The sequence below is a fragment of the Lycium barbarum genome, chromosome 8 (assembly GCF_019175385.1).
Source record: "Lycium barbarum isolate Lr01 chromosome 8, ASM1917538v2, whole genome shotgun sequence".
Taxonomy (NCBI): Eukaryota; Viridiplantae; Streptophyta; class Magnoliopsida; order Solanales; family Solanaceae; genus Lycium; species Lycium barbarum.
In genome coordinates this window covers 79701983-79846161 of record NC_083344.1, presented here as the reverse complement: position 1 = coordinate 79846161, position 144179 = coordinate 79701983, and the positions used below count along the sequence as shown (strand labels likewise).

The window sequence follows — 144179 nt, the reverse complement described above, 5'->3', positions numbered from 1 at the left end:
ATATATATATATATATATATATATATATATATATGTTTTTGATGTCTCTTTCGAATTGAGTCCGTATTAATGCCTTAAAAGATAGAAAAGTAGAATAAACTTGGGACTTGTTAGAGATTGGAAAAGTCCAAAGAAAATTACTATAATCATCAAGAAAGAAAACATAATAGCAGTGCCCATTAGAACTCAAAACAGGAGATGTCCATAAATCACTATGAATGATATCAAATGGCATAGTAGTAAATGACAATGAATCATAAAATGGCAATTTAACGTGTTTCCCCAAAGGACAAGAGGTACAAAAAGAAGTTTGGGCCCTATTACATTCAATTAAGGCATTACTACGAAGAGAACTAAGGATAGTATTTCCCGGATGGCCGAGATGGGAATGCCACAAGCTAGGTGATGCGGCAATGAAGGTTGATGGTGGAGTGGTCCGTTTTGTGGAAATGATAGGATACAATTGCCTGGTGCTCTCACATCTCATTAGGCGGCTCCCCGTCGGTAAATCCTTCACAGAAAACCCAAGAGGATCAAACTCAACATAAACATTAGTGTCCTTAGTGAATTTACGTACGTAAATAAGGTTTTTGATGAGTTTTGGAGCATGCAAGACATTTTGGAGACGTAATTAGGGATTAGGTGGGGGTAGGGATGTATGACCACAGCCTCTAATTGGAATAGTGCTACCATTACCAACAATGATTCCAGAATTATTGCTCAAATTAAAATAAGTCGTGAGAGTACCTGAGTTGGCAGTCATGTGAGAAGTCGCTCCGGTGTCCATGTACCAATTATCATCCGGTTGATGCATGGACAGAGTGTGAATGGCTGCCTCCACGTCTGTTGGAGTGTACCCAGAATAGGATGGACCATGCATGGAATAGGCCTGCTGAGGTCATGGACCCGCACCTAGAATGTCGCTGCCGGGCCGTGGCGTCGTGGGACGCTGCTGCCACGGCCTTGTTGGATACGGGCAGGGGGCAGCGGCCACTGCTGTGGTGGCCAGGCAGGCCAGTAGTAGCCCCCTGCTGGTGGCTGTCCCGTCGGCCACTGGCCGTGGCTGGTCTGCCCGCCGCCGCCGCGGCCGGATTTCCCACGGTTGTTGTTGTTGTTGTTGTTGTTCCCCTTTCCCTTATTCCTGTTGGAATTCCTATCACGATTATTATCACGACGGTTAGTTGAATTATTGGTGCCGCTAGGTGGGGGGGAGGGAGTATCATTGTCAACAAGTAGAGCCGCGGGACTAGAATCGCGGGCACGTTCCTTGGCTGCGGCGTCTTCGAGCTTGAGTCTGGAGCACACCTCAGAGAAAGAGGGAAACACATTCTTCTGCTGGATGGTGGTGACAAAGTGTGCATATGTCTCCGGTAAGCCTGCAAGGAGGCGCAAGACCAGACGTTGGTCGGACACCGGCGACCCCACGTTGGCAAGCTGATCCGCGAGTGACTTTAGCCTATTATAATAGGCCATAACCGAGCCGAAGTTTGCCATTTTTGTGGTGGTGAATTCAGTTTCAAGGTACGCTGCCCTTGAGTGCTTGTTATCTTGGAAAAGTTGAGCAACTCGATTCCAAGCCTTCTCCGCAACATCATCCGCCACGAGAATGGAGGTAAGAATATCATGGGATACGGTGGCGTATATCCATTGAAGGACCACCGCATCTAGCCGTTTCCAGAGCGGAAGATTAGCCGCCTTCGTCGCGTTGTACGCGGTGAGTTCAATGGTGTCAGTTGGTGGTATGATGTGCTCAAGTACGGAGTGGACGCGGGCTAGAACTTTGAATAGTGTCGCCCATTCACGATAATGGCCGGTTTCCATGCTAGAGTGATTGGTATTAAAGATTTCACATTCGTGACGGTTAAAGCAGAATGGAAATTTTTGTTGTCAGCCATTGAAGAGAGAAGAGGGAGGAGGAAGGGGGGGGGGGGGGGGCTACGGCTAGGGTTAGGAGAGAAGGAAGTGGACGGCTAGGTTTAGGAGGTGAGGAAGGAAACCTAGTCTGATACCATGTAGGAAATCAATCCGTAATCTGTATTGATGTATGAAAGTCATTATATACAAAGTAGGTATCTAACTATCAGCATAATACTAGGCTAAATTATAGGACCTAATCACTATACATAAGGAAGAGATCATGCCTAATATACAGTTGCTAATTATGAAAAGATTATCCTAATATTTACAATATTTACGTAGACTATTACATAGTCTATCAGACATATTTGTACAGTATAATATTTTACGCGAAAAACATTCAACTAATCACCCTTTGCCGGCGCTCCACCGGGGGCAGATCTACTTGGGGGCCAACACTGAACACCCTCGGCAAAAAATTACAGTGTATATATATAGGGTAAATTTTATGTGTTTATGTGCATATATTAACTTTTGAACACTCTCGGCAAAAAATGACCGTGTATATTTAGTTTTTTTTTTTCCGAACACCTTGAATGAAAATCTTAAATCCGTCACTCTGCTTCACCCTAGCCGGCGGAGAGCTATCATAAGTTCCTAAAACAAAAAAGAATTCAAAGAAGCAGAGTTGCCCAAACAGTAAAACGCGGTAATATAGAAGAATGTGAAGTCCAAATTAAACAATAGTAGTGTGATGAAAGTGGAGGGAGACACAAAGTTCTTGTTTTAGTACAATCACTACTTACAAATTCAATGTTTGGATATGGGGACTTAGCAGGATCCAGCTGTTTTGCTTACTCTTGCAGCCTTTAGTAAACTGCACTTTTATTTTATTCTTGAATTGAGTATTTGATACCCTAAATCCTAATGGGCATGATCATATTATATATAATTGGGCTTACTCAAAATCCAAATGATTATTTTGGGAAAGTGGTCATGCCAAAGTTACTTTGTTAATGGATGCAAATTAATGTAATACTTCAAAAGACATTGCCATTATGTGTGTTTTTTTTTTGGGGTCTTGGTGTATCCCATATCATATGCCTACTAAATTATTTTATTCATTCAGTTGGACAAGATTTTTATGAGAGTTGCTAAATTGTCACACAAATTTGACCCAAATTTGGTCATGTTTATGTAAAAATCACCATAATCTCTATTGTACAATTTTAAATTAAACTAAACTTTAAGAAAAAAAAAATAGAAATAACATTAAGTAAGCATAAATTATTAAATTTGACCTAAATAGCCATATGAATTTACTTCATTTGGGCCATTGTGGCCAAAATAGTGTGACAAAAAGACCTTATTGCATTTTTATACGAGTTAGAAATTAACAGTCGGGAGATATTTGAATGATTATCTTACATTTTTTTACATAAGTTCCACCCTAATTTCTTTTAGGGAAAAGGGTCAAAATACCCCTTTACTTTGGGAAAATGGTTAAAAATATCCTCCGTTATGAATTTGGGTCAAAAATACCCCTCCCGCAATTAAAGATTTCAAATATATCCCTCTCTTAACGGAAATTCTCAAATCCCCCAAAATAATCCGATTTCAGTTTTTAAACCTGTTCCATTATTTAACCCGACCCAACTAAATAATAACCTGATTTTATTTCTTTGAGAGAATTGAAGGGGAATAAGGGGATAGTATGGGTTATTATTTAGTTGGGTGGGGTTAAATAATGGAGCGAGTTTAAAAACGAAATCGGGTTATTTTGAAGGATTTGAAAATTTCCATTAAGAGAGGGGTATATTTGAAAACTTTAATGGCGGGAGGGGTATTTTTGACCAAAATTCGTAACAGAAGATATTTTTAGCCCTTTTTGCAAAATAGAGGGGTATTTTTGACCCTTTTCCCTTTCTTTTATTTATAACAGTTGCACCTCGACTAAAAATTTGTTTACATTTGCATTAATTTAGCTAAGATATGGCCACTTGATCATATTTGGCGTCTCAAGCCTGTTCAATAGAATCTCGTTTGTATACTGTAAATGGAACTAGATTTTATATCTTGATTGCATTTTGATTGCCCAAGAGACTCCAAGCAAATCTGTAGGATTTATGTTGCCGAAACATTTATAGAGAATTTTACACCATATGACCATTTAAGTTGAAGGACGATAATTTGCTTGCACTTTCCCTTTGTGAAGTTTTTTTCTATCCTTTAGAGACTCGAAGAGTAAGCTTATAGCGGTTAGCTTCTTGCACTAAATAACAGGCACTAGACTTTCTGAACCAAAATGCGGCAAACAAATGAAGGTAAAAAGCTGCTGGAAAGCCAAAAAAACTAAGCATAGGAACTTTCCTTTCCAAGTCAATCTAGAAATAAGATTGGACGTTATTCCGATTCGTTTCTATTTTTGTGAAATCAACTGCACTCCCTCCTACCGGCCTGAAATATATATATATATATATATATGAATCATGAATTATTTAGAGCGGCCCGGCAAGCTAGAAGCACTAATTATATTATTATACACATTTTAAAATAATTACTCAGTTTAAAAATACTTTTCATTTTACCAGAATTAAGCTAAACACTGTGTTATGATATTATAAATTTATATTTTTTTTGTAAATATCTAAAGGGGCATATGAATTACTTTAATAAAAACAAAATTAGCACTTGGGTTTTAGCAAAAAAAGAATTGTTTATTATCAACTCAACAATTCTATCTAAAATGTATGAGTTATTGATTATTCATAAATCAACTTTACTACTTAAAAGTGTCGAAAATGTTAATCAGGTACTTTTTTAAGCAGCTAAGTGTAACGGGCTCATAATAACTCAATATTCGTCACGGATTTCCAATTTAATTCTATCAGGGCCTTTCTTTTATACAAGAAAGGAAAATATAAAAATAATAGATATCCAAAAATACGAAAAGAACTCTAGAAAAAGTTGAGGTGACCAAAGATGTTTCCATTATTCAATACTTGAAAAGAGAAGTCTTAAAGTTCTCTTATTGACCAAAAAAAAAAAAAAAAAAAAAAAGGGAAATTAACAAAAAGGTTTTATAACATTCAGGTGACATCTTTGTTGGGCTCTTTACATTGTTTCTAAAGTATGAGAGCACTCCCACAAAAAAGGCAAAAGAAAGAAGAAATGTTGAAAGTTTGATCATTTTATATATAAAGTTCTTGGTTAAGGGGGATGTGCCTTATTTTTATGTTTTAATTATTAATCCATGGCTCAGTTTTATTCATAATTGAAATTAAAATCTTATATTATGGATTTTGTCGGTAAGGCATCTTTTTTCTTACCCTATGGATAGAGATTCAATATACTGCAAGAATATTCAGAGTTCTAAATGTGTAATTAAATTGATTCGATAACTAATATTTTCCTTTTCTCATTTTAATTGTTACATCCCTAACTATTTTGTGCAATGTGCATTCTCTACTATTAGCCTTTTCAGGATTTGACCGACTTTGTATCAATTATTTTTAAGTGTCAAGAGCGAATAGAAGTTTGGATGGTCATTCAATTTTTGGTAATTGGTCGTCATAGTCACTATTTTTTTTTTACCTTCGGAAAGTCACTCAACTTTGTTTAGTTAGCTTCCATGGTCATTTTAGCCATTAATATAATTTTCGGTACCTATTTAATGACAACGGCTATTAATTTTTAAAAAATATAAAAATTAAAATCAATATTTAATTTTACTTTAGAGCGGATCCATCCTAAATGCAATCCAATTCTAGACTCAAATTTAAAATTTACGTAAACTATTATAAATTAAATTCAGGGCAAGAATTGGGTCAGATTTAAGTTCTTATTTTAGATTTACGTAAAATTGTAATGATTTTAATTGTCTAAAGCATTCTTTTATTATTTAGCAAGCAAACTATGTACCTAAAAGATATTTTGCTAAAGCAGAATACAATGCTATGCCCTGTGAAAACTTTACATTTACTAAAGTTTTAAAATAATAGATCTACAAAGATTTTACATTTACTAAAATGTTACGATCCAAAATCCCTAAAATTTGGCTAGTCGCAAAATAGAAATAAAATGCGGAATTAATAAAGACAACCATGAAAAGTCTCATAATAAGTCTACTAGAAATAAGGACAATCAGTAGTCTAAGTCAATACATCTCCCCAAAACCTGAAAGTCACAGTACATGAGCAACTAATCCGAATACAAGTCTGGAAATACTACATAAGATTGTCTAAAGAGAAGAAAAACAGAAAATAAATAAGAGAGTGAAGTCCGGTGTTGTGGGACCCTCATCAGCTCACCATGGACTCCAAATCCTCAACAATCAGCAAAATCACGACCTCTACTCGCGCTCGGATCCAAACGTGCACACAAGAGGTGCAACAAGCGTAGGTGAGTACGGGAAGCACGTGTACCCAGCAGCATCGTTGACCGACCCTAAACTATAGTGATGACGAGGGTTGGTACTTCCGATACTCCTCTTCTTGCTTTGTTAGTTCAAAGATCACAGTTTATAAGCATTCAACAAGACAAGAAGGTATGTACTCTCAATCCATCTATATAGCCCGTTTCTTTTCAAGTATAACCGTAAAAGATTTAGTCTTTTCTTTAGTTAAGACAAGTTCAAGTGTAAAGATCCCATCTTTATACCCCTTAAGTAACCATGGCATGAAAACAAGTCAACAAGCACAATGATATGAATGTAAGGGAATACATGCAATGCAAGTGAATGGTATGCCATGCAATGGCCATATGCACGGGTATACACACGCTCCTGCAATAGGTTTCACGTGACCCATGGGGAACCCATGAGGTCCATATACCCACCCGGAATACCAGATCTCCTAGATCACATCGGGTCCTAGCCGTTGGCTGTAATATCATCATCACTCCATCCATGTACCAAATCCACTATCCGGCCTCTTGGGCCTTTTCCTCGTATTTCATCAATCCAATGCCAACAATATCATGTCATGAAAATATGAATGGATATGCGTACACCATGCAAATGCATAATATCAAGTCAATATCAAGTATACATGTCCTTTTTATAACTTAGACGAGATGTGAAGTGATGAATGCAAATCAAGTCATCATTAACAATTATACATCCAAAAATGTCCTTCATAGCCCAAATAAACAACAATCATACCAACTTAATTTGATTTATCCACCATTCCTCATGGCCCGAAGGCTAAAAACGTAATCTTCATCACAAGTCATATCTAGATCATGTTTTAGTTACCCATACAGATACACCGGTACCCGCACAAGTGCTCATCACCTCACGAGTACGGGACCCCCACTTCCCCATTACGCCACTTATTTAGATTAACCAACACATAACACTACATAAAGGGTCTAGTAAGTCTCAAGTTGCCTGAATCCGAAGCCGAAGAGTCACTCCGTGGTCTTTCTTTTCCTTTAAGCTTCCGAACAGGCCTAATCTGTTCAATTATGATATCTACATAAATTTATGAGTCTAACGATACCCATAAAGTCATATAAGGAATTCGAGTCCGAAAAGTCAACCCAAAAAGGTAACCCCAGCCCCACAAGGATAAAACTAGAATTTAAGCATAAAATCATCTTATCCATAGTCTAGACAATTCATATCCTAAAAATCATCAAGTCCTAACCACAAGTGATCCTTCGATTACACAAATCTCATCAAAACCTATTTCCATGGAAACCATCAATTTACTACTTAGGAACCAAGAATAGAATCATAAATAAATGGAATAAATCATTAATCTTGGATAAAGGTTTAGAACTTACCCCAATGAAGAAACTTGCAAATGGCACTTGATTTCACCTTAATTCGCTCTATAGCTTCTAAAATGGATTTAAGAAAGTGAAACACGAAATGGGGGTTTTATTCAGTCCAGGCATAAATTGCTCTTCGCGAACGCAGCCTCTAGAACGCTACCCTTGACCCGGCCCAACTCATCGCGATCGCGACAGGTCCATTGTGAACGCGATGGGTCAAGCAACCCGATCCAACCCCATTTTCCCTTACGCGAACGCGACCCTTCTGGGCCCCACCTCTCACGAACTAGTAGAAGGAAACCAGCAACAGCGAGAAATCAAAAAGTTTGGTTTTCTCAGATTTCGATCAAACATCTGAAACTCATTCGGAATCCTCGGACATAAACCAAATATGCATTTCTATCATAAAGCACGCTACGAACTCGAATTTCCCAAAAGAGGTCATCTTAACCCAGGTTGACCAATGTCAACTCCAAAACATCAAAAACTCAACTTTCCAACCAATGACCCAAATCACACCCGAACGCCTCGGAACCCGAACCAAAGGCTCGACTAAGTAAAAAACCACATTCTGGACCTAATGGAATCGATGAAATTTACAAAATGACGCATTTACCCTCGATGTTGGCTTTGGTTAAACACTTTCATTTCCTTAACTTAGAAAGCTCAAATTCCACTCAAAATCAAACCAAAGCCCATTTGATTTCCTCAGGAACCGCGCCACCCATCACCGCAAGTCATAAATACCCGAATGAAGCTACGGGAAGGGTATGTTGAAAAAAATATGGTAAAAATCTCAAAATGACTAAGCGAGTTGTTACAAAAAAAATTCCTAACAAGCATCAGAAAGATTTGGAAAAAAAATAAACAAGATGAGAACTTTTATTAGTGAATTTTAAATTTATGTAAATATTTTTGTAGTACACTTTTGCTTGTTAAAGAAAAATATAATACTTTAGAAGTCATTATAATTTTGAATAAGTGGGTCAGGTCAAGAATTATGTCAGGTTAGGATGGGTTGAGTCCTAAATATTAATATTAATTAAAATTTTCAAATATCTTTTTTTCTAAATATTTGCAACTGTCATGTCTTTAAATAGGTACCAGAAATTATATTTTTGGCTAAAATGACCATGGAAGCTAACTAGGCAAAATTGAATGACTTTGAAAGACAAAAAAATTGAGTGATTATGTTGGCCAATTATCATAAGTTGAGTAACTACCTAAGCTTCTAACTCTCGAATGATATATATATATATATATATATATATATATATATATGAATTAATAATTATTACTAATAATTTATTCTTAATTCACATTTAGAAATAAGTTTCAATTTGCAAAACATGAAACAAATGTCTAAATATGAAAGGATGACCCAAAAAATGACACAACCATAAAATTTCTATTACTGTACACTATAGGGTGCAAGCCAGTTGTCCAATTGGAGCTTCAGAGTTAAGTTTGAATCTACATCATCTATCACTCGTAAAGCAAGTTGTGCATAAGTCGTTCATACATATGCATAAAATCAAGTGATTACTATTGATAGGATAAGCGTCACATTGTCACGATCATTTTACCTAAAACATGATGACACCTAATTCCAATCTTAGACAAACCAATTAATCATACAAGTCCATTTTAAATTATGCAAACACAATAATATACTTTGAAAACAGGTACTAAGCCAAAAATAATGCCATAAAATCGAAAGTGCGAAAAATACATCAACAACCTCAAGAACTGGCGATACGAGTCATGCGCTACTACAATTGAAAACAATACAAGAATATCGACATGATACACTTTCTGAAAGATAGAACAATAATATAAATAACGAAGGAGTCCACAGTTCTGCGAACTAGCCAAGCAGGTTACCCTAATATCTCCAGCCTGCTCCTACTGGTGACGATGTCCTCCACTAGTACAAGGGTCAACACCTACACAAAACGTGCAACCTGTATAGCATGAGCAAAAAACCCATATGTACCCAGTAAGTATCATTAGCTGCCATCAATAAGGTAGTGGCAAGGATTGCTTCAACAAATTCATTTTGACTTTTGCAATTAATGTATATATAATCTGAATAAAAAAAAAACACAACAGGGTATGCACAAGTATGAATGGATGAGGCAAAATTAAATATTCATCAACAACAACATATTACGATATGCAACATATACAACACTAAACATATGCTACAAGAAGAGTAATTGATCATAGGGGTATGATAAAGACTCAATATTTACTATCACCTAGCGTGCACTCTGCCCGGATGCTCGGGTAATACAGTGATTCACGAGGGATGATTTCATATCCACACGTTGTACGGACAGCTCACGTGTCATAGCATAACAAACACGGACAACTCACGTACTAAGACATATCAAACACTAACAAATCATGTGTCATAACATCAATGTCCCAAATCAGGTATGTATTCACAAAGCATACAGACGAGGCATCACTATTAGCTAAATATGTAATCTAATATGTACATAGCTCACAAATATTAAACTAGCATGAAAGAGATGCCTATAACATTATCTCCAACATATATGGTGTTCATCCCCCTACCTCTAACACTCATAGGAGTGACTCTTAGCTTTACACAACTAATTAACTCCAATTCAAATATCAAATATTCTTATGCAAAGAAAATTAATCTGTAAGTCAGGTAAACTATTAACTAAGTGATATCTCCGTTAAACTGAAATCATCCTAATCTAGTTATCAATGAAGAAATCACATGAGGCAGTTAAGGGTTAAACATATCTTAAGAATCACTTTACAATTATATATTATCTAAACCAAACAAGGACATATGTAATCATGGGAATAACTGGGTGCTTCTGGATGATTTTCCATAGTTCAGTGTCTTCACCAGTTATGTATTCCTCTATTCTTGCTTTCCACCGGTCATAATATTTTCTGTTGAAGCATAGTGATCTTGTTGTTGATTGTCCTTCTTGAACGGTTGGTGGTGCAACCATCTTTCAAGGTAATAGCATTTGTAGAAAGATCTAGCTCTGATACCACTTGTTAGCATCAGGTTACTACCTAATTACTCAAAGAATCAGATTCTTTGAGCAACTATGCAAGAAGGTAAATTGCGAAATACATTGTGGAATAATAAATCAACACAAAAAATTTACGTGAAAAACTCCTTGCTCAAAAGAGGCAAAAATCACGACCTGTTTCTTATAGGAATTTTATCAACTTCAATAAACGCGAGTAGTTTAAAGGTTTACAAACTTTCTTGTGACACCTAAAGGAACTGTTCCTCTAGCAGTCCCGCCTCTACACTCTTATCCAATATATATATATATATATATATATATTTAAGTCTCAACCCAATCAAGATTCCCTTACAACTCGATTACCAACGAAATACATTTTACACAATACTTGCAAAGGTAAATAGATGGAACCACAATAAAAACCTAACTATTACAACTAACGAACTTAATGATAAATATTGATAAGCTCTAGTTCTTCGTTGATATGGTTAGATCTTCTTGAGACTCGGTGTTGACTCCGCCCACCCTCGCCTCACATTGGAATGTTGTGATTGTGGTTGTGGTTAAGATTAAAAACTTGTTCGTGCAGTGTTTATATAGAAATAGTTTCCACCTTGTCTTGTCGAATCCAACCAAATATTGGTTTCATAATTGTACACGAAAATCAATCCTTGTTTGACTTGAATCTTTCTTGTATGTGTAATGGTTCTCTTTTTACGCGGTGTTAGGGCATAAAAGGCTACTATGAACTCGTTGGTGCTCTTTCGGACTTTGTTTTAAAAGAGTCGTCACCTAATTTTTAGGAAATTAGGAAAACCGGGGTGAAGGGTTTATTAAAATACCGTGAAAAAACCTTCGTAATCCAGAGTTCTAGGTAAGGGTTCTGATGATCCCTTGGGGAAGGTGTTAGGCACCCCAGTTTTAAGGATTCATACTATACGGTTGACCTTCGAATTCCAAAGTATGAGTATTTGCCTGAACTGTCTATTTTGCGTTTATTCTCGCATTTAAATAAAATTGTCATTTTGTAAACTACATATCATTTTTTTGGAAAGAATTTGAATATGTTCCCCTTATATACAGGGTATCGTAGTTTTCGGATTTACAATATCCGTGTATAAATAGTCTCCTTTTATATACGAGGAATATATTATATTTTATAAATGAAGGGAAAAGAGAGATTTTGTTTTTATATAGAATTACGTTTATGTCTACTCATACTTCGGCTCGTGTCGATCCATTTTGGTACGTTTAGTCTTATTCGGAACTTTATATTACGATTTGGCTTTTGATATTATAAAAGGGCGTTTTTTATATGTATAAGAGAGTATATCTCGACTGTATATACTCATCTTTTTGGCCTTTTCTTGGCCCAAAATTTGCAAGCATAGGTAAAAGGTTTGCTTTTGTTTTAATTTTAGGAAAGTGAGTTTGTATACACATTTTATCAAAATCTAGTCCCTTCCAGTTTTTAAAACTTAAGTGTGGAATTGGTCCATCTTTTTCTGATTTATAAATGATACAAAGTTTTCATTTTGACCGGACCGTGGGCTGAGGCCCAAAAATTGTTTCAAGTATGTAAAAAATCTCTTTCTGCACAAGCTTAAGAAAAAAAGAGTGAGTTTGTTTAAAGAGTTTGTAATAGGATTTATTAATCTACTGAAAATGCTTTTATCACCAATAGTTGCTTTTAACCGTTTGGAGGTTGAAATATTGATTACACATAAAAAGCAGTTTGGAAAATCCTATTTTTTCATACTTCACCTTAAAAACCGTTGAATTTGATAGGGGTTTTGAAAATTCGTTGGGGACATAATGTAATGACCCGTTTGGCAGTTATAGTCTTTTCGGCATTTTTGCCATTTCTGAGCATGGATTAACTCAATTGTTACCCGAGGGGACGATTGTCGCGCTCCCGAGGCGTCTAGACCGGATTCGGGAAACTTTTTGTGAAATATAGGCTTAGAGTAAAAATGAATGACCGAAAGTTGACTTTTGGGTAAACGAACCTTTGTCGCAAATTTCATCGATTCCTAGAGGTTCGGATGGTCATTTAGAACTTGTGGGGGTATTTGGTTCGGTTCCCAATGCACTCGGATGCATTTCGGGACTTGGGTTGGGAAATTGGAATTAAGGCATCGGGGGTTGACTCGGTCAACGAGACCTCCGTTGAGAATTCTGAGGCCACGAGCGTGTTCGTAGCGTATTTTTGTGTGGGTCTGTGTGCATGGTTTATGAGCAGATAGACTCGGGAATGACCTGGGATTTCGATTGAAGACTTAGAAAAATGGGGGATTCTAGTACCTGGTGCTCGCAATGGCGGCACCGCTGTTGCGGTGCATTGGCCGCTGGGGCAGCCAAGTGTATTGTTGGCCAAACCGCTATGGCGGCCTCCCAGCCGCCGTAGCGGCGCTGCTGTAGCGGTACTGTTACCGTCGTGGCGGTGACGGGCCAGGTGTCTCATTAAATGTGATTTAAATAAGCCTTAAACCCTCGTTATTTTCCATCTCGATGTTTGAGCTTGAGGGAACTGTTCTTAAGGATATTTGGAGGTAAATCTTTCTTATTACCTCACTCTTCCTTAAATCATAATCATCTTAGATTTCCCTCTTCCCTTTAATAACCCCTTAGTAATGGAAGTTGGAAGAGGATTTTTGATGAACACTTTCTCTAGGCTTGAAAATGATAAATTGATGATGTTTATGTCAAAATTTGATGAATCTAAGCTTATTAATCATATACCTTCCATTCCTAGTGTTGAATTTCAGAATCAAGGAATTAGGGTTTATACCCAACTTGGGGGTTTTGCTTGAAATCAGAAATTAGGCTAATCTTTGAGTTATATCAGCAATTAGTGGTTGGGTTATGATCACCTAGTACTTAATTTGGTATTTTGCTTCAGAATTTCCCGTTTTGCTCTTATGGGCCCATTTCTCCAATTTATAGGGCTAGAATTGACCTAATTTGAATAGTAGCAATATTAGTATCATTCTTTATGATTTCTAATATAAAATTTGATTATGCTTAGACTACTTTGGTTCTGAGGTTCAGCGGAAGGGCAACGCAAAGGAGTGAGTTGTTGGTGTTGCTGTTCGGCCATCTAGGTAGGTTATGGTTTACCTTTGGTGAGACTTTAGATAGGGAAACGCATATTTAGATTATATTGTCGAAGACAGCATGTGACCCTACGGGTATAAAGTTGGGTTGGATTTTACCGTAGGTTGGGCCTTGTTGTGTATTGGGACTGGCCATCCCGTTGTATTGTGTTTGATTGTTCTATTGTGTTGGCTTACAGCCGTGAGTTGTTCATAGATATTGGATTCTGTTTATCGTCTTGATTATGATATTGGTGGCATACCCACAGTTGGTATTTGTGATTCGGATATATTATTGACATACCCACTGTTGGAATTTGTGGTTCGGATACATTATTGGCATACCCCCTGTTGGTATTTGTGATTCGGACATAATGTTGGTGTACCCACTGTTGGTACTTGTGATTTAGTTATATTATTGGCATACCCACTGTTGGTATTTTGATTCAGATATATTGTGGCTTACCTATTGTTGGTACTTGTGATATTGAGCATGATTATTGATGTTGATCCGTGCATTGCATGCACTCTCATTTTCATGATACACTGCTACATGGCTGATATCCGAGGTTCATCCCGAAATCGTTGCTTCAGTGAAACGGATACTTGATAAAACTCTTTCACTTGAGTGACGTGAGGTGGACGATATCCGATGTTCATTCTGGAATCATTGATTGTGTGAAATGGATACTTGATGAAACTCTTTTACTTGAGTGATGTGAGAGGCCGATGTCCGATGACCAATTCCGGAATCGTTGTTGTATGGCTGATATCCGATGTTAGTTCTGGAATCGTTGTTAGTGCATGGACTCCGAGAGTCCCCTAGGGTGGTGCCGGTGAGAACCCCCCGTGGGCAAAGATCTGTGGTCCTGTCTGTCTGTTGGGAAAAGATCCAGGACGGGTGGCACTTAAACTTCGCAAGTCATGCTGGGTTGTGCTACCGAGACGTCGATATTTCTTTTTGGAGTACATGTGTACAACGCATTTACATGGCATTGTATTGCATTCATACCATTATTGCATTGCATTGCATTATGACTTAATTTGAGATGTTTGGTGTTACATTGTGATGTTGGATTGGATTGGATATATTCAGACTTGGCACATTTGGGGATTATATGCTTTACATAGGTAATGACGGATGTTTAGACTTGATCGCATTGTCTTATACTTGCTGGTTTATTTGCTTATTCATTTTATTATCTGAATTGTGTTAGCTATGCTTAGTCAGATGATGATGCCTACCAGTACTGTTGTTTGTACTGACCTACACTTGCTGCATTCTTTTATGAATGCAGAGTATCAGGTCGGATCCACTTCCGTGACCCGTGACTAATCGACGCTTCAGCTTTCTCTCGAGTTTCCAGGGTGAGCATGGCAGTCCGCTGACCTTGAAGACTTTCCTATCTTATGTCCTATTTTATTCAGAGACATAGACATTTTATGTATTAGTATTCCAGATAGTATTATTCCTCTTAGATGCTCTTGTATTATTCAGACTAGACCCTGGGGGTGTTTATTGTCATTTCACACTTCTGTTACTTATATATCTATATGCCGTGAGAATTACGTATTTGTTCTATTCCGTTGCTTAATTTTCATCCTTTTACGTATTTATTCATTGTTGGGTTGAGGATTCGCTTACCGAGGTAGGAAGGTAAGTGCCCGCACGGCCTAGGCAAAATGGGTCGTGACAAGTTGGTATCAGAGCCCTAGGTTACTCGATCTTTAATACAAGAACGCGTCTAGTAGAGTCTCGTGGATCGGTACGATGAGCTCCGTACTTATCTACGGGAGGCTATAGGACATTTAGCAAAATCCCACTTTCTTTCTTTCCATCATGCTACTTTATTCAAATTGGTATCTGACTCTTATCTCTTCCCTCGTAGATGGTGAGGATTCGCGACACGCCCGCATGGAGGGTGTGCATGAGGTTGACCCCACCGATTTTTACTGGCGCACCAGACGATGATATCTATGAGTTTATCGTGATCACGCACGAGCTGCTTCACACGACAGAGATTGTAGATACTCTCGGGGTCGTCTATGTTACCCATCAGTTTCGCGGTGGCACGAGGGCATGGTGGAGAGGCTACCTTGCTAGCAGACCAGCGTGCGCGCGTCCACTGATTTAAGAGCAGTTCTATGGGGTATTTCTGGATAGGTACGTGCCACGTTGGCGAAGAGACGAGCGTCGAGGTCAGTTCCTCGACCTCCATTAGGAGGGCATCCCGGTTACTACCTAGGTGCTATCCTTCTCCTATCTGGCCCGTTACTCCTACCCCTTGATTCCGACAGAGGCCGGCAGGATCCGGTGGTTCATTAGTGGGCTGGATGGTCCTCTTCAGCTGCCTTGTATCCAGCTTGAGGTCGAGGGCGCTTCGTTCCAGGCCATCATTGACTGTGCAGCGTGACTTGAGGCTGCGAGGGCTAGAGTAGCTAGGCCTCCGGTTGGAGATCCTTGATATAGCGACTACTGTATTATTTGATCCTGGATCCACTTATTCGTATGCATCTGCATTTCATACCGTTGGTTGGGATTTGCCTTGTGATAACATAGATATACCTGTTCATTTGTCTACTCTAGTCGGAGATTCTGTGATTGTTGATCGAGTTTTCCGGTCTTGTTTGGTTACTTTTATGGGGTATGACACTTGGGTAGATTTGATGATTCTCGATATGGTGGACTTTGATATTATATTGGGTATGTACTGGCTTTCTCCCTATCATGCGATCCTGGACTGTCACGCCAAGACAGTCACCTTAGCCATGCCGGGCATCCCTAGGCTTGAGTGGAGAGGTACTCCAAGTCCCGCCCCGAAGAAGATCATTTCCTTCCTTCGGGCGAAGAAGTTAGTAAGTTAGGGGTGTTTAGCGTATTTGGCGCATGTTCGTAATACGACTGTTGCATCTCCACCTCTTGAGTCTATCCCTATTGTGAGCGAGTTCGCGAAGGTATTTCCGTCGGATCTGCCGGGTATGCCACCCGATCGCGATATTGATTTCTGTATCGATGTGGACCCGGGCACTCGTCCCATTTCCATTCCACCATATCGGATGGCACCTGCCGAGTTGAGGAGCTTAAGGAACAATTGCAGGATTTATTGAGCAAGGGGTTCATTAGACCTAGCGTCTCCCCTTGGGGTGCTCCTGTGTTATTCGTGAAGAAGAAAGTTGGGACCATGAGGATGTGTATTGATTACCGCCAGTTGAACAAGGTCACTATTCGGAACAATTGCCATATGCCTCGTATTGATGATTTGTTTGACCAGCTTCAGGGTGCTTCGGTGTTTTCGAAGATTGATTTGCGTTTCGACTATCACCAGTTGAAGATCAGGGTGGAGGATATTCCGAAGATTGCATTTCAGACGAGATATGACCACTATGAGTTCTTAGTGATGTCTTTTGGGCTTATCAATGCCCCGACTGCATTTATGACCTTGATAAACGGCATCTTTAGACCATTTCTTGACTCTTTTGTGATTGTGTCTATTGATGACATCTTGGTGTATTCCAAGAGTAGAGAGGACACGAGAGCCATCTTCGTTTCTGTTCTTGGATTGTTAAAGAAACATAGCATGTTTGCTAAGTTTTCTAAGTGTGCGTTCTAGTTGGAGTCTGTAGCATTCTTAGGCCATGTTGTGTGTAAGGATGGGATTATGGTTGATCCACAGAAGATTGAGGCTGTGAGGGGTTGGACGAGGCCCACTATTGTTACAGAGATCCGTAGTTTTATGGGTTTGGCCAGCTATTATTGTCGCTTTGTGAAAGGTTTCGCTGCTATCGCTTCATCCTTGAACAGATTGACTCAGAAGGATATTACCTTCCAGTGGACAGATGATTGTGAGGAGAGCTTTCAAAAGGTCAAGCTTCTTTTTACTACAGCCCCGACCCTAGCATTACCTATGGAAGGTAAGGATTTCGCTGTCTATTGTGATGCCTCCCATATGGGTTTGGGTGCGGTGCTGATGCAGGAGGGTAGAGTGATAGCTTATGCTTCCCGTCAGTTGAAGGTTCATGAGAAGAATTACCCTACCCATGATTTGGAGTTTTTGCCGTAGTCTTCGCGTCGAAGCTTTGGGGGCATTATTTGTACGGTGTCCATTGTGAGGTTTTCACCGATCACCGTAGCCTTTCGCATGTGTTTACCCAGAAAGATCTTAATTCCAGCCAGCGCCGATGGATGGGGCTCCTGAAGGACTATGACATCTCTATTCTGTATCATCCCAGGAAAGCCAATGTGGGCCTTGAGCCGCAAGGCAGTGAATATGGGGAGTTTAGCTCGATTGATTGTTTTCGAGCGTACGTTGGCTATGTAGGTTCAGACTCTGGCCAACAGTTTCGTCCGTCTTGATATTTCAGCCCTGGGCTGGATTTTGGCTTGTATAGAGGCGAGATCGTCTTTATTGGATCGGATTAGTACTCATCAGTTTGAGGATGCTCAATTGAGTAAGATTTGAGATAGAGTTTTGAGATGTGAGGCCAAAGAGGTCGTGATTGATTCTGAGGGCATTCTGAGGATTAGAGGACGTGTGTGCGTTCCTCGCGTTGGTGATTTGGTTTAGTTGATCTTGTATGAGGCTCATGCTCTCGATATTTCATTCATCCAGGGGTCACTAAGATGTATCGTGATTTGAGACAGAACTATTGGTGGCGTCGGATGAAGAGAGATATAGTTGACTTTGTGGCCAAGTATGGGAATTGTCAACAAGTTAAGTATGAGCTCTAGCGACCCGGTAGGGTGCTTCAGAGGATGCCTCTCACGCCCCGAACCATGGCCTGGGCGAAACACGGCACTCGGTGCCTTACTGCATGTGACTGAGCGAACCACATGGCTTGCTGAATCATCATGAGGCATAACATGAGCGGAATATAACGTGAATTCATGATGAGCCTTTATAAAACGTAGTAAGTCATAATACTTAATAAAAATACTTGTTTAAACATGAGTGCGGAAATAACATGAATGAACCAAAATGGCTATACGACTCCGAATGTCTGACATAACATAACTGACTTGTCTAGTCTATGAGACCTCTATCATTAGTCTGACTGGAAAACATATTTACTGGGACAAGGCCCCAAGCATACCTTAGATGCATAACTAATCATAAAATAAAAGTTGATTAAACCCCGAATGAGATGGGGCTCACCAATAAGCTGATACGAATGCTGTCCTAGTGAGCAGATGTGTCGTCCTGTATATCAGTACATGCATCGTGAAATGCAGGCCCCAGGCAATAAAAGGGGAGGTCAGCACATTGAATGTACTGGTATGTAAAGCAACTGAAAGAAATAACATGGGACATGGAATAACATGATAAGAACTGAAACTGAAAACCTGGACATGAACATGAGCATGAGCATGAGTACATATATATATAACATAAGTAAAACATGATAAGTAGGGAGAGCATTTCATAAACCGACATATGATATCACCACGTGGGTACGTGGAGTCTGGTACCTCGCCGGATCAGCAGAGCCCTCATACCTTGCCAGGGTATAAAGTGGTAACGTGCCTGATGGATCCATTCAGTGTAAAATTAAGGTATCATCCTATCTGGGCGGAGCGATCCTTGTCCTACGGTGGCTACGTAGTTTCAGGCTATCTGAGCCTTCTCGGTAATTCGTGCAACTCCCAAAAACATGAACATAATATAGTTGGCTAAGAAGCCCATGATTTTCGTGAATTAACTTGTACTTGTCTTGTAATCATGATTTCACGAAATAACTTGTAAACATGGTTTCATGAAATAACTTGTAAATATGGTTTCATGAAATAACTTGTATTTAGTATGTATGTATCTTGTATCATAGCATGAAAGTAATTATATGATTTAATTGCATGAAAACTTGTAGACATATAGGATATTCATGAAATAATCATTCTTAGTCAAAAACATGCATGCAAGAACCCATGGAATACGAGATATGGGTTTTCATGGATTACAGACTGATTCTCAATAATCATATGGAGTTATTAAGAACACAATGATAGAATAATAGCAATTCATACATAATATAATCATGGACATGGACCTAGGGTTATCATGAGCATGGTATAGAAACCCTAGTTTTCATAAGGATTCATACTTTATGGATTAAGAGGCGTGGGGAAGAATAATGATGTTCCTACACGTAGATAGCAACTCTACATACCTTAGTCGCTCCAAAACTTGAATTAAAGACTTGAGCTTTGAAGAAGATTTCCAAAATCTTGAATTCTTGAACCTTGAGATGGGTTTTCTTGAAAACCCTAGTTTTGGAATGATGATTTCTTGTTTAGATTACAAGGATATGTATTAGAATTGGCTTGGAATAATTAGAGTAGGCTTATCTTGGTGTTCTTGATGATGGAAGAGGGTAGGAGGTCGTTCTAGGGTTTGAAGGAATGAAAAATAATGATTTGAACTGATATGGATGAATATATACTGTTTTGGAAAATTGGATTTTACGTCCAGCAAAATACTGGCCGTATTTTGAAAGACGGGCCGTATTTTGAAATACGGTCCGTATTCCGTGTGGACTGCACTGCGTCTCTTCAGTAAAATGGCCATAACTCTTTGCACAGATGTCCGTTTTACCCTCATAATATACCGTTGGAAAGGTATTTCAAAGATCTACAACTTTCATCAAGGAAGTTTACCCAAAATCCAAATACGTTTTGAAATACAGGCCGTATTTTGAAATACGGTCCGTATTTAACCATTTGACATCCAAATGCCAAATTCCAGAATGTTCAGAAATCCTTGGTACCAGTTTACGACTTGAATTACGGGTCGTATACTAAAATACGGTCACTGTTCATGGGCGTAAACCACCATCTTACAACTGAAGAGAAAATTTCCAATTCCCACATTCTTTATCGAGTTTTTTTCTAAGTCTGGGATCATGGTCAAAGCTTAGGTTAAAGGTACGGGGTGTTACAATGCCCATTCCCAAGTGGAAGTAGGAGAGGATTACCATGGATTTTATCACGGGTCTTCTGAAGACCCTTGGCAAGTTTGATTCTATTTGGGTAATAGTGGATCGGTTGACTAAGTCTGTGGAGAAATTAGCTAAGATGTACATTCGGGATATTGTGAGATTGCATAGGGTCCCTATTTCTGTTGTGTCTGATCGGGGTACTATCTTCACTTCCCGATTCTGGAGGGCATTTCATAAGGAGTTGGATACCCGATTGGATCTCAGTACGACTTTTCAGCCCCAGACTGATGGACAGTCCAAGTGGACCATTCAGGTGCTCGAGGACATGTTGAGAGTGTATGTTATTGATTTTGGCTGTCAATGGGATCAACACTTGCCCTTGGTGGAGCTTGCGTACAATAACAATTATCATTCGAGTATGGTATGGCGCCTTTTGAGGCCTTGTATGGTAGGAGATGTAGATCGCCGATTGGTTGGTTTGATGGGTTCAAAGCTCGACCTTGGAGCATGGATCTACTGATAAAGGGAGAGTTATTCAGGCCAAGCTTTTGGCAGCTCAGAGTAGGCAAAAGATGTATGCGGACTGGAAGGTCCGGGATTTGAAGTTTGCTATTGGTGACCAGGTTCTATTGAAGGTATCACCCATGAAGGGTGTTATGAGGTTTGGTAAGTGGGGAAAGTTGAGCCCCAAATATATTGGTCCGTTTGAGATTGTGGACAATATCGGTGATGTAGCTCATGAGCAGATGGCCTGGGGAATGACCCGGGATTTCGATTGAAGACTTAGAAAAATGGGGGATTCTGGTACCTGGTGCCTGTAATGCCGACACCAGTGCCGCCCTGGCGGCACCGCTGTTGCGGTGCGTTGGCCACTGGGGCATCCAAGTGTATTGTTGTCCATACCATTGTGGAAGCCTCCCAGCTTCCGTAGAGGCGCCGCTGTAGCGGCACCGTTATTATCGTGGTGGTGACGGGCCCGGTATCTCATTAAATGTGATTTAAATAAGCCTTAGACCCTCGTTATTTTCCATCTCGATGTTTGAGCTTGAGGGAACTGTTCTTAAGGATATTTGGAGGAGAATCTTAGAGGTAAATCTTGCTTATTACTTCACTCTTCCTTAAATCATAATCATCTTAGATTTCCCCCTTCCTTTTAATAACCCCTTAGTATTTGAACTTTGTACGGGATTTTTGATGAACACTTTCTCTAGGCTTGAAAATGATAAATTGATGATGTTTATGTCAAAATTTGATGAATCTAAGCTTATTAATAATATACCTTCCATTCCTAGTGTTGAATTTCAGAATCAAGGAATTAGGGTTTATACCCAATTTGAGGGTTTTGCTTGAAATCAGAAATTAGGCTAATCTTTTAGTTAAATCAGCAATTAGTGGTTGGGTTATGATCACCTAGTACTTAATTTGGTATTTTGCTTCCGAATTTCCCATTTTGCCCTTATGGGCCCGTTTTGCCAATTTCTTGGGCTAGAATTGACCTAATTTGAATAGTAGCAACATTAGTATTATTCTTCATGATTTCTAATATAGAATTCGATTATACTTTGACTACTTTGGTTCTGAGCTTTAGCGGAAGGGCAAGGCAAAGGAGTGAGTTGTTGGTGTTACTGTTCGGCCATCCAGGTAGGTTATGGCTTATCTTTGGTGAGACTTCGTATAGGGAAGCGCATATTTAGATTATATTGTCAGAGACAGCATGTGAACCTTTGGGAATGAAGTTGGGTTGGATTTTACCTTAGGTTGGGCCTTGTTGTGTGTTGGGACTGGCCACCCCATTGTATTGTGTTTGATTGTTCTATTGTGTTGGCTTGCAGCCGTGAGTTTATATTGTTGGCATACCCACTGTTGGTATTTGTGATTCGAATATATTATTAATATACCCACTGTTGGTAATTGTGGTTCGAATACATTGTTGGCATACCCTCTGTTGGTATTTGTGATTCGGACATACTATTGGCGTACCCACTGTTGGTATTTGTGATTCGGACATACTATTGGCGTACCCACTGTTGGTACTTGTGATTTAGTTATATTATTGGCATACCCACTGTTGGTATTTTGATTCGGATATATTGTGGCTTACCCATTGTTGGTACTTGTGATATTGAGCATGATTATTGACGTTGATCCGTGCATTGCATGCACTCTCATTTTCATGATACACTGCTACATGGCTGATATCCGAGGTTCATCCCGAAATCGTTGCTTCAGTGAAACGGATACTTGATAAAACTCTTTCACTTGAGTGACGTGAGGTGGACGATATCCGATGTTCATTCTGGAATCATTGATTGTGTGAAATGGATACTTGATGAAACATTTTTACTTGAGTGATGTGAGAGGCCGATGTCCGATGACCAATTCCGGAATCGTTGTTGCATGGCTGATATCCGATGTTAGTTCTGGAATCGTTGTTAGTGCATGGACTCCGAGAGTCCCCCAGGGTGGTGCCGGTGAAAACCCCCCGTGGGCAAAGATCCGGGGTCCTGTCTGTTTGTTGGGCAAAGATCCAGGAGGGGTGACACTTGGACTTCGCGAGTCACGCTGGGTTATGCTACCGAGACGTCGATATTTCCGTTCGGAGTACATGTGTACACCGCATTTGCATGGTATTTCATTCATTCATACCATTATTGCATTGCATTGCATTGCATTATGACTTGATTTGAGATGTTTGGTGTTACATTGTGATGTTGGATTGGATTGGATATATTTAGACTTGGCACATTTGGGGATTATACGCTTTACATAGGTAATGACGGATGTTTGGACTTGATTGCATTGTCTTATACTTGCTGGTTTATTTGCTTATCCGCTTTATTATCTGAATTGTGTTAGCTATACTTAGTCGGCCGATGATGCCTACCAGTACTGTTGTTTGTACTAACCTGCACTTTCTGCATTCTTTTATGAATGTAGAGTATCAGGTCGGATCCACTTCCGTGACCCGTGACTGATTGACGCTTCAGCTTTCTCTCGAGTTTCCAGGGTGAGAATGGTCGTCCGCTGACTTTGAAGACTTTCCTATCTTATGTCCTATTTTATTCAGAGACATAGACATTTTATGTATTAGTATTCCAGATTGTATTATTCCCCTTAGATGCTCTTGTATTATTCAGACCAGACCCTGGGGGCGTTTATTGTCATTCCGCACTTCTGTTACTTATATAGCTATATACCGTGAGACTTACGTATTTGTTTTATTCCGTTGCTTAATTTTCATACTTTTACGTATTTATTCATTATTGGGTTGAGGGTTCGCTTAGCGAGGTGGGAAGGTAAGTTCCTGCACGGCCTAGGAAAAATGGGTCGTGACACCTAAAGTCATCTCGGTGTAAGCACCGTTGTCCTAAGACGGCTAATTCCAACCATAGCATTTTCCACTATAATATGAGTTTTATACATATTACAAATACATCACAGCTTTAAACAAATAAAACGATAATAGAGTAGAGTTAGACTAGGGGCGTACCAAGCCCCTAGTTAGCTATTTTCACCCATGTCTAGGCCTTCTGCACACCTCGCTATTTGTTTCTCCTTCGCAGACTCGATTTTGAATTAATTTCCTATTGTGCCTTCGGCCCAATAGGAAGGCTTTGACTGGACCCAAATAGCCATGAGAGTGAGGAGAGGGGGAAAAAGAAAAGGGACCCGGTTAGTTTATAAACACTGATCTTATCACTAGAATAATCAAACTATACATATACAAAAACATAAAAAGTACTCATTTGTTTCTATACTTGCCCCATTTTTATCCTTGAGTGGATTTGTTTTGGTTGGAGATTTCCCAATGGCATGGGGACTAAGTCCTTGCCTTGTATTCCCGATGTCGCAAAAGTTCCAAGGGGCTTCTAAGAACCCCAGGCATGGCTAACACCGAGAAGGCCTGGACGACCCTGAACTACCATAGTTTATCTCAACCAATACATCCAAGCAAGAAGAAAAAGATAGCACAGAACTTAGGAGTGGCAAACACATTTTGAACAAGCTCACAAACAATTAGCTCAAGTGTCACATTCTAAGGACAAACATTCATGTCAAAAACACAACCAATAGCAGCATCTAAGTGAGACTAGAAAATCAGCAAGTATAGAGGTAATGATGAGCAGACTCAGTCCCATGACTGGATGATAATAAGGATACTACACACACAAATTGCTTCAGAGGGGAACACAGATAATGATCAGTCAAGACATGGGCTTGTTCTTGTTAAGATAATCATTGTAATAGAAGGATAAGCTGAAAAAAATCAGGCATATCAAAGCAAATACAGGAGAGTCCATGGTCAAATGTAGATTTTCTTCTTTCCAGAAAACACTTAGCCCAGGACTTGTCATAAAAAAATATTCCAAATGCACTTGTTCAGACAGCCAGACCTATCCATTTATTAAGGTTCAAGCCACTTCCTAGAGGAAACAAGACATGGTTACACTAATTCAAGTGATAGAATACATCCTGTCCCAACTAACACTAAGATACACATGTCCAAGGCAATCTCAAAACAAGCATAGCATTCCCATAGAAAGGGGCCTAGGGAAGGCCTTACAAACAATCAAGGCTCATGGAAGTGTCACTTATCCCAGGTAAAAAGAAGTTTGACAGTACTTGGGACTTTTAAGCACATATTTAAAACTGGCAGTTTCTAAGACTTACCCCTCTTTATTAACTCAAACACACAACAAGCTGGTGCACAAATTAGGGCTACTTGTTAATAAATAAATAAGTTTGAAGACCTTTATTAAAGAGAAAGAGATTCCCAATGGGTAAGTCATATGGACACTCAGTCATAATAGCCTTAAGACAGCTTTGATTCCTAGAGATTATTTTTAGACCTATTTAGACTAACCATGAGCTTTCTTCAAAGAAACAAAAAAGAGGAGAAGAAAACAAGAAATGGATTTGTGACATGATCGCAGTTTTGCAAACAAGGGATTCAATCCTCGAACAAGGAGCAGGCCTCAATCAATAAACTAAAGTGGCAAAGTTTCAGACATCAGTCATGGATGAACAAGTTAAGCAAATGTGGACAAAGACACAGGGCCAACAACAAAATAAATGGCAAATAACACACTTGACACTTAGTCTTCTCATAGGTGGACTCATTCCCATATAATACACTCACCAGCCCCATTTTTTCTTATACGTAACTAACTTTAAACAATGAGGCTCAAAACAAACAGACTCCCCAGATAAAAGAAACTCCCAGAAGGCAAGGTGGGAATCATAAAACACTTAGACTTGACAAGTATTAATAGTAGCTCATTTAGTTCTAGGTGTATCTTCCCCTCCCTTTTAGACATGGTTAGACTGTTCCAAACCACCTATGGCCTTTGTGTGTCCCAAGGTCATGAAGAGAAGTTCTAAAAGAAAGGGATGGGGTCTCAGGGTAAGAAAAAGGAAACAGGATAGGGTGGGGTCATCACCTCCCCATCTACTCCTCATGAATCTCCTTTCAGCAAAAGGGATCCTGGGTTCCACTAGTCATTACCTCCAGTTCATGCCCAGCTCACCTTTCACTCTCCCAAGACCTCTTTCATCTCCTTTATGAGCTCCTCCTTATACCCCAGTGACACCACTAAGGGCCATGGGAATATCTAAAACAACTTATCTCTATCATACAGTTTCCACAATGAACCCATGGGACTAATGTCTAGATTTTAGAGCTCTTTATTACCAAATTCAATTATGACCATTAGGAACATACCCCTTATAAACACATAGCAAACAGTAACAAGCTAATTGACTCATGAAGACTATGTCCAGATTCTAAAGATCCTTATTGCCAAGTAAAAATATGATGTACTAAGAACAGACACACTATAGACACAGAACAAACAACAACAAACTAGTTTTCCCTTAGCAACTTCAAACTAAAACTATGATCATGAAAAGGTCTTTGTTCTTAACCACATTATATTTCAAAAGAGAGAGAGAGAGAGAGAGAGAGAGAGAGAGAGAGCATATTCCCTTTTCCATCAGGATCAAATCACACAAAGAAACATCAACAGACTTCAAACACCATCATTCTTCCTTGATCACCACTCCTTTTAAAGGAACTTAGTTCCCACCATCAAAGGGAAACACAACAGTATCCAAGAAAGCCACACAAGGACAAGCTAAGCAAGATTTACAACAAGGATCCCATTATACTTCCTTCTTTTATCCTTTATCCTTACCTATTAGCATAACTAGGTGACCAGTCCTAAAAAATGAAGTTTTTCTTCACACAAACATGACTCATGGATAGTTTCTGCACATGATTGACCAAACAGACTCACACATGTACACACACACTTCTTATCAAAACTACCAATCTTTAAAACCTTCTTTTTATGCCATTTTTGTCAGAGTAGGTACATCTTATTGTTAGGTTAAGACAAAACATGACAATCACTGCTTGACAAGCCTGTTAAACTAAGTGATTTGCCCATTTTTAGCAAATATAGACCATCTTAGAACTGCTCTGAACCCAGTTCATTTTCGCAATATTGAAGACCTTTTAGATCCAATCACCATACAACCACACACTCCACAGGTCATACTCAGAGATAGGCTCAACAAACTTCCACACCTACCATAAGCAGGACAATCAGACAGAGGCAAGGAAAATGGAATACTTTTGATCAAACTTAAATCCCTTCCGTTCCCCAGAATCATTTTTAAGTCCCTTTTCTCAATATACATTAATTTGACCCAAAGTGCCCAGTGTTCAATCAAGTAAGTAAGACTTAGAGGGAGTAAACAGAGATCAGACCAAACAAAGGCATTTGATTCCCTTATAACCACCAACACCCTTAAGGCCAAGTAGGTTACCAAATAAAACAAGTAGAATTCCACAAAAAACACACAGTAAACTTTCACTTTTTTTTTAGAATCAAAACATCACTAGATAGGACAAACATAATCAGGCTGGGTCTAATGAATATCAATACTTCAACTTCCAAACAAATAACATGAGTAGGTAGGACAAACCATGGTCAAATTAGGTCCAATTCATATCAGGACTTCAACTTCCCAACTTACACATGATCACCTAGGACAAACAATAAGCAGACTAAATCCCTTCATAACTATACTTCCACTTCCCAACTGACACATGATCATATAAGACAAGCAACAATCAAACTAGGTCCAACTTAACAAGACTTCAACTTCCCAATTTGAGCAGGCCTCTTGACCTTCATCTTTAGTTGACTTTCAAACAAAACACATCTCTAAATGAACAACAAACCGGAACATAAGGCAAATAAACCACTCAAAGGGCCTGTGACTTCAAACTAACACCCCTGAAGCAAGCCTATTACATAGGGCACATAGGACTAGACCCATCATGACATTTAACAGACCTCCTTTGAATTCAATTCAAAACACAGGACTTACATCAAGCAAGCACATTAACTTAAACTACATCCCAGACCCCCTCCCCCCATATAAAGCACTTAGTGGTGTTTGAACAAGCATGATAGAATAGAAGATCCAGAGGGAAATCCAAATCAAACAAACTCCTCAACTCAAAACCATAGTCTAAACCACACTTAAATACCATTAGTCACAACTAAACAAGCAAGATCTAAACAGAAGATCTAAATGGAAATGCCAAATCAAAACAAGTATCTCAGCTTAGGCTGTATTCCAAACCACACACAAAAAGAGCACCTAATCATACTAAGGAAACATGATATGAATAAAAGTTCTAAAGGGGAAATCTGAGTTACAACAAGCCTGTCAGCTTAAACTAGATTCTAACCCCCCACATAATCTCATTAAGTAAGCATAATACGGACAAATTCTAAAGAAGAGACAATCATACCAGCACATCAGGTTGAACTTTTGTCCTAAACCACAACAACCACATTAACTAAGCATAGTAATAGACCAGCACATTAACTCAAACCTCTATCCTAAACCACACATAATCACATTGACTAAGTATAATGTAGACAAAATCTAGGTATAAAGGAAATAAGCTAAGACACTAACTTAAACTCTATCATAAACCACACATAATCATATTACCTAAGCATAACATAAACATAATCTAAGTATAAAAGCAATAAACTAAAACACTAACTTAAACTTTATCATAAACCACATATAATCATATTAACTAAACTTAACAGAAATCTAAATATAAAGCAATAAACTAAAAGGTATTTACCTTTTGTGGGTGCAACGAGGTTATACGATGGACTTGGACGCTTTTGTGCTCCAATTCCAAACTCAGGCCACCAAACGCCACACAAACAAATGAAAGACAAAATTTTAGAACTAGAAAACTAAAACCCTTAGGTTGAAACTAAAATTTTTGACTGATGGAACTCTTAAGACTTAAAAATCGAAAGACTTAAAAATCGTAATTTTCAACCTCTTTCTTTCGTTTCCAACCCCTTTTCTCGAACAAATGGGGGGTTTCTGTAAACAAAAACCCCAGAATGCTTCTCAAATCACACACTACCGATGTGGGACTTGTGGATTTACACAAGTCCCAGCTCACAAATCCAACACACGGTCAGATTCAAGGTACAGAAATGAAATCAACGGTCTAGAAGCTTCAATACTAATAACAATGATGATAAAATATATAAAAAGGAAGGGTTGTACCTTCAAGGGTTTGTTTGGCCGATTTTTGGGTAGAGAAAGACGAAGCTATTAATGCTTCATCCTCTCCTCCACACTACACACCCCAAATACGATGGGACAGGACTGAAAAAAGCGGTGGGTGGTTGGAGGAATAGTGGGGCGGCGCTAGGGTTTTACCCATAACCGCCTCCCCTTCTTCTCTTTTGCTATTTGACCCCTAGGGTCTTTGAAATGAATGGAGGAGAGAAGTGTTACTCCCTCTCTTTTAACTAATAATGGACCGGGTCTTAGTCCATATTGGACTGGGCCTGGTCCTTTTATTTTAAAGAGCTGGGCCTGGTGTACATATATATGTACCATGTATATTGGTATATACATGGTGTGTATATATATGTATGGAGGGTCAGGGAAAAATAAAATAATAAAAAAAATAAAACTAATTATTAATCTATTAGGACTTAATTAATTTAACACATGACGCATAAAAAAATCATTTTGCAGCTACTGGTTTTGAATTAATTAACTAGATAAAAGAAAATTAATCAACTACGCAAACTCACACAGAATCAAGATTTAAAGGGTAAAATGGTCCATTCTTTTAATTACTCAAAGTGCCTTGGACAATAAAATGGGGTAAAATTACTCATTAATCTAAATTTTCCTTGATTTAATTAATTAAGCAAATAATTATCCAGAAAGGGTTTTTTTTGCCCATTAATTAATTTCAATAAAAGTATTCCTTGAATATCATTAATTTCCACAAAATTTAAAATACCCTGGAGATTCTTTATCAATTTAAAAAGGGTGAACTATTATCCCAAATAATTTCATAAAAATTACCTAGACCCTTTAGGGTGCGCAGCTGATTTTATTTATTGTCGAAGGACTCCGAGTACTTAAAATAAATTACGGGAAGTAAACAATTAGGTGTCAACAGTATGCGCGTCGACTTTCCTTTCCCACTTCAATGCTAATTCCATGTTGACCAACTTATGGTAATATTTTCATAATATGAAATCCAACCTTTCATCGAATAGGAATGCGTCAATATTCCGTCTTCTCCTATTTGGCATGAAATAAATTTTGGCAGTCTCCAATGTTACACGACAAGGATCAGTTTCTTTGAGTAGTTCCTCTGATACTGTGACTGCTTCACTGGATCCTTCAGAGATCTGTATGGACTTCTGGTTCTTTAAATGGCTTCCTTATATCTCCCTTGATTGTCTTGAGTACATTATTTGTCAAATCATCAAAACATTATTATAAGCTCAATACCTATTATTGAGCTAGCAGGTACTCAACAGACACCAAGATTTTTTGCAAAGCTCTGACATTGATTATACGAAGACATATTCTTCTATGGTGGATGTAATTACCTTCTGGTATCTAATAAATCTAGTAGTTCATGAAAAGAATGATATGCGGTTGATGGATGTTCTCACAACTTATTTATATAGTTCATTGGACCACGATATTCGTATAAAAATTCCTGAAAGAGTCAAAGTGCCTGAAGCAGTCCTGATCGATGAGACTCGTAGCGGATTTAACACTAAGCTGGAGGGTTGGAGACATACTCTGGAGTCTAAAGGGTTTAAGCTGAGTAGGACTAAGACAGAGTACTTGGAGTGCAAGTTCAGTGAAGCACCTCAGGAAGCTGGCGTGGAAGTGAGGCTTGGTACCCAGGCCATCCAGAAGAAAAGTAGTTTCAAGTATCTTGGGTCTATTATGCAAGGCAGCGGGGAGATTGACGATGATGTCACACATCATATTGGGGCAGGGTGGATGAAATGGAGGCTCGCTTCTGGAGTGTTGTATGACAAGAAGGTGCCACCACAACTTAAGGGCAAGTTCTACAAAGTGGTGGTTAGAACAACTATGTTGTATAGGGCGGAGTGTTGGCCAGTTAAGATCTCTCACGTTCAAAAGATGAAAGTTGTCGAGATGAGAATGTTGAGATGGATGTGTGGGCACACTAGGAGTGACAAGATTAAGAATGAGGCTATTCAGGACAAGATGGGAGTGGCCTCAGTGGAAGACAAGATGCAAGAAGCGAGACTGAGATGGTTTGGGCACGTGAAGAGGAGAGACACAGATGCCCCAGTGTGGAGGTGTGAGAGGTTGGCCATGGATGGTTTCAGAAGAGGTAGGGGTAGGATGAAGAAGTATTGAGGAGAGGTGATTAGACAGGACATGGCGCAGTTACAGCTTACCGAGGACATGACCTTAGATAGGAGGGTTTAGAGGACCCAGATTAGGGTAGAAGGCTAGTAGATAGTCTCGTTATCCTTCTTTATTAGTAGTCGCATTATCGCAGTATAATTTCTTGTGCTTTGATTTGTGCTATTATCTGTTATTTCATGTACTTTGATTATCCTATTTTATTTGTGTCGCTTTCGTTATTTGCATTTCCATATCGCTTTGAATTTCTTAGCCTTATCTGACCTTTTTTATGCTTTTTATTGAGCCGAGGTTCTTTCGGAAACAGCCGTCCTACCTTGGTTGGAGTAAGGTCTGCGTACACTCTACCCTCCCCAGACCCCACGTTGTGGGATTTCACTGGGTTGTTGTTGTTGTATTCAAAGTGCCTGAAGCATATAAAATTTCTCAAAAAATGTGTTCAATAAAGCTTCAAAATTCTTATACGGATTTAAACAATTAGGATGGATATGGTACAATCGGCTTAGTGAGTAATTTCTAAAGAAAAAGTACAAAAATGATTCTATTTGTCCTTGTGTTTTATGAGAAGGTTTGGATCAAAATTTGTCATATTAGTTGTGTATGTTGATGATTGTAATATCATTGGCACTCCTAAAGAGCTTAAAAATGAAGAGTGATTGAATAAAGAATTTGAAATAAAAGATCTTGGTAAGATAAAATTTTGTCGACAAATGATATGTTTGTCCATTGATCAACATAAAATGAAAAAGTCTTAAAATAGTTTTACATGGATTAACTACATCATTTTTGTACCCTGATGGTTATGAGATCGTTTGACATAAATGGAGATCCATTCTGACCTCAAAAAAAAAAATGACGAAGAGATCATTGGTAATGAAACTCCATATCTAAATGCAACTCGAGCACTAATACATCTTGTCAATGATATCCGACTAGATATCTCTTTTGCAGTAAGCTTATTAGCAAGATTCAACACATCCTTAAAAAAACCTTGTAACCACTCTCTATGTAATAGAATAAATTTCTAAAAAAAATGCAATTGTATAAATCGGGGCATGAGATGTGATGTATGACGCTTGAAAGAAAGAAGAAAGTTATCCTATCTTATCTCTCTTGCGTTCATCTTTTATTGCTACATTGAGCTTGATATCTTTAACATTGAATTGAACACTCTTGATTTTGTTAAGAGAGAGGAACAAACTTAAATTTAAACAAGGTCATTTAATAAGTAACTAGATGTAACAATATATTTACGATAATTGTGGATTAATAATTTGAAAAGTGTCATGACCCAAAATCTCAAAATCCATTGAGGGCACCTACCCAAACCTGAAGTGAACCCAAGTAAAAGGCTAAAGTCTTCTAACATAAGTTAGAAGCGGAATTGAAAGGAAACAACCCATAAGTCAATAATAAGTCGCATAACTCATATAAAGAGGTCTAAGTCATACATCTTCCCAAAACCATGAAGTCATAAGTACAAGAGCTACTAAATCTGGAATACAAGTTTGAAATACTACAAATACTGTCCAAAAGATAAAGAAAGAAAAGTAAGATAGAAATGGAGTCCAGTGCTACGGAACAGCCAGCAGCTCACACTAAACTCCAAGTAATGCCTCAACGGTCGGCGGGAACTGGTCCACTACTCGTACTAGGTACATAACCTGCACACAAAAAGGTGAAATAAGTGTAGGGTGAGTATGGGGAAACACGTGTACACAACAGATCATGAGGGTTGGTCCTTCTGATACTTACCTCCACACTTCATTAGTATCCAATTATATAGTTTATAACTGTCACAACCCAACTAGGGGCCGCGACGGGTACCCGGGCTAACCACCGAGCACCACTAGTTCTATTTCTCATCATGCTCATTTAATGCTCTCCTATCACATTTATACTCAAATCGTAGGAAAATCATAGTTTATATGAAAACATAAGTACGTTTATATACATATGCCTCACGACCATCAAAATAATATATACATACATAATAGCATCTCGTGAGACCATCCAACCCACACTGCGTATCTACGAGCCTCTACTGGAGTACTAAACATACGGACGGGACAAGACCCCGTCATGCCCAAAAATACATATACATGAATATACGCAAAAGAATGATCAAGCACCTCCGGAACAAAAGGAGTGCTTGCAATGAGCTGACAACCACTACGGATCTGGGTCGAGCTCGCCTCCCTGTCTACCTGTGGGCATGAACACAGCGTCCAAAGAAAACGGACGTCAGTACGAGCATTGTACTGAGTATGAAAGGCATAAACAATGAAATAAGGCAATAATATAAAAGAAGTAACAACATGGAATATATGTATCTGACTGTCAAGTATAAGGGGATAATGCATGCTTGCTTACTCATAATCATCATCATGTCATGTATGCACAAATGTATAAGCTGCCCGTCCATATAGGTACGGTGTGATAATGTATAAGCTGCCCGTCCATATCGATCGGTGTGATAATCATAACATTAGCCTGCATCCAGGCCTCTCGCGTCCGGCGTATCATCTCATGCCGCCCACTAGTGGTGTCTGCCCATGCCATCTGGCCATGGTGTATACGCTGCCCGCCTTGGCGGTGACTGCCCGACCATATAGGCGCGGTGTAAATCATCATCACACATGCTCATCATAATATACTTATCGTAATGCATGCATAAGGCTCAAGGACAACTATACTTTATCGGGGTGACGTAAGGTCGTGATCCCCCGATTTCATTATGGAGCATTCATTGACATTCTGCCTCACCTTGAAGGAATCAAAATATAAGGTGAGTGTACACAATAAATAACACCGCTTACGTTATAGGATCCATCATATCATACATTATAAGGCTCGTGATATATCTCTTATCTCATGTAGCTATTCATGGATAGACTTTTAGCTTTTCGGAATATAAGAATTCATGAAAAGGAAAGAAGAGTCACGATATAGGATTCATGCCATTAGAAGGAAAGGACTAGCCTCACATACCTTTCTTGTTTAATTAGTCTATCGTTCGCTTGTTCTCCTTCAATGTCACGTTTCTACCTTCAAGAGAGAATTTGCATCAACGTTAGTTTAGTTGACTATAAGAATGCGCTACTATTTCTAGGGAAAATTGGGTAGCATTTCCTTTGTTTATACTACTTTCCCCACATTCTATACCAACTCCCAAACGCTCACAACAACATTCACAATATGACAAACAAAAATCGTCATTTGTATACATTTATCACAATTCACCACTTTTCTTCAATTTCTCCACAATTGTGGTTATGGCTCATCATCGCGTTTTCTCACATATAATACTTATTTCATGGTCTGAACGTCATTTATAACATATTCATAATCACAACACGCCAACATTCATGATTCCATCCAACTACCATTCAACCATGACACTATTCACTCATTTATGACCCATTTTCTATATCTTTCTACAATTCAAGTGTCTTAGCCTTCCAATACCTTAAACAACATGGTATGGTCATGAAAATTACCTTAGATGATGGTTGAACAAGCCTTGAAGGGAAATACTCTTCTAGCACCAAAACCCTACTTCACTTCCCTTGAGTTTTCTTGAGATAGATGAACATTAGCTAGGTTTCTGTAACACCCCGTACCTTTAACCTAAGCTTTGACCATGATCCTAGACTTAGAAAACCAGATAAAGAATGTGGGAATTAGAAATTTCCTCTTCAGCTGTAAGATGGTGGTTTACGCCCATGAACAGTGACCGTATTTCAAGTTTACGGGCCGTAAATCAAATCGTAAACTGGTAGTTGAATGTCATATGTTTAAATACGGACCGTATTTCACAATACGACCCGTATTTCAAATCGTAAACTGAAACCAAGGATTTCTGAGCATTCTGGAATTTGGCAATTTGATGTCAAATGGTTAAATACAGACCGTATTTCAAAATACGGCCCATATTTCAAAATGTATTTGGAATTTGGGAAAACTTCCTTCATGAAAGTTGTAGATCTTTGAAATACCTTTCCAACGGTATATTATGGGGGTCAAACGGACATCTGTGCAAAGAGTTATGGCCATTTTACTGAAGAGACGCAGTGTTGTCCGTATTTCAAAATACGGCCAGTATTTCAAAATACGGCCCGTATTTTGAAATACGGCCAGTATTTAACTGGGCCGAAAAATGAATTTTTCCAGAACAGTATATATTCGTCCATATCAGTTCAAATCATTATTTTTCATTCCTTCAAGCCCTAGAACGACTTCCTACCCTCTTCCATCATCAAGAACATCAAGGTAAGCCTACTCTAATTATTCCAACTCAATTCTAATACCTATCCTTGTAATCTAAACAAGAAATCATCATTCCAAAACTATGGTTTTCAAGAAAACCTATCTCAAGGTTCAAGAATTCAAGATTTTGGAAACCTTATTCAAAGCTCAAGTCTTTAATTCAAGTTTTGGAGCGACTAAGGTATGTAGAACTTCCATCCACATGTGGGAATCTCTACGTTCTTCCCCATGCTCCGTTTCTTGATATCCATGAAGTTCAAACCCTAGGGCATTAAACCCAACATATTGGTAGCCCGTATTTATGTATTTATGTACATGAATTTTGTATCTATATTCGTTATTGTATTCCTAATTTTCCATTACGGTTATTAGGAACCCTAGCTTAATCCATGAATCATGAATTCTTCCTCATGTGTTCTCATTATGTTTATATGAAACTTTATGATTTTATGTAGCAAGTTACAAACATGTTTTCAAGTCAATTATATATATATATATATATAATTATGAACTATTGTTATTACTCATGAATCAAGAACATGTTTGCAAGACTATGACAAGTTATCTCATGAAACCATATTACAAGATATTTCATGAAACCATGTTTACAAGTTATTTCGTGAAATCATGATTATAAGTTATTTCACGAAAATCATGGGCTTCTTAGCCAACTATATTATGTTCATGTTTTTGGGAATTGCTTAGTTAACCGAGAAGGCTCAGATAGCCTGAAACTACGTAGCCACCGTAGGATAAGGGTTGTCAGCAAGGAGGCAACACCTTCATTATGCAGTTTGGATCCTTACATGCTTATTATTACTTAAATCTCATATCCCTGGCAAGGTTGTGAGTGTTCTGCTGGTAGGACGCAAGTACCAGACCATGTTGTCGGTTATACTATAGCATTCCCCACGTTACAAGTAGTTTTACATACAAGTATTTCTATTGATTTACTATTTTAAGATTTTACTCACGTTTCATGCTCATGTTCAAATTACATTCAGTTTCAGTTCATGTCCTATATCTATGTTATGTCATGTTCTTCGTTTCAGTAGGTTTTACATACTAGTACTATTCACCATGTACTAACGTCCCGTTTGCCCGGGGCCTGCACTTCACGGTGCAGATACCGGTTTTTCAGGAGCATACATTTGCGCAGTAGGATCACCTCAGTTATCAGCTTATTAATGAGCCCCACTCCTCTCGGGGTTCAACATGGAGTCTACATTAGTATTCAGCTTATGGTAGTCCAGGGCCATGTCCTGGTAGTTAGTATTCAGACATGTTTTAGAGGTTTCATAGACAGATGTTAGTTCACAGAGTCAGTTATGCTTTCATGTTTGCAGACTATTATGTTTTCATGATACTTCATGCTATGAGATAATTTCAAGACTTATTCCGCAAATTACATTTTTCATGATTCATTTAAATTGCATCATGTAGATTATATTGTTTTGATGCCCATGTTGACAAGCAAGCCATGAGGTTCGCTCGGACACATGCAAGCAAGGCCCGAGTGCCGTGTTACGCCTAGGCCATGGTTCGGGGCGTGACAGTTTCATATGCTTGGTTTCATGGATTTGGTGTTGTTGATCTTGGTTTTCCCTTGATTTTCTTGTGGATGAATGTTAGAGAATGTTCTAGAGGTCTCTTGACTTGTGGAGAGTGGGAATGAAATGAAAAAGGGTCCCTTATATTAATCACAAAAGCTGGCCGGATCAACTTATACGGACCAACATACGGTCCGTATATTTTTCACTGACCGTATGTTGGACCGTATATTTGGTCCAGTGAGGTATGCTGTTCTGGACTGAATCTACGGCCTGGACATACGGTCAGTGAATTTTATACGGCCAGTATGTCTGGCCGTATAATGTTCAGTTGTCCGGGACTTGTTTTCGTCGACTCATTTGATCTCCGATCCTTATGGAACCTTCTTAACCCTTGTTTAACTTTTCAATACCAATCTAAGGGACGTTATTACTTGTCTCCAAGGTATCATTACGCCCTCATTAACTCGTCGTCCAAAATTCCTACCTGATACATAACATATCCTTTACTTTCTTCGTCAAACTTCTTTCTTTACGTCTAATGTCTTCGAGTCTCAATTAGATCATCAAATGCTATCTCCTACTTATCAAATCATCGTGTACGTCGTGCCCTTCGCTAACTTATTCATTGTACGCTAACGGGGAAATTTCCAAGGTGTAACATTCTTCCCCCCTTTTTGAACATTCATTCTCGAATGTTAAACACTCGGGATCCTACGAAAATTTCGCCAGAGTTTCCCCTGTAATATGACACTACCAACCTGTCACAACAACCCATAATATCATCGCCTCACAGGGCTACATCACAATATCAACATATCTATGGCCACACATGACCGAAAGCATAAAAAAAAAAAAAGCATACATACCTTACATCGTTGGCGTTTCATCTTGGATCTCGCCTGGGGGTTGGAATAGGTGCGGGTACTTGGATTTCATACTCTCTTCCGCCTCCCAAGTCATTTCTTCCCAGTTGCTGTTTCGCCACAAGACTTTAACTGAAGCTACCTCTTTATTTCGAAGTCTTCGCACTTGCCCGTGTAGAATAGCAATAGGCACTTCTTCATAGGTTAGCTTTTCTGTCACTTGCACATCATCTATCGGGACAATCTTTGTGGGATCTCCAACACACTTGCGGAGCATCGAAACGTGGAAGACTGGATGGACTGATTCAAGCTCCGAAGGCAAGTCTAATTCATAAGCTACATGACCCACCTTGCGGGTAATTCTATAGGGTCCAATGTACCAGGGACTCAACTTCCCTTTCTTGCCAAATCTCATTACCCCTTTCATTGGCGACACTGTCAAAAATACCCAATCATCAACCTGAAATTCCAAGTCTCGTCGGCGATTGCCCGCATAAGACTTTTGGCGACTTTGGGCTGCCAACAATCGATCTCGGATCACCTTGACTTTCCCTACCGCTTGCTGGATCAATTCAGGGCCTATTAACTGCACTTCTCCTACTTCAAACCATCCGATCGAGGATCTACACTTCCTTTCATATAATGCTTCATACGGAGCCATCTGAATACTGGAATGGTAGCTATTATTGTATGCAAATTCGATTAGAGACAAATGATCATCCCAGCTACCACCAAAATCTAGTATACATGCTCGTAACATATCTTCCAAGGTATGAATAGTACGCTCGGCTTGCCCATCAGTTTGCGGATGGAATGCCGTGCTAAGCTTCACTTGGGTACCTAGAACTTCTTGGAAGGACTTCCAGAATTTGGCTGTAAACTGTGCTCCCCTATCTGTGATAATGGATAGTGGAATACCATGGAGTCGCACAATTTTCTTGAGATACAACCTCGCATAATCTTCTGCTGAGTATGTAGTCCTAACTAGGAGAAAATGAGCTGCTTTTGTCAATCTATCCACGATCACCCATATAGAATCATACTTGCTACGGGAACGAGGTAATCCCACGATAAAAACCATATTGATCACATCCCATTTCCAAGTAGGAATTTCCATTGCTTGCAATAAGCCTCCTGGTTTTTGATGTTCGATCTTTACTTGTTGGCAATTTGGACATTGGGCCACAAATTCTGCTATGTCTGTTTTCATGCCATCCCACCAATACATTATCTTGAGATCATGATACATTTTGGTCGCACCTGGGTGAATAGAATAGCGAGAACAATGGGCTTCCTCTAGAATTCGTCGGCGCAATTATGCCGCATTCGGCACACATAACTTGCCTCGGTATCTAAGAATTCCATCCGTGGAAACTTCAAATGGGGACTTCTCTTTTCCATGAGAGGTGTCTCTGTAATGGCACAGTTTAGGATCCTCATATTGCCGCTCCTTCACTTCTATATTCAAAGATGAAACAGTGGGGTCACTAATACTAATCCTTGCATTACCCGTATCAATCACACGTACTCCAAGATTAGCTAGTTGGTGGAGCTCATGAACCATCTCTTTCTTTTCCGGAGGGGCTTCACATAAGCTACCCATGGATCGGCGGCTAAGCGCATCGGCTACTACATTTGCCTTTCCGGGGTGGTACAAAATGCTAACATCATAATCTTTCAATAATTCTAACCACCGCTTCTGCCGCAGATTTAACTCCTTCTGTTTGAAAATATACTGAAGACTCTTGTGATCGATATAGATATCAACATGCACACCATAAAAGTAATGTCTCCACATTTTCACTGCATGAATAACCACAGCCAATTCGAGATCGTGAGTTGGATAATTCCTTTCATGTTTTCGCAGCTGTCTCGAAGCATACGCAATAACTCTACCGTGCTGCATTAAGACACATCCTAATCCAACACCGGAAGCGTCACAATACACAACATAACCATCTGGCCCTTCTGGGAGTGTCAAGACGGGAGCTGAGGTTAATCTGTCCTTCAACTCTTGGAAGCTGCGTTCACAAGCATCATTCCATTGGAATTTAGCTGACTTATGGGTTAGCTTTGTCAATGGGGCTGAAATAGAGGAAAATCCCTCTACGAATCTTCTATAGTAACCTGCCAAACCCAGAAAACTACAAACTTCCGTAGGCGTTGTAGGCCTTGGCCAAGTCTTTACAGCTTCAATTTTCTGAGTGTCAACTCGAATGCCATCATATGAAATAACATGGCCCAGAAATGTTACAGAATTTACCCAAAACTCGCACTTTGAAAATTTTGCATATAATTCTCGGGCTCGAAGAATGCCAAGAACAATACGTAAATGATCTGCATGTTCTGATTCTGTGCGAGAGTACACCAAGATGTTATCAATAAATACTATCACAAATAGGTCCAAGAGTGGCCTGAATACATTATTCATCAAATTCATAAACACGGCCGGAGCATTAGTTAATCCAAACGACATCACCGGGAACTCATAGTGGCCATATCTCGTCCTGAAAGCTGTTTTAGGAATATCTGCTTCTCTAACTCTCACTTGATGATAACCCGACCTCAAGTCTATTTTAGAAAACCACTTGGCGCCCTGTAGTTGATCGAATAACTCATCAATCCTTGGGAGAGGATATTTGTTCTTTATCGTCACTTTGTTCAACTGCCTGTAATCGATGCACGTTCGTAGAGAACCGTCTTTCTTTCTCACAAATAAGACTGGTGCTCCCCACGGTGATGAACTGGGTCTAATAAACCTCTTTTCAAGCAAATCTTTCAACTGTGCTTTTAGCTCTTTCAATAACCACTTATGCAATTAAGAGTAGAAAGTCCACAATTCAATTAAGTTATAGGAGCTTGGTTCTTTTCAATAATTCAGATAAGAGTCACATAATGATAATGCAATCAAATAAGTATGGTATGCAATGCATTGACCAATATACACCAGTATATACACGATCCTACAGTAGGTTTCACGTAACTCTTGTGGGACTCAGGAGGTCCATATACTCCCCCAAAATCACAAATCTCCCAAATCACATCGGCTATTCAACTGATAGGCTATCATGTCATCATCACTTCAACCAGTACGATATCCAATCGGGTCACCACGGACCATCCCTTATGATTAATCAATAACATGCCAATGATATCATATAATGTATGAAATGGATATGCATACAACATGCAATTGCATATATCAAGTAGATGCCAATGGTAGTTCCTTTTTCATGATTTAGGTAAGATGTGGAGTGATGAATGCACAATGAATCAATATCACAAGTATAACAAACATGACTATCATAAGACCATTTCATCAGCAACTATACTAATCAAGTAGATTTAACACTACCAACCAATGTTCATAAGCTTGGCATTCTTTACTTCACAAGATTACTCCATTTTCATTAATTTACCCATAACATAGCACTGGTACACGCACAAGTGCTCGTCACCTCACGAGTACGGGACCCCCCATTCTCCATTACGCCTCTTAATTATATTAGCCAACACAAACACTTCGTAAAGAGTCTAGTAAGTGTCAACTTGCCTTAATTTCGAAGTCTGAAGAGTCAATCCACGGCCTTGCCCTTCCTTTGAGCTTTCGAGCGAGCCCAATCTGGTCAAATATGGTATCCATGTAAGATATGAATCCGTAGACACCCATATTGCTATACTAATGTGTCAGGCCCCAAAAATCAATCCAAAACCCAATCCTGATCCCCGAAGGTCAAACCTGTAATTTCGACAAAAATTCAGCTTACCCATACTCTAAAAAGTAAGAATTCCGAAAGTCATTGAAATCCCATCACAATTCGACCTCTAATTTGAATATTTACATGAAACCCGTTTTCATGAAAAACCCCAATTTCTAAGTTCAGGGCATGGAAGTAATAACTAAATAACGGTGGAAACATGGGGAAATACTTAGCCTTACCCCCAAGTCGAATCTTGAAGAATGTCGTTGAAATCACCCATACGAGCTCCTGAGCTCCAAAAATGAATTTATGAACAATGTCGTTCGAAATGGGATTTTTGTTCTGTCCATGTCCAATTTACTATTCGCGAACGCTAGATCCCGCTTGCGAACGCGACCCGACCTAGCCCAACCCATCGCGAACGCGACGTGGCCATAGGGATCTCGATATGCTAGCGTTACCCAGCCCAGACCCCATCCCTTCTACGCGAATGCGAGCCAAGTGGCCTCAATCACGACCCAAGCCTATGCGATCACGGTCCTTCCATCGCGATGAAGGAAACCAGATACAGCTGAAACTGGATTTTTTGGTTTCTCCAATTTTTCGATCCAACACCCAAAACTCATCCAGACCCCCACCCCACAAGCACAAACCAAATATGCATTTCAATCATAAAATAAGCTACAAACCTGTTCGCACACTCGAAACACCCAAAAGAGGTCGTCTTGACCCGATGTTGACCCAGGTCAACTCCAAATCCTCAAATTAGCTAGTTTTTGAATCAATGATCCAAAAGACAACTGAACACCTCAGGACCCGAACCAATGGCCCGACTAAATCATAAATCACATTCCGGACCTAATGGAATCAACGAAACTTCGACACGGACCATTTACCCCTGATGTTGACTTTGGTCAAACTTCTTCATTTCTCTAACTTAAAACCTTTCAATTTCACTAAATTCGATCTGAAACCCACCCGATTTCCTCGGGAACCGCTCCACCCATCCCCACAAGTCATAAATACCAATGTGAAACCACGGGAAGGGTATTTTGGAGAAAACAAATCCAAAAGCTCAAAACGACCGAATGGATCATTACAAGAAATGTTTAACTTTTGTATACTCACTATATAAATAAATTTTATAGTTTTATATTACATATCACCTAAAAGTAACTAGAAATAGTTGTTTCGAAAAAGTGGATTAATAAGGTAAATTGCTGCTAAAACCTGAAAATAGGTAATTTCATGAACGCTCACTGAACTTTTATTTCATCGTATTAGAGGCACTAACGTATGTATTGTAACGCATGAATCACTTAACATTAACAAAATTTCAGAGAAAGACACTAAAAATCAACTTAATATTATAGTAAGTCACTAAACAATTCTTTATAACCAAAAAGTCATTCAATTTTGTGTAAGTATCATATAAAATGACTCTTTTATTTTCTCCTAATGACCTTTTGTGATAAAAAGAGTTAGAGAAAGTTAAGTGATCTTTTTGTCATAAAAAGACTTTAATGATACTACATAAAGTTAAGTAGCTTTTCCGCTATAAAAACTTAATTTTGTGACTTTAGTGCAATTTAACGTAAGTTGAGTAACCATATGTGAAATCGGCCCCCTCAAAATATTAAAATTATAATTATTTACACTAGATAAATGGTTTGATAAAGAGTTAAACTGTGCCACTCACATAAAAAAAATCTTTATAAAATCATTATACGAGTGTATATAATATGGAATTATGGATGACAAGTTGGACCCCAAGACCAAGAGTGATGTGGAGGGTACGAGGTGGAGTGGGAACAGTTAATTAACATTGGTAAACATTCTTTTTCAAAAGGCTTTTTAATTACATTAACATTCTTAAATTTGAGCTGAAAACTTGACACCTAAGTAAATACCGCGTCTTAGAACAGTAAACATCACCTAACAAGAACCTCATCCATTGTCCTCTTCTGTTGCTAAGTTTACTACAATAATATCTCTTCAATTTATTTTCCAGATACTTTAGAAACCGACAGTTAAAAACATTACTTAATCTATAACACACACATGAAATATACAAACGTGCTGAGTCTCCAATGGTTGCTGCTCACCCGTAGCGCATTACTCTTCGATATAAAATCTTCAAAGAAAATATAAAAATCATCCTATCCGAACACACTATAGTCCCACACAAAATTCTTTTAATTTCAAATCCTCTGAAAGAACATGGAAGCTCCCTCTAATTAACACATCAGAAATGATGCTTGTTCTGACTTTTAATTAGTCCAAATGCATACATCTATCTATATATACTTAACTTGATCACACTTACGCTTAATTAACACAAATGGAAGAGTACAACAAGCCTAACAGAGGGGGTGGTATAACATCACCTTATAGAGGTGTTAGGAAGAGGAAATGGGGAAAATGGGTGTCCGAAATCCGTGAGCCAGGGAAGAAAACTAGAATATGGCTAGGGAGTTTTGACACACCAGAAATGGCAGCCGCGGCATATGATTCAGCTGCATTGCACCTCAGGGGACATGCAGCTAAGCTAAATTTCCCAGAGTTGGTTGATCATCTGCCTAAACCTGCAAGTTGTAGCCCTGATGACATACGTTTGGCTGCCCAACAGGCTGCACTAAGAGTCAAGACCACAAATTCTGAGGAGATGGCAAGTTCATCTACTAGTCATGTAGCACCAGTGACCATAGGACTATCTCCAAGTCAAATTCAAGCTATCAATGACTTCCCAATGGATTCACCAAAAATGTGGAGTGAAGAGACAATGTTTACTTATGCCAACGATTATGAAATGAGCGATTACGAAGAAATAGACGATTGCCTTTGGGATTCCTGAACTAACTGATTATAGATTCTGAATTCACTTATGAAACATTTTAGTCTAATATATCGTGTGCTATTAAGGTTCAGTATTATATTTTTACGGAGATTTAGAGTGTGATATTTGTACTAATTAATTTCCTTGGTGTGCCATTTAACTTTGTTATTGATTTGTGTCAACAGACATGAAGAACAAATAACGCCCCTAATTGTCTTTGTTCTCTGAGGTTGTCCTGGAGCATCAAAGTGGGTTGGTTTTTTGACACCTCATTTTGTGCGTTGCTCTACTAATATTGTAATGAGTGAAAAAAGCTTATTCTAAATTGCTGTACTGCATAGTGGATTTGCCCTAATAAAATAATAAGTGGATATTTCTGCTGATGTACATTTCTTGTTTGATTATCTTTATTCATTGATTTAATTCACTATCCACTGCGGGACCATTAAATTTATTTCTATGATGATTTTCTGACTAGAAAAAGATTCGGGGTAAGGGACACAAGATTACATTCACAAGTATCTAAGAACCCTGTGAAGGAGAATATTCTAGCCTTTGGTTACATTCTGTTTTCTCCTTTGAAATTTTTCTTTTACTTTTTCCCAGTTACTAAAGACCTTATTATTAGGGCTCTTCGGGTTATACTAATACCCTACAAAATTAGTACTCTCAAGCTTTATTAAAATTTCACTTGCTATCATTTTTATCAGCAACTTTGCAAATTTGTGGGACTCAATTATTAAGGGAGAGAAAAATATTGTACATATACAACTCGTTAAAATTAAATATTTTAGTCAGATGCAAGGGAATCAAATTAAAAAATTATCAAAAAAAAAAAAAAGACAATTCAATTTCCTCTTTTTTATTATATGCTTCCTTATATTGGACCAGAATACCATCATATATAAAAGAAGGCATCGAGTATTGATGAGAAAGAGCTCCCCGAAAATGAAGGTTAGCTAAGAGCGCGCATGATCAAAGATAGAACGAGAAGCACTAGATTAGTGCTCGTAGTTATGCCTTGGGCTAGACCCTTAAGAGGATAAAAATGTACTAAGAAAAGGAAATTCAATAAATATGATTATCCCGTCTAAGTTATAGCGATTGTTGTTGGACCTTGCATGTTTTGATGATTGACAAGATATCTGAACTGGTGAATGAACCAGATCAACTGACATGTTTCATCCTAGAGTCCAAAGGTGGCAGGACTCTTGGAATAAAAAGATTTCGAGATACAGACTTAGCGGACAAGATCTTAGGGTTCCTTGGAAGAATTATTTTAGATAAACTTCGGATTCCAATCAAGCATGTCTCAAGCCGTATGATAAGTAAGAGGTTGTCTCCATCTCAAACATTATCTCTCCTCAAGGTCCTTATGCAAGAAGGTGTTTGTCTTCAGCCGTATTGCTACTCACATGTTGCTATATATATTCAAGTCTTCTACTGAAGATGGCTATGCACTTACATAGAGAGAAAAGCAGAAATCATGAAAATAAGTGAGAGTATATCTGAGATATTTCTGATTGGCCACTGGAGTGCTTCCCGATACGAATGACCAGATTGAAGAAATTGTTTCATAGCTTATGCTTTATAGTCTTCAAATCTAGTTATTTGTATTAGGATTGTTATCGAGTTGTACCTATTTCCAGCTTTATTAGAAGCAATGTTTAGGTAAAAATAATTGACAAATTTAACTCCAAGTTGAGGGCAACACGAAGAGGGAATCAATAGTTTAGGTAGATTGTTGAGTTAGGAATTAGAGTTAGTTCCTAAGTTACAGAGTTTGTAATCTGAATTTGTTGAGGCTCATAGTGTTCGTGAAGTTTGGGACAAATCCTACAGAGATGTAGGTCGTGATTTTTTCACCCTTGTGAGCCGGATGGTTTCCACCTAAAAATACGATGTCATTACTTTTTCGATTTATTATTATTATGCAAACTGAACTTAGGGACAAATAAAGTAACCTGGTCCATCATCTAGGAGAAAATCAAGCATAACATAAGATTGTTATTTGGTCGTGTAAAATATCAAGTATATAGGCTAATACTCTAATGACTTCCTATCACTACAAAAAAAGCATGTTTTAGGCACTCGAGAAACTGTGGCTAGATGGTCCTAAAACCGTGGCTAATAGTACTTCGCCACGGTTAGTTAGCCATGGTTGCCAGTGTGCCCATAACGGCCATCGCTCTCATATTAGCCACAGTTTTTGCATCTATGGCAACATTTAGTTAGCCACGGTTAGGTGGTATATTAGCTACAGTCCTCCCGTGGACAAATTTGGCTACAGAAAATAAAGAAATATATATCATATAAAGTAGTCACGGTTCAAATTACACTTTTTTTTTAAAAAAAAAAAATCCAGTTACTAAATTACCCACGGTCTAACCGTGGCAAAAGTACACGTTTTTTTAAAAAAAAATACAATTTCTCCTTGCATTTTCCTGGTATGAATACATAACTAATAGGCATTCACTACTACACAAATCCTTGCTAATATATATAAGTTTCAAGCCATGAATATTCATTAAAGATGCCACAGTTGCTAGTGAACAGGAAATGCAAAAAGTTAAGGAACACCCCATATACAGTAGTTCAAAAATATACTATGCACCAAAGGCTAAGAATCAAAGTTGAAAGTAGGTAACTCACTACCAAATTTAGCTTGTAAAAACCTATGAAGAGTTACCAAGTGATTCTCATTTTGCGCAAGCCGGTTCTTGGTCTCCACAAGTTGTTCTTTGGTCTCCTCAAGCTTTTCCTTGGCCTCTTCATATCTAGTCAGTTTCTCTTCCAAGGTTTCTACATGTTTCTCTAGGTTTTCAACACGTTGATGAGACATACTACTAGAACCACCAAAATTCGCATGACTAATTGAATGTCTAGGCATTCCAAAAGCAGCTGAGGCGCAAACGTTACCACCTAAACCACGCACACAACCAGAATGTTCAGCTCCATATACTTTTCCAATGGCATCATTAGGATAAGCTAACATCTTCAAAGGAACACCTAAAGTGGCAGCATGTTCTTGATCTTGAAGTAGATGTTCAGATATTTTATCTTACAAGTAAAATAAAAGCAATGAGATACCAATCAAACATTGTCACATAAATAAAGTAAACGTCAAATAACAAGTAGTGTTTCAGTCATAATCCGCTCTTTGTGCTACTTTCTCGACGGTGCTACTGTTTCTATAACTAGTGAATCTCAAATGTGACCTCTTCTAAATCTCAGGCATTCTGCATAGACTTCCCACGCTCGAAAACTTCAAGTACATGATGTATTCCTCTTCAATAGCATACTCTTAATAATGCATCTAAAATTAGAATGGACTATAGATATTGGCAAGCAAATGAAATTGGGAAGGATAAAATCATAATGTCTTTTCGTTTCTCGTCTTTCGGGGGAATGATGTGATTTGACCATAAGCAAATCTGGGAATATATGTAAAGTGTGGGTGGAATCACATTGAATACTTTCAACTTAAATCATATGTTAAAATTTAGACTATATAAATTGACCCATACTATTGAGCAATACAATCATCAACAGCACAGTTGAGCTGCACAATACAACAACAACACACAGCAACAGAATTAGAAGAAGATGATGTTAGTTAGTCGGTTAGAAATGAAATGGACCAGTATAGCAGAATGGATGTAAATGATTATTGTCAACCCCAACTGATTTAGGATTAATAGGAAGTTGATTGATTGATAGTAAAAGATGAGAAGTATTTCCCTAAAAAGAATGTAAAAAACTTGGGGCTACAGTATGGTTATCTTTTCGTGCATCAAACACATCAAAGCTTGACAGCAGGACAAATCCAAGCAATCAAATATGAAATATGGCCTCATTGGATTAGCTTATATTGTGGTTTGGCATACAATTCCTTTTCTTCATCTTTATAGCTTTTGAGATCATAGCTTTTCACTCGAATCCCTGAGTGACCAACTATATGGGTATCCACCTGTGACTTATGAGTCATTGATGAATATTAACTCATCTTTTGAGCACTTATTTACCTCTTACTAATTAAATTATAGCTGAATTTTCAACAAAATGTAGTCGTATGCATGGCTCTGCTTTGAGATACTTGAGCATAAATAGAAATTCGAAGCGGTGGAAAGTGTGCAAAGAGTAATTCTGCTCCTGTTGTTCCTCTATTATAATGAATACATTCTAATAAAAAGGAAGAGGAAAAAAAAAGTGGAAAAAGTGCATGGTAGTATATAGTCACTCAGCTGAACTAGTGTGACTGTGTGAGGCATTTAACAATGCCAAATTTGTGCCTTCACAAAGGTCTAGGAATTGAAACTAGCTAGTACTACTAATCAATAAGCCTCATCCTAAGGGAGGGAGCAAAAAGAGTGCATTGGTACTAAATTAGTAAGCCATGGCTACAGCAGCAACTGCAAGAAATGTCGCTATTTGGTAATTGGTATTTGGGTTGATGGAGTACTGTTTCGACCCTCGTTTTGGCATGCGACTGAGTGGCATTTGAATCTCAGAAGGTAAGCTATTTGTACCTATTTGTAATTTCTTTAATGGACCATGGTGACGATTTTCTTCACCTACTCGATCTACTTTATACAGAATTTAAGTTCTAAACACCTATAAGGTAAAAATATTTACACTGATCAACCATCGTGATTTCCAATGGTTATTTTTTTTCTTAAAATTGATACTCTGAATTAACTTCTGCCTATAATATCTTCCCTTTCAAAACTCCTGGTTTCCATGCTTACTAAACTTGAAGCAACATATATTTCACTGATCCATGCTTTATACAAATCAATTGAAACGAAATTTTCCCAGAAAAGACTTGACACAAACTTGTTTATATATTCATCAATATCATTTAACTGAACCAAAAATCAGCTATTACATGGGTCAAAGCCAAGCAGGTTTGTCCCAAGAAACAAGCCCTTTTGAAAATGGATAAGTGTTTGGAACTTACTCAAAAATAGCTAAAAGAACATCTAAAAGACTTATAGAGCCTGTTTGGATTGGCTTAAAAAAAGCAGCTTATCTACCCCAATTTTTTTTTTTTTTTGGCTTATAAGCTCTTTTTCAACTTATAAGCTGCTTTAGATAAGCTAAGTCAAATGGGCCCAATTATTTTTTTGGGCTTAGTTTAAGCACAAAATGACTTTAAGCTGGCCAGCCAAACACTCAAAAAAACTGAAAACAGCTTATAAGCTGTTTTCAGCAACTTATAAGCCAATCCAAACAGGCTCATAATCACATTACTGAGAACATTATCACTATAGGAAATCAACATTGTAACTGAAATTTGAAAATGGACAAGTTTTTGAAACTTACAGCTATAGTCTTCCCTTTTGCATTCACATAATTGCCATCCTTTTTCAGTAAAGTCGACAAAACCACCTCACTTCGGCACACATGCCTTCCATATTTTTCTCCTATCATTAATCAAGTATAGATTAAAAAAAGGTAGCATGCAACACATTTTATTTGGTACAATAAAGTGATTTCCAAAATAAAATTCAAGGTAAAGAAACTTGCCATTTGACGACCTCTCCTTGCATTGCTTTTGCTACCACCAGAATGCGGGTCTTTAAGTTTACTTCGATTTCTTGCATTTTGTTCACTTTGTTTCTGCAATTCTCAAACATCAATTTATATTAAATTTTAGTGGACATGAATTAAGTGAGATAATTTTTCTTTTATGAAAGATCGATTACCTTCATCTTTTCCTCTTTATAGTGATGCACAAAAGCAGCCCACTCAATAGAATCCACGTTGTCGGGAGGCTTAGCAAGTATCTCTTCCTTACTTTTGTTAGGGTAGAAGTGATCCCCACTAATTGGTTGCTGCAAATCTTGGAAAGTTATGCTATTGTTGTCAGCTTGCTCTCCTCGTAGGCTTTCTAACATTGCATGTGCTGAATTCTTGCGTTTTTGCTTCATATCTCCTAGAATATGACAACTCTCCTGTGGGGATTACTTTAAAAGAATATAAAACTTATAAATTACTTAGAGCCACTGAAAGAGAGGGAGAATGCAGCACTATAACTACAATTACAATTAACTAAAACAAGCCAAGTAGAACAAAATCAGAGAAATAGAGACATTCCAATAGAAAGGTTGAAACAAAAATTAACAAACCAGAACTCGAGATAGCATTCTAAATAAACTCTGTATGAGCTGCGCAATCACGATTCATGTTCTGATTTTACGAAGTCGAGGCATGATAGGCAATTACTTGATAGTAATTGTTGACACATAATTTTTGACCTCCACTAATTTATCTTAATCACCCAGAGTCCTTGGATATCAAACCGAAGGAAACATGTATTTTTAGAAGTCAAACAACAACAACAACAACAACAACAACAACCCAGTGAAATCTCACATCGTGGGGTCTGGGAAGGGTAGAGTGTACGCAGACCTTACTCCTACCAAGGTAGGACGGCTGTTTCCGAAAGACTCTCGGCTCAATAAAAGCATAAAAAGAAGTCAGATAAGGTTAAGAGATTCGGATAAGAGATTCAAAGCGATATGGAAATGAAATAATGCAAACGACACAGATAACACAAGATAATCAAAGCACAGGAAATAACAGATAATAGCAGAAATCGGAGCAGATAACACAGGATAATCAAAGCACAGGAAATAACAGATAATAACAGAAATCGGAGCACAAGAAATTATATTGCAATAATGCGACTACTAATAAGAACGGATATTGAGACTATCTACTAGCCTTCTACCCTAATTTGGGTCCTCCAAACCCTCCTATCTAAGGTCATGTCCTCGGTAAGCTGTAGTTGTGCCATGTCGTGTCTAATTACCTCTCCCCAATACTTCTTCGGCCTACCCCTACCTCGTCTGAAACCATCCATGGCCAACCTCTCACACCTCCGCACTGGGGCATCTGTGTCTCTCCTCTTCACATGCCCAAACCATCTCAATCTCGCTTCTCGCATCTTGTCTTCCACCGAGGCCACCCCTACCTTATCCTGAATATCCTCATTCCTAATCCTGTCACTCCTGGTGTGGCCACACATCCATCTCAACATTCTCATCTCGGCAACTTTCATCTTTTGAACGTGAGAGATCTTAACTGGCCAACACTCCGCCCCATACAGCATAGTCGGTCTAACCACCACTTTGTAGAACTTGCCCTTAAGTTTTGGTGGCACCTTCTTGTCACATAGCACTCCGAAAGCAAGCCTCAATTTCATCCACCCTGCCCCAATACGATGTGTGACATCATCGTCAATCTCCCCGCTGCCTTGCACAATAGACCCAAGGTACTTGAAACTACTTTTCTTCTGGATGACCTGGGTACCAAGCCTTACTTCCAAGTCAGCCTCCTGAGGTGCTTCACTGAACTTACACTCCAAGTACTCTGTCTTGGTCCTACTCAGCTTAAACCCTTTAGACTCCAGAGTATGTCTCCAACACTCCAGCTTAGCGTTAACTCCGCTACGAGTCTCGTCAATCAGGACTATGTCGTCTGCGATTTTTAGAAGTCAAAATGATTTTATAAAATTATTTAGATAATATTTTACCATTCTTATTTGGTAAAATAATTCCTATGATATTATAAGTTATTTAGAAATTAATTTACATATTTATTGCGACAATTGTGACATTTGCTAAATTAACCAAGAGAAAAGCAATTTATAGCAATTATTTATTTAATTATCCAAATTGTTAAACTAGCAATTAGCAAGTATTTTACTCTATTTAATTCAAGGAATCTGATTAATTAAATGAATTAATCATTTTATCCCTCAATTCTTGATTTTTTGCATGCTCAATTTGTTAGAATTTTATCATAATTAATCGAGTCTTTAATTGTGATTAATTCTATAAATTTTTTACTAAATGGCTACAATTGAAAAAATCAATTGATCGTTCAATGATTACCCAATTGGAAATCAATTCCCATAATTGAGGTCATTATTGCAAATTTGTCTTTCTAGTTGATCAATTAAGGTCATTTATGCAAATCTGTTACTTTAAATTGGCTAATTGGACCAAAAGGCCATGATTGAAATAGCCTGGTTAAATTAAGTCAGTTAAGGGACAATATTTGCGAAAGATAACCTTTACTTGTTTAATTAGTCTTATGTAATTATGCTTAATAGTCTAAATCAATTAGCCTTGTCTTAATTTTGGTTATTTATTAAAACAAGTTTCAAAATCCTGCATTTATACATGTATATCATACGTATACACCTATATACATCAGGTCCATGGCCCCTCTTCTTTTATATTAATAGACCGAGTCCAGTCTATTAGATGGGTCGACCCGACCCAACTCAGTACATAACAGAGGGTAAAACACCTCTATCTCCCATTTCACAAACCAAACACACCCTGAACGTTACCCCTTCCCTTTCCCCTTAACCCTACGCCACCTCACCCTCATTTTCTCTCTCCTCGTCATCGTCCCCAAATGTGGTAATTTCTCAGGCGTACGTTGCTTTTTAGTACTTTGCAAGGCCGAGAAGGGCAAACAATTAATGTTTCCACCTTCTCTCACCAAACGCCACCCCAAACACGATATTAAAACTACCTTTTTCCTTATTTTCTTTTACTTTCTGAATTAAAACAGTCAAAACTCTATAGATTTTTAATGGATTTTTTTTGCACTCATTTGAATTTGAGGAATTTGATTGGTTCTTGATGAACCTTGTGGACCGATCACTTTGGGTCGGATCTAGCCTTTGATATGTTTGTTGACTCAATCTCAGCCTTTGATTGATGTGGGATATGCCAATTCTTAGAAATTGGAGGTTGTCCCACATCGAAATCAAATTAGGGTTTGGGGGTTTGGGGATTTCTATATAAAGGACCCCATATCTTGCATTTACAGAGACGGAAGACATTGCATATTCAAAACAAGAAATACTTAAGTTTTTGAGGCATTTTGCTTTCAAAGACTTTAATCGTTTGAATTTTGCTTTCAAAGACTTTAATCGTTTGAGTTTTAAGTTAAAAATTTTAAAGTTATTTTCTGTTCTTGTGTGGGTTCTGTGTGATTCTGAGCATTTGGGGGGAGCACTGAAGTCTCCAAGTTCAAATCTCTTCACAGCTGCACATAAGAAAGGTAATTCCCCCTTCTCTCTTTATTTTCTACATTTTTTCCTTTTTTCTTTAGTTTGTTATGTGTTAGTTTAGTTTATTGTTTGTGTTTCTGTGTTAGTTCAGTTAATTAAATGATGTTTTCTGTCTACCTGCTTAGTATTTTAAGTTATAGCTAGGCTTATTGGCTCCTATATATTGCCTTAGATTAGTTTTGTTGTTACTTAAATATATCTTTTGTGCTATTATGGCTTAATCTATTCTAGTTAAGCATAACTTTGTTGTTAATCTAACCTGTTTAGTCAAGCATGCCCTTAGGTTTATTTTAGTTAGTTAATCTATATCAAATACATATTGTGTGTTAGCTGATGATGCTTATATGTTGTCATGTTAAGAGCTAGTTAAATGCTTACTTTATAATGAAACTTAGATGTTGTTGGCTTTGAACCTGGTTGCAAGATAACCATAAGCAGAAAAGACTAATTAAAACTTCGGCATGATCATGTCCCAAATTGTGAAGACTATGACATGAACCCTGTTAGTTGATATTGTACTCTGAGTCCTAGGATGTATGCAGAGGGGTTAAAGGACTTCTAAAAGAAGTATTTTATGGCATAGTTAAACCTATTTGGTGATTTGTGAAGTTTGTGATGACTATCTAGGGTCTTATACTGATAATACTGTTAGCAGCATGCCCTGTGATCATTTTCATGACAAACTTGAGCCTGTTTGTGCCCTTAAGGACATTGTGTAAATTGAAGGGATATAGCATGATACACTTTGTTTGACTTATGTGAAAGAATCTGATGTATATGGTTCCTCTGCTTATGATGAGAACACTTTGTATGCTGCTTGCTTATTCTGGACTCAAATGGGCAAAAATCTAGTTTAGGATGTTTAGCCTTAAACTGATGAGCATGTTGATGAGATTTGCTTGTATATTCTGTATACTCATGTGTTGAAATGGTCATATTCTGCTTATTTAATTGGAACTATGTATATCTTGAAATTTGTTTAGTAAGTTGCCCTCTCCCCTGGACCTATTTGACTAATAACTGTGAAGAATGCACAGCCTTAGTATATTTTCCTAAAAATTTGCCTTTGCCTTTGCCTAATTGATTGTGTGTGGTGTATTGAGTGAATATGCTTATGTATACAATTTATATCCAGTCTCATATACACTCCAGTGTATAAGAGTTGATATACATGATGTATACATAATGCATCATTCCTTGTTGTGGGCTGCTGTTACATTAGTTCTTGTTACTGTCACGACCCAACTAGAGGGCCATGACGGGCACCCGGAGCTCACACGCCGAGCACCTCTAAACATACATCTTATAATCATTTCTGGGTGGACCATAAAGATAGCTCATGAATATCATAATCTGTAAAGACATATATCGCAATGTAACAGCACATCTCGATATAATCTTCGACAATTATGCCCATCATTACCAGCCGTCAAGGCTACTAAAATGTTACACGACGATATGAACCGGTAGGGTTATGAAACGTCTAAGTACATACATGTCTACGAGCCTCTACATAGATTACAAGTGACCATGAAGACCGATATCAATAGACTGCAGCTCCGAAGTAAGTGGAGCGCTCCTAAGATTCCGCTGTTGAAGCTCCTATGGATCAAAACCATCTACCTGTCTACCTGCGGGCATGAGCACAGCATCCACAAGAAAGGACGTCAGTACGAACAATGTACTGAGTATGTAAGGCACGAATAATAATATAATAAGAGATACCGAACATGAAAAATAACATAATGAGAAATATAGAGCATAACATGAGGTAAGGAAATACCCTGTACATATGATTGCCTCTTAAGGAAGATACCATGCATGCTTAGCTTTCTTTTGAAAAAAAAACATTCCTCATATATATAAATAAAAGTGTTGCGAAACGTGCAGCCTGATCCATAAATATTTTATATTGCTGCGGAACGTGCAGCCCGATCCATATATCATATCATCATTATATATAAATATATATATTACCGCGGAACGAACGGCCCGATCCATTTATCCATATATCCCGCGTCCGGACATCCCACGTCGGGGACGATATCATAATATACCAACTGATCAGGTGGCCATGCATCTATAACGCCTCGCCTTCCCCCGTATCCCCCATACACACACACACACATACACACACATATATGTATACATATATATATATATATATATATATATATATATATATATATATATATATATATATATATATATATATATATATATTATAACATAAGTAGCATGCATGAGAGCCCAAAGAAAGCTATAACTCTATCGGAGTGACGTAAGGTCGGTAACCTCCAATTATATTATGGAATAATCATCATCGCTCTATCTCACCTTGAAGGAACAATTATTATAAGGTGAGAGCAACAACAATGAATAAAATCGAGAAAATCATGAAGTAACTCAACATTCTCATAATAACATTGAAATCATAAACTTGGAACCTTTAAACATAAAATCCTCATTATCATTGTGATCATCATAGAAAAATTCTCATCTTTAACATCATGAGAAGCTTTAAGAATCATGCACTTCTAGCTTTTGAAAACAAAGAGGTTATGGAAACATTTATGGAATCATAACATAAGAATCATGCTTTTGAAAGAAAGGGACGAGCCTTAACATACCTTTCGGTCGCCTTAGTCGTTCAACGTTTATTCTTCCAAGCTCGCAACTCTACACGTAAACCATCCATATTATCATTAGGCTCAATATAATACACTTGTCTCAAGCATTCAAATGAAATCTATTTAGAATCTGCCGAAATTCGGGCAGCATCTCCCCTATATTCCTTACCTCCTCCAAATACCAAAACAACTCCCAAACAATACCAACAACATCAACAATAATATCAATACCAATATATTCCATAAAACATCCCACACGATGTTTCTCTAATTTTCAAACCAACCATAACAAGATCCATAATACCATAATCAAAGAATTATATTCAATTTAATCTCAAATTAATCCAAAATTCTCTTTCAAACTCACCTCATGGCCATCAACTTCAATTTAACTCTTTATGACTTTTCTCCTATGATTCTTTCCTTTCTAAAAATTGCTAAACCTTTACATTATCCCAATCATGTAAATAATAGTAGGAAAAGCATACCTTATAGTCGAAGAACTTCATTTTAGGCTTTTGAAATGCCACAAAACTCCTTATATAACCGGAGATATACCCCTCCAAAGTTGACCCAGAATTCTGCCAACTTTTTTCAAATTTTCGATAAACTTATTTTCTTCACTCTGCTTGGTCCCGGAATCTTCCGAAACTCTACATACATGATATTTATCATTGATCATACTTGATAATAGTCGTTTCATTTGGTTCCAAGATTGTCCTTCCCGGTTATGACTTACGAGATCATAATTCATCCTTTACTTCATTGTTACGTACTTCCCATGGCTTGTACCTTCCAAAACTTTATGGGACGTCTCCGATACTCCATTAATACGGTGAAGTACGTGGCATGCTCATGATATGAAAGTGCGAGTTGTAACAGTTACATGTTGGTCTTTCTTCCTTCTTTTCCCTGTTGGGCCTATGTTTAAATGTGTTCCGGTCCATTCTGCCTGCTTTTTGCTCGATGATTCATTTGGGCTTTAAACTTGCTGGCCTTGTTTGTTTATTCGAGCCATCTTTAAAATTATAAAACTTCATGCTATTAATTGTCTAGGTTAGTTGCTATTTTTTTTTTTTTTTTTGTGATTATGTGATTCTTCTCGGGCCACTCTGGCCACACCTTGCATAAACCTGATGGGCCTGAGGCCCAACTACCCTCATTTGATCGAGTCCAATTGAGAAAAAAGTAAGGGAAGCTAATATATTGAAGGCCCAACTATGGGTGAAAATGGTGAAGGCCCAGCTATGGGTGAAAATAACCAACTGGTGGGCTTACGTAGGCCCACCAGCCTAAACTTTCCTTTTATATTCATTATATTTGTGCAAAAAATGTATTTATAAAACTCTTATGAATTATTGGAACCCTATGGATGTAGAACTTAGGAAATAACTTAGTAATTTAGGGAAGTCCATAAAATTGATTTTAACCTCGGGCATAACTTAGTAATTTAGGGTAGTCACTAAAACTGATTTCAAACTCGAGCATATAACCGTTTTTCTTGCATAAACTGGAAGCTTAACAAGCAATTTTGAGTGGAAAACTATTTTGAGATTTTGGTTAAGTATGAAGAAAGAATGAAGGAAAATGAGGATTTGGCGTAAGTTAAATTGGTTCAAAGTTGAAACAAGGAAACTTTTCTTCCAAACACTAAGTAATAGACTTTGGGCCTCAAGCTCGTGATTTGTGATAAATTGTAATGTATTGTTTACCCGTGAACAAAAATGGATTTTTTGAGATACGTTGGCCTTTAAAAAGTTTTGTACACTAAATGGACAAATTCTGGATTTGGGTTAATTTGAACAGCCCCTAAAAAATTTGTCTTGTATTTGCTCTATTTTTTTTTTCTTTTTGATAATGAACTCTTCTTTTTTCAAGGTGTTTGGTGCTTGTAATTTGAACAGCCCCTAAAAAAATTGGATTTGGACTTACTGAAATTCTGGGTAAGAAAATTATTTGGGCAAGGAAGCCCAAAACCAATCTGGACTAGGACAATTTTTTCTGGAAAACTGTATTGGGCTCAGAAGCCCACAATGCATTTTAGACTGAAATGGCAAGGGGAAAATGTTTGTTGGATCAAGTATGAGGACAAGATGGATTTGGACTTGGAATATTATTCACCTATGAGCTTCAAAATAATAAAATTGGAATCACACAAAATACTTGTATTTTCCTAATTTAGGTATGAAACGGAGATATACTCCATATTTTGTATATACATATAATAAAACCCGTAAGAACTAAACTCATTTTATTAGGACTAGAATAGTAGTGACTCTACTAGGGAGAAATCCTGGGTGTGTCCTAGTCCGGAAACAAAGTGAGTTGAACACTTGCGCGAATTTTTAAACCCAAAACCCCCTTTTTGTCACAACCTAAATTGCCTAAGCTACGCGAGCACTTACCTTTCCCACCTCGGTAAGTGAACCCTCTACCCAACGATAAATAAATACATGAATAATTAGATCAAGCAACAAAATTAGAATAAATACGTAAGTCTCACGATATTATATAATAGAAATAGTGCGGAAGTAACAAGAATACCCCCAGAGTCTAGTCTAAGTCATAAAAGAGCATCTAAGGATTAAATAAAAGTCTGGAGTAATAATACATAAAATGTCTATGTCACTGAACAAGAATAATAAGACATAAAATGATAGAGAAGTCTTCAAGGCAGTGAACGGCCGTGCTCACCCTGGAGACTCGGAACAATGCTGAAGAAGGCGATCAACCACGAGAGATGGAAGCAGAACCAACCTAATACATTGCATTCATAAAGGAATACAGTAAGTGCAGGTCAGTATAATACAACGGTACTGGTAAGCATCCTCGGCCGAGTAAGCATAGCTAACACAATTCAGATGATAAAGCAGATAAGCAACCAAAAATAAGTCAAACATAATAGAAGCCAAGTAAACGTCGTCACCTAAGTAGAACATCTAATCATCTCCAAATCAAGCTATGAGTGCAATGCAATGCAATAATGTATGAATGCAATACAATGCAATGCCATGCAAATGATGTGTACACATGTACTCCGGACGGAAATATCGACATCTCGCGAAGTCTAAGTGCCACCTGTCCAGGATCTTTGCCCAACAGACAGACGGGACCCCGAATCTTTGCCCATGGGGGTTCTCACCGGCACCACCCTGGGGGACCTGCAGAGTCCATGTACTCACTTAATCCACGATTCTGGAATGAACATCGGATATCGGACTCTCACGTCACTCAAGTAAAAATCGAGCCCAGCTCATCATAGCATATCACAAGTTTCAACAATGGGTACGCCAATAATATATCCGAATCACAAGTACTAACAGTGGGTACGCCAACAACATCGCCATCAAGATAGTAAAACAAAATCCAATATCTACTAACAACTCATGGCATCAAGCCAACGCAATAGAATAATCAAATCACAACAAAATGGGGTGGCCAGCCCCAAACACATAACAGGGCCCAACCTAAGGCAATATCCAACCCAACTTCATACCCGAAGGTTCACATGTTGCCTTCAACAATATAATCTAAATATATACTTTGCTATACGAAATCTCACCAAGGGTAAGCCATAACCTACCTGGATGGCCGAACCGCAAACACCAACAACTCACTCCTTTGCCTTTCCTTTCCACTGAGCCTCAGAACATTCAATTTAGATTAGAAATCATGAAGAATGATACTAATATTGCTACCATTCAATTTAGGTCAAACCCAACCCTATAATTTGGGAAAACGAGGCCCACAAGGGAAAAATGGGAAATTCTGAAGCAAAATATCAAATTAAGTACTAGGTGATCATAACCCAAACACTAATTGTTGATTTAACTCAAGGATAGGCCTAATTTCTGATTTCAAGCAAAACCCCCAAATTTGGGTATAAACCTTAACTCTTTGATTCAATAATTCAACTCTAAAAATGGAAGATAACTGATTAATAACCTCAGATTCATCAAAATCTAGCATAAACACCATCAATTTCACTATTAATAAGCCTAGAGAGAATGCTCATCAAAACCCACTTTCATCTTCCATGACTAGGATTATTAAGAGAAGGGGGAAATCTATGGTGATTAGGATTAATGTAATAGTAAAGGAATTAGCAAGATTTATCTCCAAGAGTTTTCTCTAAATATCTCCAAGAACAGTCCCCAAAGCTCTAATTTCGAAATGGAAATAAATGAGGGACTAAAGGCTTTTAACACTTCGTTAATTATACCCACTGCCCGTCATTGGCTTTGGTGACGCCGGGACCGCCCCAGCAAAGTTGCTCCAACATCAAGCCCAAATGGCTTGGACCACTCCAGCGGCAGGGTGACCGCTCCAGCGGTACCGCTGCCGCAGTGCTAGTGCCGCCAAAGAGGGCACCAGATACAAGAAAATTCACCCAAGTTCACAATTCGATCCGATTTTCTGACTAATTCCAAGGCCATCTGCTCACATACCATACACATAAACACACAAAAAAACACGTTACGAACGCGCTAGTGGCCTTGGAATTCCCAACGGAGGTCTCGTTGACCGAGACAACCCCCGATACCTTAATTCCAATTTTCCAACCCAAGTTCCAAAATGCATACGAGTGCATTGAGAACTGAACTAGATACACACACAAGTTCTAAACGACCATTCGGACCTCTCAGAATCGACGGATTCCCAAAAAGGTCTGTTTACCCAAAAGTCAACTTTGGGTCAACTATTTTTCACTTTAAGCCTAGTTTCACCAAAAGTTGCTCGAATACTATGTAGACACCTTGAGACGCATGTCAACGGTCCCCTCAGGTCAAAAGTGAGCTAATTAATGCTCGGGAAAGTGTGAAAATGCTGGAAAGACTATAACGACCAAACGAGTCGTTACATCAGATACAAATTGAATCGTCGCTCGTCCTCGAGTGAAGAAAAGAAAAGAAGCGGGAAATACCTGAATCAGTAAACAACTGGGGATATTTGGTCTCCCAAGTAGCCTCCTTAATAGGGCGGTGCGTCCATTGCACCTTCACATAAGCAATCTCTTTCGGCCTCAACTTTCGAACCTGCCTATCCAAGATCGCAATAGGCTCCTTCTCGTAAGTCAAATTCTCATCAAGAAACATAGAATCCCAACAAACAAAGTAGGTACTGTCGGCATGGTACTTCTTCAGCATCGAAATATTAAAACCGGGTGAACTCCCGCCAAGCCTGGCGGCAATATCAACTCATAAGCTACATCACCCATACGGTCAACAATCTCAAACGGACCAATATACCTGGGGCTCAACTTGCCCTTCTTATCGAACCTCATAACATCCTTCATGGGTGAAACCTTTAATAGAACCTGGTCACTAATAGCACACTCCAAATCCCGGACCTTCTGGTCCACATACATCTTTTGCTGACTCTGAGCTTCCAAAAGCTTGGCCTGAATAACTCTTACTCTATCAAGGTACTCTCTCAATAGATCCGTACTCCAAGATCGACCCTCGAATCCATCAAACCAACCAACCGGAGATCTACACCTCTTACCATACATGGCCTCAAAAGGCCCATGCCAATACTCGAATGATAATTGTTGTTATATGCAAACTCTACTAAGGGCAAATGCTGATCCCAATGACCACCAAAATCAATAACACACGCTCTCAACTTGTCCTCGAGCACTTGGATGGTCCTCTCAGACTGGAAATCAGTCTGGGGATGAAAAGTTGTGCTAAGATCCAATCGGGTACCCAACTCTTCATGAAACGCCCTCTAGAAATGGGAAGTTAAAATAGTACCCCGATCAGACACAACAGAAATAGGAACCCATGCAATCTCATAATATCCTGAATGTACAACTTGGTACTTCTCCGCGGTATACGAAACCTAAACTGGAACAAAGTGAGCATACTTAGTCAACCGATCAACTATCACCCAAATGGAGTCAAACTTACCAAGGGTCTTCGGAAGACCTATGACAAAATCCATGGTAATTCTCACCCACTTCCACTTGGGAATGGGCATCCTCTGAAGCACCCTACCGGGTTGCTGGTGAAACCCTTCACAAAGTGACGGTAATAGCTGGTCAAACCCACAAAACTACGAATCTCCGTAATAGCGGTGGGCCTCGCCCAACTCCTCACAGCCTTAATCTTCTGTGGGTCAACCATAGTCTCATCCTTAGACACAACATGGCCCAAGAATGCCACAGACTCCAACCAGAACTCACACTTAGAAAACTTAGCAAATAGGCTATGTTTCTTCAACAACCCAAGAATAGAACGAAGATGGCTCTCATGCTCCTCTCTACTCTTGGAATACACCAAGATATCATCAATAAACACAATAACGAAGGAATCAAGGAATGGCCTAAAAATGCCATTCATCAAAGTCATAAATGCAGTCGGGGCATTGGTAAGCCCAAAAGACATCACTAGAAACTCATAGTGGCCATATCTCGTCCGAAATGCTGTCTTCGGAATATCCTCTGCCCTGATCTTCAACTGGTGATAGCGGGAACGCAAACCAATCTTTGAAAACACCGAAGCACCCTAAAGCTGGTCAAACAAATCATCAATACGAGGCATAGGGCACTTGTTCTAAATAGTGACCTTGTTCAGCTAGCGATAATCAATGTACATCCTCATGGTCCCATCTTTCTTCTTCACAAATAACGCAGGAGCACCCCAAAGGGAGATGCTCGGTCTAATGAACCCCTTGCTCAATAAATCCTGTAACTGCTCCTTAAGATTTCTCAACTCGGCAGGTGTCATCCGATACGGCAGAATAGAAATAGGACGAGTGCCCGGATCCAAGTCAATACAGAAATCAATGTCGCGATCGGATGGCATACCTGGCAGATCCGACGAGAATACCTCCGCGAACTCGCTCACAATAGGAATAGACTCAAGGGGTGGAGATACAACATTTGTATTAGGAACCTGAGACAAATAGGCTAAACACCCCTTACTTACTAACTTCTTTGCCCGAAGGAAGGAAATGATCTTCTTCAGAGAGGGACTAGGAGTACCCCTCCACTCAAGCCTAGGAATGCCCGGCATGGCTAAGCTGACTGTGTTAATGTGACAGTCCAAGATTGTGTGATAAGGAGAAAGCCAGGACATCCCCAATATAACATCAAAGTCCACCATATCGAGAATCATCAAATCTACCTAAGTGTCATACCCATCAAAGTAACCAAACAAGATCGGTAGACTCGATCAACAATCACAGAATCTCCGACTGGAGTAGACACATGAACAGGTATATCTATGCTATCAAAAGGAAAATCCCAATCAACGGCATTAAATGCAGATACATATGAATAGGCGGATCCAGGATCAAATATCACAGATGCTGCTCTATGACGGACAAAAATGGTACCTGAAATCAAAGCATCCGAGGCCTCTTCCTCGGGCTTACCAGGAAATGAGTAACAATAGGCTCCACCACACCCGCCCTGAGATCCCCCTCTCACAGTCTGAGAACCACCTCTAGCTGGCTGGGAACCACCTCCAGAAGTAGGGGAAGCAGCGCGGCCCGACTGAACGCCGCCTCTCTGAGAAGCCCCACCTCGACCACCAGATGATATCGGAGTCCTCAACGGCTGATAATCCCGCCTAGGTCGGGGACATCTCCTCCCAACATGCCCAACCTCTCCAAAAGAAAAATAGGAAATCAGAGACGAATGTTGATACACAGAAGCTGAAGACCCGAATGAAGCAGTCTGTCCACGGATCTGGAGAACGAACTCTCTGGAGCTCTCTACTTGGGTGGCTCATTAGAGAAAGCCTGTAACGCTGAATGCACCAGACGGCCGGAATACGACTGATGCGTCCTCGAAAACTGACCGGCGCCCCTCGAACTAGAACCACCATAGCTCTCAGTCTGACGTGGCCTCTTATCACCACCACCAAAAGTACGGGCCTTAGCGCCCTCAACCATAAAAGTATGCTCGATAATGGACTGGAAGGAAGCACCCATAGACTCTATCTAAAGACAAGGAATCTGTAGAACCCACTAGTCCTCCAACAAAACGCCTGATCCTATCGGCCTCAGTAGGGATCAAAGGAGTAGAATAGCGAGCCAGATATAGAAAACAGGTCACATAAGACTCCAAAGACATGCCCCTCTACTCATGTTGTAAATAATCCTCCCTACGCGCCTCTCGCGCAGACCGGGGCACATATTTCTCAAGGAAAGCCCAGTAAAACTGAGTCCAATTCAAATGAGGGGAACCCTGAGGTCTGCAAGCAACGAAATACCTCTACTACGTCTTCGCGTAGCCGCAAAACTGGTAGGACATATAATCAACCCCGTGGGTCTCCACGATGCCCATCTGGTGCAGCAACTCATGCATATCTAGAATAAACTCATAAGCATCCTTAGAAGAAGTACCAAAAACCTCGGCGGCTCTAACTTCCTGAATCTCCCAACAAGGTCCTGATCTAATGCGGTCATAATAGCACCCTCCATGGACCTAACATCATCACCAGGAGCGGGTATTGAGTCAATGCGAGGAGCCATAGCTGCAGCGGGGTGTGCTACCCGTGTAGGTCCCTACTCAGGGGTCTGCGCCCCAACTCTGGTCTGTGAACCCCCGCCGGGAGTAGTAACACCAGCTGCCGCCTACTGGGTATCAAGATGAAGTAATACTCGGGCCATAGTATCATGCATGGACTGATACGAAGTAACCTCAGGTTGTGTCTGTACTGTGGCCGCTCCATTCTCTGCGGCCTAGCCTCGATCCGACTGATGCTCAGGCTCGGGAAACGGAGACCTCTCCCGCCGTTGTCCCCCCGCAAAAGCCCTGCCCCTGGCTGGGGCAGCCCCGCAGCCTCTCGCTCTGCCGCGCCTCTGGCTGTCGCTAGCCCTTGCGTGCCAGCCGCAACTATGGGCTCTGGCACCTTACCTCAAGCCATAGTAGCTCAAGTCCTCACCATATGTGAAAGAAGAGATAAGAGTCAGATACCAATTCGATCTTTCAGATACCAATTAGAATAAAAAAGCACGAAAGAATGAAAGAAAGTGAGATTTCCTAAATGTTGTATAACCTCTCGCAGATAAGTACGGAGCTCATCGTACCGATCCATGAGACTATACTAGACATGCTCTAATACCAACTTGTCACGACCTAAATTGCCTAAGCCGTGCAGGCACTTACCTTTCCCACCTCGATAAGCGAACCCTCTACCCAACTATAAATAAATACATGAATAATTAGATTAAGCAACAAAATTAGAATAAATACGTAAGTCTCACGATATTATATAATAGAAATAGCTCAGAAAGAATACCCCCAGAGTCTAGTGTAAGTCATACAAGAGCATCTAAGGATTAAATACAAGTCTGGAGTAATAATACATAAAATGTCTATGTCACTGAACAGGAATAATAAGACATAAAATGATAGAGAAGTCTTCAAGGCAGTGAACGGCTGTGCTTACCCTGGAGACTCGGAACAATGTTGAAGAAGGCGATCAACCACGAGAGATGGAAGCAGAACCAACCTGATACACTGCATTCATAAAGGAATACAATAAGTGCAGGTCAGTATAATACGACGGTACTGGTAAGCATCCTTGGCCGAGTAAGCATAGCTAACACAATTAAGATAATAAAACAGATAAGCAGATAAACAACCAAAAATAAGTCAAACATAATAGAAGCCAAGTATACGTCGTCACCTAAGCAGAACATCTAATCCAAAGTGTACCAAGTCTCAATATATTAAGTCCAAATCCAACATCACAAGTACAACATCAAATCATCTCCAAATCAAGCTATGAGTGCAATGCAATGCATTAATGTATGAATGCAATGCCATGCAAATGTTGTGTACACATATACTCCGGAAGGAAATATCGACATCTCGGTAGCACAACCCAAGGTGACTCGCGAAGTCTAAGTGCTACCTGTCCCGGATCTTTTCCCAACAGACAGACAGGACCCCGGATCTTTGCCCATGGGGGGTTCTCACCGGCACCACCCTAGGGGACCCGTGGAGTCCATGCACTCACTCGATTCACGATTCTGGAACGAACATCGGATATCAGACTCTCACGTCACTCAAGTAAAAATCAAGCTCAGCTCATCATAGTGTTTCATCAAGTATCATCAGTATCTCAATAGTATATCCTGAAGAATGAGAGTGCATGCAATGCATGTATCATCATTAATAATCCTACTGAGTATCACAAGTTTCAACAATGGGTACGCCAATAATATATCCGAATCACAAGTACTAACAGTGGGTACGCCAACAACATCGCCATCAAGTTAGTAAAACAGAATCCAATATCTACTAACAACTCATGGCATCAAGCCAACGCAATAGAATAATCAAATCACAACAAAATGGGGTGGCCAGCCCCAAACACATAACATGGCCCAACCTAAGGCAATATCCAACCCAACTTCATACCCGAAGGTTCACATGTTGTCTTCAACAATATAATCTAAATATATACTTCGTTATACGAAATCTCACCAAGGGTAAGCCATAACCTACCTAGATGGCCGAACCACAAACACCGACAACTCACTCATTTGCCTTTCCTTTCCGCTGAGCATCCGAACAAAAGTAGTCTAAGCATAATCGAAATCTGGATTAGAAATGATGAAGAATGATACTAATATTGCTACCATTCAATTTAGGTCAAACCCAACCCTATAATTTTGGAAAACGAGGCCCACAAGGGCAAAATGGGAAATTCTGAAGCAAAATTTCAAATTAAGTACTAGGTGATCATAACCCAAACACTAATTGCTGATTTAACTCAAGGATAGGCCTAATTTTTTATTTCAAGCAAAACCCCCAAATTTGTGTATAAACCCTAACTCTTTGATTCAAGAATTCAACTCTAATAATGGAAGATAAGTGATTAATAACCTTAGATTCATCAAAATCTAGCATAAACACCATCAATTTCACTATTAATAAGCCTAGAGAGAATGCTCATCAAAACCCACTTTCATCTTCTATGACTAGGATTATTAAGAGAAGGGGGAATCTATGGTGATTTGGATTAATGAAATAGTAAAGGAATTAGCAAGATTTACCTCCAAGAGTTTTCTCCAAATATCTCCAAGAACAGTCCCCAAAGCTCTAATTTCGAAATGGAAATAAATGAGGGACTAAAGGCTTTTAACACTTCGTTAATTATACCCAATGCAGTAGCAGTCAAGCCCAAATGGCTTGGACCGCTCCAGCAGCAGGATGACCGCTCCAGCGGTACCGTTGCCCAGATGCTGGTGCCGTCAAAAGGCGGCACCAGGCACCAAACAATTCACCCAAGTTCACAATTCGATCCGATTTTCTGACTAATTCACGAGGCCATCTGCTCACATATCATACATGTAACCACACATAAGATCACGCTACGAACGCTCTCGTGGCCTCGGAATTCTCAACTGAGGTCTCGTTAACCGAGTCAACTCCCAATACCGTAATTCTAATTTCCCAACGCAAGTCTGAAAATGCATCCGAGTGCGTTGGAAATCGAACTACATACACACACAAGTTCTAAACGACCATTTAGACCTCTCGGAATAGATAGATTTTCGAAAAAGATCCGTTTACCCAAAAGTCAACTTTAGGTCAACTATTTTTCACTTTAAGCCCAATTTCACCAAAAGATGCTCGAATCCGATCTAGACACCTAGGGAAGCGTGTCAACGGTCCCGTCGGGTCAAAAGTGAGCTAATCAATGCTCGAGAAACGGCAAAAAAGCCGGAAAGACTATAACAACCAAACGGGTCGTTACATTTTTCTAAGGCCACTTTTTGCCAAATATTTTCTTGAGTTTATAATAGAAATGAATGAAATTTTTGCGGAAAGACTAAACGCTTTTAAGCAGATAATATATTAATCACACATTGAAGCTCGTAGGTCAACCGTATTCTACGGATCTTTAATACTAGGGTGCGTAAAACCTTCCCTAGGGGATCACCAGAACCCTTACCTCGAACTTTGGTCCAATAAGATTTTTTCTCTTGCTTGAAAAACTCTTTGAAAACCCGATTTTCCTAATTTCCCTTGATAAATTAGGTGACGACTCTAAAAATACTAAAATCCAATTAGAGCACCAACAACCTCATAGTAGTTTTTATACACCCGCGTAAAAGTGAACTGTAATAGATGGCGACTCCGCTGGGAATTGTCTAGCTTCTAACCATAAGGGTTTCAATATAATGTGATTTTAACTATATTATTTGCTTATGTGTTTAAAATTCTGCAATTTTGAACTGTCATTCATTTCATATCCTAAACTCCGTCACTCCTGGCAAAAAGCATAGTTTCAAAGGGGAAACGCGGGATCGTGGTCTAGCCTTCACTAACAAACCCGAAACACCCTTTCTTTGGAACACGTTGAACGTTAAGTTGGTGTGCGGTCACCCAACGGCCGACAACGGTTCACCTCGAGTAGTTCACTTGGGTCCAAGGTCAATTCCAAAAGATAACTCTTGCACATGCCAAGGTTAAAGCTAAGCCAAATCTTAATATGAATTAGATCGGGTGGTTTGGATATTTTAGACGTGTCCAAATCCGATAGGAAGACTACCCCATGTCAGGTACGGTCTATGACCCGAAAGAGACCTCATCTCATATTACGTGCTATTTGAAACATGTAATGTGCCTATGAATGGAACCATTGCCTAGTTGGGGGGGGGGGGGGGGGGGGGAGAGGTGGGGAAAATTAACCTTAACTTATGTTTTGTAGATGTCATTCAACTTGAATTTTGACATGGTTTTAACTACACCAGAGTTGCTGCGTATTTGGTGTTGACACCCAATTTTTGCCCTCCAAATTTTTTATTTAATTAGTAGGACTTCTTGAATCACAAACGGAGTGAAATATGCACCTTTCAGAGTCAAAAGGATTTTACAAAATTGCTTCAGTGACATTTGGTCATTTCATTAGGCAAACTATCATCAAGTATATCATCCACATATTTTTTACACAAATCATAACTATGAAACATATTTATCAGAATTTAAAGTAAATATGATGGAAACGGTTATTTAAGTAACTGGTTAAACTAAACAGTGATTAATTGAAAAATATTTTACTTTGTTAAATCAAGAAGTCTAATTAATCAAACAGATGATTAATTGCATCTTCATTTTCTAATTACAATTATTCTCAAATTGGTTATAATTGAAATGTTTTCAATAACTTTTGCATCCCAATTTGGTTAAAATTAAAAAGATTTTGATTAATTCATAACCACTTGCAGAATTAACCATTTTTATTTGAACCAATTTAGTCCCTTAATATCAACTCAATTCGTCTAGCCCAATACCCAATAACCCAGTCCAATTACTTCATTAATCCCAAACTAACCCCTTTTTCATTCTTTTTTTTTTCAAAAATAACAACGAACCAAACGAACGAGAAAGGACATAAATGGTCCCTTAACTATGAGAGTAGGTTCAAAATAGTCCCTTAACTATGCACTTAACGGTTTTGGTCCTTTAAGTTTGTCACAAGTTAACAAAAATGGTCCCTCAACTATGAGGGTTGGTTAAAAATAGTCCCTTAAGTATGCACTTAACAGTTTTGGTCCTTTAAGTTCGCCAAATGTTAACACGTTTAGTCTTCGACAAAATATTCATCGAACTCTGTTTGTTAGATTTGACGAGAACTATGAAAAAATTAGCGAGAACTCACATTTGGGTGTACGCATTACTAAAGAAAAGGCCAAATACCTCAGGATAAAACCGACGGACATCAGTCGGTTATAGAAAAAAACAAAGGAATAACCTACAGACTTGATAATGTCAGAAAATAGTGTCTCGGAACACAAAGACCGACGGACTCTGTCGATTAAAACCGACGGACTCCATCGGCTAAGTAAAATACACTAGACTCATTTTTACTGAAAACCGGAAAAAAATCTTCCATCATAGTGATTCTTTTTTAAAAAAAAATATTTTCTGCGCATTTTCCTTGAAAATAACCGACGGACGTTCGTTGGTTTTCGTAAAAAATAATAAAAGCTAAAAGAAATTAAAAAATAGGGTCCCTCGATTTTATCCATCGATTTTTGTCCATCGTTTTTTTCGCTTGTTTTTAGTAGTGATAATCTTTGTAGTTTCTGCTATTTCTAATTTATTTCTAAGGTCTGGTGTATTTTACTTAGCTGATAGACTACCTCGATTTTAATCGACAGAGTCCGTCGGTCTTTGTGTTCCGAGACACTATTTTCTGACATTATCAAGTCTGTAGGTTTTTCCTCTGTTTTTCCTATAACCGACTGATGTCCGTCGGTTTTATCCTGAGATATTTGGCCTTTTCTTTAGTAATGTGTACACCCAAATGTGAGTTCTCGCTAATTGTTTCCTAATTCTCGTCAAATTTAACAAACAGAGTTCGATGAATATTTTATCGGAGATTAAAAGTGTTAACATTTGGTGAACTTAAAAGACCAAAACTGTTGAGTGCATACTTAAGGGACTATTTTTAACCAACCCTTCCTTATAGTTGAGGGACCATTTTGGTTAACTTATGGCAAACGTAAAGGACCAAAACCGTTAAATGCATAGTTAAGGGACTATTTTGAACCACCATTTATGTCCTTTTCTCCCAAACGAACCCTAGCCATTCCCAAAAACATCCAGCGATTTCCAGCTGTTTTCAGCCATTTTTGGCTAAGTTTCAGAAGCTCTTGCTTTCCCCAGTCATTGCTTACACATTTTGGGCAAAATATTTATTGATCTAGTTTTCTTTTGGGCATTTTCTACTTTTCAACGGTAATGTGTCTCTCTTTTTCGATTTTCAATTAATTTTTGCTTGACTTCTCTTGTAAGATTTAGATTTCAAAGGTTCCATACGAATTTGAGTTAGGATTTGAATTCCAAGACTATTTTCTAAAAGTCCCACATCGTTTGAAGTCCAAAAATTGGGACTTTTGGTTCTCCTATAAATAGGACCCTCTCCCGTTCATTTTAAAAAAGGTTCTGAGATAAAAAAAATGGTTCTTACACCAATGGTGGGTTTTCACAACCCCCTAGAGTGAGAACACTCAGGAACCCGGCTAAGCCGTTGAGTTTCGAGGAAGTTCTCATTCATACTTTAATTTTTGGAAGTCGTTTCTGCTCATCAGAATACGATTCGGGTGAAAGGTGGTTCATCAACTCCCATCTCCCCGTTGCTGCTCGGCAAAAAGGTAACCTTTAGTTTCCTTTCTCCTTCAATTTTATTCTTAATTTCTACTTAGTATGTTATTAGTGCATGATTAGTATTTTAGCACTTGTGTGTGTTACTGTTTAAATTAGACTAGCTTGCAGTTATATAGGATGGAGGCTGTGTAGTAGGGTGATGAGGATTATTGTGTGTGCACTGGTTTGGTATAGCTGTTAGTATAGCTTAGCTCAAGTTTGATTAATGTGGAGTGAATATTTAGTTGTGAGCTATAAGTTCTTTAAGTTGAAATGCTCATTTTTACATGGTCCATAACTGGCAGTTTGTTGTGACAATTACTTGAACTTATGGATTGATAGTTCTTATACTCTTAGTATTGTTGGTTAAGATGTTTTAGATCCCCTTTGATTCAAATTGAAGGCAGCAGGTTGATTATAATACAAGTTTGTTTGTTGGTATTGCTGCTTAGGTGAAAGCTTACTTCTAGTTGTCTTAGATTCAAATCACAATATAAGTTAATGTTTGTTTAAACCTATATAAATATGAATGGGCTGTTGAACTCTGTAGCTAAAGCAAGGTTTATGTAGGCTTAAGATGTCCATATGAGTAATTTAGTTCTCTGTTGAATGCATTTCATGCTCAGTTTCGTTTAGATGTTTTCGAATGCATTCACACTGAGTGTTGAATCCCCAAAAATGGTCTTGATATGCTTACTACTTAAGATTACTGAAATGAGAAATGTGGAAAGTGTTCTAATTTGGAATCCCACTCCCAAATCCCTTAAGTCTAAAAGCACATCTCCAGTTTCAGTCCTCTTTAAAGTGATTGATAGAAAATGGTTGTTGATCTTGATTTGCATGAAAGGTCTATTCATCTTTTGAAAGTGTAATCTCAAATGGTTTGACTTACAACTTATTTTGGTTATCACATCAGTCTATTTAACTTGTCAAAGGTTTAGCAACTGCTATGTTTAATTGTTGATTATATTTGTATATGAGAAGGTCATCGAATGACTAGTATGAAAGAAATCCATGAGTTTACCAGTTCAGCAGTATTCCTGCCTCTGTTTGGAATTCCTAGATCATGTATGAAGTCTTATTTTTGTGTGGCATGTTGCACCAATACTTGTCTGATTTGTTCTGGATTACTGAAGTCCACAATCCTTGCCTAAGTGTAGAATTTGCTTCAGTGATTAGTCTTATTTCAATCAAGTATGCAAACTTCTGAAATAAGAAAGATGGGGTGGTAGAGTTAGAATGTGTTCATGTGTTCAACTAGCTCCTCCTATACTAAAAGTTAAAAGAGATCTGTTATAGGTATTGCTACCTTCTCGAGTGTTAATATTTGGTTCTTAAGTTGATATCAAAGCTCTGTGGTCTGGTAGTATTTGATCTATGTGTGAGTCTGACCAAACTGATTGAAGTTCCCCAATGCTAGTTCTTCCATATTCTTGTTCAGACATTAAGTTCTAAAGCAAAATATGCTATGTCGTCACATATAGAGTACTACTAAATGATTTTCTTAAGTCTAAATACATGTTTGGTTGAGGTTCTAACTTGTTCAAGTTTTAAGGAGCTGTCTTATCCCCAAACTGAAACAGTGTTGTCTAACCAACAGAATCTTCAACTTTTGAAAGTGTTTGTTAAGACTAGTTATATCCCTCTTTTGTGATTCAATCTGCATTTAAAGCATTTCCTGATAAGTTTAAGAAGTAGGAGAACTAAGGGCATTTATCTAAGGCTGTCACCTTCCCCAAACCTTGGTTTGTGCAAATGATTGAAGTTCTTCCTTTTAAAAGTATTGTCTTGAAAGAGTCAGTCACTGTTGTTGTATAGAGGCAGTTCTATATTCAGTTTTTTCAAAACAATTGCTGGTTTGATATTGAGGACTTTTCTAGTGGTATAAATGGTTTCAAAAGGTTGTGGTCTAGTGGTTCACCGTGTGTTAAGTTGATGTGTTTACTTTAACTTTCTTTATACTGAATGCGAGTAGGATCAATATCTTTAGCACACTTTGTGTGACATTAACAAACGTGTTTTACTTCATCTATGATTGAGTTGTGGGGATCACGCTTTAAGTGTTCTGTTGAATCAAATTTATTTCTAAGAAATAGGTTCTAGTTTAATTATACAGGTTAACTGTGTGAATGGAAACTATATTCTTGTTGTGGTATTTGCCTAGTCTTTAAGTTCACACTCTAAGCTCACTTTTTCCTGAAAGCCAAGGTAAGCTTCGAGTTCGGTTTAGCCTCCTCCAATAGCCTGCCGTGCGGAGGTTCTAGAAACCTTTGGATCTTGTGTGGCATTGGAAATATGGATGGTAGTAGCCCCTTTTGTTGCCTGTATATTTAAGCTTGAAGACCTATGCTATGATGTATTATGGTCAGGCTTTGAAGGTTCATCTTCCATTAAAGCATCATTATGTATGTTAGCTATCCGTATCTTTTCAAATAAATATATCTCTAGGTTTCTGTGTTTAGAATTAATAGACCTTTGGGTTTCTGAGGCATTCTGGAAATTTTGATCATGTTATGACCTGTTTGAACCAAGTTGTGGTATTTAAAACAATGGAGCACTTTGTTTGATATTATCTTGTGAGAATTTCATATACTTCTTGATTCTTGTTATTCACCCATTCCATTTTTTGCATGACTTCGGGGGGAGTTTCAAAATGTTAAACATCCTGAGGACGCTTCAATAAAATATTGCACTTTAGAAGGATTGCTAGTTGTGCTTTGGTATCGTTTTAAGGGGCTGGCTAACTTGTTTTGGATGATCATTTTGAGACTGTCTGATATTAGTCATGCCTTGAGTTATGCTTGTGCTCTTCCTCTACTTAACTGCTTATGTGTTGATAAAAGTGAAATAAGGAAACTTACATGATAGCTTAAGTAAACAAGAAGGGATCATTGTTGATGCATATTACCTGTGTATTTTAGAATCATGTCGTTGGTTCAAAAAAATCAGAATTTGATACTTTCTGTTAAATAGCAAGTGTTTTAACTAAGTGCTTGTCCTTTCTGAGTGCATAAGGTTCAAGGTAGTCTCTTCCTTGATAAGGTTCTGATAAAAAATTTAGAAACTGATAGCTAAGTTATCGTGTGTTTGTTTTTGGCTTGTTTGAAAGAACTGTTCAAAGTCACTAAGTTAGAGGGAGATGAATGTGTCTTTGACTATTTGAGAATACATTTAATATCATGGTTCATAATCTTCTCTGTTGCTTTACATAAAAAATGCTAAGTCTAAAGGTTAGCTATTATCACATGTTTAATGATGCTATGATTCTCTTATTAGTACACAACCAAGTGACTTGCTACTCTCTTAAAGAATGCAGCATGCCTCTGAAAAAATTATGTGTTTGGAATGTTTAGTTAAAGAAGCAAACTGCCCAAAGACATGTTTATGTATTATAGGTTACCTCTGTTTGTCTGAAGCATAGATCAAGTTTTTTTTTTTTTTTTTTGTAAAAAAAGATTAGATCCGGTTTCCACATTCCACTATGCTTTAAAGGAGTTAAAACTCAGTTTGTTCTTCTCTTATACTCGAGTTCGTAGTTAAGTTGTTTTCAGTTGTAATAGTAAGCTGATGATGTCACTTGATATTTCATTTGATTCTCTTAAAAATTCCTTAAGGACTTATTACCTCATTGTTTAAATAATGTCAAAGTTTTCACTAGATGGGGTTAAATGATCTCTTGATGTTGAGAAGTAAAAATGGATGCATTAAGTTCTTTTAAGTGAAAACTAAGTACCAACTGCCTCTTTGTTCGGCTAGATTCTTTTACTTGATTGTTTAGAATCTCAAAATTGTGTGAGGAATCCCCAGATTGGTCCTGATAAACTTGCTGCTTGATATAATGTTTAAAACTATCGAATTAAGAAAAGGGGATCAGATATTAAGAACACTAATTTCATGTTGTGTTTTGAAATTCGCTCACTGTTTTGATACACTTAATATGCCTACATTGGAATATTGAAACTACTCGCTTTGGGATACTCATTTTCACCCCTCTTTTCTTTGCATGACTTGGGAATTTTCAAATCCCAAAATGTTTCGGAGTTGCTTGGGAACTTGGAAAAAATTGGCTGCACTCGTAAGGTCCTCAAAAGGGCTGTACTTGAAAAAAGTTACTGCTGCTACATTCTACCATATCAAGTTTGCTGCTGTACTTGAATAAAGTTACTGCATTTTGGAGAGGTTTCTTGCTGCAAACCTTGAAGCAGCATCTGTTGATATACCTGGCTGAACAGATCCCTTGTTTTGATATCTATTATGGGACAAATTTGCTGCTTGTTGTTGGTTGTTGTAGCATGTTACTGCTATGATTGAACTGTTGCTACAAGTTGTACCTTGTCGTAGCTGCCTGTGTTTGCTGCTTCCTGCTTATGCTCGCTGTTGTAGCATGTTATTGATTTGCTGCTTTTTTAAAAGTTCGGGACAAAATAGCATTTACCTTTTGGTGAATAGCTGCAAAAAGAACAGATCCCATACTTGATGCTTTCTCAGATGAGTTGCTTATATGTTTGACGACTAAGCTGCTGCCTTTATATGAAGAAAAATGAGCAGTTACTCTGCTAGAAGGTACAATAGTTGTTTCCTTTGTTCAAGAAAGGATAAGGAGCAGATTGTTGCATTTCTGATACTTCACTGATTTGAACATATGATATTACACTTAGGGCCGATGAAAAAGTATTTAACTTGAGGCCACGCCTAAGCCGGAAAGGTTATCCCTCAGTTTAGGCAAGGATGATCTCACATTGATATCACGAGGTAGGAACCAACATGCGCTTGGCAAGGCAATTAGAATGGCCCCTAGTTTGCAGCCACGACATGATTCGGGTTCCTTTGCCATATTCGGAACCGTGAGTTTGAGTCTCCATAATCAAAGCTTTCAAAGTTTGATACGAGTCCGAGGGTTATTACGATTTATATTCATAAACGTCACCCTATAGAGTGGCATATCATTTTGACTAACTATTTTCATTTCATTCTTGCGAGGTACATTATTTTTTGTGCGAACATGCAAATACATTTGTATAGATATTGAAACCCCAACAGGTTAGAACAAAGTGAGCGGACTTAGTCAACCGATCAACTATCACCCAAATAGAATCAAACTTGCCAAGGGTCTTCGGAAGACCCGTGACAAAATTCATGGTAATTCTCTCCCACTTCCACTCGGTAATGGGTATCCTCTGAAGCACCCCATTGGGTCGCTGGTGCTCATACTTTACCTGCTGACAATTCCCACACTTAGCCACAAAATCAACTATATCTCTCTTCATTCGACGCCACCAATAGTGCTGTCTCAAGTCATGGTACATCTTAGTCACCCCCGAATGAATGGAATAGCGAGAGCTATGGGCCTCAGACAAGATCAACTTAATCAAATCACCAACACGAAGAACGCACACGCGCCCTCTAATCCTCAGAGTGCCCTCAGAATCAATCACGGCCTCCTTGGCCTTACCTCTCAAAACTCTATCTCGAATCTTGCTAAACTAAGCATCCTAAAACTGATGAGTCCTGATCCGATCCAATAAAGACGAGATCATCTCTATACAAGCCAAAATCCTGCTCGGAGCGGAAATATCAAGGCGAATGAAACTGTTGGCCAGAGTATGAACCTTCATGGCTAACGGACGCTCGGAAACAATAAATTGAGCTAAACTCCCCATACTCACTGCCTTACAACTCAAGGCATCAGTCACCATATTGGCTTTCCCGGGATGATACAAAATAGAGATGTCATAGTCCTTCAGGAGCTCCATCCATCGGCGCTGCCTGGAATTAAGATCTCTCTGGGTAAACACATGTTGAAGACTACAGTGATCGGTGAAAACCTCATAATGAACACCGTACAAATAATGCCTCCAAATCTTCAAAGCGAAGACCACAGCCAACAACTCCAAATCATGGGTAGGGTAATTCTTCTCATGAACCTTCAACTAACGAGATGCATAAGCTATCACTCTACCCTCCTGCATCAACACAACACCCGAACCCATACGGGAGGGATCACAATAGACAGTAAAATCCTTACCCTCCACGGGTAATGCTAAGATCGAGGCTGTAGTGAAAAGAAGCTCGAGCTTTTGAAAGCTCTCCTCATAATCATCCGTCCACTGCAAAGGAACATCCTTCTTAGTCAATCTGCTTAAGCATGAAGCAATTGCAGCAAAACCCTTCACAAACCGACGGTAATAGCAAGCCAAACCCACAAAACTATGAATCTCAGTAATAGTAGTGGGCCTCGCCCAACCCCTCACAGCCTCAATCTTTTGTGGATCAACCATAATCTCATCCTTAGACACAATATGGTCCAAGAATGCTACAGGCTCCAACCAGAACTCACACTTAGAAAACTTAGCAAATAGGCTATGTTTCTTCAACAATCCAAGAACAGAATGAAGATAGCTCTCATGTTCCTCTCTACTCTTGAAATACACCAAGATGTCATCAATAAACACAATCACAAAGGAATCAAGGAGTGACCTAAAGATGCCATTCATCAAGGTCATAAATGCAGCCGTGGCATTGGTACACCCAAAAGACATCACTAGAAATTCATAGTGGTCATATCTCTTCCGAAATGTTGTCTTCGGAATATCCTCCACCCTGATCTTCAACTTGTGATAGCCGGAACGCAAATCAATCTTCGAAAACACCGAAGCACCCTGAAGCTGGTCAAACAGGTCATCAATACGAGGCATAGGACACTTGTTCTGAATAGTGACCTTTTTCAACTGACGGTATCAATACACATCCTTATGGTCCCATCTTTCTTCTTCACGAATAACACAGGAGCACCTCAAGGGGAGACGCTCAGTCTAATGAACCCCTTGTTCAACAAATCCTGTAACTGCTCCTTAAGCTCTCTCAACTTAGTAGATGCCATCCGATATGGCAGAATAGAAAATAGGATGAGTGCCCGGATCCAAGTCAATACAGAAATCAATGTCGCGATCGGGTGGAATACCCGGCAGATCCGACGGGAATACCTCCGCGAACTTGCTCACAATAGGGATAGACTCAAGGGTGGAGATGCAACAGTCGTATCACGAACATGAGCCAAATAAGCTAGATACCCCTTACTTACTAACTTCTTCGCTCGAAGAAAGGAAGTGATCTTCTTCGGAGCGGGACTATGAGTACCCCTCCACTCAAGCCTAGGAATGCCCGACATGACTAAGGTGACTATCTTGGCGTGACTGTCCAAAATAGCATGATAAGGAAAATGCCAGGACATACCCAATATAACATCAAAGTCCACCATATCGAGAATAATCAAATCTACCCAAGTGTCACCTCATAAAAGTAACCAAACAAGACCGATAGACTCGATCAACAATCACAGAATCTCCGACCGGAGTAGACACATGAACAGGTATATCTATACTATCACAAGGAAAATCCCAACCAACGGCATAAAATGTAGATACGTCCGAATAGGTGAATCCAGGATCAAATAACACAGACGCTGCTCCATGACGGACAGAAATGGTACCAGAAATCATAGCATCTGAGGCCTCTGCCTCGGGCGTACTAGAAAATGAGTAACAATGGTCTCCACCACGCCCAGTCTGAGATCCCCCTCTCGTACTTTGGGAACCGCCTCTAGTTGGCTAGGAACCACCTCTAGAACCATGGGAAATATCGCGGCCTGACTGAGCACCGCCCCTCTGACAGGTTCCACCTCGACCACCAGATGATATAGGATCCTCGACGGCTGATAATCCGGCCTAGGTCTGGGACATCTCTTAGCAACATGCCCAACCTCTCCACAAGAATAACAAGCAATAGGAGACGAATGCTAATACACAGAAGCTGAAGACCTGAATGAAATAGCTGTCGCGACCCAGCTAGGGGCCGCGACGGGTACCCGGAGCAATTACCGAGCACCGCTTACTCTACTGCTTGTCTCGCTCATTTAATACTCTTTTATCAATTTTACATACCAATTGTAGGAAAATCATATTTAATCAAAATATAAATACTTTATATACATTTGCCCCTTGGCCATCAAAATAATATACATACATATGAAAACATCTTGTGAGACCATCTAACCCACACTGCGTATCTACGAGTCTCTACTAACATAATGAATACATGGACGGAACAAGACTCCGTCATGCCCAAAATATGCATATATGAATGTACATCAAAAGAATAGCCATAAGAACCTCCGAACGATGGAGTGCTATCTATCAGCTGACAGCTACTGAGGACCTGGGCCAAGCTGTCCTCCCAGTCTACCTGTGGGCATGAACATAGCGTCCGAAGAAAGGACGTCAGTACGAATATTGTACCGAGTATGAGAGACATACATAATGAAAGGAAACATCAATAATATGAGGATAACATCAACATGAGACATCTGGGTCTGACTGATAATCGTAAATGAAGTAATGCATGCTATCTTACTCATACTCATCATTATGACATGTATGCATCATATACAAGCTGCCCGTCCATGTCGGAACGGTGTGAAAATCAATAATATTAGCCCGCGTCCAGGCCTCCAGCGTCCGGGGTACCTTCTCATGCCACCCACTAGTGGTGTCTGCCCACGCCCGTAGGTCGTGGTGTATCCGTATCGCCGCCCGCCGAAGCGGTGTCTGCCCGGCCAACTAGGCCCGGTGTGAAATGCTCATGACATGCTCAATGTAAATGCTCATAGTAATATGCTTATCATAAAATACTTATCTTATCATAATGCGTATATAAGACTCATGATCAACTTTACTCTATCGGGGTGACGTAAGGTCGTGATCCCCCGATTACATTATGGAACCATCATGGACATTCCGCCTTACCTTGAAAGGACTAGTACATAAAGTGAGTATAGGCAAGAAATAACATCATCATCATTCAAGTGTCATCATATTGCATAACTTATCTCATATAGACATTCATAGGCATAAGCTTTTAACTTCTTAGAATGCAAGAACTCATGAAAGGAATAGGGATTCAAGTTAAACGATTCATGCCATTAGAAAGAAGGACTAGCCTCACATACCTTGGTCGTTTAGCTAAGATATCGCTCACTTGTTCTCCGTTGATATCACTTCGTTACCTTCATAAGAGAATCTGTGTCAACATTAGTAAACTAACTACAAGAACGCATCGCTAATTCTAGGAAAAGTCGGACAACGCTTCCTTCGCTCATACCATTTTTCTCATGTTTTATCTCAACTCCAACATTCATAATATTATTCGCAATATCGTCGTCGACAATCGTCATTTACGTACATTTAGGAAAATCCACCATTTTCCTCCAATTTCCCCCATATTTAGCCTTATGACTCGTCTTTGCGTTTTCATGCATTTAATGCTTGATTCATGATATAAACATTGTTTATAACGTATTGGTACTCACAACACTTCAATATTCATAGTTCGATTCCACTATCATTCATTCATGCCACTATTCACTCAATAATGACCCATTTCTATGTTCTTCTACATTTCAAGTGTCTAAGCTTTTCAGTACTTCAAACAATATGGAATAATCATGAAACTTACCTTGGAGGATGGTTGAACGATCCTTAAGTTGAAATACTTCACTTAGCCGAACCCTAGTTCCACCTTCCTTGGAATTTCTTGACTTAGAAGATCCTTTGATGTGTTCTTACACTTATTTTCATGAATTTGGTGTTGAAAATCTTGATACCCCTTTAATTCTCTTGAAGTCTTGTGGAGGAATTATTTGGAATGCTCTAGAGGTCTCTTGAGGTGTATGGATGAAAATGAAGTGAAATGAGGCTTTAGTCTCTTTTTAAAAATCACAAAACTGATCTTTAATGAATTCTTGTCGGGATGAACAGTGGTCGTAAACCACCATATACGGACCGTATTTTGGTTTACGGTCCGTCCACTGTGGTCGTTTTTAAGCATTCCAAAAACAGAAAGATTGGCTGGAGATTATGGCAATTTACGACTGAGGTTTACGGTCCGTAAACCAGTTTACGGGCCGTCCTCCAAGTCGTATTTAACCATTTCAAAGACAGAAAGTTTTGGCTGATGGACATGGCAGTTTACGACCTGGTTTACGGAGTAAACTGGGTTGTATTTAACCATATCATCACTGGGCAGAACTTGAGATTTTTGGCTAGCTGAGGGACGATTGCACTATACGGTCCGTAAATCACTTTACGGGTCGTATAGTGCCATATACGATCACTGGACAGAAAATTTTTTGCGACTTTCTTATTTTCAAAAATTTTTAATTAGCCATTCCCGACTGAATAAAACATCATTCACTCAACTTTTCATCATTCCACTCATCATACAAGTACGGAAAAATTTTCGAGGTGTAACATTCTTCCCCCCTTTTGGAATATTCGTCCTCGAATGTTCGACACTCGGGGATTCTGAATTTTTTTTGTCAGAGTTTCCTTTGTAATTTGGATACTACCTTTCCATTACAACAACCCACAATATCTTCGCCTCACAGGGCTATATCACAATATCAACACATTTATGGCCACACACGATCAAAAACATAAAATTAAAACATACATTCCCTACACCATCGACGTCTCATCTTGAATCTCTTCTGGAGATTGGAACAAATGGGGTGTTACACCTCGGAAAAAAATCTTCCGTTGGTACGCAAGTGAATGAACTAGCGAAATACGAGTATCGGGTTAATGATGACTTAAGGGCATTTTGGGAAAGAGTTATAACGTCCCTTAGATTAGTATTGAAGTGTTAAACAAGTGTTAAGAAGGTTCCATGAGGATCGGAGATCAAACGAAGTGGCGAAACTAAGTTCAGTGACTGATGAGTTCTACGGCTCATTATACGGACCGTATAATGTTATACGGACCGTATAGTGGACCGTAAAACCATCACAGTGAAGGTTGGTTGCTGGTGGAATTTTACGGTCAGTTATACGGACCGTATAAAATTTATACGGACCGTATAACGAACCGTCGAATGGTCACAGTGAAAGGTTGCTCACTGGTAACGTTTTACGGTCAGTTATACGGACCGTAAAACTATTTTACGGACCGTATAACGGACCGTCAAGTAGTCACAGTGAAGGGGTGCTGGGCAGACCCATTTCACGGTCTATTATACGGACCGTATAACCATTATACGGACCGTATAATGGACCGTATAATGGAACCCGACAGTTCGGTGATGATTTAATAAATAAAGACCAAGTTCATGAAAATCATTTCCACATTTCCTCTCTCTCTCTAAAACATCTCTCTACAACTTTTGTACAAGTTTTCAAGGGTATTAATCCATCAACCACATTAAACAAGTAAATCCAAGGTAGAAACCCATCAAGGATCATCTAAAGTCAAGAAACCCAAATGGAGAAAAACTAGGGTTTTACTCAAAGTGGAGTATTATCAACAAAAGCTTGTCCCTACAACTTCTAAGGTAAGATTCATGATTTTTATATGATGTTTACGGTATTGGAGAATTAAAATGCATGGATTGTAGAAAACATGGTCCACTAGGACATGAATGATGAATAGTGACGTTTTTGAGACATAGTTTGAATTGAATCATGATTGTTGTTGTATTGTGATATGAGTGTGTTATAAATGACGTTAAGATCATGAAATAAACATTGTATATGGATGAACGAAGTTGGGTGTTGTGACCATAAATAGGGACAAATGGAAGTGAGTTGAGAATGTGGATAATGTAGATGATCAATGGCCATGGAAATGATATTATAAATGTGTTGTTGACGTTTAGGGTTGAATTATGATATGGACAAATGTTGTATAGATAAAGGAGATGCTGTCCAATTTTCTCTAGTTCTAGCCATGTGCACTAGTTATCGATACTAATGATAGTATGGCCTTAATGAAGGTAGAAACGTGAGCATCGAAGGAGTACGTGCAAGTGTAGAATAATTCGACAAAGAGGTATGTAAGGCTAACCCTTCTTTCATAAGGCATGGTTCTTTGGCCAAACTCCTAATCCCTCTATATGAGCATGTTGACTACAAATGTTTCACATTCCGAGCTCATAAGCTCACTATCCTTGATTGGTACTACGAATGCGCTACGCACCTCAGGTGACGAGTAAGACTACGATATAGAAGTAACAATAACGATAATGATAGTAATGATGATGGTGATAATAATGATGCTAAAGGTGCCTATGGGCTGTTATACTCATACGTGCCTATGAAGGGCTATAATGAAACCCCGAGCTTATAACGCCGGGTAGAATATATGTGTATGAATATGTATAGAATATGTATACGATTATGAAACGCGCGCACACATCTGCAGATGGTACGGATAACCCTGAAGCCTTGGTAGGGCCAGGTATGAGTAACATTGAGCCTTGGTTGGCCAAGTATGTATATGAAATACTGATCCAATGAGGTCGGGTACGTTATGTAAATGCCATGTATACGAAATGATTATGTATGTATATATTATGTAAAAGAATGTGATGAGACTATGTATAAGAATACGAATGAGGGCATGTACACTAATACGAGCACAAGCATGGTACGAGTTTTATTATGGGGCACGAATGACGATGTGAGTAAGTAAGCGACATGATGATGATGATATTATTGTCTCCCTTCCTATGCGATTCCATATATTGTTCATTATGTTGTATATCAATGTTAATCATGCTTTACATACTCAGTACATTCTTCGTACTGACGTCCTTTTGTTTGTGGACGCTGCGTCATGCCCGCAGGTGCACAGGGAGACAGATTTGACCCATAGCTGCCTATTTGAAGATTTCATAGAGAGCTCCATTTCCTTCGGAGCCATATCTTTTGGGTACTCATTCTTTTGTGTATATAATTATGGGCATAGCGGGGTCCTGTCCCGCTCGTGATATGTCATACTCTTAGAGGCTCGTAGTCATGTGTATGTGGGTAGAGATGTTTGGCCATGTCGGCCTATGTTTTGTATATCTTTTGTTGGCCTCGTCGGCCTTGTATATTTGACATGGCATAGATGCCCATGATATGTTAATTGATGATGGTCGTCCAATGGGACTAGCTTGATTAATGATTTAAAATGCATGAAATGAATTATGGTTCACCTAGATGTTATGATATGCATGATAAGGGGGTGCCCGGGTGGGGTAGCACCGGGTGCTCGTCGTGGCCCCCTAGTCGGGTCGTGACAAAAGTGGTATCAGAGCAGTTGAGTCCTAGGATGTGTCTACGAGCCGTGTCTAGTAGAGTCTTGGTTATGGGTGTGTTGCGCGCCACACTTATAAACGAGAAGCTGCGGACATCTTAGGAATATATGACCTTCTTTCTTCATAAGAATCGTGCGATAAAGCTATGATGTAAGAAATTCTTGTTCTTAAATCGTGTGTTGTGTATTTCAGAGATGCCTAAAAAGAAAAAGGCTACAGCAGCCCAAAGGGGCAAGACGGTGGCAGAAAAGCGGGCTGAAAGAGCACCGCCACCAGTAGTAGAGGAAGATGAGTCCCAGAGTGCGGCTCAATCTCAGTCCGCCCAGACAGTGCCTATTACTGAGGAGCACGTGGGAGCCTCAGCCCCAGCTCCAGCTCCTCCGCCGAATGCTTCAGGCCAAGACGTAAGAGAGGCCATTAATTTGTTGACTCAGTTGGTTGCGGCCCAGACTCAGAGGCCAAGCGCGGGGCAAGGTGACAGGACTGTTGTTGACACCCAATTTTGTCCCGTCTCTCTGCCGAAATACCTATTTTTGCGCTTCTAATATTTTTGGAAAAAATAAAAATATATATATATATATTATGTGTTTACTATAATTATTAGCCTCTTATCAATACCGCTATTGCATTATTCTATTAATTATTCTTATTACTATTACCGCATTTTATTATTATTATTATTATTATTATTATTAGTATTATTATTATTATTATTATTATTATTATTATTATTATTATCATTATTATATATTACTATTATTATAATTCATAATTTTTTATCATTTCGGCATTTTACCAGCTTACGCACACACATCACATTTATCTTTGCATAATTAAATAATAGTATTTATCTTACTGCGGATTTCCGAAATATTATTGCACGGCCATTACAACGCCATTTTTTACCCGAGCATTGATGATTGCGTATTTTGTATTGAGCAATATTTAACACAAGTTGTTTAAACAGGTCTTTTATTTAAATTTAGAAGCCAAACTATTTCTTGCACTCAGTCCGTATTTTGATTTATCGGATCCCAAATCAAATCCCAATCAACTCATAAATATTTCCTGACTAGCCCATATTTTGATCTCAATTTTTTGGAATAGTCCGTGTTTTAATTCGCTAGCTCATTCTTTTAATACCCGGTCCAAAAATTGACCCGGTCCATTTTATGGACCGGGTCCAGCCCATTTTCGTTTAGGATAAGGGAAACCCTTTAGGGTTTCCTTATCATTTTTTTCCTCCACCGCCGCACCTCCTCTCTCCTTCTCCACCTCTACCATCCTCCGCCTCTCCACTTTCCCGTCAATTATCACCACCATCACCACCATCGTCACCTCTACACCACCATCTCCCCATCGCTCTCTTCCTCCCCTTTCATCCTAAAACCTAGCCGCCGCACACCCTTCCCACTGATTCTCTCTCCCACGCCTCCACTACACCCCTGACACCCCACTTCCCTCTGCTCCCTTCGTCTCCCATCTCCCCCACGTTACCTTCTGTCACTCCACTTCACCACGTTACTCCCACGCCTTCCTGTCCCCCACGCCACTGTTGCCCCCACTTCGACGCTGTCCCCGTTTCCTCTTTCTTTTTTCAATACAAAGGTCAAAAGACCTATAAATGGTGGGCGGGGTTGAATGGAAAAGGGATGGAAAACCCAAAAATCCCCTTACAAGAACAGATCTAAAACCCCGAAATTCTCTGAAAAAATAACAAGTTTTTCCAGTAGTAAAATCACCTAAGCAATATCAGTTCGTCGGTCTTATTTCTGAATATCGAGTCGAAATCCAGTCGTTTTGTTTTCGTTTGCGTTGGTCGTGTTTTGAATTTGAATATTGCAAATTTGGATTTAGCGAGTATTCGAGGGTAAGATCAGAAACTCAAAGCTTCACTTCGCTGCACCCGAAGAAGGTAATCACACTCGTCTTCACTTCGTCTTTAATTTTGTAAAAGTAGAAAGGTAGTCGTTCAAGTATTTCTCGTCGTTTATTTGGTTTAGTCGGCTAGAATGTGTTCTCTCTTTGTTTGTTATAAACTAGTGCAAAACGACTAATTTCATCAAATATGTGTTTAACCTCGTCGCTTGGCTAATCCTCTGTTTTAGCCATTTTCTTTAGTGTACGATGTTCCTATTTCTAATGTAAATTAGTATGAAGGATGACCGATAGAAGCTATGAATTTAAAAGGAAGAATCTACTGATTTGTGAGAATATGATATGTGCTTATATGCAGATTTAGTATTTGTTTGTTGTTGTCTTTTGGTACGTTCAAGTAAACAAAAGTCCTGCTTCCTTTCCACAGAAATTTATAATGTATCATGTTTGAGGTGATGGGGTAATTCTTGTTGAGCATATTTTGAGTTGGAATCTGGACATGTATGAAAACTTCCCCTCGTTTCATTCTCAGTTTACAGAATTAAAATGTAGTTGTTTGCTTGTTCTTAGCAGTTGTAGAAGTTTGCTTGTTTGAATCTGCCTACACTTTATTTGCTATAAACAAGCATGAAATAGTTGTGGCAATCTATTAACATTTAAAGAAAAGATCGTTCACCTTGCTGAATACATAAATAGCAGTGCTTCTTGTTTAATATCTGTTTGTGGCACCCCTTAAGGGTTTGTTTTATCATGTAAAATCAGCATGTAAAAAAGTAAATAAATCATGAACGTCAAAAACAAATGTCCTGATTTGTTGATATTTAATACTAGTCTACATATAGGTTTGGATAATTGTTTTGCTTCTGTTGGTTTGAATCTGTCTGCATTCTGTAACTTTTTTTTTCCCCTTTTGCCATTAAGGATGTGACTTAGATGACTTTAATCATGTTTGATCCTTTGTTCAGGCCTTCAAAACTAATTCTAGTATGGATCAATATTAAAATGTCTGTGTCAAGTAGCTGTTTTAACTTTCATTTGGATATAAGCATGAAACATCATTTGTTTGAGGGCATTTAAAGGTTAATGTTGTCCCTGGTTTAGTTAGCTTGAACGAATATGGGAATTCCTGCATAAGTTGATAACTATTGGCATCTCAATATAACTGGCTACACCTCTATGTTTGTTGTAGGATTTTATGCCTTCCATGAACTAGTTCTCTAGCCTTGCTTTATTCAAAATTAATTGATGTAGAGGTTTTATTAACAGAAGGCTATTTGGTTCCCACTTTGTATGTTTGAAACTCTGTCTTGAAAAATTGATCTGTCATGTTATTTTAGTCACAGTTAAAATGATTCATTTTTGCTTGCTAAATATTTGTAGTGTTTATTGAACATTTGTTTCAATTTGGGTTAAGGCTTATCTGAAATACTCTGAAATGAATCCAAGACATGTTCCCTTTGTGTTTGCTGTGATCTTATACACTTCGTGCTCTCTCTTTGAAATCTGCCCACGTTGACTTGTTTCCTTCTATTCCTCATCCATTTCTGTTTGTGGTGTGATATACCTCGAAGTATACATATTACATGAGCCTTAGTATACACTGAGTGTATACCAGGGTTGCACATTAATGTATACCTTTCAGGTATATCAAGTATACTCTGAATATTATAGGTATGCCAGCCTTTGCATATGTCCAAAATTCTATACACGTCTAAGAACAATGAGTGCTACGTTATTTGATTATGTCTATGTCTGAGTATTGCCTGTTTATATGTGTGTGGTGGCTAATCTGTGTAGGCATGGATTATACTTAAGTATACATAATATATACACAAGTCGCTGATTTGCTTGTTTTGAAATTTACATTATAAATAACTTTATTTATTGATTGTATACTAATCTTTTTCTCTCATATCTTTTGTGCATGAACCTCATACGCGAGTCCGAGGGACTTGTCTTCCGTATTCGCCGATGTTGGGCCAAGGCCCAACGAAGCAGCCTTTTCTCTCGGTCCATCCCTGTCTACAGCAAAAAATAGAAATCAATATTCTGGGCCAAAGCCCGATACACAGGAACAGCAACAGCAGCCCAGAATCATAAATTAAAAAAAAAAGAACACTGCTGGGCCGGCCCAACAGTAGCAGATCAGTCATCCCTCAAAATGGGCTGAGCCCATGTCCGACTGCAGCAGCCCCTTTCTTACAAAAAAATGGGCTGAATCCATCCGAATTATTTCCCCATTTATTTATTTATGCATTTAATTTGTATTATGCAACTAACTCTTTGTTTGTTTTGTTTTCTTAGTTTAGATAAATCCTAATAAATTAGGAGGTTAGTTTTAGTGATGGGTAGTTAGTTTAAGGAATACTAACAATTAATTTCATAAGTTAATACTATTCTTTTCATGCTTCATTTTATTTGGGATAATTAATTTGCAAAATGGCATGACTATATATTTTAAGTAAAGGGAATCATGTTTTCATTATAGATGTTTCAAAAACGTCACTAATATGCAAGTATAAATTCAACTATATTTTATAGATAACTCTTCAAGTTTGAATCAATCATGCATATTTTTAACTAAGCATAATTAATAAGCAAATTCACTTCCCTTTGAATTCTATTTATAAGCTTAGATTTTCTACATTGCTACCTTCACAGAAAGTTCAAAATTGCTAAATCTCTTTCTTGAAAGCTATTATTTACAGGCAAAAATTGTTATATTTCCTACAAGTTTTATCTTAAAATGCATTTATTATATTTCATATAAAGTCTTAGCAACATTTTAAGCCTTGTTTAAATAGCATCTAAAATCCTCTTTTATGCAAACCATCTTTTTATAAGTTTTATTGTTAAATTGCATTTGATTTAAAGCCTTAGTTATATTTATGAGTTTTATTTAAAATGACATCCAAAGTCCCTTTTTTTTTTATATGAATTTTCATCTTAATTAATTAACCTAAGTTGGTCGGATAACCGTAAGTTAACGGATCCTAAAGGATGCCTAACCCCTTCCCTTTAGGATAATATAGAGCCCTTACCTAGAATTACACTGGTTAAGCAGACTATTAACTGAGGTTTAGTTTTAACTTTGCCTTAGTTAACCTCTAGGTGTCCTAATTCACCGTTAAATTAATTAGGTGGCGACTCCTTAAAACAAAATAAACGGGAATCACCAATACGTCATACCCCTAAATCCAACCCGGTTAAAATGGGGTGTGACAACTGTTAGCGCAAGGGCCCGTGACTTCATTGCTTTGAAACCCCCGGAATTCTTTGGGTCGAAACTGGTGGAGGATCCCCAGGACTGTGTTGATGGTATGCTAAGGACGCTCCGATTGATACATGCTTCAGACACCGAATCGGTGGAGCTAGCGTCATACAGATTGAGGGATGTCTCAATCCAGTGGTACACGGTTTGGATGGCTTCGCGGGGAGCCAATGCACCTCCGCCGGTATGGCAACAGTTTGTCGATGCTTTTCTCCGTCACTACATGCCTCCAGAAGTTCGGCGAGCTAGGGCCGATAAATTCTTGAATCTGAGGCAAGGTAGCATGAGTGCTACAGAGTATAGTCTCCGCTTCAATTCCTTGGCTAGGTATGCTTCGGCCATGGTAGCGGATATGGGCGATCGGGTGCACCGGTTTGTGAAGGGCCTAGGGCCACATTTGATGGATAAATGCTTGACTGCATCTCTTCAGGATGGCATGGATATTGCACGTATTCAGGCGCATGCTCAGGAATTGGAGGAACACCTACAGCAGCGGAGGAATGAACGTGAACAGGATAGGGGACATAGCAAGAGGGCTAGATCTTCGGGGCCGATGAGTGAGTCCAGAGGTGGGCACCGGCAGCAGCCCCCTAGGCATGCAGGCTACTCTATGACCAGTGCGCTCCCACGGTTTTCAGGCCAGAGATTGGATAGATCTGCTCATTCAGGGCCGAGCCCGAGTTATTCAGGACCTCAGTATAGAGATGATTCAGGCCAGTCTAGACCACCCGTGCCACGATGTCCCCAGTGTGGGAAGTTGCATTGGGGTCAGTGCCGATCAGGTTCAGATGCTTGCTATTCTTGTGGTCGACCAGGCCATATTATGCGTGATTGCCCCTCAGTACAGGGTAGAGGTAGGGCCCAGCCATCAGGGTCGATAGCCGGGTCTTCAGCATCTGCACGCCCTATGGGGCCAGGTTCACATGCGCCGGTTGGCCATGGTAGAGGTAGAGGCAGAGCTCCCAGTTCCAGCGGTCCTCAGCACCGTATTTATGCTTTGGCTGGACGCCAAGATCTTGAGTCTTCTCCCGATGTGGTCACAAGTATATTATCGGTATTCTCTCATGATGTATATGCTTTGATTGATCCGGGCTCCACATTGTCTTATGTTACTCCATATATTGCGGGTCGATTTATAATTGAGCCGGAGTCTATTAAGCCTTTTGAGGTGTCTACGCCCGTTGGCGAATCGGTGATAGCTAGCCGAGTGTATAGAGATTGCGTAGTGGTGATATGTGACCGCTGTACAGTAGCTGATTTGCATGAACTAAAAATGGTAGATTTTGATGTTATTATGGGCATGGATTGGTTGGCTTCTTGCTACGCCAATGTTGATTGTAGAACGAAGATGGTTCGTTTCCAGTTCCCGGGCGAACCAGTCTTAGAATGGAAAGGGAATACGGCGTCACCAAAGGGTAGGTTTATTTCCTATCTAAAAGCGAGGAAAATGATCACTAAAGGGTGTATTTATCACCTAGTGCGAGTTCGAGATGTAGAAGTTGAGTCGCCGACTCTTCAATCAGTTCCGGTAGTGAACGAATTTCCGGATGTGTTCCCGGAAGAGCTTCCAGGCCTTCCTCCCGAGCGAGAGATAGATTTTGCAATTGATGTGTTGCCAGACACTAATCCCATATCTATTCCTCCCTATAGGATGGCACCCGCAGAGTTGAAAGAGTTGAAGGAGCAATTGAAAGACTTGCTTGAAAAAGGCTTCATTCGGCCTAGTTCATCCCCGTGGGGAGCACCCGTATTGTTCGTCCGGAAGAAGGATGGCTCCTTGAGAATGTGCATTGATTATCGGCAATTGAATAAAGTGACAATTAAGAACAAGTATCCCCTCCCGAGGATTGATGATTTATTTGATCAATTGCATGGTGCCAAATGGTTTTCAAAGATTGATTTGAGGTCCGGGTATCACCAAGTAAGAGTTAGGGAGAAAGATATCCCTAAGACAGCTTTCAGAACAAGATATGGCCATTTCGAGTTCCGAGTAATGTCGTTTGGGCTAACTAATGCACCGGCAGTGTTTATGGACTTAATGAACAATGTATTCAGGCCTTTTCTGGACCTATTCGTGATTGTATTCATCGACGATATCCTAGTGTACTCTAGATCCGAGGCTGAGCATGCGGAGCATTTGCGAACCGTCCTTGGAGTTCTTCGAGCTCGAGAGTTGTTTGCAAAATTCTCCAAATGTGAGTTTTGGTTGAACTCGGTATCATTCCTGGGCCATATTGTTGCAGCTGATGGTATTCGAGTGGATAGTCAAAAGATCGAGGCAGTGAAAACTTGGCCAAGGCCCACAACCCCTACAGAGGTTCGTAGCTTTTTGGGCTTAGCCGGGTATTACAGAAGATTTGTTGAGGGTTTCTCTTCTATTTCTGCACCGCTCACAAAGTTGACTCAGAAGTCAGCTAAGTTTCAATGGACAGATGCTTGTGAACGTAGTTTCCAAAAGTTGAAAGACAGATTGACTTCTGCCCCAGTCTTGACGCTTCCAGAGGGAGTGGAAGGATATGTTGTTTATTGTGATGCTTCAGGCGTCGGGCTAGGCTGTGTATTGATGCAAAATGGTAAGGTGATCGCGTATGCTTCTAGACAATTACGGAAACATGAACAGAATTATCCTACCCATGACTTAGAATTGGCCGCGGTGGTCCATGCTTTAAAGATATGGAGACATTACTTATATGGTGTCCACGTGGATATTTATACAGATCATAAGAGTCTCCAGTACATCTTCAAGCAGAAAGAGTTAAATTTGCGGCAACGACGATGGCTAGAGTTGCTAAAAGACTATGACGTCGAAATCCTGTACCACCCCGGAAAGGCAAATGTTGTGGCCGATGCTCTTAGCCGCAGGTCTATGGGAAGCTTATGCGATGTGCAACAAGAAAAGAGAGAAATGACCCGTGAGCTTCAGTAGCTAGCCAGCCTAGGGGTCCGAGTAGTGGACTCAGGTAGCAGCAGAGCTACCATTCAGAATTCGGCAGTTCCGTCGCTAGTAGCGGAAGTAAAAGAGCGGCAAGGTGAGGATTCCAGGCTAATGCAGTACAGAGATACGCTCGCTCAGAAAGGGGGGTCACCATTTGATATTTCGGGAGACGGAGCCCTCCGATGCCGAGGCAAGCTATGTGTCCCCGATGTGGCAGACTTACGCCACCAGATTTTGAGAGAGGCTCATTGTTCCCGTTACTCCGTTCACCCTGGAACGACGAAGATGTATCATGATCTTAAGTCTATATATTGGTGGAATGGGATGAAGAAAGATGTAGCGGAGTTTGTAGCCCAATGTTCCAATTGCCAACAAGTAAAAATAGAACATCAAAAGCCGGGTGGCTTATTGCAAGCTATAGAAATCCTAACTTGGAAGTGGGAAGTGATTAATATGGATTTCATTACAGGGCTACCTCGTTCTCGACGCAAGTATGATTCCATATGGGTGATTGTGGATAGACTCACTAAATCAGCTCATTTCTTACCGGTCAGGACGACCTATGTGGCAGAAGATTATACAAGGCTTTATGTTAAAGAAATAGTGAGACTCCATGGTGTCCCAGTGTCTATTATCTCCGATAGAGGAACTCAGTTTACGGCCAAATTTTGGGAGTCCTTTCAAGAGGGTCTAGGGACCCAAGTGCGCCTTAGCACGGCATTTCACCCACAGACCGATGGGCAAGCTGAACGCACCATCCAGACTCTTGAAGATATGTTAAGGGCATGCATGATAGATTTTAGGGGAAATTGGGATGACCATTTGCCACTCATTGAGTTTGCTTACAATAATAGTTATCACTCCAGCATCCTAATGGCACCATATGAAGCTTTATATGGGCGAAAGTGTAGATCCCCGATTGGGTGGTTTGAAACGGGAGAGGCCAAGTTAATGGGGCCCGATTTGGTCCAACAAGCCATAGAGAAAGTCAAGCTCATACAAGATCGGTTGTTGGCGGCTCAAAGTCGCCAAAAGTCTTTTGCAGATAATCGTCGAAGGGACTTAGAGTTTCAAGTTAAGGATTGGGTGTTTTTGAAAGTGTCGCCGATGAAGGGCGTTATGAGATTTGGCAAAAAGGGGAAGCTTAGTCCCCGGTATATAGGGCCTTATGAAATTGTGCGAAAGATAGGCAAAGTGGCCTATGAATTAGACTTACCTCCAGACTTGGAGTCAGTTCACCCGGTTTTCCATGTCTCGATGCTTCGGAAGTGTGTTGGAGATCCTACGAGGGTCGTCCCAGTGAATGATATTCAAGTGACAGAAAAGTTAACTTATGATGAAATACCCATTGCCATATTAGATAGGCAAGTACGGAGGCTTAGAAATAAAGAAGTGGCCTCAGTTAAAGTTTTGTGGAAAAATAATAATCGAGAGGAAATGACATGGGAAGCGGAAGAAAATATGCAATCCAAGTACCCGCATTTATTTCAGCCCTTGGGAGAAGTCCAAGATGAGACGTCAAAAATCATAAGGTATGGATGTTTTCCTTTTATGCTTCTGGGTCGTGTGTGGCCAAAATTTTCATGTTGTTACGATGTGGCCCTGTGTGGCATCGATATTATGGGTTGTTGTGACAGGTTGTTAGTGCCATGTTATAGGGGAAACTCTGGCGAAATTTTTATAAAATCCCGGGTGTTCTCGACATTCGAGGACGAATGTTCTTAAGGGGGGGAGAATGTTACACCTCGGAAAAAAATCTTCCGTTGGTACGCAAGTGAATGAACTAGCGAAATATGAGTATCGGGTTAATGATGACTTAAGGGCATTTTGGGAAAGAGTTATAACGTCCCTTAGATTAGTATTGAAGTGTTAAACAAGTGTTAAGAAGGTTCCATGAGGATCGGAGATCAAACGAAGTGGCGAAACTAAGTTCAGTGACTGATGAGTTCTACGGCTCATTATACGGACCGTATAATGTTATACGGACCGTATAGTGGACCGTAAAACCATCACAGTGAAGGTTGGTTGCTGGTGGAATTTTACGGTCAGTTATACGGACCGTATAAAATTTATACGGACCGTATAACGAACCGTCGAATGGTCACAGTGAAAGGTTGCTCACTGGTAACGTTTTACGGTCAGTTATACGGACCGTAAAACTGTTTTACGGACCGTATAACGGACCGTCAAGTAGTCACAGTGAAGGGGTGCTGGGCAGACCCATTTCACGGTCTATTATACGGACCGTATAACCATTATACGGACCGTATAATGGACCGTATAATGGAACCCGACAGTTCGGTGATGATTTAATAAATAAAGACCAAGTTCATGAAAATCATTTCCACATTTCCTCTCTCTCTCTAAAACATCTCTCTACAACTTTTGTACAAGTTTTCAAGGGTATTAATCCATCAACCACATTAAACAAGTAAATCCAAGGTAGAAACCCATCAAGGATCATCTAAAGTCAAGAAACCCAAATGGAGAAAAACTAGGGTTTTACTCAAAGTGGAGTATTATCAACAAAAGCTTGTCCCTACAACTTCTAAGGTAAGATTCATGATTTTTATATGATGTTTACGGTATTGGAGAATTAAAATGCATGGATTGTAGAAAACATGGTCCACTAGGACATGAATGATGAATAGTGACGTTTTTGAGACATAGTTTGAATTGAATCATGATTGTTGTTGTATTGTGATATGAGTGTGTTATAAATGACGTTAAGATCATGAAATAAACATTGTATATGGATGAACGAAGTTGGGTGTTGTGACCATAAATAGGGACAAATGGAAGTGAGTTGAGAATGTGGATAATGTAGATGATCAATGGCCATGGAAATGATATTATAAATGTGTTGTTGACGTTTAGGGTTGAATTATGATATGGACAAATGTTGTATAGATAAAGGAGATGCTGTCCAATTTTCTCTAGTTCTAGCCATGTGCACTAGTTATCGATACTAATGATAGTATGGCCTTAATGAAGGTAGAAACGTGAGCATCGAAGGAGTACGTGCAAGTGTAGAATAATTCGACAAAGAGGTATGTAAGGCTAACCCTTATTTCATAAGGCATGGTTCTTTGGCCAAACTCCTAATCCCTCTATATGAGCATGTTGACTACAAATGTTTCACATTCCAAGCTCATAAGCTCACTATCCTTGATTGGTACTACGAATGCGCTACGCACCTCAGGTGACGAGTAAGACTACGATATAGAAGTAACAATAACGATAATGATAGTAATGATGATGGTGATAATAATGATGCTAAATGTGCCTATGGGCTGTTATACTCATACGTGCCTATGAAGGGCTATAATGAAACCCCGAGCTTATAACGCCGGGTAGAATATATGTGTATGAATATGTATAGAATATGTATACGATTACGAAACGCGCGCACACATCTGCAGATGGTACGGATAACCCTGAAGCCTTGGTAGGGCCAGGTATGAGTAACATTGAGCCTTGGTTGGCCAAGTATGTATATGAAATACTGATCCAATGAGGTCGGGTACGTTATGTAAATGCCATGTATACGAAATGATTATGTATGTATATATTATGTAAAAGAATGTGATGAGACTATGTATAAGAATACGAATGAGGACATGTACACTAATACGAGCACAAGCATGGTACGAGTTTTATTATGGGGCACGAATGACGATGTGAGTAAGTAAGCGACATGATGATGATGATATTATTGTCTCCCCTCCTATGCGATTCCATATATTGTTCATTATGTTGTATATCAATGTTAATCATTCTTTACATACTCAGTACATTCTTCGTACTGACGTCCTTTTGTTTGTGGACGCTGCGTCATGCCCGCAGGTGCACAGGGAGACAGATTTGACCCATAGCTGCCTATTTGAAGATTTCATAGAGAGCTTCATTTCCTTCGGAGCCATATCTTTTGGGTACTCATTCTTTTGTGTATATAATTATGGGCATAGCGGGGTCCTGTCCCGCTCGTGATATGTCATACTCTTAGAGGCTCGTAGTCATGTGTATGTGGGTAGAGATGTTTGGCCATGTCGGCCTATGTTTTGTATATCTTTTGTTGGCCTCGTCGGCCTTGTATATTTGACATGGCATAGATGCCCATGATATGTTAATTGATGATGGTCGTCCAATGGGACTAGCTTGATTAATGATTTAAAATGCATGAAATGAATTATGGTTCACCTAGATGTTATGATATGCATGATAAGGGGGTGCCCGGGTGGGGTAGCACCGGGTGCTCGTCGTGGCCCCCTAGTCGGGTCGTGACATGGGGGTACATGGATTTCATCTTCTCCTCCGCTTCCCAAGTCATTTCTTTCCGATTATTGTTCCGCCATAGAACTTTGACTGAAACAACCTCCTTATTTCGAAGCCTTCGTATTTGTCTATCCAAAATGGCGATGTGCATTTCCTCATATGTTAGCTTCTCTGCTACTTGCACATCATCAATCGGAACTATTCTTATTGGGTCTCCATTACACTTGCGGAGCATCGAAACATGGAATACCGGGTGAACTGATTCCAACCCCGAAGGTAAATCCAATTCATATGCTACCTGTCCCACCTTACGGACAATTTTATAAGGCCCGATGTATCTTGGACTCAATTTCCCTCTTTTGCCAAACCTCATCACCCCTTTCATTGGCGATACCTTCAGAAATACCCAGTCATTTTCCTGAAATTCTAAATCCCGTCGGCGGTTGTCTGCATAAGACTTTTGGCGACTTTGAGCTGTTAACAGTCGGTCTCGAATCACTTTAACCTTTTCGACTGCCTGTTGGACCAAGTCGGTGCCTATCAATTGCACTTCTCCGGTTTCGAACCATCCAATTGGAGATCTGCATTTTCTTCCATATAGGGCTTTATATGGAGCCATTTGAATACTGGAATGATAGCTGTTATTATAGGCAAATTCAATAAGAGGCAAATGCTCATCCCAACTACAGCCAAAGTCCAGCACACATGCTCGTAGCATATCTTCCAAGGTCTGAATAGTGCGCTCGGCTTGTCCGGTAGTCTGCGGATGGAACACCGTGCTGAGCTTAACTTGGGTACCTAGACCTTCTTGAAAGGACTTCCAGAACTTGGCTGTGAACTGTGCCCCTCTGTCTGTGATAATGGCCAAAGGAATACCGTGAAGTCGTACAATCTCCTTGAGATACAATTTAGCATAATCTTCCGCTGAGTATGTGGTTCTAACGGGGAGAAAATGAGCTGCTTTCGTGAGTCTATCCACGATCACCCATATAGAATCATACTTCCCTCGCGTACGGGGTAATCCTACCACAAAATCCATGTTAATTTCTTCCCATTTCCACGTAGGAATTTCCATTGCTTGCAATAACCCTCCTGGCTTTTGATGCTCAGCCTTCACTTGCTGGCAATTCGGACACTGTGCTACAAATTCTGCTATGTCTCGCTTCATGCCATCCCACCAATATACCAATTTGAGATCGTGGTACATCTTGGTTGCACCTGGATGAATAGAATACCGGGAATAATGTGCTTCTTCTAGAATCCGTTGGCGCAAGTTTGCCACATTCGGTACACATAGCCGGCTTCGATATCTAAGAACCCCTTCTACGGAAACTTCGAATGGAGACTTTTCCTTTTCCTGAGATAGATCTCGATAGTGGCGTAACTGAGGATCTTCATATTATCGTTCCTTCACTTCTAGATTCAATGATGAAACTGTGGGGTCATTGATGCTAATACTTGCATCCCCTGAATCAATGGGCCGTACGCCGAGACTTGCTAACCGATGGACTTCACAAACCATTTCTCGCTTTTCCGAAGGAACTCCGCATAAACTACCCATCGATTGGCGGCTAAGTGCATCTGCTACTACATTCGCCTTTCCTAGATGATATAGGATGTTCGCATCGTAATCCTTCAGTAATTCTAACCATCGCCTTTGCCGCGGGTTCAACTCCTTCTGTTTGAAAATATATTGAAGGCTTTTGTGATCCGTATAGATGTCCACGTGCACACCATATAAGTAGTGTCTCCACATTTTCAATGCATGAATGACCGCAGCTAGCTCAAGATCATGAGTGGGATAATTTTGTTCATGTTTTCGCAACTGTCTCGAAGCATATGCAATAACTTTCCCATTCTGCATCAATACACATCCTAATCCCACACCGAAGGTGTCACAATATACTACATAGCCATCTGATCCTTCTGGCAGTGTTAGCACTGGTGCTGAGGTCAATCTGTTTTTCAACTCTTGGAAGCTACGCACACATGCATCACTCTATTGGAATTTAGCTGACTTTTGGGTTAACTTTGTCAATGGGGCTGAAATAGATAAGAAGCCCTCCACAAATCTTGTATAGTATCCTGCTAACCCAAGGAAACTACGAACTTCTGTAGGCGTCGTAGGTCTTGGCCAAGTCTTCACAGCTTCTATTTTCTGAGTGTCGACTCGGATACCATTATCTGAAATAACATGACCTAGAAATGCCACTCGCACTTCGAAAACTCGCACTTCGAAAACTTTGCATACAATTCCCGATCTCGAAGAACGCCAAGAACAATTCTTAGATGATCTGCATGTTCCGATTCTGTGCGAGAATACACCAGAATATCATCGATAAACACTATTACAAAAAGGTCCAAGAACGGCCTGAACACATTATTCATTAAATTCATGAACACCGTCGGGGCATTTTTCAACCCAAACGACATTACTCGAAACTCGTAGTGACCATATCTTGTCCTGAAGGCGGTCTTGGGAATATCTGCTTCCCTAATTCTCACCTGATGATAACCCGATCTCAGATCTATCTTGGAGAACCATTTAGCGCCCTGCAATTGATCAAACAAATCGTCGATTATGGGAAGAGGGTATTTATTCTTTATTGTCACCTTGTTCAACTGCCTGTAGTCGATGCACATTCGTAGAGATCCGTCTTTCTTCCTTACGAACAGGACTGGTGCTCCCCATGGCGAGGAATTAGGCCTTATAAACCCCTTCTCAAGTAAATCTTTTAGCTGTGCTTTTAGCTCTTTCAGTTCTGCTGGAGCCATTCGATAAGGAGGAATAGAAATAGGCTCGGTGTCTGGTAATACATTAATGGCGAAATCAATCTCCCTTTCTGGAGGAAGGCCTGGTAACTCGTCGGGAAACACATCTGGGAATTCATTCACTACCGGGACAGACTGGAAAGTTGGCACTTCCGCTTCCGTGTCATGAACCTAAACTAGATGACAAATGTAACCCTTGGCTATCATCTTTCTCGCCTTAAGGTAGGAAATAAACCTACCTTTTGGGGAAGTTGTATTACCCTTCCACTCAAGTACGGGCTCTCCCAGAAATTGGAATCGAACTACCTTTGTCCGGCAACAAACATTAGCATAGCATGATGCCAACCAGTTCATACCCATAATTATGTCAAAATCTATCATCTCAAGTTCAATCAAATCAGCCCTTGTCTGACGATCACATATAATGACTACACAGTCCTTATATACTTGCCTCGCTATTACAGGATCACCAACCGGAGTGAATACTTCGAAGGGTTTAATTGGCTCAGGTCTTACCCCAACACAATCAGCGATATACGGAGTAATATATGAGAAGGTAGAACCCGGATCAACCAGAGCATATACGTCACGGGAAAATATAGTCAAGGTACCTGTGACAACATTTGGGGAAGACTCAAGATCCTGTCGCCCAGCTAAAGCATACACACGGGGCTGAACATCACCTGAAGTGAATGCTCCCCCTCTACCTTTGCCTCTGCCTGCTGTAGTCTGAGGAGTCTGTGCTGTCGGGCGTGCTGAAGAAGAACCCGCTGCTGAACCTTTGGGCTGAGTCCTCGCTCTATCTCTCGCTGAAGGGCAATCTCTCATCATGTGACCGACTTGTCCGCAAGCATAGCAAGTATCCAAACCCTGACGACACTGTCCGGAATGCAATTTACCGCACTGGCTACACCGCGGTACTGAAGGTCTCCTCTGGCTAAAGTCTCCCCTAGGCTGCGAATTTGAAGCCCTCGAACTCTGCCCCTGGCCTGACTGAAAAGAACGATCAACCCTCTTATCTGAGAATCTAGGAGGTGCACTAATCACTGACTGACCTGAGTGCCTAGAATATGTCTGTCTCGATCCCCCTCGGTACTCACTGTTCTCCCCCATAGATCTAGCCCTCTTACCTTATCTTCTGTCACCATCACGATCACTTCTCTGTTGTCGTTGTCGTTCCTCGAGGTTCTGAGCATGGGCCTGTATCCGGGAAATATCCATCCCATCTTGCAAAGAGGCTGTCAAACAATCTCTGTACAGATGTGGCCCCAAACCACTCACAAATCTATAGACTCGGTCTCCCATGTCAGCTACCATAGTCGGAGCATACCGGGCCAATGAGTTGAATTGCATACTATACTCTCGGGCACTCATGCTTCCTTGTTTCAAATTCAAGAATTCTGGAGGGTTTAGAGTAAGGAAATCACGGGCTCTTGTACTAGCCGAACGATCACTTGGGCCCACATTCTGTCGTTGTGCCTGAGCGGCAACCAACTGTGTCAATAAATGTATAGCCTCGGACACTTGTTGACCCGAAGCACCCGGTGGAGGAATCGGAGCTGAGGCTCCTCCCTGCTCTTCTACATTGGGCACGGCCTCACTTTGCATTTCAGTTTCCTCTACCCCCGCCGGAGGCTCCCTTTCTGCCCGCTTCTTCGTCGTAGCTTTGCCTTTCTGGGCAGCTGTAGCTTTTCCTTTCGGCGGCATTTTTTTGAAACCATAACGCACTCTTAGGAATAACATAATCCTAGACATATCTCTATCGCACGATCTCATGAGAAGAAAGATGGTCATTTTCCTAAATGCCCTGTAACCTCTTGTTTATTAGCGTGGCGCGCAACACACCATAAACAAGACTCTACTAGACACGGCTCGTAGACACTTCTAGGCGAACTGCTCTGATACCACTTCTGTCGCGACACAGCTAGGGGCCGCGACGGGTACCCGGAGCAATTACCGAGCACCGCTTACTCTACTGCTTGTCTCGCTCATTTAATACTCTTTTATCAATTTTACATACCAATTGTAGGAAAATCATATTTAATCAAAATATAAATAATTTATATACATTTGCCCCTTGGCCATCAAAATAATATACATACATATGAAAACATCTTGTGAGACCATCTAACCCACACTGCGTATCTACGAGCCTCTACTAACATAATGAATACATGGACGGAACAAGACTCCGTCATGCCCAAAATATGCATATATGAATGTACATCAAAAGAATAGCCATAAGCACCTCCGAACGATGGAGTGCTATCTATCAGCTGACAGCTACTGAGGACCTGGGCCAAGCTGTCCTCCCTGTCTACCTGTGGGCATGAACACAGCGTCCGAAGAAAGGACGTCAGTACGAATATTGTACCGAGTATGAGAGGCATACATAATGAAAGGAAACATCAATAATATGAGGATAACATCAACATGAGACATCTGGGTCTGACTGATAATCATAAATGAAGTAATGCATGCTATCTTACTCATACTCATCATCATGACATGTATGCATCATATACAAGCTGCCCGTCCATGTCGGAACGGTGTGAAAATCAATAATATTAGCTCGCGTCCAGGCCTCCCGTGTCCGGGGTACCTTCTCATGCCGCCCACTAGTGGTGTCTGCCCACGCCCGTAGGTCGTAGTGTATCCGTATCGCCGCCCACCGAAGCGGTGTCTGCCCGGCCAACTAGGCCCGGTGTGAAATGCTCATGACATGCTCATAGTAATATGCTTATCATAAAATACTTATCTTATCATAATGCGTATATAAGACTCATGATCAGCTTTACTCTATCGGGGTGACGTAAGGTCGTGATCCCCCGATTACATTATGGAACCATCATGGACATTCCGCCTCACCTTGAAAGGACTAGTACATAAGGTGAGTATAGGCAAGGAATAACATCATCATCATTCGAGTGTCATCATATTGCATAACTTATCTCATATAGACATTCATAGGCATAAGCTTTTAACTTCTTAGAATGCAAGAACTCATGAAAGGAATAGGGATTCAAGTTAAAAGATTCATGCCATTAGAAAGAAGGACTAGCCTCACATACCTTGGTCGTTTAGCTAAGATATCGCTCACTTGTTCTCCGTTGATATCACTTCGTTACCTTCATAAGAGAATCCGTGTCAACATTAGTAAACTAACTACAAGAACGCATCTTTAATTCTAGGAAAAGTCGGACAACGCTTCCTTCGCTCATACCATTTTTCTCATGTTTTATCTCAACTCCAACATTCATAATATTATTCGCAATATCGTCGTCGACAATCGTCATTTACGTACATTTAGGAAAATCCACCATTTTCCTCCAATTTCCCCCATATTTAGCCTTATGACTCGTCTTTGAGTTTTCATGCATTTAATGCTTGATTCATGATATAAACATTGTTTATAACGTATTGGTACTCACAACACTTCAATATTCATAGTTCGATTCCACTATCATTCATTCATGCCACTATTCACTCAATAATGACCCATTTCTATGTTCTTCAAACAATGTGGAATAATCATGAAACTTACCTTGGAGGATGGTTGAACGATCCTTAAGTTGAAATACTTCACTTAGCCAAACCCTAGTTCCACCTTCCTTGGAATTTCTTGACTTAGAAGATCCTTTGATGTGTTCTTACACTTATTTTCATGAATTTGGTGTTGAAAATCTTGATACCCCTTTAATTCTCTTGAAGTCTTGTGGAGGAATTATTTGGAATGTTCTAGAGGTCTCATGAGGTGTATGGATGAAAATGAAGTGAAATGAGGCTTTAGTCTCTTTTTAAAAATCACAAAACTGATCTTTAATGAATTCTTGTCAGGATGAACAGTGGTCGTAAACCACCATATACGGACCGTATTTTGGTTTACGGTCCGTCCACTGTGGTCGTTTTTAAGCATTCCAAAAACAAAAAGTTTGGTTGGAGATTATGGCAATTTACGACTGAGGTTTACGGTCCGTAAACCAGTTTACAGGCCGTCCTCCAAGTCGTATTTAACCATTTCAAAGACAGAAAGTTTTGGCTGATGGACATGGCAGTTTACGACCTGGTTTACGGACCGTAAACCAGTTTACGGGCCGTAAACTGGGTCGTATTTAACCATATCATCACTGGGCAGAACTTGAGATTTTTGGCTAGCTGAGGGACGATTGCACTATACGGTCCGTAAATCACTTTACGGGCCGTATAGTGCCATATACGACCACTGGACAGAAAATTTTCCGCGACTTTCTTATTTCCAAAATTTTTTAATTAGCCATTCCCGACTTAATAAAACATCATTCACTCAACTTTTCATCATTCCACTCATCATACAAGTACGGAGAAATTTCTGAGGTGTAACAATAGCCCTGTCTACTAGTCTGGAGAATGAACTCTCGGGAGCTCTCTGTCTAGGTGGCTCACTGGGGGAAGCTTGTAACACTAAATGCACAGGATGGCTGGTCTAACGTAGCCTCTTGTCATCACCACCAAAAACCTATGCTAGGCAACATAGGCTCGAACCAGAAGCCCCAAAACTACCAGTCTGACGTGGCCTCTTGTCATCACCACCAAAAGCATGGGCTTTAGCGCCCTCAACCATAGAAGCATTCTCGATAATGGATTGGAACAAAGCCCCCATAGACTCTATCTAAAGACAAGAAATCTGTAGAGAGCCCACTAGTACCCCAACAAAACGCCTGATCCTATTGGCCTCAATCGGGATCAAAGGAGTAGAATAGCGGGCCAGATATAGAAAACGGGTCACATAAGACTCCAAAGACATGCCCCTCTGCTCAAGATACAAAAACACTTCCCTACGTGCCTCTCGCAAAGACCGAGGCACATACTTCTCAAGGAAAGCCCAGTAAAACTGAGTCCAGATCAAAGGAGGGGAACCCTTAGGTCTGCAAGCCACGAAATTCCTCCACCACATCTTCGCGTCGCCGCGAAACTGGTAGGACACATAATTAACACCGTGGGTCTCCATTATCCCGAAACTGGTAGGACACATAATTAACACCGTGGGTCTCCATTATCCCCATACAGTGCAGTAACTCATGCTTATCAAGAATAAACTCGTAAGCATCCTCAGATGAAGTACCAGCAAACCTCGGCGACTCTAACTTCCTGAATCTCCCAACAAGGTCCTGATCAGAAGTAGTCCTAACAACGCCCTCCATGGGCCTAATATCCTCACTAGGAGCGGGTATCGCATCAATATGAGGAGCCATATCTGCGGCGGGATGTGCTACCGGCATAGGTCCCTGCTCAGCGGTCTGCACCCCAACTCCGGTCTGTGAACCTCCGCCGGGAGTAGTAACACCGGTTGCCGCCTGCTGGGCATCAAGATGAAGTAAGACTCTAGCCATTGTATCATGCATGGCTTGATCTGAAGTAAACTCAGGTTGTGTCCGTGCTGGGGCCTCGCCATCCTCTGTGGCCTGGCCTCGATCCGGCTGATACTCGAGCTAGGGAGACGGAGACCTCTCTCGCCGCTCCGCGATCTCTCGCTCTACCGCGTCCCCTGGTTGTAGCTCTCCCTCGGGTGCCAGCCATAGCTGCGGGCTCTGGCACTTGACCTCGAGCCATCGTAGCTCGAGTCCTCACCATCTGTGAGAGAAGAGATAAGAGTCAGATACCAATTTGATCTTTCCAGATACCAATTAGAATAAAGTAGCACGAAATAAGAAGAAAGTGAGATTTCCTAAATGTCCTATAGCCTCTCGTAGATAAGTGTGGAGCTCATCGTACCTATTCACGAGACTCTACTAGACACGCTCTTGTATTATAGACCGGGTAACCTAGGCTCTGATATCAACTTGTCACAACCTATTTTGTCGAAGTCGTGCGGGCACTTACATTCCCACCTCGGTAAGCGAACCCTCAACCCAACAATATATAAAGACATAAATAATGAATAAATCAAGTGAAAAAGTATAGATACTTAAGTCTCACGATATAGATATATATAATAGAGTAGTGTGAAAATAATACTAATAATACCCTCTAAGGTCTAGTCTGGATAATACAAGAGCATCTAAAAGGGAAATAATACAAGTATGGAATACTAATACATAAAGTATCTATGTCTCCGAATAGGATAGGACATAATGATAGAGGAGTCTTCAAGGCAACGAACGACCTTGCTCACCCTGGAAACTCGGAGAGAATGCTGAAGTGACTATCAGCCACGTGTCACAGAAGCATATCCGACTTGATACTCTGCATTCATAAAAGAATGCAGCAAATGCAGGTCAGTACAAAACAACAGTACTAGTAAGCATCATCGGCCAACTAAGCATAGATAACACAATCCAGGTAATAAAGCAGATAAGCAGATAAACCAACAAGTATAAGTCAATGTATTCACATCCAAGTATACATCATCGCCTAAGTAAAACATCTAATCCCAAATATGCCAAGTCTAATCGTATCCAGTCTGAATCCAACATCACAAGTACAACACCAAAAACATCTCAAAATCAAGTCGTAATGCAATGTAATGCAATAGTGTATGAATGCAATGCCATGCAAATGCTATGTACACATGTACTCTGGACGAAAATATCGACATCTCGGTAGCACAGCCCAGTGTGACTCGCGAAGCCTAAGTGCCGCCCATCCCGAATCTTTGCCAATAGACAGACGAGACCCCGGATCTTTGTCCACTAGGGGTTTTCACCGGCACCACTCTGGGGGACCCGAGGAGTCCATGCACTCACTCAATTAATGATTCCGGAACTAACATCGGATATCGTCCATCTCACGTCACTCAAGAAAAATCGAGCCTAGCTCATTAAAGTGTCTCATCAAGTATCATCAATATCTCAACAGTATATCATGAAAAATGAGAGTGTGTGCAATGTATGTATCAACAACAATAATCATGCTCAATGTCATAAGTACCAGCAATACGTACGCTAACAATATATCCGAATACAAATACCAACAGTGGGTATGCCAATAATATAATCGAATTACAGGTGCCAACAGTAGGTACGCCAACCATATCATAATCAATATGATAAAACATAATTCAATTTCTATCAACAACTCATGGCATCAAGCCAGCACAATAGAACAATCAAATCACAACACAACGGGGTGGCTAGCCCCAACACACAACAGGGCCCAACCTAAGGTGACATCTATCCCAATTTCATACTCGAAGGTTCACATGCTGTCTCCGACAATATAATCTAAATATGTGCTTCGCTATACGAAGTCTCACCAAGGGTAAGCCATAACCTACCTGGATGGCTGAACCGCAACACCAACAACTCACTTCTTTGCCTTGCCTTTCCGCTGAACCTCAGAACCAAAGTAGTCTAAGCATAATCAAAATCTATATTAGAAATCGTGAAGAATGATACTAATATTGCTACCATTCAATTTAGGTCAATTCTAACCCTAGAATTTGGGAAAACAGGCCTACAAGGGGAAAACGGGAAATTTGGATGCAAAATATCAAATTAAGCACTAGGTGATCATAATTCAACCACTAATTCCTAAATTAACTCATGGATTTACCCAATTTCAAAGTATAAGCAAAACCCCCAATTTAGGTATAAACCCTAACTCTTTGATTCCGAAATTCAACACTAAAAAGGGAAGATATATGATTAACAAGCTTAGATTCATCAAAATCTAACATAAACACCATCAATTTCATCATTAATAAGCCTAGGGGAAAAGTTCATCAAAACCCACTTTCACCTTCTATGACTAAGGGATTATTAAAGGGAAGGGAGAATCTATGATGATTAGGATTAAAGAAATAGAAGAAGGATCAACAAGATTTACCTCCAAGAGTATTCCCCCAAATATCTCCAAGAACAGTCCCCAAAGCTCTAATTTCGAAATTGAAATAAATGAGGGTCTAAAGGCTTATTTAAATCACACTCAATGAAATAACAAGCCTATTACCGCCACGTTGGTAACGGGACCGAAACAACGGCACCGCAACAGTGCCCCCCAGGCCGCCCCAGTGGTCTGGGTCAAGACACGCATGGCAACATGCTGCCATAGCAGTACCATTGGGACGGCCCTGGTGCCGCCAATGCGGGCACCAGGTACCAGAATCCACCAGATTTTGAGTCTCAATCGAAATTCTAAGCCATTCCCGAGGCCATCTTCTCACAAAGCACATACACAGAGCCACAAAAAAATACGCTACGAACTCGCTCGAGGCCTCGAAATTCCCAATGGAGGTCTCGTTGATCAAGTCAACCTCTAATACCTCATTCCTATTTCCCAACCCAAGTTCTAAAATGCATCCGAGTGCATTGGGAACCGAACTAGATATACACACAAGTCATACACGACCATCCAGACCTCTCAGAATCGACGAATTTCTGAAAAAGGTCCGTTTACCCAAAAGTCAACTTCGGGTCAACTATTTTTCACTTTAAGCCTATCTTTCAAAAAAGATGCCTGAATCCGACCTAGACGCCTCGAGAAGGGTGCCACTGGTCCCCTCGGCTCAAAATGAGCTAATCAATGATCGGGAAAGGGCAAAAATGCCGAAAAGACTATAACAACCAAACGGGTCATTACAGAAAGTAAAAAGAAACATGTGGGCCATACCCAACTTAATAAATTCAAATAAGTGGAATTTCCTTCAAAACTCGAGTTTGGGAAAATAGTTTTGAGGATATGGTTGACTGAGGTGATAAAATGTGGATAATGTATGAATTAAATAAAGGTTGTACATATACATCTTCATATATATTTTCCTTACATACAAACACATGGCATTAGTTTTAGATGGGATATACCCAGCATACTATCCTTATAAGTAAAAGGACAAACTATTTTTATCCGTATATTTTAAATCCGAACTCAAAGTACACTTACTTAAAGGGAATTTGTTTAACTATTTAAAACCAAAATGATATGCCATGACAATATTTTTATACAGGAAACTAAACAAAACATAAGCAATTTATACATAATCACACATTGAAGCTTGAAGGTCAACCGTATTCTACGGATCCTTAATACTGGAGCGTGTAACACCTTCTCCAGGGAATCACCAAAACCCTTACCCAGAACTTTGGATTAAGAAGGATTTTTCACGGTGTATGAATAAACCCTTCAAAATTGGTTTTCCTAAAAATTAGTTGGCGACTCTTTTAAAACAAAGTCCGAAAGAGCACTAACGATTTCGAAGTGGCTTTTTCGAGCACTAACTCTACCGGCGAAAATGCGAACCATTACATATGGCGACTACACTGGGGACTTTAGGTTCTAATCATAAGGGTTTCAATATAATGTGATTGTTTGTAAAAATTGCTTATGTGTTTCCTTTCCTTTATATATAAACTGTCATTGCATACATATCATAACTCCGCCACTCCTAACATTTATTTTACACTTTGTTTCAAAGGTGGCTCGCAGAGTACGCGGTCGTTCCTTCACTATAAAATCAAATACTTCTTTTGGATCTATTATGAGGCGGGGTTGGTACGCGGTCGTCCAACAGCCCTAACGGTTCAACCCCAGTTGTCCGCTCGGGTACCAGGTCGTTTGTCAAAGCCCACTCTAGTGATAACTAGGATAGAGCGAACCAAATCCCTACTGAACTAGAGCATTCATGCCTAGACGAGACTTGGGCATCTCAGACCTATATAAGGCTCATTAAGATGACTACCTTGTGTATTGATTACTTGTATTGATTATGAATGTTTATGTTCCATTTGAGACCTGTTTAGATTGTATGAAACTGAACGTTCGTTCCTTCTTCTGTTGGTTTGATAAATGCTGATTGATTGTCTTGCTAAGTTTAAGTTAAGATTTTCCTTAGAATTAGTTTAAGAGCCACATTGCCTATAAGGAAATCAGTTAGGTGGTTAATGGAGTCAAAAACCTAAGGGAAGATTGGAAAGACTTGGAGTTTCTTACGACCCGATTCTGTACAGTCAACTTACGTTGATGACTGATAATCTTAATTGAATCATAAGACTAAGATGGCACTTAGAGGGTAAGAGTTTCTTGCAACCAGGTTCGGTACGGTGTCATCAATAGATAGGAGGGGGAGGTTTCAAAGATTAAGCTTGGAAAGGTCGAAGTTATTTCAACCCAGCCTAGTACCGCTTAATCATAATAATAAAAGGAACTAGAATTTAGGTGGCTGGAAAAGGGCATTAGCGAAAACTGCTTAAGTTAAAAAGAAGTGAAAACATGGCATGTATACATAGGTTTTAATAAGATCTGATCCTATTAGATGTATCATATATATGCAGCAGTACATTAACAATATATGAGTATATATTAAGTCAAAATGGGATAAAAATCACCATAAACTCTCATGCTTAGTGTTTACTGGCTTGCGATATAAACTTAAGTGTTCTAGCCCATTGGAATAAATATAAGAAGGCCCTTTTCACCCTTAAGCTAATATAAGAAATAAGTCCCGACTCAGGTAGGATTTGGTAAGGATTCGTGTGGTTGGGCTTGCCGGGCCCATTTCCTGGGTTTGTTTGGTGCTATTTTAATCTGGTATCACTATATATGCATATACTTTGATTGACTTATCGTACTTCGCTAAGCATACATGTGCATCATCAAAATCTCTGATCATCTGATCTGGTAACGAAACACCTTAGGTCGTCTTTGAGAATCCTCCATTTCGACCGAATCCTGGACTATTCTGCCTCATGCAAAACGAGTGCTCTGTTCATTATAACCAATGGACTAATGCAGTTTCCCTTTTGAGATTCTCTGATTGATTCATGGGGACCACCGAAAGTGTTTCTTTTACAAAAAGAAAAACTAATATCACGATCCTTTTTAGTCCACCCATGCGCTACACTACAAAATTTCTTTTACAAAAGACTAAAGTCACGATCCTTTTTAGTCCACCCATGTGCTACGCTACAAAGTTTCTTTTACAAAAGACGAAAGTCACGATCCTTTTTAGTCCACCCATGCGCTACGCTACAAAGTTTCTTTTACAAAAAGCTAAAGTCACGATCCCTTTTTAGCCCACCCATGCGCTACGCTACTCATCCATCAAAGGTCAAACATTCAAAAATTCCATCCGTTGTTCATTCAGACGCTAGCAGTCTCCACCCACCCTCCCATGGAGAATTAGTTTCGAGGTGTGAACTATGCAGACCTGATTCTTGTTCCAGCATGATACGTAGGCAATCCTACATAAGGGTACGGTCTTCCGCTGTTTCAAACTACGGACCCTCAGAGCGGATCTGGGGTATGTCTTTGAATCAGTCAAACTCTTTAAATCTTCATTCATAAACATCTTGAATTAAGTACCCTAAGGACTGGAAACTGGGGCAACTTGTTCAAAATGTTCAACAACTTTGTTCAAACTCCGAAATGACCCGGTCAAAGAAATAACTCCTTTCACGAAAATTCAAGCAAATAGGAGTTCGCACCTTAGTCGTCCCTAAATCAGCTGTTTAGCCCTCAACTCTCTCAATAATTCTTCCGGGGTATATATTCCTGTCATCACAAGTCTACCATGACACTTTCAATGGGATCAACACGAGTTAATCACTATCCCACTAAGGAAATTTTCTGCGAGCACAACGACAAGAAAGTTACAAAGCAACGAGCCTTAAGTCGACGTCAAGAACATAGCTAATATGCTAAAGAGGGATACATGACTCCCCAACCAGCCGAAACCTGTGTCGACCCCATCTATGCTAAGATGCTCAGGATGATCGCCTTTCAAGGTCGCCCTTTCACCAATTCACTCTTAAAAAGCACAAGTGTCTAGTGCAAGCGTAATTCAGCGCTACGATGATTTCAATCCTCTTTCTTTCAGAGATCAAGGTGACAACGTTCTCAAAGCAGTGGGGAAAACTAAGTCCATGTAAAGTCTTATTTAGGATGTGTCACCGGCCACATTTTTAATTAAAAAGTTGCAAGCCTTTTTTCCCTATGCTCGAGTGATGGACACCATTTGTCTCTAATATCTGGCTCAAGTCTTTGGGGTACATATGGGCAACTCATATCTGCCCGAACCCATCGCAACTCATGGCTTTTCGAAATCATTCTGATTCGCAAACGCTATCCCAGTCTCACCTATAATTCGACATTGGGGCAAAACAGATTCATTTTTTGACCTCGCTACTTGAACTACGTAGTGACCTGACTTCCCGAGGTGGGATAGATAGGCAGTCCTTATAGGACTCGGTCACATTTTAGGAAAAAACACCATTTATCCGTTCGAACTATGTTTGACCTGATTCCTAACACAGCAGGATACTTAGGCACTCCTAGAGCTCGGTCATACCAATCGAAAATCCAAGAAACCCCTAGGAAACCTCAGGGAAATAGAATTCTGGAGTACGAGTAGCGATGCCAGAATCAGGCAATACCGATCCTAAACTGGGGCAGAATTTTTTAGGAGACCTCAAAAATTCCCTTCAAGACAATTGACAAGAAAAGACGATCAACGCAAATCGCACACTGGGATAGAATTTTTTAGAGGACCTTAAAAATTCCTTCTCAACAATTGGGCACAAGAGTCGGCCGATAAGAACCCTCAACTGGGGCAGAATTTTTGAGAGAGGGTCTCAAAAATTAAAATTCAAGGTTCGAGAGATCATCGATGCAACTTAGACTGGGGAAACTTGCTATCCAATCAAATCTCTCAGATGTCTAAAACGTTTCTAGCAAACATCTCCCCCTTTTCGTAAATCCAAACGAAATAGGGATACATCTTACGTGACATCCTGAAATAAGCTATTTTAGCCTCTAACATTCAAAACACTTCCTCAACGCGTAACGAGTTATGAAATGGCGATGCCATCAACATGACGTTGTCAAAAGTGCCCATCAAGACAAAGGAACGCCGCCAAGCATCAAGTCTCTCAATCAAACTGAAGACACGCGCGGCATGCTAGACGAATTGGAAATCGAGTTTTCAACAATGACCAGAGATATCAAACAAATCCTATCTGACAGCACAAGCTGAGTCTACGCCAAGTCATCAATGACTTTCCTTGACCACGAGCTGCGACAACTCGCTCCACATCAACAAGTATCGTAGAAACCATAAACCATGTCAAACACATGGTTCTTGGCATATCGATTTATTTTTACTCGCATGTGGGATTTGCTATTTGCCCGGAAGTGGGATATCTTCTATTTGTTATTTGTTCAAAAATAGGATACCTGCTATTTACTTGCCCGGAAGTGGGATATTTACTATTTACTTGCCCGGAAGTGGGATATATGCTATTTGGGATGTTATTGATTGTTGACCCGGAAGTGGGATTTTATTGCTTGTTTACCCGCAAAATAGGGTATTTACTATTACAAAGTCTTTTAAGATTATTTTTTACTAAAGTTGCTAGCAAAAGCGGCGACATAGCTAGTAACCATTTTCCTTAAGTGTAGGTTCGTACGAATGACAACTCGCGAAACTGGAGAGAAGTATTAGGGTGATTGTCGTCAGACTTGAAGGCATCAGGGGATAATCCTTCTCAATAGCTTGGGACTATATAAAGGACAAAGCACTACAAGGATGGCACAATATAGCCCAAAAAGGCCACAAAAGGACAAAACTCCACAAGGGCGGCGTAATCAAGCCAAAGAAGGCCAACCATAAAGGACAAAAATGGCATATCTGACCAAGAAGGCCACAAGACGAATGGACGAAAGAAAATGCATCCGACCCAGAGATGGATCGCACAAGGAAAGAATGAGAAGCATGCTCAACTAAGAGGCTCAGCAGATGAAGGAAAGGCGCATTGGATTGAAGGAAGTAGCTGACCAAAAGGGCCACAAGATAGATGAATGACAGAGACACCACTGACCAAAGGGTCACGAGATGGATAAATGACAAAGGCACAGTAGACCAAAAGGGTCACGAGGCGAAGGAATGACAAAGATATAGTCGACCAAAAGGGTCAGAACAAAAGACAAAGAGATAGATCAGGCCAAAAGGGTCACAATGAATGAGCGCAAAGACATATTCGACCAAAAGGGTCATGACAAAAAAAACAAAAAAAAAAGTCATATTCGACCACGAGGGTCACAACCCACACTACGGACGAAAGAAACATCATCCAGCCGCAAAGGCCATATCTGTCATCTTTTAATTCCTTTCAATTCTTCCATTCTTTAAATTCCTGTCATTCTTTTATTTAAAGTTGCCAAAAGGGCCTTTCATACAAACTGTCAAAAGGGTCATTCATTCAAACAGCCAAAAGGGTCATTCATACAAATAGCCAAGAGGGCCATTCATACAAACAGCCAAAAAGGCTATTTATTCAAATGTCACGTGGTATATATGCAATGCTGTCAATAGGTACAGAGCCACTAGAAGGAGTAGGCCGACTGAACCAGATTCAGACTCATGCAGAGCAATATGGAAATTTTCCCAGCAGCGAACCGGGGCACATTGCAGAAGAGAGGAACAAACTCTTCGGGCGAGAGTCGATAAACACCTTTCACCAACATCAAACTACACCCTTGTAAAAGGCATGTAGGTGTTTCTTTTCATGTCAAAAACCACCCTGTCGAGAAGGTAAGAGTTATTATCTTTGAGTTTCGCCCCCAATATCTACATTAGGGCATCATCAGTCTTTTTTTTTTCTAAATGTAGGTGACGACATATATAAAGTTTATGAAATTATGTCCATGCAAAGACTTAATTATGGTTGTGAAGCATGCCACACTCATAGCTTAGAAATTGCAAGCCTCTTTTCCGTACTCAGAAGTTTTTAGTCATCTATCTCAACCAAAGGTTACTTCCGCATAAGGATTACCCTTTTCTACCGGTCGAGTTGAACTACATACGGCCTGATTCCTGAGGGTAGGGATATATAGGCGACCCCAACATCAGAGCTCGACCGTAATCCAAACTCCCCCCAATCAAGTCCCAAGTTTGAGTCTGATAAATTTGACACCAGGGGGCAACTTTGAAAGTTTTCAAAAATTCGAGTCGAACTACAAGTGGCCTGAATTATCATATAGCCTAAGATATGTAGGAAACCGAGAGACCAAGGTCCGGCCATAATTTTCAAAATCACATGCGCTTTACGCTTAAAGAGATAAGTCGAGTTGGTCGGACAAAAATCGGGTTTGTCAAATTTCGTTGCTAGTCATCCCAGTACAACGAAGAGGCAGCTGTTGACACCGAATTTTTGCCCTCCAAAAACTTTATTTAATTAGTAGGACTTCTTGAATCACAAACGGAGTGAAATATGCACCTTTCAGAGTCAAAAGGATTTTACAAAATTGCTTCGGTGACCATTTATGATGGAAACAATTATTTAAGTAATTGGTTAAACTAAACAGTGATTAATTGAAAAATATTTTACTCTGTTAAATCAAGAAGTCTAATTAATTAAATAGATGATTAATGGCATCCCAATTTTCTAATTACAATTATTCTCAAATTGGTTATAATTGAAATGTTTTCAATAACTTTTGCATCCCAATTTGGTTAACATTAAAAAGATTTTGATTAATTCATAACCACTTGCAAAATTAACCATTTTTATTTGAACCAAATTTAGTCCCTTAATACCAACTCAATTCATCTAGCCCAATACCTAATAACCCTGCCCAATTACTTCATTAATCCCAAACCAACCCCTTCATCGTTCATTTTTTCAAAAAAACAACGAACCAAACGAACCCTAGCCATTCCCAAAAAAATCCAGTGATTTCCAACTATTTTTATCCATTTTTGGCTAAGTTTCAGAAGCTCTTGCTTTCCCCAGTCATTGCTTACACATTTTGGGCTAAATATTTATTGATCTAATTTTATTTTGGACGTTTTCAAGTTTTCAACGGTAATGTTTCTCTCTTTTTTGATTTTCAATTAATTTTTGCTTGACTTCTCTTGTAAGATTCGGATTTCAAGGGTTTCTATACGAATTTGAGTTAAGATTCTGATTCCAAGGCTATTTTCTAAAAGTCCCACATCGTTTAAAGTCCAAAATTGAGACTTTTGGTTCTCCTATAAATAGGACCCTCTCCCTTTCATTTTAAAAAAAGTTCTGAGATCAAAAAATTGGTTCTTACACCAATGGTGGGTTTTCATTACCTTCTAGAGTGAGAACACTTAGGAACCCGGCTAAGCCATTGAGTTTTGAGGAAGTTCTCGTTCATAGTTTAATTTTTGGAAGTCGTTTCCGCTCGTCGGAATACGATTCGGGTGAAATGTGGTTCATCAACTCCAGTCGCCTTCGTCGCTGCTCGACAAAAAGGTAACCTTAGTTTCCTTTCTCCTTTAATTTTACTCTTAACTTCTACTTAGTATGTTGTTAGAGTATGATTAGTATTTTAGCACTTGTGTGTGTTACTGTTTAAATTAGACTAGTTTGCAGTTATATAAGATGGAGACTATTTAGTGGGGTGATGAGGATTATTGTGTGTGCACTGGTTTGGTATAGCTGTTAGTAGAGCTTAGCTCTAGTTTTGATTAATGTGGCATGAATATTTAGTTGTGAGCTATAAGTTATTTAAGTTGAAATGCTCATTTTTACATGGTTCATAACTAGCAGTTAGTTGTGACAATTAGTTGAACTTATGGATTGATAGTTCTTATACTCTTAGTATTGTTGGTTAAGATGTTTTAGATCCCCTTTGGTTCAAATTGAAGGCAGCAGGTTGATTACAATACAAGTTTGTTTGTTGGTATTGCTGCTTAGGTGAAAGTTTACTTCTAGTTGTCCTAGATTCAAATCACAATATAAGTTAATCTTTGTTTAAACCTATATAAATATGAATGGGTTGTTGAACTCTGTAGCTAAAGCAAGGTTTATGTAGGCTTGAGATGTCCATATGAGTAATTTAGTTCTCCGTTGAATGCATTTCATGCTCAGTTTCGTTTAGATGTTTCAGAATGCATTCACACCGAGTGTTGAATCCCCAGAAATGGTCTTGATATGCTTACTGCTTAAGATTACTGAAATGAGAAATGTGGAAAGTGTTCTAATTTGGAATCCCATTCCCAGATCCCTTAAGTCTAAAAGCACATCTCCAGTTTCACTCATCTTTAAAGTGATTGATAGAAAATGGTTGCTGATCTTGATTTGCATGAAAGATCTATTCATCTTTTGAAAGTGTAATCTCAAATGGTTTGACTTACAACTTATTTTGGTTATCACATCAGTCTATTTAACTTGTCAAAGGTTTAGCAACTGCTATGTTTAATTGTTGATTATATTTGTATATGAGGTCTTTGAATGAATAGTATGAAAGATAGATGTCATTATCAAGTTAAGGGAAAGTTCGGAGCATACTACTCATTGGAGGAAATTCTTTGATAGGCTTCGAAAGTTCAACTTCAAGTTGAACCCTTCTAAATGTGCATTTGGGGTACCGGTCGAAAAGTTACTAGGGTTCATAGTTAGTCAAAGGGGCATAGAGCTATACCCAACAAAGATCAAAGCAATCCAAGAATTGCCTCCTCCCAAAACCAAGAAAGAAGTCATGAGTTTTCTAGGAAGATTAAATTACATTGGACGATTCATAGCTCAATCCACTATCATTGTGTAGCCCATACTCAAGCTTTTGAAGAAAGATGCTCCCACAAAATGGGCAGAGGAGTGTCAAGAGGCATTTGATACTATCAAGAGATACATGTCCAATCCACCAGTCTTTCTGCCACAAAGGCCCGGGAGCCCACTGTTGCTATACTTATCTGTTGCAGAAAATGCCTTCAGTTGAGTGTTAGGACAACACGATGAAGAAGGGAAAAAGGAACATGCCATTTACTACCTGAGCAAAAAGTTCACTACCTGTGAGGCAAGATATACGCTGGTGGAGAAAACCTGTTGTGCTTTAACTTGGGTGACCCAGCAATTGAGGCATTACTTGTCCTCGAACACCATTCACCTCACATCCAAGATGGATCCATTGAGGTACATATTCCGCCAGCCCATGCCCATCGAAAAATTGGCCAAATGGAAAATGTTGTTGAGTGAATTCGACATTGTATACATATCCCAAAAGGCCATCAAACGACAAGCCTTGGCCGACCTGCTAGCTGAAAGTCCTGTGGACGAAGATCTTGAACCTCTACGCACTCACTTTCCGGACGAAGGCGTATCGACCATAGAAGATGAAGCTATGGAACCATATGCAGGTTGGAGTTTGTTCTTAAATGGAGCAGTCAACTACAAGGGTTCCGGAATTGGAGCAGTTTTAATATCGGAAATTGGGCAACATTACCCAGTGGCTGCGAAGCTCAAATTCCGTTGTACCAACAACATAGCTGAATACGAGGCCTGCATTCTAGGTCTCAGGATGGCACTAGATATGGACATCAATGAATTGCTGGTCATTGGAGATTCCGACCTACTAATTCATCAAGTACAAGGCGAATGGGCCACTAAAAATGAAAAGATCTTGCCATACGTGAACTTGGCACAAAGACTGTGCAAGAAATTCAGAAAGATTGAGTTCCGACATACTCCGAGAGCTCAGAACGAGTTTGCCGACGCGCTGGCCACAATAGCGTCAATGATCCAATATCCTGAAAGCAGTCACATCAACCCACTACGGATAAGCTTGAAAGAAGAGCATGCCCATTGCTGCCACGTATAAGCAGAGCTGGATGGCAAGCCGTGGTACAGTGACATCAAAATATACTTGGAGAAACAGGAATACCCCGAAGGAGTCACGAGTGGACAAAAGAAGACCATCAGAAGAATGGCAAATGGTTTCTTCCCGAACAAAGAAGTGTTGTACAAACGAACGCCGGACTTGGGTCTGCTTCGATATGTAGATGTCAGCGAATCCACCAAACTTCTAGAAGAAGTACATACTGGGACATGTGGATCCCATATGAATGGATTTGTACTGGCCAAGAAGATTCTCCGAGCTGGATACTATTGGATGGCCTTGGAAAGTGATTGCTGCAAATATGTGCAAAGGTGCCATCAATGCCAAATCCACTGCGATCTAATCAAGGTTCCACCGAGTGAGCTTGATGCTATAAGCTCACCAGGGCCTTTCGTTGCCTATCGAACCCGCAGCCTCAAACGGGCATCGATTCATTTTAGTCGCCATCGACTACTTCACCAACTGGGTGGAAGCAACCTCACATAAGCCAGTGACAAAGAAAGTGGTAGCCGATTTGGTGCGAAACAGTATCATACGCCGATTCGGCATACCCCAGTCCATCATAACAGATAATGGGGCCAACCTGAACAACAATCTGATGAAAGATATCTGTGAGCAATTCAAGATCACTCACCGGAACTCGACAGCCTACCGGCCACAAATGAACGGAGCCGTAGAAGCAGCCAACAAGAATACCAAGAAGATATTAAGGAAAATGACAGACAATTACAAAGGTTGGCACGAGCCATTGTCTTATGCTTTACTGGGATACCGTACTACAGCTAGAACTTCAACAGGAGCAACTCCATACCTGCTAGTCTATGCTACTGAAGCGGTTATACCTGCAGAGGTCGAGATACCTTCCTTAAGGATGATCCGAGAAGCAGAATTGGACAATGCTGAATGGGTCCAAGCTCGGTATGAGCAATTGGCTTTAATTGACGAGAAAAGGATGGTTGTCGTATGCCACGATCAATTATACCGACAAAGGATGGCAAGAGCTTTCAACAAACGAGTTAAGACTCGACTTTTTCAAATTGGGCAGATAGTGCTCAAAAGGATTTTCCCATATAAAGTTGAATACAAAGGGAAATTCGATCCCAACTGGCAAGGTCCTTACGTGGTTCGCAAAGTACTCTCTGGAAGAGCGGTGGTACTGAGAGAAATGGACGGACAAGAGTGGCCAAAGCCAATCACATCAGACGCAATCAAGCGCTACTATGCATGAAGACAAGTTGTTCAGTCTGTAATAGTACTTTTTCTTATATTAGCTATTTCCTTTTGCTTGTGACCGTTTCGTAGTAAATAGGAGAAACAGAACAACTTGTGTAATATGAACTACGCAATGACCTGACTTCCCCACAGTGGGATACATACGTAGTCCATCTGGGACCCAGTCGCATTATTAGTGAAAGCCAAAAACTCATTTACTTTTATTTCGAGCTACATTCGACCTGATTCCTACTGCGACAGGATACATAGGCGCTTTTTGAGCTCGGTCGCACCAACAGAAAAACTCAAGGAACCCCTAGGAAGCCTCAAAGATAGGACTTCATAAAGGTCGCAAGGACTGCCACATGCCCAATTGGGGCAGAATTTTTGAGAAGATCTCAAAAATTCGCGTCATCAATCCACTACAACGAGTCAGCTAACCCAGAGTTTCAAACTGGGGCAGAAATTTTGAGAAGATTCCAAAATTTTTCACTTATTCAATGCTGTAAATGGGGGTAGAAATTTTCCCGCAACTCAGAAGATTCGGCACGAGAGTTCGTCGATCAAGATTTTTTAAATGGGGTAGAATTTTTTAGAGGTCTCAAAAATTCCGCACAAGGAAGCAAAGAGTCCCAGTTACCGAAGAAGGGATCACCCTCATTCAAAAGACACATGTCATGATAATTAACCTTACATTTTTATAAAAACGGTGCATTTATTTTCCTATAAATAACAATACATGTGTTTAATTTTTACAAAAATGATTTTTATGCATAATAAAACTAAAATTCATCTTTAACTACCGGAGCCGAAGGGGTTTCGAGTCCAGAAAAATCGAAGATGTGACAGCGCCAGCAACACAGATCAACTTTGAATAGGAAAAAACTAACCTATTTTTGTTGCAGGTCTCCAGGACGTCGGGAGGATGACACTTTTTTTTTAACTTTGTTTCATATGCAGGAAATGGTTCGCCAAAAGGACATAACCGCTGCGGAAATTAGGTTTCAAGATGAATATTTAGCCACAAGGGCTATAAGGGCATAAATGCCACAAGGGTAAATATCCATCCACGAGAGCTATGACAGAATTTGAATGCCACAAGGGCAAATATCTAGCCACGAGGTCTATAAAGATTTGAACGCCACAAGGGATACAAAAGGACAAAAAATGCCATGAGGGCAAACACCTTCCCATGAGGGCTCACGAAGGACAAAAGGCCGTAAACGACAAATTTTACGGCCGATGGGGTCGTAGTAAAACAACACGGCATACCTGACCACGAGGGTCACAGCCGGCATAAAGGACGAAAGAAAGACGATTCAGCTGAAGGGGCCATATCTGTCATTCACATCACCTTTTCTGTTGCCACGTGGGCCATTACATATTCACTTTTTCTGTTGCAATGAGGGCCATCACTTTTTCTTGTTGGCCATATGGGCCATTGCACGTCTATTTTCCTGCTGCCAAGAGGGCCATCACTTCTTCTTATTTTCCATGAGGGCCATTGCATATCTATTTTCCAGCTGCCAAAAGGGCCATCACTTCTTTTTATTTGCCATGAGGGCCATTACATGTCTATTTTCCTGTTGCCGAGAGGGCCATCACTTCTTCTTATTTTCCATGTGCGCCATTGCATATCTATTTTCCTGCTGCCAAGAGGGCCATCACTTTTTCTTATTTGCCATGAGGGCCATTGCATATCTATTTTCCTGGTGCCAAGAGGGCCATTTCATATCTATTTTCCTGCATGCTAAGAGGGTTATTCATTCATACAAACACTGCCGTAAGGGCCATATTCATACAAACATGTTGAGAGGTTCATATTCATACAAACACTGCCGTGAGGGCCATTTCATACAAACATGTCGGGAGGCCCATTCATACAACCACTGTCGTAAGGGGAATATTCAGACAAACATGCCGAGAGGGCCATAATCATACAAACATCTATCGTGAGGGCTATTCATACAATCATGCTAAGAGGGTCATTCATACAAACATGCCAAAAGGGCCATTCATACGAACTGCCGAGAGGGCCATTCATACAAGCATACAGATATAATCAAGATAGTAAAGTGATGTAAATCCGGTCAGGTGGGCGCAGTATTCGCTCCAAGAGGTAAAACGATGTAAATCCGGTCAGATGGTTGCAGTATTTATCATCAAAATCAACCAACGTTACTCAGCAGGTGGAAGCAGATTTGCAGCCTCCAGACGAAGCAAGCTGATCAAATCAAATCAAATCCAAATAAATGCGGAGAAAACGTTAAACTTTTTCTTACACAACTGGTCGAGATAGAGTGCCCATGAGAGTCAAGCTCTCCAGCCAGGACTTGGAAGATTGATCCTCCCCGCTCAGCCACACAAGAACAATTATTTGCTTAGGTGCTTACTTGTTTTTCCTTTATTTCGCAACCGGTCGGACACACACCGATACACACAAAGGCATTCCCGCATAAGGGATATCTTTTTCCTCCGGTCGAGTCAAACTAAAAGTGACTTGATTCCCAAAAAATAGGGATATATAGGCGGACTCAATACCAGAGGGTCAGTCACGCTCCTCCCAATCACACCGGATTTTCCAGTTGGATAACCGAGAGATCCGAGAATTTGTTTAAATTTGCATCCAGAAGTCATAATCGGGTCGAACTATAAGTAGCCTGAATTCTCATAAAACCTAAGATATGTAGGAAACCCAGAAACCAGGGTCCAGCCATAAACTTGAAAATTTGCATAAAAATGTGCGGCGGAACGAGCCAAGTCAGTCAAAAATCAGGATTAGTCAATTTCGTTGCTCAGGGACGGCCTCGCCATCCCCGAACACCAAAGGGGCAGTTGTTGACACCTAATTTTTGACCTCTCATAATTTATTTTAATCACCCAGAGTCCTTGGATATCAAATAGAGTGAAGTATGTATTTTTAGAAGTCAAAATGATTTTATAAAATTATTTAGATAATATTTTACCATTCTTATTTGGTAAAATAATTCCTATGATATTATAAATTATTTAGAAATTAATTTACATATTTATTGTGATAATTCTGACATTTGCTAAATTAACCAATAGAAAAGCAATTTATAGCAATTATTTATTTAATTGTCCAAATTGTTAAACTGGCAATTAGAAAGTATTTTACTCTGTTTAATTCAAGAAATCTGATTAATTAAATGGATTAATCATTTTACCCCTCAATTCTTGATTTTTTGCATGCTCAATTTATTAGAATTTTATCATAATTAATCGAGTCTTTAATTGTGATTAATTCTGTAAATTGTTCACTAAATGGCTACAATTGAAAAAGTCAATTGATAGTTCAATTATGACCCAATTGGAAATCAATTCCCATAATTGAGGTCATTATTGCAAATTTGTCTTTCTAGTTGATCAATTAAGGTCATTTATGCGAATTTGTTACTTTAAATTGTCTAATTGGACCAAAAGGCCATGATTGAAATAGCCTGGTTAAATTAAGTCAGTTAAGGGACAACATTTGCGAAAGATAACCTTTAATTGTTTAATTAGTCTTATGTAATTATGCTTAATAGTCTAAATCTATTAGCCTGTTCTTAATTTTGGTTATTTATTAAAACAATGTCAAAATCCTGCATATATACATGTATATCATATATATACACCTATATACCTCAAGTCCATGGCCTCTCTTCTTTTACACTAATGGACCGAGTCCAGTCCATTAGATGGGCCTACCCTGTCACGACCCAACCGGAAGGCCATGACGGATACCTGGAGCTAACCTACCGAGCACCTCTGAACATACATCTCATAATCACTTCTAGGTGGACCACAAATATAGCTCATGAATATCATAATCTGTAAGGGCATGTATCATTAGATAATGGCACATCTATATAATCATCAATAACAATGCCCATATACGCAAGCCGATAAGGCTACCAAAAATGATATGCAACAATATGAACCGATAAGGTTATGGGACATCTAGCTATATACATCTGTCTACGAGCCTCTACATGGAGTGTGTAATACCATATAGACGGGACAGGACCCCGCCATGCCCAAGTATGTACACAAAAGAATAGTACCAACTAAACTACAGCTCCGGATCAATGGAGCACTTATATGCAATCGCTGGTGACGCAGCCTAGGGGTCGGCTCTGTCTACCTGCGGGCATGAACGCAGCGTCCACAAACAAAAAAGATATCAGTACGAATAATGTACTGAGTATATAAGGCATGAATAGCAATGTGATAAAAGCATGAAGATAACATAAGATAACGAGATCAATTTATACCTCATAATACCTCTTAAGACGACTGTCGTGCATACTTAACCTTTCTCTAAAGGAAATATTTCATACATATACATATAATGATACCATACTCGGCCATATAGGCTCAGTGTCGCCCATACCCGGCCATAATAAAACTCGGTGTTGTCCGTACCCAACTGCAGTGGTGTGCATAATAGATATCATACCCGGCCATATAAGCTCGGTGTCATAAAATAGCTATATATACATATATGGCATACACGTGCATCCAAAGAAAGCATTACAACTCTACCGGAGTGACATAAGGTTGGTAAAACCTCCGATTTCTATTATGGAATCACCAACATCATTATGAAGAACTTTTATCAACAATACCATAAGAACCTTGAAAGTCATGAGCTTCTAGAATTTTTAGGAATTGAGATATTATAGATATCGTATGAAAGTTTACAGCAAAGAATCATGCCTTAAGAAATAAAGGGTTAGCCTTAACATACCTTTACGTCTTCTTAGTTACTTAACGTTCTCCTCCCAAGCCCGCAAATCTACATTCAAGAGGATTTATACTAAGGTTAAGTCTTAAAAACACTCTTAAGTTCAAACTAGAGTAATTTGTGAGCTAGCGAAAATTGGGCAGCATTTTCCCTATTTCATCTACTTCTACCAAATTCCAAAACAACTCCTAATCTACAATAACATCATCAACAATACCATAATTAAGAGACTTCATTCAAGTTATGCTCTATTCAATCCCAAAACTTCTTTTCATAATCAACTTGTAACAACAATTTCAACATAACTCCATATACACTTGTATACAATACTTTCTCATCATCATTATTACCACTCATAACAAGATTATACTCATAACATGCCAAAAATTATACCTCAAGTTAATTTATAGCTCAAAATATTATCAAATTCATAATTGAACTCTCTTTCCATTTTCCTCCTTCAACCAAATTGTATAACAATCAAACAACCTCAATAACATGCAATTGATTTGAAAACTTACCTTAACCACACAAGAGCAAGCTTTGGATCAAGTTATTTCACTAGGATAAAACCTCCAACTTCAACACCAAAGAGATACTTGAACTTTACTAACTCTAGTGAGCTTTCTAGCACTAGAATCCCTTGATCCTCTTGGGTTTGGCCTTGATTAGCATATGAACTTGAGCAGAGGGTTTTGGAGAGTATTTGGACAAATTTTGAGGTGGAAATGGTGAAAAATGAACCTTGGATAAAATTTATAACATCAAAAAGTCGGCCACCGACTTACTTTTTTGCGGCCACTTTGACAGACCGCAGAAAATTTGACGCTCCGTCAAATGGACCACCAAAAATGTGCTCACCGGAATTGCTTTATGGTGGGAGAAATTTCTTTTGACGGGCCGCAGAAAGTTTTGCGGTCAGTCAAACTGAACCGTCAAATTTCTCTACCCGAGCTGTCTGTCTTAAAATACCCATAACTTTCTACTCTGATGTCACATTGACGAACAGTTTGTTGTGTTGGAAACTAGACTCAAAGAACTTCAATTTGGTTAGATAATACACAACTAAACTCCTCATATTCTAGGAGATATGCCTCTCTAAAATTGGACCAAAAATCCTGTCCAAAATTCTTCCAAGTTTTCCCAAAGTTCCGACAAACTTAATTTTCTTAATTCGCTTGTTCTCAAATCCTTCCATAACTTATTACATGAACTTAAACCCTCATAACTATAAAATGGGCACATATAATCTCATATATCCTAGAAGATAACTCCGGTTTCCACAATTAGTACAACATACACCTAACGAATCTCATCGTACAAAACTAAAAGGTGTAACACGCCCAGCCCAACTCAGTACATAACAGAGGGTGATACCCCTCTTTCTTCCATTTCACAAAACCAAACACACCCTGAACGTTACCCCTTCCCTTTCCCCTTAACCCTAGCACTGCTACCTCACCTTCATTTTCTCTCTCCTCGTCATCATCCCCAAATGTGGTAATTTCTCAAACGTACGTTACTTTTCAATGCTTTTCAAGGCCGAGAAGGGAAAACAATTAATGTTTCCACCTTCTCTCACCAAATGCCACCCCAAACACGGAATTAAAACTGTTTTTTCCATTATTTTCTTTTACTTTCTGAATTCAAACGGTCAAAACTCTGTAGAATTTTAATGGATTTCGTTTGCACTCGTTTGAATTTAAGGAATTTGATTGGTTCTTGATGACCTTGTGGACCGATCACTTTGGGTCGGATCTAGCCTTTGATTGCTGTGGGATATGCCAATTCTTAGAAATTGGAGGTTTTCCCACATCGAAATCAAATTAGGGTTTGGGGGTTTGGGTATTTCTCGATAAAGGACCCCGTATCTTGCATTTACAGAGACGGAAGACATTGCATATTCAAAACTCAAAATACTTAAGTTTTTGAGGCATTTTGCTTTCAAAGATTTTAATCGTTTGAGTTTTAAGTTAAAAATTTTAAAGTTATTTTCTGTTCTTGTGTGGGTTCTATATGATTCTGAGCATTTGGGTGGAGCACTGAAGTCTCCAAGTTCAAATCTCTTCACGGCTGCACATAAGAAAGGTAATTCCCCCTTCTCTCTATATTTTCTGCATTGTTTCCTTTTTTATTTAGTTTGTTATGTGTTATTTTAGTTTATTGTTTGTGTTTCTGTGTTAGTTCAGTTAATTAAATGATGTTTTCTGTCTTAGTTTGTTTAATAGTTAAACCTGCTTTGTATGTTAAGTTATAACTAGGCTTATTGGTTCCCATATATTGCCTTAGATTAGTTTTGTTGTTAGTTAAATATATCTTATGTGTTATTACGGCTCAATCTATTCTAGTTAAGCATAACTTTGCTGTTAATCTAACCTGTTTAGTCAAGCATGCCCTTAGGTGTATTTTGGTTAGTTTATCTATATCAAATACATATTGTGTGTTAGCTGATCATGCTTATATGCTGTCATGTTAAGAGCTAGTTAAATGCTTACTTTATAATGAAACTTAGATGTTGTTGGCTTTGAACTTGGTTGCAAGATAACCATAAGCAGAAAAGACTAATTAAAACTTCTGCTTGATCCTGTCCCAAGTTGTGAAGTCTATGACATGAACCCTGTTAGTTGATATTGTACTCTGAGTCCTAGAATGTATTCAGAGGGGTTATGGCATAGGTAAACCTTTTTGGTGATTTGTGAAGTTTATGATGGTTGTCTAGGGTCTTATACTGATAATACTGTTAGCAGCGTGCCCTGTGATCATTTTCATGAAAAACTTGAGACTGTTTGTGCCCTTAAGGACATTGTGTATTGAAGGGATATAGCATGATACACTTTTCTTGACTTATGTGAAAGAATCTGATGTATATGGTTCCCCTGCTCATGATGAGAACACTTTGTATGCTGGCTTATTCTGGACTTTAATGGGCAAAAATCTAGTTTAGGATGTTTAGCCTTAAACTGATGAACATGGTGATGAGATTTGCTTGTATATTCTATATATTCATGTGTTGAAATGGTCATATTCTGCTTATTTAATTCGAACTATGTATATCTTGAAATTTGTTTAGTAAGTTACCCTCTCCCCTGGACCTGTTTGACCCTATTTGACTGATAACTGTGAAACATGCACAACCTTAGTATAATTTCCTTAAAATTTGCCTTTGTCTTTGCCTAATTGATTGTGTGTGGTATATTGAGTGAATATGCTTGTGTATACAAGTTATATTCAATGTCATATACACTCCAGTGTATATGAGTTGATATACCTGATGTATACATAATGCATCATTCCTTATTGTGGGCTGCTGTTACATTAGTTCTTGTTACATGTTGGCCTTTCTTCCTTCTTTTCCCTGTTGGGCCTCTATTTAAATGTGCTTCGGTCCATTCTGCCTGCTTTTTGCATTCATTTGGGCTTTAAACTTGCTGGCCTTGTGTGTTTATTCAAGACATCTTTAAAATTATCAAACTTCATGCTATTAAGTATCTAGATTAGTTGCTAATCTTTATCTTTTTTTTGGTGATTATGTGATTCTTCTCGGGCCACTCTAGCCACACCTTGCATAAACCTGTTGGGCCTGAGGCCTAACTACCCTCATTTGATCTAGTCCGATTGAGAGAAAGGTAAGGGACTCTAATATATTGAAGGCTCAACCATGGGCAAAAATGGTAAAGGCCCAGCTATTGGTGAAAATAGCTTACTGGTGGGCTTAGGTAGGCCCACCAGCCTAAACTTTCCTTTTATATTCATTATTTGTGCAAAAAATGTATTTATAAAACTCTTATGAATTATTGGAACCCTATGAATGTAGAACTTAGGAAATAACTTAATAATTTAGGGAAGCCACTAAAATTGATTTCAAACTCGGGCATATAACTGTTTTTCTTGCATAAACTGGAAGCTTAACAAGCAATTTTGAGTGGAAAACTATTTTGAGATTTTGGTTAAATATGAAGAAAGAAAGAAGGAAAAGGAGGATTTGGCTTAAGTTAAATTGGTTCAAAGTTGAAACAAGGAAAACGTTTCTTCCAAACACTAAGTAATAGACTTTGGGCCTCAAGCCCGTGATTTGTGATAAACTGCAATGTATTGTTTACCCGTGAACAAAAAATGATTTTTTGAGATACGTTGGCCTTTAAAAAGTTTTGTACACTAAATGGACAAATTCTGGATTTGGGTTAATTTGAACAGCCCCTAAAAAAATTGGATTTGGACTTACTGAAATTCTGGGTAAGAAAATTATTTGGGCCAGGAAGCCCAGAACCAATTTGGACTCCGATAATTTTTTTTGGAAAATTGTATTGGGCTCAGAAGCCCACGATGCATTTTAGACTGAAATGGCAAGGGGAAAATGTTTGTTGGACCAAGTATGAGGACAAGATGGATTTGGACTTGGGATATTATTGACATATGAGCTTTAAAATAATAAAATTGGAATCACACAAAATACTTGTATTTTCCTTATATATGTATGAAACAGAGATATACTCCATATTTTGTATATACGTATAATAAAACCCGTAAGAACTAAACTCATTTTAGTAGGACTAGAATAGTAGTGACTCTACTCGGGATAAATCCCGGGTGTGTCCTAGTCCGACAACAAAGTGAGTTGAACACTTGCACAGATTTTTAAACCCAAAAAACCCTTTTCTTAGGGGATTTTTTGCCAAACATTTTCTTGAGTTTATGATAGAAATGAATGACATTTTTGCAGACAGACTAAACACTTTTAAGCAGATAATATATTAATCACACATTGAAGCCCGTAGATCAACCGTATTCTACGGATCTTTAATACTAGGGTGCGTAAAACCTTCCCTAGGGGATCACCAGAACCCTTACCTCGAACTTTGGTCCAATAAGATTTTTTCTCTTGCTTGAAAAACTCTTTGAAAACCCGATTTTCCTAATTTCCCTTAATAAATTAGGTGGCGACTCTAAAAATACTAAAATCCAATAAGAGCACCAACAACCTCGTAGTAGCTTTTATGCACCCGTGTAAAAGTGAATCATAACAGTAATATTGTTTACCATTTCTTTTTCATACGTTTTTCGACCTACAGAACCCAAGTTATGCTAGAGAAATCGTTTTTAGCATTCAGAATTGACACGTGACAAAGGGAGTCACAAAAGGAAGGAGATTTGATATGAATTTGTTGTCGTCATATTATCCTCAGAGAATTAAGGTGATATCTTCCTATAATGTCTAACAAAAACTATATCTTCACAGACCGTTTTGGTACAAAAAAAACCAGGTCTTAAGTTGTATGTATCAAGACATGTTATTGTTGTATTTCCTTCATCTCCTCCAACAGAGAATATTGTCATGGTTCAAAATCTTAAAGCATCTCCACTGTTCAAATGCCTTAATTAACTTCAATGATTGCCTTGGGAAGTCCTGCAAATCAATCACTGGCACTAAATTTTTAGTCTCTGTTTTGTTTTGGTCATATAAAGTTGATGGGGAGGTATCTTCGTTGTCTCTCTATCTCCAGCTCATGTTTATAAGAAAGAACTCACCTGCTTTAACTGCATCATGCAACTCCAGATAGAAACAAGTTAATTCCTTTGTTTTGTAAAAGAAACCTAAAGGCTAAAGGTAACAAATAACTGCAAAAGCAATCTCAAATCTACATTAGTACTTTTCTCTCTCCTTATTTGGAATGGAATGGGACTATATAGAGCCAAAATGAATATATATGATTCATATAACCGAACTCAACTAGTCTTATGTACAGAAGTATAGTTGTTGGTGAGGTTTGTGTTATTTCTACTTTAAGAGAAAAATCTGGAGATTAGCACTATACAACTGTGTCCTTCAATATGCCGTTATGTATCTTTTAGATAGTGTAGAAGCGTAGAAGGGTGAATTTGCATAAGTAGATACGTTGCAGTCAAGAACTTATTTTACTTAGTATTATGCAAACTAGTTTCACACTTGAGATATTGGTCCTTACTCACTTTAACAAATTTGTTTTTTCAGAACCTTGCAATTGGTTTCAAATGTAAGTTACATCTTTCTTGTTTATATTTGCTTATGAAACATATGCTACCAATTTCTACATATGAAAGATAATGTGCATTGGAAGGTACATTAAAGCAGGAAACTCACGAGCTCCTTTACAATATTTTCATAGAATTATAACAGAGCTTGACCCAAATCATAACAGAGCAAAAGCTAAAAATTAACAATTAAAACTGAATCAGTAAAAAAATCCAAAAATTACCCTAAAATTTTAACAAAAAAACAACAAAAAGGATAAAAAAAATTGATATTAAAAGCATGAATTTGCTCTTGCATTCATGCAGAAGTGATGAGAAAGGAAGAAGTGAAGAAAGGGATTTTCTTTCCGAAATCGTTCCTTTCCCTAAATTCTATCAAAATTTTGTACAAACAGAAACCCACAAAGGAACCCATTGAAGATTGAACAAAAATTTGACTTGAAAACCCTAGGTAGCAGAGATTTGTTACCAAATAAACAAGCATTCACAACTAATTACATATGAGCAACTAAAATTTCCAAATAAACAAGCATTCACAACCAATCACATATGAACTTAACGGGATAAAAGAATAAAGAAAGAGTTGGACCTCAATGGAGCAAAATTTCTTCTGATTCACATGAAACCTAAGCAATAATCATGGAATTCTAATCGGACTTACCCGCTGACTTTGAGCAGGAATTGAGGAGCAGTCACGTTTGGTTGCTTACCTTTTTCGTCTCTGCTGGTGGACAAAATTTTGGAAGAGGAATTTTGGGAGCAGTCAAGTTTGGTTTTGGGTAGGTTAATTTTGTTAAAAGGGAAAAACCAAAAAAGATAAAAGTGTTATAAAACAATAAAACTAGAGCAAGAATATTTGTAGAGAAAGAGAGAAGAGAGGAGAATTCTTTTATTTCTCTTGAGGGATGATTTTACAATGAAGGAGAACCTCTATATTTATAAGGGAAAACTGATTTGATCCCAAAGTCACTAACCCTAATTTTTCTCCTAAAGATAGACATCCATAATAATAAATAATATTTATAACACTCCCCCTTGGATGTCTATTTGATAAATAATGTGCCTCATTAAAACCTTACTAGAAAAAACCCAGTGGGAAAAATTCTAGTGAAGGGAAAAGAATACACATTTCTAATAATACGCATTTTGGCTGCCTCATTAAAAACTTTACCAGGAAAACTCAATTGGGACAAAACTTCCGTTAAGGGAAAAAGAGTACAGCGCGTATCAACTCCCTTCCCTTTGATGAGAACATCAATCAAAACTTGAATCTTCGTGTTCCAATCTTGTGCACCATCTTCTCAAAAGTTGCAGTTGGTAGAGATTGGTGAACAAATCAACCATATTATCACTTGAACCAATCTGTTGCACGTTGATATCACTATTCTTTTGGAGATTGTGTGTGAAGAACAACTTTGGTGAAACATGTCTTGTCCTTTTATGAATCCTCTTTTTAGTTGGGCTATGTATGTTGCTGCATCTTCAGCCTTTGGATAGAGTTGCATCAACATATAATATTGTTGAAATCACTCCAAATGCATTCCTGACTTGCTTTATAAATGGATGTTATATTTATATGATTTGACTGTCATGTAGAACAACATCCTGTAATCTCTCATAGTCATAGCAAAATATATAAATGCATCAATTGCATAAAGATATGCACTTCAGGATCAAAGAATTTTACAAGTTTCTTATTTCAACTTCTTTCAGTAGATAATCTATTGCTTGTGTAAACTCTTCAAGAGTTCAAATAATATTCAAGTATTCAATTTAAACTCATAAAGACATAAGGATATTAGAGTCATGTGTACCCTTAGTCAATGAATACTCGCATTCACCTTGCTTGATTTAATCCACATATGAATTATGAACAGATTTTTAGAACCTGTATATGCTTCAGGAATTTAAAATTCTTCAAGAATTTTAATATAAATTTTGTCAAGTGACAATATCCATTAGTATTTAAATGGTGACATTTTTTGTTGTCTGGACTGCAGGTACAATAAGCTTAAAGCTTACCAAACTGCGTCGTTTCACTTGGTAATAATGTCTATGTTAGCATGCTTATAGACATAGAATTCAAATCCTCACAATATTATCATTAAGTATTGGTTCTCAATGTCATGACATAACTTATTGAGATCTCATCACTTTCATTATTTTTAGGTACCTAAACCTCTCACGAGATTTCATGAAGTGTTATGTCGTAGGCTCTTCAAGAGCACACTGCCTCCTCATTATGACCGTTTTGATCATTTGCTTCTCTCCATTTCAAGGATTAATTCCATTTGGAACCGATTGATCTCCCATGCTTCATGTATGTTGTAGACATTGTCCTTCAGGGACATTGATTTTAATAGGAGCATTTTGTAGTTGAAATATGAAATTAGTTTTGGATCAGCAAATGCTTCTAGCATTTGACTTGAATTATCTTTGAATGAGGATCATACTAATGTAGTTCACAACATATTTCATAGTTGCTTATTTTCTCCCCCTTATGTTAGAAAAACTAACATATATCTCATCTTCTTTGGAGGAATCCCTCATGGTAGATTAATTAATCATATACCACACACAAAAAATCCTTAGATGGAAATATTTGGTTCCTAACCCTGAACCAATTGTGAGGGAGAATTTATCATAATTTATTGGTCTGAAGCATACAAGTGATGTTGTATGCAAAATATCATATCTCAGACCAACACATGAAGCTTTGTTCTCATAAGCAACGATTTAGCTATTTATTGGAGGCATTTAACGTCAAACTAGCTTGGATATAAATAAGCATTATCAAGATGGATTGTCTTGATTACATAATCTAGAAATTGTGTTCTTAACTCAATTATTAAGTAATTTTGTAAATGTCAAACTGCAGGTTGATGATAAACACACATGTGACCATCTCATTGATGCATCTATTTAAGATATCACATAACATGTGAACAGGCCCATATTCACCTTTTATATTTTTCCAGAATTTAGGGAATTCAATCCCAATATTAATTAGCTGATATAATCAACTTATCATGAGAACAAGCAACACAAACAAATTCTTGAAGAATCTTCTAGTTCTTCACTATATGTCAAATACTCAATCTGCATATCATATTTGGGTCGGGATGGCCAAATTGCTCATACCAACTGATAAAATTATTGAAGTTTACCATGCCATGTGCTATTGTTTTAGTAAACTTCTGATTTACTATGACATAAATTTCATATCAATATAAACGTCTGGTTTATTGTGACATGTGATTCATCAAGCATATATTTGTAGTAAAATTTGGAGAATAAGGCAGGTAACCTGTAACATACATATTTCTTACCCACTATGATTTTTGAAGATATTTAATCCTCCAATCATTTACAACTTCAATATGATAGCCATTTACTTTAGTAAACTTCGGGTTTACTACAACTTGTGTTTTGATCATAACAATTTCGTATATTACAATCTATAACGAATTACATAATAGTATATAAGCTCTTCAGAAGCCTTTAATTGATTTTCCATAATCACATATTATTTGAACACTACTAGTGCCATGATCTTCTAGATAAATAGTTAGCTTTTCTGGAGCCCTTAATTGATTTTGTACTAATATTATTTAGATATTGCTGGTATCATAAAAGAAGTTTTAGTTACACTGCTGGTGTCATGAAATAAACAATAACTAAATGGACATTTAAAGAAAATATACCATTTATAAATGATGAAAATTAACATTAATTTCTAAACTTTAGTATTTCAAACATCTCCTTCGGGCTCATTAACATATGAATATTTTGTACCAAAGAGACAACTATATAGCTATTACTTCCTTCAGGGGAAAATTTACAAATTGTTATTTCCTTTGGGGAAATTAATAAAAATTAATCATACTATATCAATCTGGCTATAGTAGAAAACATTCTACAAGATCCATTTTCATTTGTCTTTGGATGATACTTATAAAATATCCAAGATGATTTGACGTACGACAGGTACGTGCAACAATGACCTTCATACCATAAAATAACATTTATATCCTTTGTCATTTGCGCTTAAAAAAATATGTGGGACAATGGACTATTCAAGTAGGAATGCAATTAATTTTTATACATGACGGAACAACAAATATCAAAATATTTGGTGAAAAACATAGTTGACTTTTAATCCAACTCAATTGTATCCCTCTAAGATAAATTTTCACATTACTAAATTATTATATTAACCATATAAGTCAATAAGTAAATTGTTATATCCTAACATTTCAATGGGTACCCATATGTATCTCCTTATACCCGAAAAGAAAAGGACTCATACTAAATAATTGTCATCAGACGGGTTGCTCTAATCAATTGCCATATTCGTGTTCAATAATTTTAATCCACGAAGCAGTACATTATTTTCACAAGAATGTTATCACATCATAGATAATTAGTCAGTACTTAATCACGTAACAATACAACATGCATCCTATAATATTATAACTTCACTTTGAACAAATAGTATAACTGGTGCTAATCAGATTGAGGTAATAATTACCCAACATAAATATATCATAGGCATAACAATATGCTAGAACATCTAAAATGATTTCAGGAAAAATAATAGATCATTCTTTTAAGCATACATTCTGACTATTTCACATACATTAAGTTGTAGCAGTAACATAATATTTTGGCTTGGTACATACGATTACCTTTGAATGAAAAAAGTAAAAGTAAGCATGCCAAATTTTGATAACCAACCAGATCACTATTATATCCTAAAAAGCTATAAAGTTATTCAAGAGTAATGTTCAAAGTCTTACCACTTCGAGAGTAAAGTTTAAATTTAGATTACCTCAGGAATAAAATTTAAAGTTTTACTACTTCGAGATTAAATTTTAAAGTTCTACTAGTTCAACAGTAAATCTCAGAGTTCTACTATTTCATGAGTAACTTTAAATTTTTTACCACTTCTGGAGTAAATTTTAAAATTCTACTTCGATAGTAAAGTTAAAAATTTACCACTTCAGGAGTAAATATCAAAGTTCTACTACTTTAGGAGTAATTTTAGAGTCTTACTACTTCGAGAATAGATTTCAGAGGTTACCACTTCCGGAGTAAAACATAAAATTTTCAGATTATTTCTTCTCAATTATTCTACCTCTTCTAGAGTGAAACGCAATATCTCCATAATAAGTGCACGTCCGTATTTATTAGTTTTACTAAATATTGTCACATTCACTTTAGGGAATGGATCTGTATTTGTAATACTTATTTATAGTTCTATTATTCAGGAATGGAACATAATCATCTGAACGTGCCTTAACCATATCAAATTATAATAGCTTAAAACCTCTTTGAAGATATTGCTATTTCAGAAGCAAATCAAGATATGTGTATAATGTATAAATTTTTCTCTAACACATCTTTAATTGTAACAATAAAAATATGTATTACCACTTCTGATGGTTATAGACATAAATAAATTTAGTCTTTCAAGATATTATTACTTCAGGAGCAAATCGATCATATATTTCTTTTCATAATATTATTCTTCAAGAACGGGTGAACCAACTAGTCTCCTCAAAATTAATTACATAATTAGCAAGTAATGATATAAATCAAGAACAAACAGAAGGTTCATATATATTACTTTACCTGTGTTGGCCATCTCAACCATTTGCCACATAGTAAAAGCCACAAATCTCATGAATGATTAGAAATATACCTAATCCATGGACTGAACCGTTTTTCTCCGCACGAGGATTTATCTTTCTTTCCCACTTGAGTTCCAGTAACGTAATATCAAGAACGTAGTATTAATGTGGACTAAATTTCAATTAAAAAATTAGAGATTCGTGTTGATAACATGTTATAAAACAATAAAACTAGAGCAAGAATATTTGTAGAGAAAAGGAGAAGAGAGGAGAATTCTTTTGTTTCTCTTGAGGATGATTCACAATGAAGGAGAACCTCTATATTTATAAGGGAAAACTGACTTGATCCCAAAGTCACTACCCCTAATTTTTCTCCTAAAGATAGACATCCACAATAATAAATAATATTTATAACAAAAAGAAAATAAATGGGGGGAAATGAAAAGCAAAGGGAGGGAGTGAAATTTACTTACCCGCCTGATTTGCCAACGAAACTTTAGCTACGGCTTTGACATCGTAGAGAACCTACATTTTGTTTTTGGCTAGTTTTGCCACGGTTTTTGAAACTATGGTTAAAATGTGCTTTTTTGGTTGTGTATTGTACCATATATATAGCTATATTTGACCAGTTTTTATTTAAGTAAAATTTTCACAAATAACTACCTTTTAGCTGCTTCTAACAAGCTATAACTACAAGTTCATTATTTACAATTCGTAGCTGGTTTTTCCTATATTTAGGTCCTGGACGCGTCGCATAAATATAGCCAAAATATAGACTAAATACACGGAACTGTTGAGTAAATAATGCCTCTATTTAAGGAAAAAAAATCTTTTTCAAAACTAAACAGAAATCTGTTTTTTAATGTTCCATAAATCACGCAAATCTCATTCTCTTCCATATCTAATCACATATCTCATTCAACATCTAATCATTCACATAAAATTTGAATTAAAAAACTCTCTTCATATTTTTTCCCAAAATATAACTAAAAAAAATCTTTTTTTAATGTTCCATAAATCATGCAAAGCTTGATTTGTTCATCAACTGAATTGCACGTTTCACCGTGTAATTGCAACTTTTTTTATTTTTTTTATTTTTCTGAAATTTTTAGTTGTTTTTCATATATATTTTGGCTATATTTTTAATTTTATTTTGATTATTATGTTCAATATTACTTATTCTAGTTTCTGTTGACTATATTTAAGATATATTTTTCATATATTTTGACTATATTTAGAAAAATTTCAGAAAAAAAAGTTGTAGTGAAAATGTTGCTACCTCAATTATGAACTCAATTATGACTATATTTTGGCTGTATTTTTTAATTATATTTTGATTAATATGTTCAATATTACTTATTCTGGTTTATGTTGACTATATTTCAGATATATTTTTCATATATTTTGACTATATTTTTCAAAATTTCAGGAAAAAAAAAAGTTGCAGTGAAAACGTTGTTACCTCAATTATGAACTCAACTTGAATTCGATATTTCAACAGATGAATTCAAATATATATTCGTCATTTAAAACACAAAAATAACAGAGAATCTTACATATTTTAGGAAATAGAGTTGAATTTTGGGGGTAAAAGGTTGAAATTAATGAGCAGTTAATACAGAGTAAAAAAAGAAAGTGAAAGAAATCAGAAATTGATTTGAAAAGCACGAAATTAGGGGAGATGGGGAGTTAGAAACGTGTATATTTAGGAAAGGGGGGAAGAGAGAAAGTGTGCAGCTAAAAAATAGGGGTGTGGGGAGTGGTAAGTTAATTGGTAAAAAAGTGGGTAACTATAAGTTGTAAAAATATAATATTATAGCTACTAAACTTAATTATTAAAAAGTATAGTTATGTTCCATAAATATGTAACATAGTAAGCTAAGCCAAGTAAAAACTAAATTTCTCAAATGACTACCTTATTGTAGCTTCCTACCATTTGTAGCTACCCTTTTTAATATTACCATTCGTAGCTAAAAATCAGCTGATTTGTGTATGTTTTCGGATGTATTTGTTGTCAGCAAATACATGAGCATACGGTAAAAAAAAGGAACAGGTTCCTTTATTTTAGCCTGAAACGGTGGTGATATTAAATGAGAAATTAATATATTTTTTACCTTCTTTTCCACAAAATCAGCTGTAATATTCCCTTTCCTTACACGTATCTCCTCTTCCATGCATTCTTCAACATTCAAAACGTAAAAATTCAAATTTTAAATTAATTCTTCAACACATCTGAAAATACATTAACAAACACAAACACGTCAATCATCAGGTAATTCGTGCAAAAACACCGTTTTGATTTCACAAATTTTGTCTATTCAATTTGTATTTATGTGATTTCAGTTTTTTTCTTGGATCATAATGTCAAAGTTTTTTATTCTTCTGATTTTTTTTTTATTTCTATCTTCATAACTGATATTCGAAAATAATGATGTAATCTCATTGTAAGCGTGTCAATGATTGAATAATGCTCTTGAACATTTCGGTTGAAAGTATGTTAATGTACATGAATGGTTAGGAATAAAACAAAAAAAGATCCAGTTCATATCTTTTATTTATCTGAAGCTAAACTATTTATTTCTGAACTATTTTTCATATCAGTTGCAATTTATGCTAAAACTATGTATTTATGAATTGTAATTCAATATGTGTATGTTATATTTCAATATGTTTTCTCTTTTACATGTTCCAAAAACTTATCGAAAGCTTTCATCAATAACTTTGCGAAGATCCAGTTCATATCTTTCTTTTTTTTTCTGAATCTAAACTATGTATTTCTGAAGTGTAATTCAATATCTAAACTATGTATTTCTGAACAATGTAAACTGAACTATCTAAACTATGTATTTCTAAACTATGTATTCTAAACTATCTAAACTATGTATTTCTGGACTATTTTTCATATCAGTTGCAATTTATGCTAACTATGTATTTCTGAAGTGTAATTCAATATGTGTATGTTGTATTTGAATTATTAGTGAGTAATTCTAATTTGTATAAATTTTTCAAATTTGAACGTGAATCTTATGTAGGGCATACATATTACAGGTTTTATGTTGACACAGTGATTCAAGGATTTTTTTTTTAATAAAATGGTCAATATTTCATCGTTGATTAGACACTCTGGTATTTGGAACGACGAGAATAAATACGTCAATTACAAAATCGATGCTGTGACTTTCAAGGAGTATTCGACATATGAGGAATTGTTACAAACAGTTGCAACACAATTGAATTTGGACAAGAAAATGAAAAACATAAGCATAAAATACATGGTTGAAGGTGATTATATTCCAATGGAAATTCACAATGACATGGGTGTTAGGGTGTATGTGGAACTGAAGAAAGAGAACAAAGCATTACCAATGTACCCATTATGTATCATTACAACTGATAGAAGCATGGAGATATGTATATCGGATGAGAGTTGTGTTGAAGGTGATTATTTGCAAATCGGATACACGAATCAAACAGTTGGTTCCCGTGATTATGCATCATCAAGTTGTGGAAAGGCTGATTTGTTATTCGAAAACAACAAGGGTATGGTTATTGATGACAAGAACCAAAAAGTAGTTGCCGTCGATCAAGTATACAAGGATAAAGATACATTAAAAGTTGTGATGGTGAATTATGCAATTATGAACAGGTTCAACTATCGGATAGAAAGGAGCAATGCAATAAGGTACTAAATGTGCATTTGTTTATGTATTTGCAACTGTGTGTTGTTATGTATTTGAACCGTGACAGTGTATGTTTGTTAATTTGTGCGAGTGAAAGTATTTCTCAGCATGTGTATGTTTATTATAAAGTAGAATCAAAATTGATTTGTATGTATTTGTACTCATAAATAATGTATTTGGTCTGGGTTGCATTTGATTAACTTATTTACATATGGTAAAATTACTCATCTGTCCTTTGTATTAATAATACAAGCATAAATACATTACTGATGTATTTTACATTAATGTGTTTTTTTTTATTTATTTCTTTTATTTTTTTGTTGTAGCTACACTCTTGTGTGCGTATCAGGAGAGTGTGATTGGAAATTCAGGGCGTCAAGTGTCAGTAAGTCAGGAATGTTTAGAGTTAGGGAGTTTCAAGACAAACATACATGTCCATTAAAGGAAAAGGTTTATTCCCAATGCCAAGCTACAAGTCGGTTGATAAGTGGGATTGTCAAACCAAAAATATCAAATCATAAGAGGAAATATACGCCTAAAGACATTGCGGAGGACGTCAAAAATGAGGGAATGGATGTGTCGTACATGGTTGCTTGGTGGGCCAAAGAAAGGGCGATGAACGATTTAATGGGTGAACCGGCTGAATCTTATAAAAGACTACCTGGATATCTATACATATTGGATAAGACTTACTCGGGTTCACATATTAGAATGCGTAAAACCCTCGAAAATGAATTTTTGTATGTTTTTATAGCACTATATGCATTTATCAAAGGCTTTGATTATTGTCGGTCAATTGTGGTGGTTGATGGAAGCCACTTAAAATCACCATACAATGGAACATTTGTCTCGGCAAGTACATTAGACGGTGCAGGTATGTCAAAAAATTCATATTAATTTATTACCTCAATATATATATTATATGTTTTGGACAGATACAAAATGTATTTTATTATTTTTTTTCTTCTTAACTGTATCTCCAGGCAACATACTTCCCTTAGCATATGGTGTGATTGATTCTGAGAATGACAGATCATGGACGTGGTTTTTTTAGCGTTTCAGAGAATCATATGGAATTAGAGAGAATATGTGTATCGTATCAGATAGGCATGAAAGTATAAACAAGGCTGTTTGTCAAATTTATCCAGAAGTTGCACATTATGCATGTATTTGGCATCTGTGGGGTAATGTATGTAAAAAATACAAGAAGAGCCATGATGTGTTGAGTCTTGTTTTTTATTCCATGGCAAAGGCATACACGCAGGATGATTTCGATGAGTTAATGGAAAAGGTTCAAAAGGTAGATATGCGCGAGGCAGAGTATTTGGAATCGGCTGGTAGAGACAAGTGGGCTAGATTGTATGCATCTGTTAACCGAGGGTGGACAATGACTTCTAACATAGCAGAGTGCATTAACCGACATCTTCTAGCAGTTAGAGAACTGCCTATATATGACTTTCTCGAAGAAGTTAGAAGAATGTTTGGGAGATGGAATTACAATAACCGGAGAAATGGAACATACACGTTCACTACACTCGGTAAAAAGTTTCAGGAGATGCTATCAATCAACGAGTATCTATGTCTACGAATGACGGTATGTTTCAGTTTAATGCGTGTTATAATTTATTTGACAAACTTGTACTTGTACTAATCTGGTGTTTCTACACATTATACAATTGTGTATTTGGTATCCATGAATAGTTAGTGTTAATGTAAATTATATGAATCTTTGAAAATTAATATGTATTTGTTTAATGGTTTGTTCATTTATTTTAAAATTCTGATTGGTTCAATAACAAATACATGTATTATTTATTTTTTCAGGTAGAACCGTCAACCGAATTCATGTACACAGTACATGATAGAGGACGGCGATTCATTCTTAATTTGAATAGCAAAACTTGCAGTTGTCGTATGTTTCAACTAGATGAAATCCCCTGCCCGCATGCATGGGTTGTCATTAAAAAGAAAAATGTGGTTGCTGAGGATTATTGCTCTGATTTGTTCAAACCGGAGACCGTGTTTAAGACATATGATGTACCTGTGGATCCTCTACCCGACGAGCGTGAATGGAACATTCCCAAAAACATCTTGGAGGATGTGGTTTTGCCACCAAGATACAAGAGACCGCCTGGTAGGCCAAAGAATAGGCGTGATAAGCCTTTAAGTGAATTGTTGTTTGGAAAGAGCAGACATGCTTGCAGTACTTGTGGACAACTTGGGCACAACAGACGTTCATATATCCACACTTGTGGACAACCCCGTAGACAATAAAATTGCTTCGGCTTTTCCATCTTGTGGTGAATACTCTTAATCAAATCATCAAATGCTTCCTTACCCCATGTATATTCATTGTACTGTTCACTCTCCACCAAGTCAAAATGATGTCTTGGGACTGTGATGTTCCTCTTTTCACTTGAAAGTATGTAATTATGAACGAAATACAGGATCGCAATCTTTACAGCATCTTCATCTGCGTTATCACCAACACCCCAATCCTTGTCTTCAAAGCACTTATTTAAAGTCATCTTTAAACACTATTATCAAAACCACCGAAATATTCATCCAAAAATCTGTTAGGACCCTCGTCAAAAACAACTTCATCCTCGTAACACTTCAAACCAGTAATTAAAGCAAATTCAAAAAGACCGAATGTCAATTCCGTCCCATTAATATCGATAACAAACGCATCGCTATTACTACGCTTCAACTCCCTAATCATAAAACACCTAAATAACTGACCCTGCACCTCGGTGTCAACTTGCATCTGCATATATTGTCCAAAACCAGTTTTGGAAAATAGCTTGAATTGTCTATCGGTCAGTTTGTCCTTCAACTCATATTTAATGTTATGATTCATATATGAAGCATAACGTATCGGTTGAGTGGGGGGGGGGGGGGGGGGGGCGTTTAACCAGGAATTTGGAGGCCTGAAAGTTTGAATATAATGGCAACACATGAGATACAAAAATACATACGAATGCTATCCCATATGAATTGTTCAGATCAATAAATACATGCAAACAAAAAACAGTTATTAAGATGTTTAGCTGACAAAAGTTGAACAAATACACCTTTTATCGGACACATACACATGACTGCTTTTTAAACACATACATAACCTGTTATTAATTTGAAAAAATACACAAATGTGAGGAATTACAAATACATGATACATAGTTTGATATTTTGATAACAAAAATGGTTAGTGGAATACATGACACAGTTGTATGTATGTTTCATATACATAACTAATTCAAACAATCCAAAAATACATACGAATGATATCCCATATGAATTGTTCAGATCAATAAATACATGCAAACAAAAACACAGTTATTAAGATGTTTAGCTGACAAAAGTTGAACAAATACACCTTTTATCTGACACTTACACATGCCTGCTTTTTAAAACATACATAACCTGTTATTAAATTGAAAAAATACACAAATGTGAGGAATTACAAATACATGATACATAGTTTGATATTTTGATAACAAAAATGGTTAGTGAAATACATGACATAGTTGTATGTATGTTTCATATACAAAACTAATTCAAACAATACAAAGAAAACATACGAATGCTATCCCCTCTATTAATGAATTGTTCAGATTAATAAATACATGCAACTATACTTACGGATGCGGTCAAAAATACATAAATCATTAACCGAATTTGGGCAACATGTAAAATACAATTTTATTCACAAATATATATATATATATATATATATATATATATATATATATATATATATATATATAATGAAAAAATACCTGCTTGTTCATAGTTAATTGTTGTTCTCCGGTATCTGTCTCTACAACATTCTTCTCTTTGCTACTATAAGCAACATCGGATGTTTTTCTCCTCTTTGTGGCAGTATCAAAATCATTTTTTTTTCAAATTAACAGTTGAAGGATTTCTGATTCTGGCAGGGTCATGGATTTTCTTAGATCTCCTTTCAGCAACCAATTTCTCAGCAGAAGCTGCATCAAATTCAAGATATAAAAGCAGACATTGTAATTGAAGAAATATAATTAAGTTACACTTTTTTATAGTATAATAATTAAAATTTCAAATAAGTAAATTTGTAATATATGAAACCAAAACTTTCATTTCATTCTTTTAACATTTTAACTTTCATTGCTGAAATTATTTACTTCAAATCAGATGAGGAGTCGGGAATTAAATTTTATGAGTTCTGAATTCTAATCTTTTAAGTTATTCGGTTCTAAGTTAACAATCAATACATATTCAATGAATTTTTAAAACAAATGCATAGTTTAAACCAAAATTTCCGGATCCGACCAAACTCATAGCCAAAACTCTAATTTTGGCCTACTTCAAACTCATTTTGTGCTTATCTTAAACTCATTTAAGATTTTAATAATGTATTTTATTTTCACCTGTATTAACAAAAGTACTTATGTTTTCATCTTCTAGAATCATCTAACACAATAATTTTTTTAAACAACTCCCAATTTATAGTACTACAATATTTTCAACTTTAGTTTCGAGTTTCTACACAAATTAACCTAATTGTCTT

At 38.6% G+C, this 144179-nt stretch overlaps 3 protein-coding genes and 1 long non-coding RNA gene across 4 annotated transcripts; all 4 read left to right on the top strand.

Annotated features, from left to right (window-relative positions):
• The first annotated feature begins 44189 nt into the window (after nt 1–44189).
• Nucleotides 44190–45026, top strand: LOC132605112 (ethylene-responsive transcription factor ERF021). Its single transcript, XM_060318376.1, has one exon. It carries the CDS (start codon nt 44190–44192, stop codon nt 44700–44702), a length of 513 nt encoding a protein of 170 aa, XP_060174359.1. The 3' UTR covers nt 44703–45026.
• Nucleotides 45027–70962: 25936 nt separating this feature from the next.
• On the top strand, nt 70963–84558 carry LOC132606225 (uncharacterized). Its single transcript, XR_009569642.1, has 2 exons — nt 70963–76095; nt 84208–84558. It is a non-coding gene; the product is annotated as an uncharacterized LOC132606225 (long non-coding RNA).
• A 34503-nt stretch (nt 84559–119061) lies between these two features.
• LOC132607903 (uncharacterized) lies at nt 119062–119574 on the top strand. The gene has a single exon (XM_060321982.1). The coding sequence runs from the start codon at nt 119062–119064 to the stop codon at nt 119572–119574; it is 513 nt and encodes a 170-aa protein (XP_060177965.1).
• A 21299-nt stretch (nt 119575–140873) lies between these two features.
• LOC132607902 (uncharacterized) lies at nt 140874–141904 on the top strand. The gene is made up of 2 exons (XM_060321981.1): nt 140874–141224; nt 141455–141904. The coding sequence occupies exons 1-2, from the start codon at nt 140874–140876 to the stop codon at nt 141902–141904; spliced, it is 801 nt and encodes a 266-aa protein (XP_060177964.1).
• Nucleotides 141905–144179: the final 2275 nt, after the last annotated feature.

Excerpts from the sequence above, each read along its gene's own strand:
- LOC132605112 (XM_060318376.1), top strand. The coding sequence starts at position 44,190 with ATGGAAGAGTACAACAAGCCTAACAGAGGGGGTGGTATAACATCACCT.
- LOC132607903 (XM_060321982.1), top strand. The coding sequence starts at position 119,062 with ATGACAGACAATTACAAAGGTTGGCACGAGCCATTGTCTTATGCTTTA.
- LOC132607902 (XM_060321981.1), top strand. The coding sequence starts at position 140,874 with ATGGCAAAGGCATACACGCAGGATGATTTCGATGAGTTAATGGAAAAG. Across the intron at positions 141,225-141,454 it reads ATCTATGTCTACGAATGACG|GTAGAACCGTCAACCGAATT; the intron begins GTATGTTTCAGT and ends TTATTTTTTCAG.